The 144,179-nt window shown below is 47.4% G+C and overlaps 3 protein-coding genes across 4 annotated transcripts; 1 reads left to right on the top strand and 2 right to left on the bottom strand.

Moving 5' to 3' along the window:
- Positions 1-32,917: 32,917 nt before the first annotated feature.
- On the bottom strand, positions 32,918-65,216 carry LOC144179615 (endothelin-converting enzyme 1-like). The gene is made up of 3 exons (XM_077708035.1): positions 65,095-65,216; positions 42,781-44,682; positions 32,918-33,324 (listed from the first exon to the last, which is right to left on the bottom strand). Exons 2-3 carry the CDS (start codon positions 44,572-44,574, stop codon positions 33,154-33,156), a joined length of 1,965 nt encoding a protein of 654 aa, XP_077564161.1. The 5' UTR covers positions 44,575-44,682; positions 65,095-65,216; the 3' UTR covers positions 32,918-33,153.
- Positions 64,512-68,249, top strand: Pex3 (peroxisomal biogenesis factor 3). The gene has a single exon (XM_077708036.1). The coding sequence runs from the start codon at positions 64,757-64,759 to the stop codon at positions 65,885-65,887; it is 1,131 nt and encodes a 376-aa protein (XP_077564162.1). The 5' UTR covers positions 64,512-64,756; the 3' UTR covers positions 65,888-68,249.
- Positions 68,250-74,889: 6,640 nt separating this feature from the next.
- Positions 74,890-137,811, bottom strand: LOC144179614 (uncharacterized). 2 transcript variants are annotated; one of them, XM_077708033.1, is made up of 13 exons: positions 137,712-137,811; positions 135,743-135,894; positions 135,414-135,453; positions 130,794-130,943; positions 127,791-127,900; positions 126,639-126,768; positions 122,657-122,771; positions 108,491-108,705; positions 106,217-106,315; positions 99,523-99,761; positions 94,837-94,947; positions 86,541-86,793; positions 74,890-80,460 (listed from the first exon to the last, which is right to left on the bottom strand). In XM_077708033.1, exons 2-12 carry the CDS (start codon positions 135,878-135,880, stop codon positions 86,566-86,568), a joined length of 1,575 nt encoding a protein of 524 aa, XP_077564159.1. In that variant the 5' UTR covers positions 135,881-135,894; positions 137,712-137,811; the 3' UTR covers positions 74,890-80,460; positions 86,541-86,565. The 2 variants fall into 2 exon arrangements, with proteins under 2 accessions (XP_077564159.1, XP_077564160.1); XM_077708034.1 differs by lacking the exons at positions 135,414-135,453; positions 137,712-137,811 and having other exon boundaries at positions 135,743-135,888.
- Between the last annotated feature and the right edge of the window lie 6,368 nt (positions 137,812-144,179).

Here is a 144,179-nt window from a genome sequence, read left to right as displayed (position 1 = left end):
GGGGTGAGCGGCAGAGAGCGCAGCTCGCGCGGCGAGGAGAATGGGGGAGGGGCGGACGCCGACAACAACGCCGACGCCGGATGCAGGGACAAGGCGAGTGAATGAGATGCAGTCGCATCTAAAAGGGAAACAAACTCAAACACGGTACTGTCCTTGCTCCACAAATCTGTATGAGGGACACTCACCAACGAGCTTAATTTATTTATTATGTAGCTGCAGTGAGCCCTCCAAACAATCATTCGCACCCGATAGGATCACTGGCAAAAAAAATAAACACAAATCCTTTTTGCCGGGTCATGTGCGGTTCTTCCTCAGTTCATCGCGTTTTTTGAGTGGTTTTGTAAGGTCAATACCAGCCCTTTAGATTCTAAAGCACGCTACCATTGTACCAGTTTACGTACAATTTACTACTCTATGATTGTACTATTTACAATTGCACCAGCTTACGTACGAGTTTACGTGCCCCTGTGACTGGCGAGCGCCTTAATCTCAGTGTGGGTGGTGCCAGGCATGTGCATTGCAATTTTTTTGTCTTCTTCAAGAGTTGCCGATTTTCCATCTGAAATGTTTTATCTGTTTGCCACGAATACTTCCCCGCCATGTATTTAATACTAAAACACCAATAAATGCATTTTCTATGGTGTAGCTTTGTCTAAGCTAACAGAGATCATTTAAATGCAAGGTAAATGCGACACCCGCCTTTACGCTTACCGCCGGCTTATTTTTTAATTTCTAACTCTTGAATTCGCGTACTTGAATTTCACGATGCTGAGATTTTGAGTCGTCATTTTGCACTGCGCGCGCGTTATCATTGAAAAGTTCCAGGTACTTACTGCTCCGGCATCTCTGACATGAGACAATAAGTAATACATCCAATCACATTCCCAACTATCATGAGTGACCACGTAAAACACAGTCGTACTCCAGAAGCGACACTCAGTTATTTTTCCCGACGCGTAAGCAGCTGTTGACTTGATTTTCAGTAAAAAGGCGTCGTTTTAAGCATACCATTTTCACAGCATACCACGTATTTTCGTACTGTATACATCATTCAGAAAAATGTTCTATTTTGTTATTTCTTATTATTTCGTATTTCGTATAGGTTTATTTTAAATCTCAATTTTCCCTACCTGTTTATTTACCAGAGTGGTTTCTCGGGCGAGTTGGTCATTCATCGTGTAAGTAAGCGCGAAAAGAACAAGGACGAACGAAGTGAACGGGACACGGCGCTACTATTATTCGTTTTATTTTTACTGTGATGTCCGATTTTATACGGGAAGATACACAGCTAATGAAAGAAAGGAGTAAAGGGGGAGGAGCACAAGCAAGTACAAAAAAACAAAAAAAAACAACAAAAAAGTGAAGGATGACATTTCAAACGATCCCGTTACAAAGGCACTTTCGCACGGTAAAAACTAGTGGTTGGATAAGAATTGCAGTTCTTTCTTTGTCAATGCTAAAGAGGCTGTGCTAACGCAGTTGTCTTTTAAGGAAACTATCTGGTAGGCCTCGATGTAGCTGTGCGTTAGCACAGCCTCTTTAGCATTGACAAAGAAAGAACTGCAATTCTTATCCAAACATTAGTTTTTACCGTGCAAAAGTGACTTTGTAACGGGATCGTTTGAAATGTCATCCTTCACTCTTTTGTTTTGTTTGTTTTTTTGTTTTTTGTACTTGCTTGTGCTTCTCCCCCTTTCCTCCTTTCTTTCATTAGCTGTGTATCTTCCTGTATAAAATCGAACATCACAGTAAAAATAAAACGAATTGATAGTACCGCCGCGTCCCGTTCACTTTGTTCGTCCTTGTTCTTTTCGCGCTTACTTACACGCTGTTTATTTGCATTTTTTCTTTTTCTTTTCATCAGAACTGTCTAGTGAAGGCGGAACTCTATGCAATTCTTTTAAGAATTACCCATGGCTTAAATCTGCTCAGCCCTTTGACATCAGTTTTCGGGCGTTTGGTTAATAACGGTGAGTGAAGTTAACGTACACATTTTTTCACGCAGTGGCTTTCACGTTTTATTTCTTCAAGGTCTATCTTTACTTTGTTCAGGAGAGATCGCCTGAGTTTACTGTTAGTACTCGTATTGTGTCTTTTTTTGTCTTCATTAGCTCCTACGAAAATATTATTATATTATCATAATACATTATTCTTCCTTTTTTTCAAAAATACCAATGAATAATGACACCAATGATAGCATAAAATCATCTACTTTGAGGACATGTGCAATCACAGGTACCTTGCGAAGTAATGAACAGACCAAATTACCATTGTGAAAGTATAGGACAGCTAACTCTTCGCGTTACCACCTGAGAAGCAGGCGAAGGCAAAGCCCATGAGGCCGCAAACCACGCGAGATCTCCGCTGTGAAATGGTAACTGCAGTAAGCGCAACAGTGAACAGGGTTGTTCTTTTTTAATGCAATATAAATTCCTTTATCGGGATCTTAGTGAAAATCGCAAATTAGAACGACCAGTACTGTCGCAAGGCAGACCAACATGCAAAACCATCAGCACGAAGGGTTCTGAGAGGGTCCTGAGCCATATCTGAAACTAGTAGCAGAGTTCTTCGATGCTTCGAACAATTGAAGGACTTTGCTAGAAGGGACGGCTACACGATTACTTTCCAAGTGAGCGTTTTGTCCAGCGGGTGTTTCAAGGCCTTGTTACGATTCAGCGCGCCGCTACCCTGTTCGACCATGGTGCAAGTTTTGTGCAGTGTTCGATGCTTTGTGGCAAAGCCTGCTTTCCTCGAACATGTTACAACGTCCGCCTACCACGCGGTGCTTGCTGACGGTGACGCAAGCCGGTGCAGCTATAAAAAGAATGTGGTTGATGCCTCTTTTATAGGAATCGGTAAAACACGAAAGTGAAGTGTGCCTTCACAGGAGCATTTGTTGTGCATTCATATGAACTTGCACACCGCTATTTATATTACGTCGGTATGGCACCATTAGACGCATCAACGTTAGACACTGGATTGCACGCGCCGGAACATTGCGTAAATCGGACGGAAACCACAGCCCTTCAAAACTGTGCGAACGAAAAGGGACCGAAACCTTAACTGAAGGCAGTGGGTGGCGGAGGGTGCCTCAATTTACCTGCGTCCCGCGTACACGAAGACGCTGGCATCGAAGCGCCAACTGACGGCGCTCATTAGTGTCATGATGAACTACTTCGCTTCCCTTCTCCTAGACAGCAGCATCTCCTAGGGAGCATCTAAATAAACAAGGTAGTGGGAAAGATATAAGGCGCGTTCGTAGACCTACTTGCGCTTGAATTGGTAGCGCAGTGGGCACAGCGCTATGTACCTCCTGTTGCGGAGAGAGCTCGTGGCTCGAATCCCGGCGCAGCCGCGTCAATGGAACTTTTTCTGGTGACGTCATTTTCGTGACGGATATGAAGCCTGTCCGATCTTGGTGTACTCGGGCATAAAACACTTTCGTGTTAATATAAAAACACATTGTTCATGTAGAGACAGGCTCCGGCGAAGGGGGCGCTGCTCGCCGGGATCTCCTGCCCCCCTTCCTCAGGCTCAACGGGCGCCACCACTGCCAGCCCTCAGGAACTCTGAAAAGAGTGTTTGTGTGTATCTGTACTGTGTTCCTATTTTGTGCAAAAGCACTAGGGAAGCGGCGGAGCCGTTACTGCTCGTGGGTGTATCTGTGGCCGTTGGCAGACCGCATCGAACTTCCGTTAGGAGCGGTGCTCTGGTCGAGCTGTAAGCTCGCTCGGAAGGGTGCTGTACCTGTATCGTCGTTGTTTATCTCTTGCCATGCAGTGAACCAGTTAAGTTTGCCTTCTGCTTTTTGTCGTCAACACGGAGGAAGCAACTTTTGCAGGCCGCTCACCACCACGCTCATACCCATGGTAGAGGCGACGATGTTCGGTTCGAGGACGCCTTCGCTGATGTAACAGCCTCAATAGTCCTCCGGCCAGCGACGGCACGTGTCCGTTGCATCAGTTACATTGTACCCGCTACAAAGGTTCACTCTACATTCTGGTATTCTGTTGTGGCGTCGCTTGTCAAAACTTTCCGCCTCGGCACGCGATGAAGGGGGATGTTGCACTTGTCGCTGCCCTGATAGACACGAGAAAAACACACGCATGCGCAGTGAAGTAGACGAAATGGAGGCCTCCTGCTTTCCGCTTTAACAGTGGAGGATAAGCTCCTTGCTGTGTGCGAAATTACACATACAGGTCTGAGTGGCCACGTTTCAACCGAAAGCACAACTGTGGTCCTTAAAATCACTGATACGGTCGCGACAGAAACTGCGTAATCATTGTCTCTTGCATCCGCCCCCCCCCCCCCCCCCCCGTTTCACAATTCACAAACTCGCGGGTAGAAACAATTTTCTGCAGGCTTTCAAAGCACGCAAATCATTGCAGGATTCCATCTGTGGAACAAGATGAACAACAACATTGTTCTCACCAAATTGCTGGGGACTGTATGGACCTGTTATTGGTAAAAAAAGAAAACATCTCTTAGGGATATTATCCTTGGCAACTGCTTCCTGGTAACAGAAAATTATATCTGCTTAACGCCAACAAACTTGCAAAGCTGAGTTTCTTCCTCAAAGTGTTAAGCCAATCAAAATTGCAGCGAAAACACGCGTAGGTAAAACATAAGGACAAAATCATTGCCATTGACTTTGAAGTCAATGTCAATGAGTTTGTTGCTGAACAGCCATGATATTGTTGCTGAAAATGCTGAACAGCATAGTCTGTTTTGTTAAGCTAGGGATGGAGTTGGCAGGGAGTAGCGTAAGGCGTACATGACCATGTTACGCAAACGTTTCCTTGTACTTTGACACTACAGCACTTAAGGGAACTAGAAACCACCTCATAAATTTAGGGATATCATCCTGAATATATTAAAAATTCAAAAGAAAGTGTTTTTTAAAAAAACTTCACGTATTCTAGAGTAAAAATAGTGAGGATATGTGAAGCCAGCAACCATTCTTGTCTGACTAAGGCAAGATGGCAATTGAAACAGTACTGCGGAAAAAGAACATCGCTTTTACGCAGTGTCAGGTGATGTTTGTCTTTACTTACGCTGATAGGTGTCTTCAAAGGCTGTGCAACGGAAATGGGCAGTTTAAAGATTACAGGTGAACGAAACTATCGTCCGAAATGTCTTGCACTTCAAACAGGAGGCTGCCAGTGTTCGCAATCTGAGCCATGTTAAAGCAAAGCTTTCTACCTCTACCAGCCGACGATTCTTTCATGGCGTGCGGGACAAGAAACTCCGAACGCGGATGGGGAAGGGTAGGGCGGTTTTCACTCCCGGAGCACATTGTAGATGGCGCGGTAATAGGGCGCTATTACCCAGCGTTCCCCGCGTGCCGCTGCCTGTTCGCACTGCTGGGTGCGTTAGAGGGACGGCTTTGTCGTGTGCTTTAGCGACGGTTGTTTGGCCTGTTCTAGCGTGCTTCGCGTCCATTACGCGCTTCCTTCGCACGGCTTGATTGGCTTCTTCGACGGCCCCTCCTGGGTAACCCGGACCCGACGGAATTAAGTGGTCGTACGCAAACATACGCTAAGGATTGTTTTGCAGGGCGGGAAAACAAAATGTACAAACCACTTCAACATCTGGCCGCTAGAGAAACGTTACGTTTTTCGCACAGCTTGCCAAGAATGGAACTCCGTTTTCTAAATTGGTGAATACCATTTCGGTTGTGTTTTAAGAGGTATTACAAAAGGAGAAAGGAGCAACTGGTGCCGATAAATAGCGAATATAAAAGTTCCTCAGCTTTCTCGCAATTCTCAAACTTGCTGAACTAGTGTATATCAGTATAAATGGGAATCACTAAGCTCACATGCCGCGGTGTCTGTGCATGTGTCGCGCGGTGGCGTAGCCTCGACCTAGCAGATCAGGATGGCTAGGTTCCGCTTTCTCAGCCTTCAAAAGGCGGTCCTCTCCGTTTTCTTTCTGCCAACCCACGGCTGCGCTACAGCGACGGCGTGCGCTGCTCTAGCACGGCCGTGGCCGACACTGCTGTGTTCGGGATTCCACCCCCGCAAAATTCCAGGCAACGGTTCGCTGAATCTCTGGTTTCGCTCTTTGTAGAGCCACGTAAGTGCATTCAAGTGACATCACATGGGCAGTTGTTGTCGGTGTTGCTTGAAGCTTTGCTTTTCAAGCACCTGGACAGCGTGGATTGGAGCATATTGTTTTCTGATATTGGTCGTAAATACCGAGTAACAGCTAAGGATATCTTAATTTCACTGCTTTATACGGTATTACCTGGTGATATTCCGTAGAATATGCGACGCACGGAAAATATACAAGTGCTGCAGTGCTTGCATATCTTAGTAAATGCTTCAGGCTGTCCTGTCCGATTTCTCAGTTGAAAGAAAGCGAAACAGACCTAAGGGTGGGGCAAAAAATGACAACAAACTGCGCCATATTCGGTAGAAAGGATAGAAAGATGGCGGCTACAGCACTGGAAGGTCAGGTAAATATTTCGAGCTTGCGCCTACAGTTGAATCTCGTTAAAACGAAGTAGTATCGGGACAGAAAATTAGTTCGTTATAACCGATATTCGTTCTCACAGTAGATGTAAAAATCGGCTATAACAAATCTTCAATGGGGCTCGTACAAAAATCCTTTTACAAATATACCTTTTTAAAGGCTTCGAACTCACTATAAACAAGGTAACTTTTACATTTTTCCTGGTTGCATTTCAAGCTCAATGTACCTTAACGTGAGTAGGTGAAATTACAACAGAACAAAGTTCACTTGACGAAGCACGCCTGTGTACTTATTTCTTTGATGAAGGATGTGACCTTCGTCTGGTTGCTACTCACAGCACTGAGTAGGGTGAAGGTTTCCACAGTGACCCCGTACGAAGCGGCCTATGTAAGTCTGCAATTTCGGACTGCGGGTTTTTTCCTCAATAGGTTCTCAGCCTCCAGGCCAAATATTTCTTCGTTATATCCGACATCCCTCGCCGCTCTCACAGTTCCAGTTCCTTTATAAAAGAATAAGTGTCATTGAAGTAAAGCGTGACCAATCAGATCTTGTATTAGTTCGCTATAGCCGATAATCCGCTATATCACTGTTCGTTATGACGAGGTTCAACTGTATCAGCTAGACATTACAGAATGCACACCTGAGCGATAGCGTGTACATGCGATGTCGGATCGCGCACTTTTAAGGGACCCTGCAACACTTTCGATTAACGCCTTGACTCTTCGCATCTGAAACCACTGCGAAAGCTACAGTTATCGCTTGCGAGGATCTGCACTGCGTGATTTCCTCGTCGCACCAGATACGCGTTCCATTTCTGCTTTGTTTTTCCGGATTTTTTTTAATTCTGTCGAAAAGAGTTCATTGCGGCAACTGAAGGAAAACCGGCCCACAGCCGCTACATGGCCTTAGTGACGCAATTGTGGCCGTCGGAGAACGTTAGGACCGGGAACAAGAAAAAAATCCATTGAGCGAGTTTCCAAGTTATCTGATGGGCAGAGAGCAGTAATTTTTGGCTGAGATACTTTTCGACCCCATACCCCATAATGTGAGTACTTGTGTGGTGGGTGACTACGTTCTTCAAGCAGTAAAGATTTCAAAAAAAGTTTTAAAAAAAGTGTTTCAGGGTCCCTTTAAATCAAAGCACTGCCAGCTTTGTTAGGGAAATAATTGTAGAAATCCCGAGTACCTCACGTAAAGAAGTGCAATCAGATTAATGAGAAACTTATATATAACTTTATAGTAATTAGAAGCTTGCGTAATGTAACACAGTACGTGGGCGTGAGTCCTGCTGCCACTGAGAACAGCGTCGGAGATTGTATGCCTATGTGCCCATAAATGAAGCTAGCAACCAAAATAAAAGAACCCATTTAGGCGCCATCAGTCTCAAGCCAGACATTTCTAAATCACGGATAAATTTCATTCATTTTTGATGCGAAGTGTCCACGGCGCGGCATTTTTTTTTTATTTCACATGTGTCTTCATTTTTCATGCAGTGGATACGAGTCGCTGATTAGTACTACCGTGTTCCACTGATCTGAACAAGTTCTTCAGTGTCTCCACCTTTATAAAAATGTTACAAAGATGGCGACGGTTGGTCGTCAGCGCATTAGTGATTGCCCAAGTCAAAATAATGTGCTACAACGAACATCAATGGTTTACGTCAATTGCGCTAAGCAGTTGTCTTTTCTAGCAGATTAGACAGAACAAAAGTGTGACGACAATTCATCAGCGCAATAGTGATTGTCCAAGTCAAAATAATGTAGTACAACGAACATCAACCCTCGCCATCTTTGTAACATTTTTATAAAGGTGGATACAGTGAAGAACTTGTTGAGATCAGTGGCTCGTATCCGCTGCGTGAAAAATGAAAACACATGTGAAATAAAATTGCGATGAATAAGTCAGATGTTCAGTTCATTTCCGCTAATTAATACAATCACTTTCAGTTACGCTTTCAACTTAAGGCAAAGCCAGAATCAAGGTAACCGCTACGTTAAAAAGTTCCCAAAGAAAGTTGAAGAAAGACATTGACTGACTGTGGGGTTCAAAGCGACGACGCGCCGCAGGCAATGAGGCGCGCTGTACTGGACACCACCTAGGGATCTTTAGAGTGCGCTGAAATCTCGTACACACGGCCGCTTTTGCTTTTCGCCTCTATCAGAAAGGCAGCTTCCGTGGCCGGGAATCGAACCCGCGACCTCTCGATCAGCAGCACAACGCCTTAGCCATTGAGCGACCGCGGCGGGGGAAGAAAGACAGTTAGAAAAAACGTAAAAGGTGGACACAGCAACGAAATGAATGAAAGAACGAATGAAAGAAAAAGGAGGAGAAAACTAACAGTCACTGAAAGATGAAAAGGCAGTAAATAGAAGGCAGTAAATGGAAAGTAAAGGAAAATTGAAAGAAAGAAAAGAGGAATAAAAGAAACGAAGAAGAAAGGAGGAAGGAAGCAAACATACAAAAAGGAAATAAAAAGAGAGGACGATTGCAAAAACGACAAAAAAATGTGGTTGATGCCTCCTTTCATAGGACTTGGTTAAACACGAAAGCGAAATGTGCTAAATAGCGATGTGCGATGAACTTGCCCATCGCCATTCATATTACCCCGGTATGCACTGTTAGACGCATCAACGTTAGACACTGGTTTGCACGAACCGGAACATTGGGTAAATGCGACTGAAACCACAGCCGCTTGAGAACCGTGCGAACGAACGGGAACCGAAACCGAAGCCAACTGTCGGCGCTCATTAGTGTCATGATGAACTACTTCGCTTCACTTCTCTTAGACGGCAGCATCTCGTAGACAGCATCTGAATGACGGAAGTAGTGGGAAAGATATAAGGCGCGTTCGTAGACCTACTTGCGCTTGAATTCGCAGCGTAGTGGGCAGAGCGCTGTCTACCTCCAGTTGCGGCGAGACAGTTGGTGGCTCGAATCCGGGCCCAACCGCGTCAATCGAACTTTTTCTAACGACGTCATTTTCGTGACGGATATGACACTGGTCAGATCTTGGTGTACCCGGGCATAAAACACTTTCGTGTTAAAAACAAAGAATTAAAAAAGAAGTAAAGAAAAGAACTGCATGCAGAACCGGGAACTCGTGCTTAGTTGGGGCGGCATACTCTAACTAGCCAACAATCCGCTGGCTCTCGTCTCGTTCTTTTCATCAGTTAGGCCAAAGCATAGACGCTGATAACTGCGGCACTGCGGTCTGCCATGTAGCTCCGTCGTGTCCAAACGCTGACTCCTCTCTACTTCCTCGTGCGTCTGGAATGGCTTAGTCCGAGCAAGTGCTCGCTTAAATTGGGGTCCGTGGCAGGGGCGCAGCCAGAAACCTTGCTCGGGGGAGGGGGCTGAGATTGCACCTCGACCTCCTTCGTATAATTTTTAAAGGGATTACAATAAATACGTAACTATAAAGTGACAATATACATAACTATTAGCTAGAACTGCTAAATAAAAATTAAAACTATTACTTAAAAATTGATTACTATTAACTGTCAAAAAGTAAACGAAAATATTTCATGAACAAAATTTCTTCTCGTGTTCCGAAAACTCTGGCAGAATTGTTATCGCTCCTTGCAATTTTCTGTTTTTTCAACGTAAGTACTAATAGCACCTAAAGAGACCCTGCAACACTTTTGATAAGCGCTTTCACTCTTTCCTTCGTGTCTGGAAGGACTGCGAAAGCTACAGTTATCGCTAGCACGGAGCGGCACTGGGTGATTTGCCCGTCGCACCAGATACGCCTTCCGTTTCTGCTTTGTTTTTGTGACTTTATTTTTAAAGTTGCCATCAAAAAGCGTTCATTGCTCTGCTAGTGAAGGAAAACCGGCCAACAGCCGCTACATGGCCTCAGTAACGTAATATGGGCCGTAGAAGAACGTCAAGACAGGGAAAGAGAGAAAACTCTTTTGAGCGAGTTTCCAAGTTATCTGATGGCCATAGAGCAGCAATTTTTGGCTGGGGTACTTTGCAACCCCCTAATCTAAGTACTGGGTGTGTTGGGTGACTACGCTCTGAGTGCATTTAAGATTTCAAAAAAATGTTGAAAAAAATGTTGCAGGGTCCCTTTAAAGAAATATGGAAACGTAGAACAAATATTAACTGCGTTGGAACGGTGGTTCGGGCTAGCTGGTGCGCACTTAACTGAATTGAAAGCAGTGCTAAAGGACGAGACGATGAACGACAACACAAGGAACGACAATGTAAACGTGTATGCTTAACATACATGGAAGCAAGAAACATGGAAATAAGGAACTAATTCCTCAAAAACCACCAAAGCATGGAGCGGACATTATGAGCCTGAAAAGCACAAAAACATGCAACTTGTGAGTTGACGTTTCATCTTAATGTCGCTTTCTCATCCAATATTTTGTTATTATTTTTACGTGGACACATGCGCGGGTTAGGGACCAATCTTAAAACCTCACATTATATAGGAGAAGCTTGTCGGCCGTCGCGTACCGTGGATTAGACCCACAATTAGACCCACAAAAAATATCCCAAATTTCACAGTTGTGGTGAAGCAACCGAAAAGATCATACAAGCGAACATCGTTATTTCGAACGCGAAGGGACCCAAAATTTTCTTCGAATCAAAAAGAATTAAAAATAATGAAAGCATTTAAATACACATAACTTTCGCGAGACCGCAGTGTCAGTTTGAATAACCCAGAATTTCAAATTTAGCCAGTTGGAATTAGAGTTTCTACTGTATTTTCATCAGGGCCGCAATAGTGCAACTGGCAACAAAGTGCACATTTTTGCAGAAAGCCACTTCTACATGGTGCGAATGTACATGCGAATTCACTGTTGTGGCGCTGCTGGTGCGGCAAAATGACCTATTTTCATAGCTGTAGCAATACATCGGTTTTGCCGCACGAACGCCCAGGAGAAAGAGTGTTCGATGACTTACCCATCGTTGGTGGCTGATAATCTGTAGTAGAAATAGCGCCCAGTGAACGTTTACAAGTTGTTGTTTTTCGCAGGGTATTGACGGATTGACGCACACAATATTTTCCGACGTGCGCCATCTGCTACTCATGCCATAACAGAACGTTACATTGGCCCCTTGATACTCCCTAAAAGCAACTAATTTCCAAAGACTTACCCGTCTGGTACGTGTAAGCCTCTGTGGTAGAAACGAACACGCAGTCATAGTTTACAATGCGGAAAAAGCCCCCAAAAAGCGCTCTGCTGCCAAGGACACCAGTACAACAGTAATTGTTTCGCCGCATGCATGAAGGAACACAATTTTTTCAGCCCGAACTCGAACCGTTACTAGCTTCGCTATAATTTCAAATGCTCGCCGAATGAATACTTCCCTTCTACTTCACGCATTAGCATGTGTTTAAAGGACGTTTCTTGCAATTTTTTGTTGCAACTTGATAGATACAATTTTTCGCAGGGTATTGGCGGATTGACGCAGGCCATATTTGCCGATGTGCGCCTTCTCCTCCTCACTCCAAAACAGAACGTTACATTCGCCCCCTGGTACTCCCTAAAAGCAACTAATTTCCAATTACTTACCCGTCGCGTACGTGTAAGCTTCTGTGGAAGAAACGGACACGCAGTCATAGTTTACAATGCGTAACAAGCCCCAAAAAAGCGCACTGCTGCCAATGACACCAGCAGCTAATTGTTTCGTCGCATGAAGGAACACAATATTTTCAGCCAGAACTAGAAGAGTTATCAGCTTCTCTAAAATTTCAAATGCTCGTCGAATTAATAGTTCCCTTCAACTGTACGAATTAGCATATATTGAACGGACGTTTCTTTTAATTTTTTATTGCAACTCGACAGATACTCGCCAAGTTTTCCGAAACAAACCTAAGAAGTAAGAGTACTCTGTGCAACATTTTTCGTAAGATTCAGTTGCACTGCCTTGTTCAGAGAATTGTTGACGTTCAACTTTTTAAAGCGAAGCTTTCTATGCAGACAGATGGCGTTGTGTGTCCGAGCCAGCTCAACGAACTGCAGGAAAGCCAAGTCTACACAGCGAGTTTAACAAAACGACGACGATAAGCGAATCCGTCTATGCGACACTGATGGCGTGATTTGCCTCACCGACACCATCCATCATTATGCCCAAATTGCACTGCAGAAAAGCGAAACTTACACAACTGGTTTCCACAAAGGCACATTGATCACCCCCAGATAAAAAAACGCTTCCTGTGGTCGGAGTCAAACATCGGTCCCTCGCGTTACGAAGCCGGCGACTATCCATTTGCGCCATTGCGACACGGTCGAATCAGATTAGATTTTGGACTTTTATTTGGACTCAGCTTTCATGCAAAAAAGCTTTGCGTTTTAACCATCTTTTTGTTAAGAAAGGTGCTTCAATTTTTACGAAAACAAATATCACCGGATTTTGTTGCATAAGTGCTCAGGCAGGTTTCTTGAAAGGCGCAAAGAAACATTCATTTCAGGTCGCAAAATAGCGGGTGTTTCGTCTTCCTGCGTTCGAACCTTGTTGCCGCTACAGGTCATCCTATAGTTGTTTCCCGCTATAGCTTAAGTTCTGCATTTAGTGTAGCGACATTTTTCACTCACCATCAGTCATTGCTGCTGCTTCTTTGGCAGAACGAGGTGGTGGAGAAGTAGAGCCCTCGGCGTGATAACCTCCGTGTTCGCGTTTTTCTTCTTCTTCTTCCTTCTTCTTCTTCTTCCTTCTTCTTCTTCTTCTTCTTCTTCTCTTAAGAAAAGGGCGGGATGGGCGCGAGAAGGAAGGGTGACGACGACGACGGTAATAATAATGATCTTGATTACGGCGATGTCGATGACGATATTGATCAGGGTGCAGGTTACGGTGGTGACTCCCTGAATATGTTAAGACAATTGGTAGGAGGGGCTATAGCCAACAAACTTGAAGATCCCACGTACAGGCGGTAATAGCTGTAAAGTCAATAAGTGCGCTGCCACATACGAGACGTTACGAGAGAAGTTCAGTGTCTCAGTCCCCCTGGCGAACATATGGTCCATGACACGAACTTTGCTTGTAATAGGCGAAAATACCCAAGGAGGGTGATAGTTAAGAATACGCTCCTCGTATGCATCACCTGTAAGACCCAGAAACAACAGGATCGCCGCCTTTCTTCTAAGGCCTAGGTTAAAGTCATCGGTAAAAACCAATTGTAACAAAACCGCGTAAGACTACAGCAGCAGAGCACCAGCAGCATCGGTTAACTGGGGAGAAGAAGCACACCTTAGCAATAAAACTTCGACTGCGTTCACAGTAGAGCTGGTGTATTGACCTAAATAATAGACTGGTTTTAGTACCTGTTTTGTGGAGTGGGAAGCTACGTGGTCCAAGTAAAAGATGGAGAATCAGGGGGAATGAGGACAAATCACAGATAATCGTGTATTAAATGCAGAGCATTTCAGTAACTCACGATGTCACCCGCGTTGACGTCCGTAGTCGTAGTCCGCACCCCTACCCTTACACTATTTAAAAAAAAAAACTATCCGGCGCCTAGTTTCAATCCCTCGACCCTGCGGGCGGAACGCAATGTACATGGTGCTCTACCCACGGCGCCACAAAGCCGACACAGAATGGGAGGCTATGAACGCGCCTTATATCGCACCCCTCCCCCTACACTATATAAAAAAATACTATCCGGCGCCTGGTTTCGATCCCTCGACCCTGCGGGCGGAACGCAATGTACATGGTGCTCTACCCACTGCACCACAAAGCCGACACAGAATGGGAGGCTACGAACGCGCCTTATATCCTTGACTACGTCAAGAAGCTGCTGATACAACGCATTCACTACCACCAACTCCCCAAACACTAAACGTTAACGCAATACACCCACCCCCTATGCGACGCATTTACTCGAGTCCCCCTCGCGGGGAGATGGGCCCAATTTTTGTAAAGGTGTGTAGTCATCTGAAGGGCACAATTTTGCAATTTTCGCTGTCGCACTGCTGCCCCGCAATGGGCGACTGTGTATGCAATGAGTGTGATTTGCCAATTAGGCCTGTCAACTCATGTCTTATATGCAATGAATGGTTTTGCGCGTGCCATGTGGGGGATTGTTCAGCCGTGTCAGATAGTCTTTAGGCCGCGAGGGGATTCAAGCGGAAAGCAGTGGCGAGCTCCCTTGTGGCGAAGCGAGAAAAGAAAAAACACTGTAGACTACGTCAGTGTCACAGCGATCGCGGATTTGACTGAGAAAGTGAAAAGCTTTTCCGAAACATTAATTGCAATCTAAAGCAGCATGCAGTTGCTTCCAACAAATACGACATGGTGATAACAGGTATGTCGCGAAGCCAAAATCAACAAAAAAAGGTAACATTTTTTTCTTCTTCATCGTGCATGAAGCTTCTACATATTACAGGCAAGTTGATCTTTCTGGAGGTTTAATTTCATAATAACACAACACATTTGATGAACCTTTACAGTAATATTGTTGCTTTTTGCAGCCAGAGCCAGCTTTTAAGCCTGTTCATTATTCATGCCAAGGACAAGTGGAACGTGACGTGCGTGCCCGGTACATGACGGAACGCTCGCCGAATCGCGCCTCCCGTAGACAGTGGCGCCAGATTTCCCTCTAGTGTATATTAGTATAAAACTCTATGACTGGGCGTAACGGTCTTCAAAAGGCCGCCCTGAGCTATAGAGGGGCGCTGGTTGCTTTGCCTCTCGCAGGCATCAGCAGCGACAGAATCCGCTGCTGTTGAACTAGATGAAGCTACGCGCGCTCGGAAACGTGCCTTGTTGCGCGCTCTAACGCGAGGCATAAAATTGTAGGCCGCTGCGGTATGCAATAGCATGTGTTTGCGATATAATTAATACTAATCGGACAACAATATTGCCCTGGACGATATATAAAGCACATTCGCAGAAATGTTTACTCTTCAAAAAGAAAAAAATCACGCTTTTAACACTGTTTTACGGCGAAGCTGTAAATGGCTAAGATCCAGCAGATCATCTCCGGTCACACAGCGATGTAGACAAGAATCGCTAAAGAGCGTACCGCCACCTTGTGGGGCCCACTGAAACCCCCGGAATCGCGAAACTTCGCTGAGTAATACGGTGTTGCAAGGTGCGGAGAGGGGGATAGGGTGAATGAGTAAGGGGCGCGTGTACGGGCGTTCGCGTCTGCTGTCAATACATAATCTTTGTCGGTCACCTTTACGGCGCACTAGAGCATGCGCCGTGATTACCATACCCGCGCTATAATAAAACGTAACTGTGTCTACCCACGATTCTTGTGTGTTTTTGTCTGTGACGTGAAGATCACGCCACTGTCCTTGTCAGTTGGACTCCCGACTTCACATGGGTCATACCCGCGTAGTACGTTCCGAACAGGAGCAGCGGGAGTAACAGGAGCGTCGACGCGCCCAGAAGCGAGAATGGGCACGCCGCCAACGTGAAAGCGTCGTTGCCGCTGCTCCCAGTCCAAGAAGAACATCAAGTAGCGACCAAGCTCCCCCCGACGAATACATCGCCCACGTCGAGCACCGACGCGAGCGACATTGTCAAAACCAACGGAGCCGTCGAGCCAATGCCACCGAGGATGATCGGGCACGGGAAGCCAAACACAAGCGTGACGCATATCACCGCGCCACCAAACCATCGGAACGCTTCCCCGGTGCGACCTCGAGGGTCCGTAGAGAATTCATCCAGAATCCTTTCGGCGCCGCATCTGCTGTATGTGACCGTTTGTGGTTCGCCGGAGACGTCTCAATGATCACCGGCGCGCTTGATGCGGAACAGCGTGAAGTGGCCGCGGGTGTGTTGCGGCAGTGCATCTCCTCCGAAGACATCGAGCAAGAGCATGTGTGCAGAACTTGCCGCGATTTCCTCTTTAAAGGTACGGTGCCGCAGTTTGCGACCATCAACGGGTTCATCGGTGGCGTGGAAGTTTACCCGTTACCTGCCATAGGTGGAGCAGTCGTTTCCGTGTGTGCCGATGCCTGTGCCGTGAGGTTGAACAACGGCACGGTAATCGCGACTGTATACATCTCTCCCTCTATGGTGAAGAGATCGAAAGGTTTACGGTGGATGTCTTCGGGGAGATTAAGCCTACCGACAATAGCTCCATCGTCATCGTGGGAGATTTCAATGTCGATGTCAGCAGACCCGACGGGACGTGTATAGTTACCTTCATGTTGGAGCGCTTTGAGCTCCAGTTTTTCACCGATGCCACTGTACCCACCACTCGTCACCTGTCGTGCATTGGCCTAACCTTCGGGAAGAACGTTGACGCAGTGAAAGTGCAACCACTTGCCGTCTACCACAGTGATCATAAGGCAATTATCCCAATGGTCACGAAATAAATTATGACAACGGGACCTTTGAGCAGGTGTCTCTTTATTCGTACAATGATGAACTTATAATAGCCAAATTCAACATGGCCAATCCCTACTATAGCGAATCCCACCAGAGCGCCCACTTCGCTGGACTTCCCTCAACCGGATACCCGCTACCATTCCCTTTGCGAGTGTCCCCATGACCCATTTCCCCCTTTTCCTTCCCCCTTACACTGGGAGCAGGCCCTGTAGAGCTCCGACCCGGAAGTGCAGTTGGCACTAACCAACCGGGCCGCCCAGGCACGGCCGCTGGATGAAAGACGTGCGCTCTCATCCAGCGGCCGCTGCCCAGGTCGCGGAGAAGATCGCATCCTCCGCCACCCCTCTCCCCTACACCCAGTTTGCAAATAAAGTGTTTCTCCTCCTTCTCCTTCACGGGGTGGAAGGGCTCTGATTTTTTTTTTTTTTTTTTAGTTTCTCCGACGTCATTGTAGCCACTCAGTGAACTGAGTGGCCACAATAACGTCGGAGAAACTATTCTCTATTCTGAAGAAAGGGAAATGCAAAAAAGCCATGCGGTGGAAATTTTCTGCGATAAAGAACGCTGTAAAGAATAGATACAATCGTTTTCTTCTATTAGAGCAGGCCTCATGCGGCGCCTATTTTATTGCCGCATCAAAGCCGACGTTGTTATTCTAAACGAGAACCGTTTAGTAGTTAAAAGGACACTGAAGTGAATTTGTCAAGCTCCCGTTTTTGCTTGCACTGCGTAGACTGGCTCAAATTAGCACACTTTTCATCGCTTATCCGGTTGACAAATCGGTAATTATTTTACAAAGCGCGAAAGAAGAAAAACTACCATGCGCGGTTTGCGGCGGCCGCACCAACTAAAGCTGTAACGTTAGGAGGAGCCGCACCGTGATTGGATGATGCCCAAGGTGAGCAACCTAACAAGTTTCGGTTTCGGTTTCGGTTCTGTAAAACACAACCGGTGGCGTTGTTGGATGGGCATTCTCAATAACTCAGTAATCATCGTACCGCGCTTCTGCCATGTTGTCACCTGTAAAAATGCATAAAGATAAGCCTCCCAGGACGGCTTGGAATCGTAGCATTCACTAGCCGAGGCCTACGCAGTGCATGGACGCCCTCCGCGTACCCGCAGACGCCCAAATGTCATGCGCTTTTCCCCCATATTTGGAGCTTGCCTCACTCATGCCTGTACCGTAAAAAGCGTGTTCGCACCAGGCCAAGGGTCTGTTCATTCTGGCCGGTGCCCACTGCCCGCAAGCAGTCGGTGCTTATGGCAACAGCACGCCAACGAGAACTCGCTAGTGCGCCAGTGCCAGCCTGCGCGCGTTCTGTGAACTAGTTCGTGGAGCCATGAACGTTGCGGCCCAAAAAAAGGCGAACTCAATGTAGAAAACATCGGCAGAAAACTAAAAAGTTAACTTACAAAAAAAAAAAGCACGTACCCGCGGGATTCGAACTCGTGACTTGCAAAACACTTGCGGCAACATACCTAGCGCCTCAGAGCACTCGGCCACGGAACGGGCTCTGCTGACCTTGGTAATATAAGGTATATATTGTACAATAAGTTTACACTTTTATTTAGTTTTGGCATTTCAAGCAGCTTAGGTGACTATTTGTTGTATTGCGCTCGTGCAGTAAACGTCCCCCGAGTTTCCACAATAGCTCAGGTCTAGCAATTGCATTTCGTAAACGGAAAAGCGTTCGCAGATGCGTAGTCGTGCTGCTGACCGCTGTGCTTGTTCGCCCAGCGCAAAAAAGTGCTTCCCGCACCCTATTTTTACGCTGTACGGTAAAAATATCAGTTGATTTTATTTCCTTAGTGCCTATATTGACTTCGCTGACTCTTCTCCCGCCTTCAAGAGGCCTTATATTTTCCTACTGGCGTACCAGTCAGCGAAGCGTCGCATGTGCGCTTGTGCAGTGCTTGTGTGAAGCGACCTTGAATTGGAGCTAGATACAGTGTACAAACTAACCAAGTAAAGAAAGGCACATTCTTCCATTCACAAACGTGCCCTGGCTTCGTTTCAACTGAGCGAACGAATTGCGACGACCCGTCGGCGGCCGGCGGACGAAACGCTGGGCCGACTGACTCTGTCGAAGGCCGGGGAGCCGTGCAGTATCGCAGCCAATTGCGAGCTCGGCTCCTCTCGACGTCACACGAAAACGCCGCAGAAAATGGGCGAGCGTAAAGAGAGGAGGACAGCATTTTCGAATTAATTTTTCTACTAAATAAAATCGCGTAAACGCGCCCAGAGTGGTCGTAACATGGCCTGGGGACTCCGGACGACAATTAGCGCAAGTAATCCCGCAATGTTTACATATCACTTCAGTGTCCCTTTAAGAAAAGGTTACAGCTTTGAATTAAACCCTTTGGCGCCGTTATGTCGATGGTAAGGTAAAGAAAATATTAATTAGCCGAGGCTTCAACACGCGCCGTTAAAATAACGAGTGCCCTTCAACTATGTGAAAGATGACCAGCGAAGCTGTGGTGTGTAATTCTTAGCGGCTCATTTTCATATAATTTATTTCCCGATAGTTTTTCTGTAACCAAATTCCCTCTGCAGATGGCTGTATTGACAGCAGGCAGTCATTCTGTGTTGTTTACACCCTCACTGTTAACTCAGTAACACCAAATTTGGAGCCCTTTTCGGTAATAATACTCCCCCGACGTGGCCTACGAAGCAGCGCGAACACTTGCTACCCGTGCTGTGCTCGCTCTCTCTTCCCACCACGGTTCTCGGCATCTCCGCCCAATATCACTAACGTCATGCTGTGGCAAACTCGCGGAGGTGATGATTCTAGAGCGCCTTACGTGGGTGATAAACATCAAGGCAGTGCTGCACCAAGACATGACAGGATTTAGGCGGCACGTGTCGAGCCTCAAGCACGATATTTACGACTCCCCCAGCAGCGCACAACTAAGGACAATTGTAGCGCTCGATATCTACAAGGCATTCGACAACGCAAGCCATAAAGCCATCTTAGAAAAGCTCCAAAGCATCCAATGCGGTGAGCGATTATATAATTATATACGGAACTTTTTAAGCGACCGAACAACGGAGGTCCTTGTAGACGGCCGCTTGGTAGGCCCTTTCAAACCAAATAAAGGAGTGCCGCAAGGCTCTATTCTTTCCCCAACTCTTTTTAACATAGTCCTCAAAGACCTTCCCGCCAAACTAGTCCCCATCACCGACGTTCACTTCAACATATATGCTGATGATCTGACTTTGTGGTGCTGTCAGGGTTCCCCCGGGTACCAGGAGCACCAACTACAGGAAGCGATTGATGTCGTCACCGCATACATGAAAGACGTTGATCTCAGCTGCTCCCCCTCTAAGACCGAATACATCGTCGTGGAGGATGGCCCAGCCAGCCGCTCTGACCATAGCCGCAATTTAGTCAAATTAACACTAGACGGCACAACCATAGCAAGGAAAGAAGAAATTCGAGTGCTCGGCTTTTCGCTTCACCAACAAGGCAAAGCGGACTCTTGGGTTAAAAAAATCACGACACAGATCAATCAGATCACGCACATGATGAAACGGATTTCAAGGAAGCGACATGGGGTAAAAGAGCATGAAGTACTACGAATTTTCGAGGCGTTCATCATTCCCCGCATCAGGTACGCAGCCCCTTACATGCGGCTGACACGCACTCAGATGGACAAATTAGAAACGCAACTGCGCAAACCTATTCGTGTTGCCTTGGGACTCCCAAATTACACCCCACTCCATGAGATTTGACGAATGGGAGTTCGCACTCCAATGTCACTCCGCATAGACATCCACAAAGAAGCGCAAGAGTCTCGGCTCCGCGCCTCTAGACAGGGACGAGCTATACTCCGTTCCCTAGGGGCACAAATTGAGGAACCAGAAGGCTACATTACAGAACGCCCTCCTTGGGAACACCTGCCGAGGCTGACTGTATATCCTATCCCCCGCCACATGAGTGTGGAAAACGACCACGAGCACAGAGCCCACAGAGCGCGTGCCACCCGCCATTTAGTGGCGCAGAAGATAGACCAGGGTTACACTCCGGTCTACACCGACGCGGTCATGCCGAAGCGTTAGCCATAGCAGATGCCATCACGAACTTCACCGGCCGACGGAAACTGCTTATACTGACTGACAGCGAGGATGCGATCCGCCTCTTCTGCCGCAACAAAATAGCCAAGCACATTTGCAACATTCTCGAATTGCATCTAACCTCCCATCCAGAGCTTTCGGTTGAACTCCGCTGGATCCCAGGTCATCAAGGGATAGCAGGAAATGTGGTGGCTCACCAACTCGCGCGCGAAACTCTCTTCCGTGAGTCTGAACCTCCAATTTTGCTGCCGGAGGAATACGACCGCCACACCAGCCGCGTCGAAGAAAGACAAGCCAGGCACCAAAAGTTTGTAGACCTTCGCACCGATCAAGACACACACTGCGTTCCTCCCATCTCCTGGCCGCGATCGAAGACAACTTGCATCCGCCGAGCTCAAGCAGGTGTCCTACGCACCCCACATATCATGCACTACATAGAAAATAAACCTGGCCACCCTAGCTGCCCACGCTGCGGTCACGGGTACCCTAACAACCAGCACTACATGTGGGACTGCTTAGAGATTATACAGACAAGAAACATATACACAGACTCCCTTTCCCCTACTCCTGACACTTGGGCGGAGTGGCTTGACCCCCCAGAGGATCCCCAAAAACAACTCAAACTCGCTCTCCGCAAGCGCACGAAAAGCGCCGGCCGGTACCCCCCCTCAGTCCGGCAATTGACCACCTCCTCATTACGACTGACAGAAGAGGAGCACTGGGAGGCCCTCCTCCAACACATTGAGGCAGTTCTTGGGGGCGACTGGTAACAGCAGCTCCTTCCCCCAGCAACGCAGAAGCCCTTATACAAGGGCAAATAAAGATGTTTTTCTCTCTCTCTCTCTCGGTCGGCCCGCGAGTGACTCAATCTCAGATGTGGAGGAGATGCGGGTCTATGTCAGGGTTGGTGTCCGCCAGCGCTATTTCCTGTGTGTGCTTGCGTACAAGTTTGTTGAGTGCTTCCGTCCATGCCGTGATGTCTTCCCCGATTGGTGAGAGCGGAGTGGTGTCAGCTTTGGATTCCTGCCAGTTGGTGAGTATTGGCGGTGAGATCTTTAAGTGGCGCCCCCTGGCTCTGACGTCGGCTTAGGGATTCGCGCCGCTGTCGTCTGCTACACTCCGCTTCTGAGGGGCAACACTGCCCGCTTCGTTGCTGTAGTGCCACCGCCGCTGGATGAAAGGCGCTCATCCAGCGGCCGTGGTAGTGCGTTAAAAAGCGTATTTCTAGCGACTCAGTTATTTTGCCAGATTCTGACGCATCTGAATAATTTGAAGCTGTATCCCCCACAAGTTTGCAACACACGAAGAGATAGAAAACAACTTTCTTCACAGTATCGGTCAGAAGATCGTGTGTAACTCGTCCTTTCTTGTTTATTCGCGAGGATCAGCGATCAGAGCTTCTCGATAAGTATTAAAAATGCGTACGCTTCCCTGCAGTATTTTTTAGATGCTCCTATGAAGACTCAACAGTCTAATACTGCGTACCAAGCAGCGGCCTCTACACGCTCATCGCACAGCAGGAAATAAAGCGGCTTTCTTCTGTTTCTTTCGTTGTTGGCTTGTATCGGATTAATGTTTCTTGCTTTTTTTTCTGCCCAACGCATTAATTTTCTGCGCCGTCACCAACTTCTTATTAGGAGGTTTCGGGATGTTTGGGAGCCTCACAAAGGTCGTGTGGATATTTCCTTCATTTTGTATGCCATACATTCCCTTCTTCAAAAATTGGCTTTCATTACGGCTGCGTGCAAGAAGGTGCATATCCGCAGCGTGCTTTGTTTAATCACATGCAAATACAATGAGAAGGTTTGTGCTACACCACCGCGATCGCGCCCTAAACAACGTGGTCCACAGTACTCGAAGGCGGCTTTTGTGCTCCGAATTTCTACCGTAATTATATCGTTATCATAACGAACTGACTCTCAACTCGAACAATGACGACATGATTACGGTTTTGAAGGCATGATATTCTCGTTAACTAACGTAATAAATAGTATACCTGCATATATTACAAGACTCGAAACCGAAGAAGAATTCCAAGTAGCTCTTTATTGCTTTTGAACCCTCCCAGGCGCGAAGAACAAATCCTATTCTACTCGGGATGGCGTTCTATGATTTGAAGAAAATTACTTTTACTCTCTTGTCCTGGACTGAGGACCCGGCCCACTAACCAGATCTATTTAATTGTTAAACAAAGTTTTCCCCTCCTCCCCTTACTCCTCCTCCTCCTCTTGAGTGCAGTTTTCCTATATCGGATATCCGAATATCGGGAAGATATGGCTGTGCAAAATCTTCCGAAATATCCCTCCAGGTCTTAACAAACATATATGTGTTACTATAAATTTAACGAAGACGTGACTCGTTTTGCTCAATAAACCTCCATACTGGTTAGATGCCTGGTATAGAATCAGCACGCGCGTATATACACACTGGGTTATTTGGAACTCAACCTACAGTTTTTGCAGACTATAGTGCATGTCGGCAAACTTTCATGCCTTGACAACGTACAGTGATGTGACAAAACGCGTTCGAGCGTTCGGCAAGGTTGCAAAAACTGTTTTACCTTACATATGATTACCGGGAATCGTGAAGCCTTCTGCCAGAGCCGACAGCCCTGAAGGCCTAGAATGTGTTTTGGTCTTCCATTTTCGCTGTTGTCGGTTATTAGCAGCTGACTGTTCCTTTTGTTTGAATGCTTACATGAGAAGCTGTCGCCTAGCTCCGACTCTTCGCGCTCCGCACAGGACGGGCTTCGCAAGGAATGGGGTGGCGCCGGCAATGTTTCTCCCGTAGCGGTATCCAAAACTATACTGTAATTGACACCATGAGCTAGTGTATGCGATTTTAAGCCTATTATTATGATAAAAAGTTACCCACACGCCAATTCTGGTGCGGACAAGCATCAGACGTTGACCGAGCGCAAAGAAACAGCAGGGAGAGCGATCGTGAGTGAAGCAGACGACAAATGCGAGAATCCCTAAGCTGACGTCACGGAGGCGCGCTTCGCAGCGCCGCCTGTGTTCGCGCTCACCGCCTATCACCGCCAATAGCCTTCTTCCCCCTGGTGGGAGAGTGGGCAACCGTACTTCTAAGGGAGATTAGGAGTCTGCCTAATGTGTCCGGCAGGCGAGTCCACTGAACGTTTGGTGCGTTAGTCGCAAACGTGAGGTCGGGTGTTGTATACCGTAACCACGCTCGTGCCCAGTCTGGTTGTTTCGGTCAAATCGCTGTATACGCCTCGAGCTTCGCGATCGCTGCGCCGCCTGCCGCCGCTTCTCCGCGGCGTTGACGGGAAGTGCGCTGCGTGGCTGCTAGGGGCTCGTGCAGTGATTTGGTTCTGTTTCACTTCTTTTCGCCTTTCCGCGCCCTAAAAGAAACTTGTTATGGTGACGTCTATAAGCAAAGAGTACGTTTAGGTCACTTAAAAAGCAGCGGCGTCTTCGTAGAGCACGCGATCGCCTGCAAGAGTTACCCGGGGACGCGGTTCTGCGCGCATCGTCGCCGCTCTTCCGGGCGTGTTGGAGACGGTAGCAGCATATCACCCCTGTCACCTCCAAATACGTCACGCACAAATGAATTCTACTGTCTCCTCGTTTAGACTTGATACTGGCACAGTGAGAGGTTGGCTTCATTTTGCAGCGTGGACAACGAATTCGGCTTCGTTTCGAACATAGACGTCGCAGAAAAATGTGTTTCAGGGACGGGATTAGCCAATCCAGGACAATAACTTATGCCTTTTATAAACCATGCGAGAGTGTTAAGTATATTCCCAGCCTGATCGTTAAAGATGTGCCCACACACACCTTATAGCAGGAACCAAGGCAATCTAATATGAAACCACGAAAAAATACATGCTGTGCAAGTGCGGAAGAAACATAATAGCTCTAACGGAAATGAAAAAAAAAATACAGTGCAGATTGTGACATGCGAAAGACGTTCATCGAAACTTGAGCCTGGTAGGGCTCACCAGACCAGTTATACGCGAAATGCACTGCTATTTCGCGATACATAGGGGGGTGGGGGGGGGTAGGAGAGGGGGACGCTGTGTGCAAATGCGGAGCGGAATCAAGCTGAACGTTTTAGTAATCACACACACAAATCTCGCGTTCATTATCGTTTTGTTTTTCGACTTCAACGAACAGGTGAACGTTCGGGGGACGCATTTTTGGAAGTATACTGGGTAAGAAGTTCACAAGCGATGAAAGGTGTCGTTGGAAGAGTGTGGTATGTGATACGGCCCTCTAATTTCAGTTTCTCCTTTATTCTGCAGGGTCCCTGTGCCATCTTGCGATATTTCGAATATGCGTTTAGTCGCGGATGCTGATTATATTCTAAGCCCATCTGCGCGCTGATTGCAGAGGATATAGGTAGCGGATGAATGCTTGCGGGCGTTCACCTTACGACAAGACGACTCTTTGTCGTGTGCTGATCCCCGAGTATAATTCTGCATTATCTATCGTACTTGCGTTGAATATTCCCGACATTAACACACACTGGCTTGTAAATTGTGGTGATCAATATCTGAGGTATATTATTGGCAAAAGTAACCGGCGTGCTGTCAGGTATGAGTATTCCGCTGAATATGTAAGCGCGCAAAACTGATTTACATTGTAGTGTATACCCCTATAGCATGAACATCTGAGGAACCGGTGGTCAAGGAGACACTGCTAGTAAATTCAGGGCAGTGTAACTACAATCAGGTCCATGCATACGCCGGTTCCGCGACACTGGCCTGTGACACACAACTGGCGCTTATAAATACCAAATATACCACACTAAAATCGCGTCAGAAACATTTACACTCTCGTAAACACACCCCATTTACGAACAGAATGACTGCTCCACATAAACATGGATTTCCAACGCCCGCAAACGCATGAACATGCCGCAAAAGCAGCGGCCGCAGTGGGGAGTGGGACGGAGACTCCCGCGGCTGCTTTCGAAACGGGCCGCTAGGGGGATTTCAGTGGCGCCTCTACAAGCCGCGCTCGAGGCGTTAGCAATGGTTTTAAGTGGATTGTAATAAAGCCGTGCCATTTTTTGTGGCTTGTGCGTACCCCCAGCCGTATCGTGGGGCGTTCAAATCCCCCACCAGGAGGAGGGGGTCTTGCTTAGAGATCTTGCGTGCTTCATGGAGGAGGGTGTCGATTTCCTTGAGGGATGCAGCTGGTGGCCTGTATATGTCAAGAATGTATATACCTGGTTGAGAATTGTGAGTGGGGATAATTTTCCCAAAAGTATTGGCCACATCTTGAATATCGTGGGTCTGAGCGGGATTATTTTTGTTTACCATGACAGCCGTTGTATTTTGGAGGTCTTGCGAAGATTAGACGTAGTTTTGGACGCAGGGTTTCGGGGTGTTTACCTCTGGTAGGGCGACAATGTCAGGGCGGTTTTGGAGGATGTAGAGGCCAAACTGGTCCTTCTTGCTATTGTGCGATGTGCAGTTTCATTGGTAGATGCTAAGTGTCGGCGCTAGGGCGGAAGTCATTACGAGTGACTAGATGGGGGTCGCTGGGAGAGGCTGCCGTCGCCGTATAGATGAAACTTCGCTTTTCGTGATGAGGCCAGGGATTGCGTCATGGCTGGTGAGAGGGTGGAGATAGCCTTTTACAGTTTCAGCTGACGTGTTGTAAGTGCATCCACTGCGGCGTGTAGTGGGGAGGTTGCTTCGGACAGGGCTTTTGTAATGGTGTCCAGCAGAGTGTTGAAACGCTCATCCAGCTGCTCGCGCTCCGGGGACGGGACAGGTGGAAGACGGAGGAGGTGAGTCTGTTCACTTTTTCTGTGAGGGCATCTAGGCGTGTCTGAAATTCTTTTGTTCCTGGGAGAATTTGCTTAGGAATGCTGTTATGTAGGGCGATATGGGGAGGGGGTTGTTGTGGGACATCGTGTAGTTGAAGAGGTTGGGAGGGAGCAGTGGGAGGGCCGTGTACGGCGCTGACCAGCTCCCCTGGGCTGTGGGCAGTGGAAGATCAGGGACTCCAGCATGGGGTGCCTGGTGCCGCTGCTGCTGTTGTGGACGGGCCTGGAACTGGGCAGGCTGTTCGTTTCGTGCTCGCTGGCGTGGCGGAGTGGTAACGTGCCTTTTGGGGCACTCTTTGTTGGCAGTGGGGTATGGTTGATTACAAAGTTTTCACTTTGGGAGACAGGTGTGGTCTGGTGGGGGGCTAGCGGCACCACACTTGAAACAGTTTGTGGACTCGGGGTGGGGGCACACGTCCCGGCGGTGGCCCACTTCCCGCATTGTTTGCACACTTGCGCCACCCGCCTGTACGGGCGGCAGCGAATGAGTTCGCACCCCAGCTAAGCTAGGTTTTGAGGGGTGCGGGAAGAGGGAGGGAAATGGGCCCGAAACTATCTGGCGTGGGGTGCCGACACCTTATCAGCTCCAAGGGGGAGGGGAGGGGGATGTAAAAGGAGGGGATAGTGGGAAATACTAAGAGAAAAAATTAAGATAGAGGTCGAGAGTGCAAATTTTGGTAGGGCGGCAACTGCGAATCGGTTGCTCGCAGAATGAAAGAAACGCCCAGCGGAAAGGGTGCCGTGAAGGCGAAGGAAGGAAGGGCACCCCACTTTCACATAGAAAGGTACTCGGTTCCATTGAAACTCAGAAGGGCTGGAGATGTCCGACCCAGTGCAGTAGCCTAGTATGAATTAGGTAAGCCTCACTGGCAGCAGTCGATTCGAGTACGGCGTCATTGTCGATGTCTTCGGGCAGGCCGTGGATCACTCCTCGGGAAGTCCAGGAAGGGGGCTTCATGTAGGCGGTGATTTCAAAACTGGTTTGCCCGAGAGTGATCATTGTAATTTGTTAGAGGACTGTGGCGATATCAGGATCTGGGGTGCCGGCTCCGACGAGATTCTGCGCCGGTTGGGCTTGGATAGGGACCCTTTCCAGGAACTGCGCCCGGGGAAGACCGGTTGAGGTGATCAAACCATGTACGATGTCTCGCGTGGCCCAAGCTCCAACTCGCAGGCCTGTTCTTGGTCGATAGACGGTGATGTAATGCGAGCCGGGAAGGCGGGGAGGCAGAATGGCGCCTTCAGGCACGTGAGGATTGGCTGCAGAGTTGCTGTTCGGCGTTGTTGGATTCTCGGCTCGCGCTTTTCGGAGAGCTTGGCGGGTTCGCGCTGCGATCACCTCCGTGGGTTGGGCAAATGGATCGTCCGGCCGCTGGATTCGTCGTACTCTATGGCTGCTGGTGGTATTCCGGAGCTCGCCAACGTGGTCGGTCGGCGATGAACTTCGGCGGGGAGGCCCGTACCGTTAGGCCTGACGACGAGGCCTAGCGGTGCGGCCGGCGTGGTCGGGGAAATTTCTGGGCTGGGGTCGCCCCCGATGGTCCTCGGGGGTCGTCTAGAGTTCCAAATGCTCCGCTGGACGTTACGGAGCCAGTGGCCGTGAAGGCGAAGGTCAGTGGGAGTGCTCAGTTCAGAATGGCCGCTGGTATAGAGCGACAAAAACGGGCGCTGAAGTGAGGCGGGTGCGTCTACGTCGGCCCCCTAGTGGCGGTCCCTATTGAAATACAGTAAATGAATAAATATATACTTGCGGACGTAAAGAGTAACGCTTTCACACTCAAACCCGTAAGCAATCTTAGGTGTCCCTGCGAACCTTTCATTTCGCATCAGTTAGTGTTGTAATCGTTGGCCTCCCACGGAAGGCATTTTACAATGGATTGTACACTCAAGTTCACCAATTTGAGATTTACAAAGAAACCTACATTGTGAATTTGTTTTAATACTGACTTGATAGAGAAATAAAGAAACAAAAATGAAACACCAAAAATGTAAAAAAAAAGCACTGCTGCTTTTTTTTCTCCCACCCCATGTGAACCTGTTTGAACCGCTTCAAATTGGTTCGAACCTGGACGGAATGGAGCTCGGGAACCGAACCCGTAATCGAACCCGAATGGCTTGAACCTGAACCCGAACGGAACCGGAAATAATTCCGGTTCCACACATTGGTTTCCACCACCACCCGCGATGCCTACACTCCAGGCTGCGTCACCTCCAAAACAGAGAGAGAGAGAGAGAGAGAGAGAGAGAGAGAGAGAGAGCAGATGAGAGCCTCCTGTGGGAGCCTTGTTAAAGAGGTTTCGAAAGACGTGCCAATTTGGACACGGCGGCAGTTTGAGGGCTGCGTTGACTGATGGTGACTTCATTTCTCAGGTCAGAAGCGCAGAACCTGTCTCCGCTGCTGGCGACGAGAAGCAGGAGTACGAATCATTACAGTTCCACCCTTCGCTCTCAAATCATGGCCGAATTTCATGGCACCCTTCCTTTGTTTAAATTTGAACATAGCGACGAGGAGACCTTGCACTACCCTCACTCGTGAGGAGCAAAAAGTGCTGGCTGTCGCCTTCGAGGACAAAACGGAGACTGCAAACATACAATTTTCAAGCATCAAATTGGTTGACGTGCCTCATACACTGCCTCCCAATTGCAGCGTACGGTTCCTATCCTACACTTTCATTATCGCGAACTTTCATTAACTCGAAGTGAGATGGCTTGCCCTTGCGGTTCGAATTAACAAGGAGGGGAAAAAAATTCCCGCGCCTTCCCGCGAAAGGAACACGAGTGAATTCAGAGCATTGGGGCCTCAGTACTGATTGAAGGCAGTGTTGCTTCCATCGCTTCTTCCGTGATGCTGGAGTAGCAGACACGAGTAAACGTAGGCACGAGCGTCAACCAAGGAAGGAAGGAGCAACGCAGTGACTGAAACACGAGCGACCGCTAGCCGCTATATTTGCAGCGCGCGCAGTAGGAGAGCAGTACGGGGGGGGGGGGGGGGGGGGAGAGCGCGCATGCGCAAGCAGCGCGCACCCTTCCACGCCCCACCGCGCTGCTATCACGCACCTGTTAAGCCGAGACCGCGACGGAGCGAACGGGCTGACTACGACGCATGCGCGCGCCGGCTGCTCTTGAGAGAGAGGAGGGAAGGAGAGGCGCACCTGCTGCGGACGCGGAACTGTTGACACCGTCCGACGCAGGAACAGGCGAGGCTAAGAAATGCTCTGCATTTAAAACATTTATTGTGATTAGATAAGAGCGCTGTGAGTCGAATAGCTCAGTCCGGGACCTCACGGGAGTTTGCTGCCGCCTTCGCCCTCTCGACGAGCCGAAGCTGCCGATCAGAGTCACAGCTGGCCAGCTCTCGCTCCCGCTGCTCTAAAGTTGGATTTAGTAGGGTACTGTGTTCTTACTCGTTTGGAAAGCCCAAACCAGGTGAAATAAAGTCGAGGACTCTCCACAGTGAGGGAAAGCGGATGTATACGTTGTCAGGAATATACAGTGAGGTCTTGTAGGGTGAGGAAAAGTATTGGTGTTTATCTTCCCAAGTGTTATTTCCTGTTCTTTTGTGAGCGATTTGTGCCCTGGTGGATACATCTGTCGGGAAAGCCTGCAGTGCCAAGTGATGCCTCTGTACGTAACTAACGCCTGGTTAACCCTATGCTGGTCTTCCTGTAAAGCGCGGCCGGCTGATGCTTGGGCACTCGTGAAAGCGACGAGGTTTCCAGGGAGACTGGAGTGGCTGGTGTCGGATGGTCACCTTTCCTCTGGGAGGGATTTACTGGGGGATTTGCAAAGCAATTTGATTTAACGAGCTTTCAGTGTACTTTACGGATGCCCATCACCGTCAAACGGACCCCTGCATAGCTTAGAAATTTCTATCTTAACCTGATTCGTCAGCCAAAGAACTTCGGTATCGTCACAGCAGCTGACCGGGGGTACCCGGCGGGGCACCTTTGTTTTGACAACCCTGGTTTGTTCTATTAGAAGAGAAAAAACGAGGGAAAAAACTATTGGAAGTGCAAAAACGCCCAAATTAGGTGTCATCTTTATGCAGACAGTTAATTGGACGTAGATGGCTTATGATAACCGTAATCACACTCTTGTAATGCGGCTGGCGTTGCGAGAAGTATCCTGGTTGTTCGAACGGTGCCTGCCAAGTGCTTCCTTCGTTCGAGTGCGTTGTCGGGTGCGTTCCACAGCAATCTTCTTTGAACGACTTACAGAACAATAAAAAAGCCGTGCTTTAGCTTCCTGCGTCGCTTGGTTCTTCGTTACGGACAGTTGTACGCAGTCTTTCTGGCGTTTCAAATTTTAAGAAGAAGCATCCGTGTCTTCATGCTTGAGCGATGCGGTATACGTAATTTCTGCTAGCGTTACGGCATCCGATGAGCAGCATCTTTCTCGGTCGCCTGCTGAAATTCTTGAAACGAACAAGACAATAAACAATCTTCAGGTTGGAAGTCGGGTGTCGCCAAAAAGTGAGTCTTGATTTCACATTCGGTTTGAGATAAGGAGTCTGACGGAGGCGAGGTTTCTTGTAAGATGGTTTGTTCCACGGGGTCATTCAAACAGCACGCGTTGCAGAACAGTTCAGTCAATGTAAAAAACTCACTGAAGTTTGTTGATCAATGCAACTTCTTGATGATCTGGCACTGGTCGTTGGTTTCACATCTTTTGTTTTTGAATCGGTAGTATAATTGGATCATAACATGCCTAATTTCATCTTCATAGTCAATATTTGTAGCATATATTCTTAGTCTATGTGGTCAATGTCGATGAGCGGTTCAATTTCATCGTTTAATGTTCTCAGTTGTACTCCAGCTTTGCGTAATTCGTGCAGACAACTCTTCACCACATCGTCCACATCACTGGTCGTTACGGAGAATTCTAGTGCTGCTTTCGCGTCTCTGCATAGCCTTCGAGTGATCAAGCGCTTTTGTTCTCTCCTTGCGTTAAGTTCATGAAGCCGCGTGATAGACTGAGGAATATTCCGTTCCGGTTGTGCATCTTGCATTGAACGATGAGAAATATCACGCCCCTCACCGTTCACAAAATTAGTTTCTGGACCCATCGGGCAGTCTCGTCGCAGGTGAGGTTGCATCGTCGTGTCATCTGGCCATCACGTCGGTCGGCTTTCGGTAGCACCACGGTTCAGTCCATCACACCGGTACGTCGTCGGCATCAAAGGGGTCCTCCTTCTCATAGGCCAAATTTCGGATGACTCCGAATCGCACAGGGCCTTCTCGCCTTTTTCGGCACCAAAATGTAGAATAAGAGGACCAAGGGCCGAGACGTTCCGGTGATTCGATGGTGCTTCTATTTACAAGATAGCGAATGGGTAAAGACGAAGCAGCTCGGGCGAGAACTGCTCCCGCGTGATGACAGGCACCGATGATATCATCATCATCTGTGCAGCGAGGATTATCCATAAAGTTTCTACATGCTCTGTTACAAGCGTGAGCAAGAAGTTGCCCCAGCTATGCCGCATTCAGTGCGACCCACACTTAATTCAAATTCAAATTCATTTTTATTTTGTACTCAAACACTTTTTTGAAAGGGCACTCGAAGCGTTGTAAACACTGTATCAGGATAAATTTTAGTGTGTGCATAAGCCATAGTTTTGTTCTGGTGCTTCTCTCTCTCTCTCTCTCGCTCTGTCTGTCTGTCTGTCTGTCTGTCTGTCTGTCTGTCTGTCTGTCTGTCTGTCTGTCTCTGTCTCTGTCTCTGTCTGTGTGTGTGTGTGTGTGTGTGTGTGTGTGTGTGTGTGTGTGTGTGTGTGTGTGTGTGTGTGTGTGTGTGTGTGTGTGTGTGTGTGTGTGTGTGTGTGTGTGTGTGTGTGTGTGTGTGTGTGTGTGTGTGACGGTTATGGCCGGGAAGATGTAGAAACTTTAGGGACAATTCTCGCTGCACAGATGATGATGATCTCATCAGTGCCTGTCATCACGCTGGAGCAGCTCTCGCCCGAGCTGCTACGTCTTTATCCATTCGCCATCTTGTAAATAGAAGCACCATTGAATCAACGGGATGTCTCGGTTCTTGGTCCTCTTTTATAGAGCACTAAAATAGGCGGTTCGAGATCCCTTTCATCGGCAAGCCTTCGGGTATTAATCCCGACTCACATGCGTCTGTTCGTGGTCTATGGACACCCTGCGCAGGATCCGCTGTTAATACATTTTCGCTTAAACATGCGTTTTACTCAGTTAAATTTTAGGGGTGAAGAAAAAGTGATGACTACGCGGAACCCAACAGAGCAGAAAAACATTTATTGTGCAAGTGGGTAATCAAATCACTACTGCAAGATTACATTGTAGAAATAATGCAAGGAAAGCAGGCTACAACCTGATCACAGTTCTCACTCCCTCGTTCTCCGGCCCATGGATCGAGCAGTCGACAGGGGTGCACGTTGCATATGTATAACAAGTTATCCACTCATTCTATCGTTTTGTACGCGAAAATCCGCGCAACGCCTCTTCTGTGCAAGACGCGCGTTCAGAGGAACTCGCTGCGTTTCAATCGAAGAACCCGCACTTTCTTTTCGGATTCATCGGAGAGCCCGGCGGGCAGTGGTAAGCGTCGGAAAAGTGCCGCGAGTTCTGGACCAGCACGTTGCAGTCGGCCAGCGGGATCCAATGGTTTTTCTCGGTGTGGCACGTCATCTCGCACACTGTTGAGAAGAAGACCTGCGGGGAAGAACAGTTTGGGGTTAAACCAGGGTCAGAAACTCTGCGCTACCCACCACGGTGGCTGAGCGGCTAAGACGTTGTGCTGCTGTGCCCAAAGACGCGGGTACGATCTCGGCTGCTGTGACCGCTTTTCAGGTGCCGCCGTTAAAGACCCCCAGCTGTTCAAAACTAATCGGGAGCCCTCAACTACGGCGCGCCTCATATCCCTCCATTCCGGAGCGTTAAACCCTATAATCAATCAGTGAGACCCACTGCAGATACACGTGCAAGCCATGGAGCGTTTATCACTGTGCGCGCTGGCTTGCATCCAGGCCATGTTTAGAGGCGAGTTCTCATGCGAAAGCATTAAATGACGCACAGGGAAAAATATGCGGGCGTCTGACGTGTGTACTATCGAAGCGAGCCATCGACATCAACTCTCTCCTGGCGGTAGGAATGAGCAGCGGTGCAACTCGAAGGAGACAGATCAAAGCCTTTCGAAAGCATCAAGGTGTATCCGAAAACAAAATAACCCAAGCAGCACCATTACAAAGCACTTCCACGAGGCGACGCGGAAGGCGCCTTTAAAGGGACCAGGTAGACTAAACGCAAGTTTGGTTCATTCGAAAGAGTGCCTCGTTACAATGATACTGACACCCCTTTTAACTTCGCCCAAATAAGCTGTATAATTACGGGAAAAAAGAGAATGGCCATGCGACCCATTAGCTCATCTCCCACACTAGAACACATGAAGTAAAATGCACACACGTGCGATTGCTTAAGGTCGGCAAGAGCAAGCGCAAGTTAAGCAGGTCTTGTAAGCTTGCAGAGCGAGCTATTTTGGCTTAAATGTAATGCACGTTCATTTTATAGCAGTAAGAATGACGGGCTAAACAATGGAAGTAACGAAAGTACAGGTAAACAGAAGTATCAGGGCGCAGTGCTGTTTGTACTGCGCGCACTATGATTGCTATAGCCGCACAGCAGTCCGGCGTTTTGCGGTTGTCTCACACGACACTGACCGATTGGCGTAAGCGACATTGTCTACGTGACCCTGTTTGTCGAACATACCGCGTGTTCCATGAAACAACTACCGACCGTAACAAAAACAAGCCAGGTGGCAATATGGTCAAAAACAAAGCAAAGGCATATTATCTCTATACGTACAGCGGTACAGAGCAGTATGGTGGCGCCATTCAGAAGGACTGACTGTCAGTAAACAAGGCTCCGCCGTCCGCTGCAGACTAAACAGCGCACTAGCGTTCTTTTGAAGACCTGTCCTTGTTACATCACCACATACGTCACGGAAAACGCGATTTAAAGGGATAATCAGAGTATTAACTTCAGCTCATTGATTTCTCAGTGAACAAAGCATCTAAAAAACGCCAAATCTTTCGAATAAAACAAACTTATACTTCTTCTGCACTGCCCCTGGAAGGTTCCATTTAAAATTCTCCCACCTCACCTCGCGGGAACCCATGTGTAGATGCGACGCATAGGGGGTTCCGTTGTTGTTTCCGTTAGGTTGATTCTTCCATCACGTGAAACGTGCCGTGAACCCCCTGCCGCGGCTATGACGCAACGTGGCGCGGCTATGACGCAACACAATCCAACACAATCCACTTTAATCCAATCCAAGCCAAGCCAAGCCAATCCAATCGAATCCAATCCAATGCCCCTCGTGAGAGAGTGTTCGCTATCGGAGAGGAGAGGGGGTGAGCGGCGGAGAGCGCACCTCGCGCGGCGAGGAGAATGGGGGAGGGGTGTGGACGGACAACGACAACGCCGTATGGAGGGACAAGGCTAGTGAATGAGATGCCGTCGCATCTAAAATTGCAGCGTCGGCCGGCAGTCGTTCTATGCTGCTGCGACAGCATACAGGTTAGCGTGCTCTTTGGGAAGTTCTATTGTTTCTCCCACCATTCTCGCTGATACAGAAATGCCACTCACTAAATGTCGAAAGCAAATAGCCCGTTTCGAAACCTTAAAAGCCCTGATTATTTGCATTTGCGGTTCGATCGGCCACAGCCAAACGTGCGGGCGGGGCGTAATGCAGCGTTCATAAAGCTACTGTGGGTCTGGTCAGCCGCCTTCGTGTACGCTGTTTTAGTATTTACACAGCCTATATGAGTAGAGTTTGCGTTAAAAGTGGCGTCAGTGTCAATCAACGAGGTAATATTTCGAATGACGCAAACTTGCATTTTGTCTTTTTGTATCGCATTCTGTTGTCGGCAAAGGTTGGAGAGGAGGAGATGTAAAAAATTGGCCGCGTATCTGCTCCTTTCGTCGCAAATGCCGTCAAAAGACAATAGTCTTTATCGGATTTTGCGAAGTAAATGCCTCCCTTCGCTTTCCCTCTCACCTCTCATGTTGTTCCTCTTGTGTCGCGCTCCTCCCAAGGTAAAGACGCCAAAGGTTTGCTTAAATCATTTTAAATTTCCCGCGTTCCACTGCTCCAAACCGGGTGTCTCGATGCGAACGCTGCAGTACGGCGAAGACGCGCGTTAATCGAGACGCCCTACTTCAACGTTTATAGAAGGAAGGAAGGAAGGAAGGAATACGTTTTTTCGTCCATCGGGATCAGGTGTTTGGGGTGGAGGAGGCCCACAGGGCCGCCGCGACCGCCAGGGCCCGGGAGGTGGTCAGGACTTGGCCTGACTCCCCCGGGTCACGCAACATCTGCTCCCAGTGGTGAGGGGAGGCAACGGGGGGGGGGGGGGGGGGGGGGTACGGGTCTGCGGGGCATTCGCAGAGGGAATAGAACCGCGTTTCCCTACTCCACGTGCGTTGCAAGCAGAACGTGGAACCTATCTAGTGGAACCTTGCGTAAATTTTGCCGGTTGATTTCTTAAAATGGCGCCAGAAGCTATAGTGGCGCGGGCGACAGCAGACGACGGCGGAGTGAATTCTTTTTCTGCAGTTGCTGAAGTATGTAATATCGCAAAATTCAAGCATGTTTGATTTTTTTATAAAGGAACACTGCAAATATCAATTCTGTATTGATTTGTTGTCTCATATTTGCGTAATGTCTTGTTCTTATTCAACAATGTTGACAAGTATGAACATTACACCGGACATAGACGGGTAGATTTAGCTGTGACTATATAAGACTATTGCGCAGGCATTGTTTTGCTTTGGCCGGGTGGCTGAATCGAGTCACAGACAAACGGACAGACAGACAGACATACAGACATACAGACAGACCAAAATTTCTGGGTTTAAGTAGCCCAAGAAAGACTACCGTCTTTAAAAGGTGCCTGTCGAGCCACTTTTCGTGGTTCTCTCACACTCCCAAAGAGTTGTCGTAACTTTGTGATGTTTGGGGAGAGTGATATAGGAAACGTGCAATGATATATGAAACGTGCATTCCCACCTCCTTTTATTTTTGCGGCATCTCCTACATTGACTGTGGCTCCTCCCATTGACCTTGTCAATGGGAGCAGCTGACTGGTGCATTGAGAGCAGACAGAAAGATGCGGCTCTTGGCCTTTTAAACCAGTGGTCGGAAACCTTTTGGGCGGAGAGCCGAGTTGCATGCAGCCGACACGGTGGGGGCCGGCAGGCAAATCTAAGGGGGGAGGGGGGGGGGAGCCGAACTGAATGTATTATACGACAATAGTTTAAGTATATTGGCTAAGTGTGATGAGAAGCACTGCCAACCACAAGTGGTTTTCCTTTGGTCCTATTTCACCCCATTTGAAGTCAAAACTTCTATGTCGGCCTTTGAATAGGAAATCACAAAAAGGACTAGAAGCGGGGTCAGACTTCGTTCTCGGGGCCGCATCACACCCCTCCATGGGCGGAATGCGGCCCGCGGGTCGCATGCAGGTTGCCAACCCCTGTGTTAGATAATTATAAAGAATACGGGCACTTCAGGTTATAACCATAAGATTTAAAGGGACTCTGAAGAGAATTTGTCAAGCTCCTCTTTTTGCTTGAACTGCGTAGACTGGCGCAAATGAACGCCTTTTTTCTCGTTTATCCGGACGATCAGGCAGTATTTATTTTGTAAAGCCTGAAAGAAGCGAAACTACCATGCGCGGTTGCGGCGGCTGCACCAACTAACCGCAGTGACGCCATGTAAAGGTGCTACGTGATTGGACGATGTCCAAAAGTAGCATTCAAACAAGTTTCGGTTTCGGTTCTGTGAGACATGCTTGACATCCGACGTTATCGTGCGATGGGCATTCTCAATATCTCAATAACCGCCATACGTCGCTTCTGTCATTTTGCCGGCTGTAAAATGCCTCAGATAAGCCTACACAGATTGAGCTCGTAGCACTAGCCGAGGCCTATACGCAGTCGATGAACGCCCTCCGCAGCACCGCAGATGCTCAAATGCCAGGCGCTTTTCCCCCATTTTTAAAGCTTTTCTCCCATCTTTAAAAGCGTGTTCGAACCAGGCCAAGGGTCTGCTGAATCTGGCCAGTGCCCACTGCCCACAAGCGGTCGGTAATTATGGCAACAGCACGCGAACCAGAACTCGCTAGCGCGCCAGTGTCACTCTGCGCGCGTTCTGCGAGCCCGCTCATGCAGCAATGAAAGTTACTGCCCAAAAATGGTAATTCAGAATTGAAAACATCTGCCGAAAGCTAAAATATGAACTTACAAAAAAAAACATGTGCCCTCAGGGATTTGAACGTGAGACTTGCAAAATAACATAGCTAGCGCTCCAAACCACTCGGCCACTGGCTAATACTACCAGATGTTGGAAATATAAAGTACCTATATAATGTATACACAATTTCATTTTTATTTAGTTTCAGCATTGAAGGCCGCTTAGATGACTATTCGTTGCATAGCGCTCGTGCAGTGAGCGTCCTCAAAATTTCACAATATCTGCCGTCTAGCAATTGCATTTCTTAGTCGGAAAAAGGTCCGCAGATGTGTGGTCGTGCTTTTTACCGCTGTGCTTGTTCACCCAGCGCAAAAAAGTGCTTTCTGCCCCCTAGTTTTACGCTGCACGGCAACAGCTTCAGTTAATTTTATTTCCTTAGCACTGATATTAACTTTGATGACTCTTCTCCCGCTCTCAATTGGCCTTAGATATTTCTGCTAGCGTACCAGTAAGCGAAGCGTCGCATGTGCGCTAGTACAGCGCTTGTGTGGTGCGACCTGGACTTGAAGCTTCACACAGTGTACAAACTAACAAACTAAAGAAAGGCACATTCTACCATTCACGACGTGTCGTGGCTTAGTTTCAACTGAGCGAACGAGTTGCGACGACCCGTTGGCGGCCGGCGGACTAAACGCTCGGCCGACTGACTCTGTCGGAAGGTCGGCGCGCCGTACAGTAGCGCAGTTAAGCCAAGTAATTTTTTCCTGACGTCACACGAGAACGCCGCAGAAAATGGGCGAGGATTCAGAGAGGAAGGCAGCACTTTCGAATTGATTTTTCTGCTAAAATTCACGTAAACGCGTTAACGCATAATTCCATCTCGCGCTCAGTAAACGCACTCACAGTGGTATAAACATGGCCCAGGGTACTACAGTTTGTGCTAGTAACCCCGCAATTTTTACAAATCACTTCAGTGTCCCTTTAACTCTGATTTTGCTACACAAAGAACTGACTGCCCTGATAACGTGTCGGCCAAAATTACACTGCCGTCAGATCTTCTGTATTCTGTGACTTTGTCCATAATCAGCAGCTCCTGCCATACATTTCTCAATAGACGAACTTTCCGAATGTTCACTGGTGACCTGAATTTATTAGAAAGCCTGTAGCTGGGCAAGGTAGTGTACTCCCTCTTCGATAAAAAGGGCGTGAAGCAATAAAAGAGCAAAGAAAAAAGGCCTAAAGAAGCACCGGCATGGCTCAAGGCTGAGTGCACTTACAGGCCAATGCCAGCATACGCGCTACCCGACTGCGTATGTGCGTCTCTCGCGCACCACCAAACCATACACACACGCTAACAATTCATAGCACCCACATAAACAAAATATTTAGGGAAACATCATTTCACGCGAGTACTATGCAACAGGCGCTACTCTATTGCATTTTCTGCTTTGACCTCAAACCTTACCGTCGCGAGGTGCGTCATATCTACATGCGCTGCAAAGCACGGTTAAGTACAACCCGCCGCGGTGGCTCAGTGGCTAAGGCGTTGCGCTGCTGAGAACGGGGTCGCGGGTTCGATTCCCGGCCGCGGCGGCCGCTTTTCTGATGGAGGCGAAAAGCAAAAACGCACGTGCGTACGAGATTTCGGCGGACGTTAAAGATCTCCAGGTGGTCAAAATTAATCCGGAGCCCTCCACTACGGCGCGCCTCATCGCCTGCGTCAATCAACCAATCAACGGTTAAGTGCATCGTATTCCTCATTGTATATATCTCGTTGCTCCTACCAAGCTGTAATATTGCCGGCTGCTTTTTGCAACGTCATGAGACAGGTGCGATCTGAAGACGCGCGCGCAAGGGTCACGTGCAAGCTTCCAAACTCCCACTTCCGCCTCTTCGCAGTCAACTGCCATAATGAAATTTTGGGAAACGCAGTTCCCGTACAGGCCTAGAATATATCCCCATCCACGACTTCTCGGGACGTCGTATCTTCAGGGGGATAGCAGAGGTTTCATGTTCATGAATTTTCCCGCAACTTACGGACGACAAATAAACCCAGTGCATTCGCAAAGGCAACGACAGGCCACGACGGCTCCTGGCCGCTTTGCGAGCTGTGAAGAACATGCCTCGTCACGTGCTTCTTTTCTTGTCTGCAAGAGGAGATAAACCAGGAAGCAATTCTCTCTAATCTGGAACAATCTGAATTGGAAAGATACGAAGATAAAAAACAGAAAATTGTGGGAAACAAAAAGGCAAAAAAATGCAAACGGGACAAAATTTCAATTCACGGGTACGACGGCGCTCTGATGGTGGTTGCCGGGGTGGAGGCCAGGGGAGGACAAGAGACTCTATGCGACTCAAAAAAGAGCCCTGAATTCTCTAACGTTTCGAACCTCCCAAATAAACAGCCCTCTACCGCTGAGCGCAAGCACTCGCATTCTAACATTGTGAACATCTCAAGTAGGGAGCTCTCTCCAGCGGAAATAAAATTACTGTCAAAGGGCCTAAACTTCTGTCCTTCATCGGGAAACGTTAATGAATTCGAACTTTATCAGGACCTGGACAACTTTGCGAGAAACCTGCGCCTTTGGGAATACTTTCGTGGGCGTCCAACTGAAAGCAAAAAACTACTTCCTGCCCCTTCAGACAAAATATGGACACCAAATGAGCAACGGCATAAGCACTTGAATCTATACATTTCGGCCGTGCAAAAAGATATAATCAAAGAGTTCGAAAAACGGTTGCCCATCCGCAGCAACCTCGCTAGTGACGAGCGTGAAGCCCTGAAGTGCCTGAGTGAGGACACTGCCATTGTAATAAAACCTGCAGACAAAGGGGGGGCTGTGGTAATTATGAACAAGACTGACTATTTAAACGAGGGACAGCGACAGCTAGCTGACGAGACATTCTACCGCAAGCTCACAGACGACCCAACATTGCGATTTGAAGCTGAAATTGTGGATGCACTAAAGTCCTTGCTGCGTGATGGGAAAATAACCGATCGGATGTATGAAGCGATGCTACCCCAAAATTCTAAGCCAGGACGTTTCTATCTCCTACCTAAAATACACAAAGAAAACAATCCTGGTCGTCCAATTGTATCCAGCAATGGAACGGCAACGGAAAAAATATCCAGTTTCATTGACCACCTAATTAAAGACATCCCGCAGACTTTCCCCTGATACGTAAAGGATACAGGTCACTTTCTCCGCGAGGTTTCAGGCCTCGAGGTCCCAACGGGCAGTTTTCTCGTCACCATGGATGTTACGTCCCTGTACACTAACAGTCCTCACTCCGATGGCATCCTTGCCGCAGTCTCATGCTACGGTGACTCTAATTTCTGCTTGGACGTAACCCCTGGAACACTGAAAACCCTCCTCCACCTCATCCTTGAGTACAATCACTTTGAATTCGACAATAGCCACTACCTCCAAATTAACGGCACAGCCATGGGTACCAAAATGGCACCTACATACGCCAATATCTTTATGGCGTCATTAGAAACAGAGTTCATTGCAAATTGCTGTCCAAAACCTATAATTTATAAACGATTCCTCGATGACATCTTCTTCATTTGGAATAATGATGAGGCAAGCCTCAGGGAATTTACGACTGCCCAGAGCCCGGAATTTACGACTGCTCAGAGCCCGGTCAACTAGCGCCGCCCCTCGACCACCGCGGGAAGACGTAGAACGTCTTTTCCCAGCGGCCGCACGTAACACGTGGTCGGAAGTCGGGGATAGCCAAAGGCATTTCAGACTGCTGAAGCCAGAACCCTCGTAATGCATTTTGTAGAACAAAGACGTACGGGACGAGGGATTCCGGCGCTAGTTGACCGGGCTCTGAGCAGTCGTAAATACAAAAGCCCGCGGTATAGTCGAGAGAGGAGACGCCGCGGAACTAGCTCAATGGTAGAGCACCGCACGCGTTATGCGGAGGTTGTGGGTTCGATTCCCGCTTCCGGAAATAACGGCGCATTTTTTCTCGTTTTGAATTTTCAATTATTTATTCCTGCATCAAAAAAAAAGGCAATCATACCTGATTCGACACTATAAAACACTGTTAAAACGCCAAACAGCACTGGCAATAAGGACTGCAACTTTGATATGTGTCCTTACGGAATCCCTCGTCCCGTACGTCTCTGTTCTACAAATATATATATATATATATATATATATATATATATATATATATATATATATATATATATATATATATATATATATATATATATATATATATATATATATATATATATATATATATATATATATATATATATAAGTCGCTGTACGAGTCCGACGCCGCGTGCAAGCCCCGTGGAGCCACCCTGCCGGCCTGTCTGCCATACGGCTTGCGCCATCTTCACCCGTTTAAAGACGGGTCAGACAGCAGATGCTGCCGACCACTTCGTGCAAACAGTTGACAAATAATCTCACGACCTCTGACCTCCGCTGAAGTTCAAGTAAGTTCTCTCGATGGCAACTAAAGCCAGGCCATTATTATTGAGGCCTCCTTAGACAAGATGGCCTCAACATGGATTGATCACCAGAAACGCCGTGACAATATTACCTCCTTATAAAGCTTCCATGAACTGTACTTCTCGTGTACCTGACGAAGGTAAAAGACTAGCCCTGGTATTGTAAGTACTTCCTCCACTTGAGCCTCCGGTGGAGGAGATCCTTTAAATCGGTTTATCCATGCATAAGAATTGCGGAATCCTCCCCTCAGCCGAGTGGGAGGACAAATTGTGGGGAGGAGGCTGAGCTTATTGTCAGCCGGCTCAGCAAGCTCCATTGCAAAGCCTTCAGTCCGTCCACCTCGCGTCATTTATGGCTCTGCATTACGTGCTTGACGCGAAGTGCAGATCGGTAAGAAATAGGCCTGGCTACAAGTAATTCTGGTACCGCGGTTCTCACCTGAGCCTCCGTCATGTTGTTGGTGATCGGATGGCGAGTGAAATTGACGCCCCCGTCTTCTGTGAACACCGCATAGGTAACTTCCAGTGCCGAAATTGCTGGAACAAGGTAGCCTTCGGCTCTGGCTCCGAGGCATCGGCGCTTGTCTTCAAACCTCCCCAAGTCGGGTGTCTCTAGCCATGGCCTGTCCACAATGCTGCCATTCGGTAGAACTTTGATTCCGGTCATATCTTGCACCTTCATCATCTGCGTGGCGAACAAGAAGCCTATGCCGGCGTAGAACATGGCCCTCGTGCCACGGGTGTAGTACAAAGGGTCTGTTAGGGCTGTCACAGCCATGTGGACGGTGTTGGTCAGGTAGTCGTAGTCAGCTAATCTGGAAGCAGTCAAGCCGTAGACGCTGCTCGTGTTCCTCTCGAATGTTGTTCCGGTAATACGCCAGCGGCACTCTTGAGCAGCTATCCAGAAAAGCACGAAAGTCTTGCCTCTGGTGGGGAAACATCTGTACGCCCGTGCCACACTTTCGTCGAGGATGTCCGGAGGCCACACACCTATTCGCATGGCCCCGTACTTCTCAAGAACCGTCCTTTTGCTATCGTCGCTGAGCCACGACGATTTAACCTTATCGATGGCTTTTTGTATGATGCTTCCCAAGCCCACGGTAATCAGACGGCCATCGTCTGAGGTCCGCCGCAAGGCTACGTACAGTGAATCCAGGAGGGTCCTATAAATTTCGTCCACGATGAAGGCACAGAAGCCGCGGACGTAGCCTTCCACGTTGTCCCTCCCACCCAGAGTCATGGCCACGCCGTGTGCATCGACGACGGCGATATGCACCTGAACAAACTCCCACGTCATTTCACGGATCAGCTCAGAGTCATTGTACTGGCCAAACAGCTGCCCGATAGTTTCGAGGAGCAACCTGTCACTGACAAGGACTTCTTCTTCACCGGTGAACGCGAAGCGATCGCTCACCTGAACATTTAGTTGCTCCATCCAGTGAGACGATGTCAGCCTTCCTGTGTAACGCCCTATTTGAGACAATCGGGTCTGAAGAGGTTGTTTGGGAACTTTCATTATAGCGTCAAGCAGGAGCTTAAGGACTCTTGCGAACACCGAGCCGCTGGCATCGATTTGTTCGGCTGATGGAACGGGGGCTCTCTTGCCGTACATAGTTTTGTAGTGCATCATCCAGTATCGGTGGTAATTGTTACTGAGCTGCAGGCGCATGTAATTTGTCGCCAAGTAAATGAGCACATCCTTATTTCCGGATGTCATAAGTATCCTTATCTTGCCACTATTCGCTCCCCTTTCTGTCTGAAACCTCAACGTCAGCCAGAAGTACTGGCGCCAGTGGAGTGCCAGGTAGATCAGAACGCCGAGGGCGCTGCGACCTGGTAGAGGGAGCTTTGGCCATGAAAGGTTCCTTTGGTCGAGAAAACTGACGAAACCATCTGCCTCGGATTGACTGTCCATGCGCTTCGCTATGCAGGCGTGAAACATGGCTCTGGGCTTCTTTGCCACCAAATTGGAATTCTCCGCTTTGTCCAAGAATAAGCCAAAGGACTTGCCCCAAATAAGTGTGTCTATGCTCCGGGTAGTGCTAAAAACGTCGCTGTGCCCTATAGGAGGCTTCCACGCGGAGCATATGTGCTGTTTGAAGTCTTGGCATGGGGGCACCGAGTAATTCACGTGAACACTTAGGTGGTCGGCATGCTTGCGACAGTCATCGGTCAGGCAGAGCATGGGCTCTGGTTGTCTGCCGCGCTGGTAGAAAATAAACCACGCGACCATTACACTCACGATGCCAAATACAGCAATAAGTATTATAGCAGAAATCCTGCACAGCCCCGAGCTGTCGCCGACACGTGGTCCCCTGGTTGAATCTTCAGACTTGAGGTCCTGGAAGGAAACGGTTCACAGTTCTGTCTGGTGACAATGACAAGTTGACGGGAACGAACAGAAAAGGGGGGATGAGAAATTCTAATACTGGAGGGGAACGAAGCAGACAGTGGTTCTATTGGCACTGAAGTATTCGCCGCTAATGGCCGAAGTTCGTAGCAAGCAAGCGAGTCTGCGAGGCATAACTATTAGCACTGCGTTATGCACGAAGTGTCCTGCACGAGTGCCCTGCACGCGCTTCCTCAGGAACAGCGGCGTTCTCCATCCCGCAACTGACCAACGCGAAACGAACTGCCTCTTCAAACTACGACTAAAGTCAAAATGAGGGTTCGCTTTTGCTCCGAAAGATCCCTCATTTCGACGCCATGTTAAAGGGTAACGCCTGTAAGGTGGCAAGAACGCCGGTCCCTGACACCTTAACGCCGGTCGCTGATACGCCTACGTGCGTTATTTCGTGTCGTGCTGGCTCGCTGCCCGCCTAGTGCGGTTCGGTCGCCCAAAATGACTGATAAATGGTGTGTGGACTTGTCTGTATTGCCCCGGCTCCCGTACGGCTTCGCGGAGACATGTGTCCATAACACAAATGCAACATCGCCAAGGGCGGAGTTTTTTGCCACCGATCTTTGGCGAATATTGTGAACAAACTCGAGCTGTGCTGCTGTTGAACATCATCAAACTTGATCATCATCACGAAAGCAGTGGAATGACACCTACGGAAATGAGATGACGTGATGATTGTTTTGAGGGGAAAAAAAGAACTAGACTTTCTGGCCTGTTTTCCTCACTGAAAATTTGTGCTATCTTGTAGTCGCAAATACGATCTTATAGGTGCATTCATTTAAACTTGTAAAGAGAAATCCTAAAATGAAGCGGGGTATGACGGTGGTGGCCACACAGAACAACATGGTCAAAAAACAGCCACCCCCTCCTCTGCCTCCGCCTTTTTGTGCGACCTCAACTCCGCACTGAAAGCGTTGCGCTAAAATAAGTGATTGCACTAATCGCGGGACATCTAAACGTACCTTCATGTATATAAGCATGAACCTGACTCGTCATTCATGTTCTCATTTTCGCCGTATGGCATCTTTGCAAACTTTTTTTTTTTCGCTCGGTGCGTTTTGTTCGCTTTTGTTTTTTAATTGTGCCCAGTGATCGTCATTTATGGCAACAACAATCAGAAATTAAGCAATGAATAGGGATCGGCACAGAGTGCATTCACGCGACAGCTCGAGCCCATTAAGCATGCCATTTGGTGCGAGAGTGCTTACATCGCGTGAAAAACCTACCGCGGGAAATTCTCTTCATCGTGGGCAAGTAAGAAACTGATTCTTGCAAACAGCACATCAAGAACATAAGTCCACGAATTGTAGCAGAGAAGTTTGCCTTCAGCTCACATGTCCACGCAGGGGTTGCAGCCTCTCCGTTCACACGTCACTTGAAATTTTTGCCCACCGAAGGATGAAATAATTTCAAACACCGAACGAGCAAAAACAAACGCTGAGCTCTCAGTTTTACACGTCGTACGTAGCAGTCCCATTTATGATTCGCTTTGAATGGTTTTAGAGCCTTGACTCGTCCACGCCGATCACCGCAGTATACAGTAGCCCGCATTGGCCGCTGGGTTAGCGCGAAGTGACGAGCAGATTTGAGGCAAGCAGCCAGTTCAGTGGTAACACCTTTTCCTGTTAACGCGATAGCGTTATTAGGCTCATTTTAAACGGATATTATTTCTTGTCAGTGTTACATGAGCGAAGGTAAAACAGGCCCGATTCGCAACACACGTGACACCCGTACAAGAGAAAGAGCAACCTCCACGCTCGTGGCTGAACCTGCGATGGCACAACAAACAATGACTTTCACAGATCTTTCCTTTCTCCCTTGAGCGTCCCAGTTGTTTGTGTCCAGCGTGGCACACAACAGTACATGGGCATCCCGGACGACCGCACAGGCCAGGTCGCCCAACGTTCTCCGCAGTTAGCTGTCCGCTTTCCGGTTAAACCCTTGAACGTGGGCGCCGCGAGATGGCAGCACATTTCGCATAAGCCCTATATCTGCTACTTTTCGCCATTGTGATGATTACCACATAATCGAAACGCGATATAACCAAATCCGATCTTACTAATTTCCCGATCTAACGAACAAATCGAGATTTTCCACATCCCCTATTTAAGGAAGTGTTTCAAAAAACGGACACATTTAGAGAGGAGCAAGTGAAAATGTGTTTCGTCAGAACGCCACGAAGATTATTGTGCCGCGCCAGGACAAAAAAAAAAGAGAGAGCCGACCGTTTTTTCGGACTCCCAAAATTCGGACTTGCTGGATATTCCTGACTAGCCCGAGGAACCGCCAGTGGTTGCACAGGAGTTATGCATATGAAAAACGGATATTTTGGACAAAGTAAAGCCAGAAGTTCAATTTTCCGGACAAAGCTTTCCGTGACCTAGACACGGTGCGACTTCAGGACGACGACATTTTGAATCTTAAACCACCTGGATTGGATGGGGATTCGGATTCACTCCCGCCGGCGCAACGAACCTATAGATCTTATTGCTGCAATGGTCAGCAATATAGCATTGTGAGCACAGATCGTGCGCTAAATGACCGCGCTGCCGAAAACCGACTCTGACTTCGACGAAGAAACTCACGATCGCCCGCAACCGCCAGTGCGAGACGGTGCCAACGCTTTGGCATTGTTGTCCAAGGTTTCCGGAGAAAACATTACGCTTGCCGAGATACAAGCCGACGTTCTCAGGCAAAAGAGGTCTATTTATTTTAAATATAGTTAGTTTTTCTGACTCGCGGATTTTCGGAGTGCTCTTTTATTCTGACTACTTTTCGTTCACCTTAAGCTTCGAAAAAATTAGTCGGCTACTGTAGTTGTGTTTTCACGGAGTCTTACGAGATAAACTCCGCAGTCCCGCGGTCGCAGACCACGACATCCCGGCCAGCAGGATTTCAACAATGATCTTGAAGGAAGAAGACGCCGTCATCTATGCCACTTCGACTGGACTTGCGTCGAAGAAAAAGTACCTAAGACTACCAAGCACGAGAAGCTGGAGGTAGTCCTCTTTACGTGATTCACAAATATTAAAGCCAAGAACGCTCCCTTAAGCGGGGAAGTGATACAACAAAAAGAGCTGTGCTTCGCCTGTCTGCTGCGGGGGCGGCGACTTCAGGGCAAGCCCCGGCTGGCTATAATTTGTTTTCCCCGCGGACTTTTGGCGCATTGCCAAATTATCGGGGGGCGAGCGCCGCGGCCTCCGCAGTTACGATGTCATGGTAGCTGCTGGGATGCGCCTTCCTTTTGACATCGAATTTATGGAATCAACTGCAGGTAAAATGACACTCCCGATTTAACGAAATAATTAGCGATTCCTGGTGACTTCCTTAGATCGGGCTTTAGCTGCAACCCCTTTCCGGTGGCAATCATTGTGCTGACTTGGTGACAGCAACTTCGCGTGCCCTTGTTCACAGCGGAAAGGTTGATAACAAGCGGAAAGTGCATATGTCGATTGATTGATTGATTGATTTATTGATTTATTGATTTATTGATTTATTGATTGATTGATTGAGTGATTGAGTGATTGATTGATTGATTGATTGATTGTAGGGTTTAACGCGCCGACGCAACGCAGGCGATGAGGCGCGCCGTAGTGGAGGGCTCCGGATTAATTTTGACCACCTGGGGATCTTTAACGTGCGCCGAAATATCGTCACACGGGCGTTTTTGCTTTTCGCCGCCATCAGAAAAGCGGCCGCCGCCGCCGGGAATAGAACCCGCGACCTCGTGCTCAGCAGCGCAACGCCTTAGCCACTGAGCCACCGCGGCGGGTAAAGTGCAAATGTCGTGATCGCGGAAACGGTTTGCAGACGACAGATGCACCGGAGCGATCGTTCTGCGTATGCAAAGTACTCGCTCGTTTGCCGCTTTCTATAGGTGGTATTCGTTGAAAAGTTTAGCTGTCAATTTCTTCGCTTGGCGCGGACATTGCCGAAGCGCCACAGACATGGTGCGGCTTATGCCACTGCGGCCGCACGCCGAAGAAAAAAATTAACACCGGCGTGCGTCGTCTGCTCCGTATCATCACGATTGTCAACGGTGGTGTCAACAGAGATGCTATTATTCCCACTCACATCGGAGACGAGGCATTACTTTTCATTCGGCGGGCTAGAGCTTGGAATGTCCAACCCATATCATGCGCTTAGCACCGACAGGCACCGCCATCCCGCGGAGTCCGACGTAACCAGTGACGGCGCATTCACATGGTTGCCTGCATGCGTGCCTCGCTATTGAATACAGGCTATACCTGTGAAATGGCGCTGCGCCCCCCGCCGGTCGGCACTCCCGCGATGTTATTTCAAATTCCGCGGTGTTATGCGCTCAGAGACGACCAAGGTGATATTACTCGCAATATGTACGTGGACACAAGCCGAACAATTCTACACCAGGCTTAACGTCAGTACGGTATGGGAAACTACTGAATCTACAAGCTAGTTTACAATGTCCACCAGTAACTAAAGAATAAGTAGGAAATGCACTCAAGCGCATGGAAAGAGGAAAAAGCTGACGGTGTGCAGGGCGTAACTGTGGACCTTTTAAAGGGGGGAGGAGATATTGCACTAGCCAAGCTTACTAACCTATTTTGCAAATGCCTAAGGACTTTATATGTGACCATAGCCTGGAAAAGCACCGACATAATTCTGATTGACAAGGGGGATATTAGGGATGTAAGGGATGCACAGGCAAGATAATCATTCACAAGAAAAGCGAAAAGTTCCCAATCAAAAAAGGAGCACGATAGGGAGATACCATCTCACCCTAATCGTTCACAGCATGCTTGGAGGCGATATTTATGAAGTTTTACTGGGAAAACGCCGGACCGGTAAACGGGGATTACTTGAGCTATTTCAGATCCGCAGAAGATATTGTCTTGCGCAGTGAGTCTGCATAGAATCTACAAAAAAATTGGCCGCGTATCTGCTCCTTTCGTTGCAACAGTCGTCAAAAGACGATAGTCTTTGTAGGCATTTGCCAAGGAAATGCCCCCCTTCGCTTTCCCGCTCACCTCTCATGCTGTTCCTGTTCCGTCGCGCTCATCCCAAAGTAAACACACTAAAGGTTTGCTCAAGGCGATTTGAATTCACCGCGTTCCACTGCTACAGGGGGGTTCCTCGATGCCAGCGCTGCAGTACGGCGGAGACGCGCGTGAATGGTGGCGGCCGACTACAAGGTTTATATAACCGCTTGGCCGTGCTCCACGTGCGTTCCAAGTAGAACGTGGAACCTAGCTAGTGGAACCTTTCGTTGCTGCTGCCGCGTGATTTTTCATATGCCGCCAGGAGGCGGCGGTTTTCTGCAGTAGATCTAGAATATCATTTGCTATCGAAAAACCAAGCACCCAGGAAGTTTTTAATAAAGGAACACTGTAAATATTCCTTGTGTACTAATTTCCTGTCTTTTATTTGCGTAATGCCTTGTTCTGGTTCAACAAAGTTGACAAGTATGAACATATAAACCGGGCTTAGACGTTTACATTTGGCTGTGAGTATATAAGTCTATTGCGCAGTAAGCATTTTACTTTGGCCGGGTGGCTGAATCGAGTTACAGACAAACAGACGGACAGACAGACAGACAGACAGACCAAAATTTCTGGGTTTAAGTAGCCCAAGAAAGACTACCGTCTTTAAAAATGGTTGAGGAACTACGATGAGGAAGCTGTCCCGTGGGACGACAAGTAAATACGAATAAATCTAAAGGAATGATAAATAAGCGTGCTGAAAGTGCCCTCTCCTGCTTAGGTGGCTTAACGCCAGAATAGTTAGAAGAGTATGATTATATTGGATAGGTCGTCAGCGCTGATAGAAAGCACGAGAAAGAAATCCGGCGTAGGGTAGGTATGGGCTGAGGTGCACTTGGCGGGAATTCCCAAATAAGAAAAAGTAATACCTCTGTTACTGAAAAGTATAATATATACAAGACATCCGTGCTACCGGTGATGATATATGGGGCGGAAACTTGGTGCCTTACTGGACAGCTGCAAAGAAAACGTTAATCGCCAAGCAGGCCATGGAACCAAGAATGATAGGGAGTAACACTTCGGGAAAGGAAACGAGCTTCCTGGATCCGGGAACAAATTCGAGTAGGCGATATCATAGTTCGAATAAATAAAAAGAAATGGCCTTGGGCTAGCCATGTAGCGAGTCGAAATGATAACCGTTGGACCACCAGGCTACCGAAAGACGGGTCTAGAGGAAAGGAAAGGCCATTAATCGATGGAGGGACGCAATATGAAAATTCGCAAGGAAAGATTGGACTCGTGCAGCACATGATAAAGGCGGTTGGAGATCAATGGGAGATGCCTCCGTCCTACAACGAACTTATACAGTCCGATGATGATGATGATTATGTCGTTGCAAGAAAACCCCAAAGTAAACAAAAAACTGTGATCGACGATTGACGCTCTCGTGGCCGGTCACCGGTTTCCACGACGAATGACGACGGGTGTTGGGCCCTTCGAAAAAAAATTGAACAGCATGTCACTCCGTTTCACTCACGAGAGTCCGGTATATTACACTCTCCCGGATCGCTACTCTGCTCCTGACCGGATTGGCTACCATATTCCTGAATCCGCTCCTTACTGTATTAGGCTGGCGATCTTTTTGTGGTAGTGTCGATTCGGGTGCCTCCTGGGGAACCTGCGTGCGTGCAGAAAAATTTAGCTTCGGACAAGACAGCATATTAAATTAGAAAACAAGTACGAAATGGGTACCCCGTCGAAGGCACTAATTCTATGATGAATAGGAGGGCACGTGACGCTGGTTTTGTTTGACGCACTTCAAATTCTAGCACCCCCTCCCCCCAATACGAAATCCTGGTCTTGCACTTACCGTCCTCACTGGGCTCATGGCGCCACTCAACGGGCCTTTTGGTGTGCTCGAAGGCACTCGCGAACTCGCCGGCATCCTCGGCGGACAAACAGGTGACGCCGTGTCGAAGTACATCTTCCAAAGCAGCCGCTCGTCTTCGCCGGCATCGCAGTCCGGTGACCTCTGTTGAGCCGCTTTCCTCATGGCCCTCTCTTCGTCCAGCACCCTAGCGATTGCCCCCTTGGAACAATAGTCTCTTTTTGCGGGGTGGCCTGAAACAGCCGGGCTTCTTTTCCCGGGGTGGCCTGAAACAGCCGGCCTTCGAAAGTCGGAATCAACCAGCGTTGCAAGAATTGCGCTCCTTGGAGAGTTCGTGCCCTCGAAAATGGGCCGGGAGCGTCCTTCGGGCGGGCGCACGACCGACGGCGGACTGACCGCTGGAGGACTCACACTAGTGTGCCCTGCAGCATTCGACTCGCATTTGGTATCAGGGTTCGTATGCGGAGCCTGTGGAGAGAGGTGATGCGTCTCCGGCAGCTCCTCGGCGAAGCCCTTCGGCGGACTTGTGTCCAGGAATAAGCTTCTCCAAGCCAATGGAATTTCCGAAGGCCAGCTTTGGGTGGTGAAACTGCTGGAAGGCCGCCGGAGCGAATCGTTTTTCCTGGCCTTCGGCCGGGTAGGAGGAGTGAGTCTCGGCGGCGTGGAGGTCGTATCGTCTCTGAAGATCCCAGAAAAACCGGACTGCTGCTCTTCTGGGACGGGCTCGTTGGCGGCAGTGTTGACGCCAGGAAGATGTTCACTGTTGCGGGAGCTGCCGCATGGCAAGTTTGTGGCGTGTTCGTTCGACGCTGAGCCCGTTGCGGGTTGGCCATGGGAGAGGTCGTCTGCACTGGAGCGGGCACCGCGGCTGCGTACCAGAAGCTCGGTCCCGCCCAGCTCACGCGTCCGTTTCTTGGTGTGGTGTCGGCGTTCGGCGCTGTCCGCAAAAGAAGGTGACGTTCGACGGGGCGGAATAACGGCATGTGCTTTTTTGCGGTCCATTGGGTGCTTTTTTACTTGCGAGCAGCGCAAGCGCGAACCAGCCTGGTTGAGTTGGTTCGCGGCAATGGCGCTTCATCTTCTTCTTCTTCTTCTTCTTCTTCTTCTTCTTCTTCTTCTTCTTCTTCTTCTTCTTCTTCCTTTTCAGCTTGTTCTTCTTCCTCCCTCACGCTTGCCAAAGCGGAGGTGATGCTGACCGTGACGAAGACAGCACTGGCGACGACGGTGGTAAATACTACCTTCAAAAACCACCAAACCGGCTAAAAAAATCGGCTGGCCAAAGAGCAGGGTAACCGCACCAGGCGAGGCAAGGTGGGGTTTTGTTAAAGTAGTGCAGGTTTGGTAGCCTCGATGCACGAACGCCGTACCGCGGAGGCGCGCGTGCGACGAGGCGCCCCAAGCGCGTCGGTGCCTGCACGCAATCCGCTGACTAGGCAGTGCAGCACTGAAGCTAGGCTATGGCGCAGCATCGTGAATGGGGTATAGGGCGCAATTGTTTCATTTTTAGATGCAGAGCATCTGATTCACTCGCCTTGTCCCTCCGGCGTCGTCTTCGTCGTTGTCGTCGGCGTTGTCCACCCCTCCCCCATTCTCCTCGCCGCGCCAGCTGCGCTCTCCGCCACTCACCCCCTCTCCTCTCCGATAGCGAACACACTCTCGCGAGGGGCATTGGATTGGATTCGATTGGATTGGCTTGGCTTGGATTGGCTTGGCTTGGCTTGGCTTGGCTTGGCTTGGATTGGATTTGGATTGGATTGGATTAAAGTGGATTGTGTTGGATTGTGTTGCGTCATAGCCACGGCACGTTGCGTCATAGCCGCGGCAGACGCGCTTGGGCCGGCGCATGTGCAGTACTCTCTCTTCCGCGGTTTCCTCTCCTTCGGGCGCGCTGCGCATATAACCGGTGTGCCGTTCTCCGGCGAAGCAACATCCACGCTTGGCTCAATCACCTAGAGTCCACGCCGCTTTACAAGTACGCCAACGTCGTCCTCGACGTGGACCGGCTTACGCAGTCCCCTCAACGTTATGCGCGCTATAAAACGCGGTCCCTTCGCCGCTCCGCCTATGCGTCGCATCTAAACAGGGGTTCCGGCGAGGGGAGGTGGGAGTTTTTGCCCAATAATGTTGCCAAGTATGAAGTATGGTACCAGATTTAGTGATTTGGAAAGGTTAACATCTTCAATTAAAACTTCTCGTTCGAGAAATGATTGATTGTAGTGTTTAATGCGCCGACGCTACACAAGAGATGAGGCGCGCCGTAGTGGAGGGCGCATGATTAATTTTAACCACCTGGCGATCTTTAAAGTACGCCTAAATCGATCAGTAAGTTTTATTGTCGCTCGAAAAAGTAGGGTTAGAAAGGGGGGCCAGAGAAAAAGCCGCTCATTTGCGGCTTGACGAGGCTTTTGACACCCATCGGCAGTGGTCACAATGCAGTCACACAAGCAACCTGGACAGTGACCACAAGCGTATACACGTGATGTTTGGGAAACTGGCGGGCTAAAAACCGGATTGACCAGGGCAGTACACAAAGTTAAGCAATAAACAAATTGCAGCTGTAGCCAAAAGTATAGAAGCTGACATAGAAAGAACTCCTGGAGAAGTATCGGAATAGGACAGGCTCATCGAAACTATGCTGAAAAAATAGTCAAGGCCGAAAGGGCAAATCAATGGAAAGGAAAGAAAAGCCAAGAAGCTGGTGGAACACACAAATCAAGGATGCTATTGAGAGGCCTAAACAGGCGTCTAGAGTGCAAAGGCAGGCCAAAAGTGCAGAAAGGCAGCAGAAAGATGTGGACCTAAAATGGCAGCAATATAAGCAAAGAAAAGTGGAAATGCAATAGTTGGTGCAGGCGAAGATAAGGGGTGACAGCGAGCGAAGGTATAGAGATAGAGAGAACAAACTTCTGTTACGCAGACGCGCCGCCAAAGTTTTAACGGGTTCTGTAGCTCGTTCGGCAAACTTAAAGGCCCTGTCTAATTTGCGTTTGCTTTTGCCGGCCTCAGCCAATCGCAGAGCTGGCACATATGACATCATCGGTTCTGTTGCGGGAAATGAGCTTGTGGGTAGCATGGATATTTCATTTTTTTTAAGTTATTACATAGCTTATTTGAGCGAAGTTTGCGTTAAAAGTGTGGTCAGAGTGATTCTAACGAGGCAATTTTTAGAGTGAACCAAACTTGTGTTTCGCCTGCATGGCCCCTTTAAGGGCAACGACTACTAAAAAGAAACAAAACAATCGTGCGTTTGGTCGCCAAAGTAACGTGAAAAGAAACTCATTACTTTTCGGGTAACTCACGCGTTTCTTTTGAGAATCGGTAGCGAGTAACGTATTTTGTTACTTTTTGAGTCGGTAACGAGTAGCGGTATTTAGCTACTCTTTTTGGGTAACGTGTGCATGTCTGCTTGGTACCATTGACAACCTCGGCTGTGCACCATATCTTTGTAGCGCGTGATTCAGAAACCGACTCCACTATGCAATGTCGGTATTGTTTACGGAAATTATGCACTTTGAAGCATTCTGATGTACTTTGTGTGCTTCCTGCTTTGTCAAAAACGATGCTAGTCTCGTGCTGCTTAGTTTTCCTTTGTTACCCCTCCTGTCCGGGCCTAAATAGTGGCCTGCAGTAAAACAAACTAACAAACAATCAAGCAAACAAACAAACAAAATAGATCAATAAATAACATACATTGATAAATAAAATAGATAGATTGATAAATAAATAAATATGCGAAACGCAAAACTCGAATGAAAAAGGCAAACGTATACCCACCAGAGCAGGGTTCAAGACCTTGCGCGCGTTTCTCGATCGCTATGCGCGTATTCTTTTTTTTTTTTATTCGTCCAGGAAAGATGCTGCTGGGAAGCGAAATAATTCTGTTGTCGTTGGCAAGGTACCCTTAATCACGCGGATGTTTTTCGGCTGCTTCGTAAACCCCACCAACAAGCATGCGGCACGAATCAACGCGAACGCTCTCAAGCACACGCATCCACACAACGCGCTTTTACATCGAAAATTTCAAGTTGCCAAAAGCAACGCAGTCACAAAAGATAATATACGTGCTGCTATTGTAAACAAGACACTGAGGGGTCCAAAGCATTTCTTTTTGGTTCAGGCACTCATTGAGTGAGCTGGATTATGCTAATCAATAACAAAATGCTTGAATGACAAATGATGGCTGGTTATAGCCCAGAAGTCATGAACTATGTATTTAATTTAAAAAATGTATTTTCACAAGCAGGTGACGTGGCGTCGGATAGTGATGATCAGATGTCATGCAATTCATGGTTACCTAATTTCAATTTTCTTTCGTTCGTAAATTTAGGGTAGAGTTTTATGGATCCTGAAATGTCAGACAAGATAAGAATGCAGCAAGGACATGTCCAATAAATTTAATTGATATCAGGAGAGGGCGATTCGACCACAGAATATTTATTTTTTGATGTTTCATTTCTTGCATTTTGTTAAAAAAAATTTGTCAAACAATATCCCAAGCATGTTCAGCACATTGTAATCATAAGAGAAACCTAGAAAAAAGAATCGAGGCCAACTTGTTGAAAAAAGTGTTCACATGTTCACATGAGTGCAGTGCAGGTACAGCCAACACGTATATGACCTCTGCATAAGCACGACCAATGTTCACCCGCATGAATAAATAATGGTGCTCACAGCAACCTAGAAATCCGGAAAAATACCTCACTCGATTAAGACAGTTTCGTGAAAATCCAGGCCCACACCACCAGTGAAGCCTAACATAACATACACAATATTAAAAAAATTAGTGCCTTTCCACTCTGAAGAAGGATGACCTGCAAAGCTGGACGCAGTCCACGGAGTTAACGAAACAAAACACGTTTATCGTAACTTGAAATGGAGCATATTCCTTAGCCAATTAGCTGGATGAACCTCTGACGGATCCAAGCTTTCTTCTTGCAGATAAACATGGAACTGCCTGTGTCCCTCCCGTGTCGTAAGCATCTTACTGTTTGTGTAAGGCCGGGTTCAGACTGTTGCCGTAACTGTCATAATAATTACTTTAAAGAGTGACGACCTTTCACGTCTCAGCCAACCGTACTGCGTGACATGGCATTTTTTGCGTGCATATATCACGATACTGGTTTTGCGTCTCTAATCTGAACAATGCCTAACACACAAACCCAATCCGCTCTACCACTAAGGACTCCGAATAGGTCCCATTGGGCCGTTTAACGTCCGCGTTTAAATCTCGCACCAGCACAACGGACATGCCATCCATCAGTGCGGGCATGAAACCTATAACTCCGCGTGCACGCCTCCCCTCCTCCCTCCTATTATTCTACAAACTTTCGCACGCATAAACCGGCAGCCGGTCATGTGCGCGTGCTTAGAAGTTACAGACGCCTAAAATATCCCCTGAAAGCCATAAAGAAGTGATATTGGCTCACGCCGGCGTTCCAAGCGGGCAATTTGCTGTTCATCCGGGAAGGATTCGCCGCTATTCCACGAGCTGAAATTGAGGCGGTAACGGCAGTGCAACCAGCTTCTTGCACCCATTCGCGCTTTTGTTCGGGCCAACGCTTCGATTCTTGCTCTTCTTCCTCCAAACGAACGGCATGCATCCGTCCCATAACGATTTAAAATCTGGAAGCCCTTGACCTCTATTCTCGCGTACAAACATGTTGCTGTTCCTTTTCCTTCTCACTCGTATTCATCCTACTGTGTGTGTCAGATGTCTGTGTAACACATCAACCCACACCCGAACCACTCGATCGAGGAGGACAGCCGACTAACCGCATTGAGCCATGTAATTTCCACATCTAAATACCGGTACAACCGGCATTTCATCGGTAGCGGCATGAAGCCTACACTCGGGAACAAGTTAAGAACGGCACCAGCTCATGTACGGTATCACTCCGCCTAAGCGACGGACCCGGATGTCAACGGGCGCGCGCGTTTTGAAAGGAGACTGCCACGAATGCGTGATATCGTCGGCCCTTTCTCACGTAGTTTGTTTGCCGTCGCTGCAGTAGTTTATAAGCATATTAGGTCCAAAAAGATACAAAAACGTCTCGTGCCATGTTCAAAATATTCCCAGTAACGCGCTACTTCTGCTGCGCGGTGTGACATCCGGCTGTGGTGATGAGGCACAGCGGCAACTTCGGTGCCGTTCTTAAGTTGTAACCGAGTATAGCTGTGCGTGCACGCCCCTCTTTTTTTACCCGGAAACCGTTCCCGCATAAACCGGCAACCGGTGATAGCGCATACTGAGGCGTGACAGACACCGGCGAAAATGTCGCTCGGAAGGCCTTCCAAGCTGAAAAAGAAATATGGGCTGAAGCCGGCGTTCCAACTGGGGAAGTTTCTCTTCCACCGATTCGCAGCTATATACTTGGCGAAGTGAATTTGACTGGAAACGGCGACGGCGATTTCGGTCGTTTTAGAAGGCAGCCCTTTGGCAGCTATTACCTGGGCTTCGCGGGAGCGGTGTCTGGTTATATCCGCGTAACCGAGAGAACGAACGCAGCAGCGACTTGAGAAAGAAAACGGAGAGGCGCGTCTAGCGAAGGTGGAAGTGGAGTACGGGCGTCATCTCTGTCACTGCCTTTGCATCACACATGTTTCATGTATCGCCACCAAGAAGCGCCCTCACCCTGACACTTTCCCCAGACGCTGATCCATTCTCCGCTAATACAAAACACGTGACGTTTGCGCGGGAGATCCAAACACGATATGCAAAAACATGCTCACTGCTCCCTTGTGCGGGGCTAGTTCGAACCACGTGACATTCGCGCGGGAGGTTCAAACACGATTTGAACATGCAGGCCGGCGTCGGCGGCGCACTGCGAGGTAGCAGCAGAGTATGCTCCGGCGTACGTTCGATGATCACGCGAAAACTTCCTCAGACGCAGCAGAAATGCGCCCTGGCCGAGAAGACTGCAGCTCGCGCTCCGCAGAAATTTCATATTAGGCAGTGTAGTAATCGTCAAGGCATTTTTTTACGCCCATCCGTGCTTCTGTTTATTTTTCGCAATCATTTGATAACCACACTACCGCTGTTAGCTCCCGACTGCGCAACTTGCCAAAGGGGTATCGGTGGAGGCGATGGGGAAAATAGTTGTGAAAGAGGTGTCAGCGGTGGTGAGGAGGAGCCCCGTAGCGGCGCCGTGTAAATCGATGACACCGGAAGGAAAACTGGGGGGGGGTTAGACATATACTGCTTTGGAGAAAATGTTAAGAACGAATCCTCATCCTATGCCTAGGAACGCAATCTTTTCCCTTGCTACAACAAGGTCTCAATGCCGAAGAATCACAAACTATGTGTACGAAAACCTACACAGTTATCTGAAAATCCATGTGCGTAAACGTGTTCGGTGGGAACATCAGACACTAACTTAGAACTCTGCTAAAATAGGGGAAATACCCCCCCCCCCCCCTTCTTTTTGTGCGCAACCTGTCCACGTGCAAGGGTACGTTCAAGGGAGAACAAGTCAAACATAACATATTCCACTTCTTCGAGGAATAGGAGGCAGATTTGACCAGCTCCTTGCCTCAAGATCAGCGAGAGCTGGTTGAGAGGTTAAGGGAAGGAGCTGCTGCATCTGGTGCCGCAGATTCAGGTTCCACCTTTGAGCTCCCTGCCATTTCTTTACCCCATTTTCCTCTACCAGAACTGTTTCTTCCCGAACAAAGGTTTTCTCTCTCTCTCTCTCTCTCTCTCTCTCTCTCTCTCTCTCTCTCTCTCTCTCTCTCTCTCTCTCTCTCTCTCTCTTTGGAAAAGGAACATTGGTCAGCCCGGCATAGACGCCACAGAACAAACATTTGTATACACTGACAGTGACTCCCCCGCGCTCAAACTGACCAAAACCTCGTATTCGCAACCTTTCACGCTCACATTTTAAGACACAGAAGCGTAGAGAGCCTTTGTCTCTCCTGGGACACGGCGATTAGAAACCCTGGTTGCTAGTCTTTTTCTTTTCGATAACCTTCCGTGCTCGTAAAGCATAGATCGGAAATACATGCAGCAGCTGCGTACGAACACGCTCCGTGGGAGTCCAAGTATTGCTATGGCGCCTTACGTCTTAGGATACAAAGGTAGATGTCTTTGCAACATTTTTTCTTAAAATCGATGCCCAGTCCTAGAAAGCTCATGCAAGCGCCGAATTAGCCCAACCACAGCCAACGCATATCGAAATACGACACGAATTGTCAGACCAGCTGTTCGTCGCTAGGCTGAGCTAGATGCGGCGAATTCTTCGCGCCTTGCGATGGCATTTATTTATCGCTATCGCATATGCGGTGAGGACGCTTCTCGCTGCCGACGGCGCGTTTCGACGTGCGAGACCACCGCACCCACCCGTTTGAATACGGCGCCGCGGCTAAGGTGGCTAGAATTCTAGCCACCTCAAGGGTAAGGGAAGGTGAAACGCACCTAAATTAAGTACAGAGCTTTGTGGGGGTGTAACAAATATGAAGTAGTGAGAGGAATGTGGAAAGGAGTAATTGTTCCGGGTCTCACATTTGCAAATGCAGTACTCCGCCTAAAATCAGACGCTTTAGCAGGCCTTGAAGTGAACCAGAGAACTGTAGGCCGTTTGGACTTAGGAGCGCACGGAAAAACAACTTACGAAGCAGTGCAGGGATACGGGTTGTGCGTCGTTTGAAGTTCGAGAAGCGCAGAGTAAAATATGTTTTGAGTGGAGGTTGAGAGCAGTGTATCAACGTAGGTGGACAGCTAAAGTTTTTAGGTACCTACACATGTAAAGCGTGGACACGCAGCGGCTAAGGAGGGCTAGAAGGCTAACGATGAAATACGGAAAGAACAGTGGAGAATCCAAGACAGACAGCCAAGGTAACCAAAAAAGAAACATGGCAGATAGAAACGAATAAATGAAGAGAACAAATGGAAGCTAAATCTTCATTAGAGATGTATAGGGCTGAGAAATTAGACATCACAAAAAATGTCTGCGATAATTTCAAAGGCAGTGCTTTGCTTTTTGAGGCTAGAGCAGGTTTCTTGCGAACCAAGAGCTTCTTGGGGAAGTATATACAAAATGATGGGGTATGCGTGGTATGCGGAAAAGAAACAAAAACTATGCGGCACACAGCGTTAGACCCCGAGGGTATCCATCCAAATCTAGAGGTAAATATTCGGCTTCCAGAAGAGCTAGGATTTAAGGGTAGCACAAAGCGAGTTAACTTCAAGGCTGTCGAAACGACTAAAAGATTAGAGTTCTGGAGGACGAAAAGCACAGAGGGGATTATTGCCCAGGACAGCTACAACCTGTAACAGAAACAAAATTGGCCGCGTATCTGCTCCTTTCGTTGCAAATGCCGTCAAAAGACGATAGTCTTTATCGGCTTTTGCGAAGTAAATGCCTCCCTTCACTTTACTGCTCACCTCTCATGTTGTTCCTCTTGCGTAGCGCTCCTCCCAAGGTAAAGACGCCAAAGGTTTGCTTAAAGCACTTTAAATTTCCCGCGTTCCACTGGTCCAAACCGGGTGTATCGATGCGAACGCTGCCGTACGGCGAAGACGCGCTTTAATCGAGGCGCTCTACTTCAAAGTTTATAGAACCGCGTTTCCCTACTCCACGTGCGTTGCAAGCAGAACGTGGAACCTATCTAGTGGAACCTTGCGTAACTCTTGCCACTTGATTTCTTCAAATGCCGCCAGAAGCTATATGGCGCGGGCGACAGCAGGCGACGGCGGAGTGATATTTTCTTCTTCAGTTGATGAAGTATATAATCTCACCAATATCAAACATGTACGATTTTTTATAAAGGAACGCTGCAAATATCACTTCTGTATCAATTTGTTGTCTTACATATGCGTAATGTGTTGTTGTTCTTCAACAATATTGACAAGTATGAACATTACACCGGACTTTGACGGGCGCATTTAGCTATGACTATATAAGACTATTGCGCAGGCATTGAATTACTTTGGCCGGGTGGCTGAATCGAGTCACAGACAGACAGACGGACAGACATACAGACACACAGACATACAGACAGACCAAAATTTCTGGGTTTAAGTAGCCGAAGAAAGACTATCGTCTTTAATAAGTATTTTGTGCCCAATAAGTTTTTGTGCCTGCCCTAAGCGCAACGCTAGTAATAAGCGAAGAGTGAAAAACGTAAGTATATTAGCTTCTTTTTTAGTTTTTCTTGGTAAGATGACGCGTCATCATGCCGCTACAAAGGGGATACCACTATCGATTTTCTATCATCATCTTACTGCGGCGTCCTAGAAGGGGAGCGGTTTTTCGCCCTTGATCTCACCCCCACTGCTCTCTGCGCATTCACCCCGTTTCTATAGCAACGGAGGCGCGTCGTCTGCCTCCAGGCCGCCGTTCCGCGTGCGGGGCCGCGGCCCCGAAGTCAAACGGGTGGGCGCGGCACGCCGCTCGTCCAAACGCGCAGTCTTCAAAGAGAAGCGGTGCCGCCGCATACCCGATCGAGATGAAAAAAAAAAAAAAAAAAAAAAAGTTCGAACATGCAGCGCCAGGCATTTGGCGCATTTTTAAGTGCAATGCACTTCTTAAGCGACCCTGAACCTGCGTCCACCGGCGATGTCCGCATAGAATACCCACGTGGGGGATTGGCCAGGAATCTCCTCGTCTTCCTTGGCAACGGGGGGAGATGGGCGCGCGCTGCCTGGCCGCTGACATGGCACATACCCACGTGGGGGATTGGCCAGGAATCGGGCGTGAGACGGGCTAATGCACCCGCTTAAAGGAGTACTGACACGAAATTTCAATGCTGAGATCCGCTCTAGCAATCAAGTACAACGACAACACAAATAGGTGTCTGTGAATACATGCATCTTTCTTTCTTTGTAGTTGTGTGTGTGTGTGTGTGTGATCTCTCTTTCGCGAACATTACCGAACCGCGCAAATTCAACTCGTGCATTCGCACTTTCACATTCTTCCCCTCGGGGAAATGTGGGGAAATTTTTCCTCAGCCTAGCGACGAACAGCTGATATGCGCAGGCTGTGGCTAGGCTAAACGGCGCGAGCATGGGCTTTCATCGCGATGGTCGCTTGATACCATTGACGCCCTTGGCTCTGCACCATCTCTACGGTAGCGCGTGCTGCAGAAACCGACTCCAGTGGCGTTGCTGGGTAAACTTGCACCCAGGGCCCACAAAATGTGCCCCCCGCCCCCACTCACAATACGAAACAATTATTAATAATAAAACAAGTATTATTGTTATCATTATTAATAATAATCATGCCTTTCATCGTTACCATATCAAGGCTCGTTTACACTTGCGACTGGAGATACCAAAAGCGATTTCTGTCGCTCCTATCGCTCGGCATTGCTCTCGTCGCGCGACAAGAGCGATTGGTCTCGACCAATTTTGTACCTTTCATTTAGATACCAATGTAAAAAAAAATATTTTCACGGATACTGAATGCGTGGGCTACAAAATGTCAATGCAAGCACGCATAATATACAACATGCGATGCGGAATGATCGAAGTCACAGGATAATTGATGATGTGTAGTTATTTATAAACAACGGGCAATATATGCCAGGAAAGTAAGAAGCAAAATAAGAAGCCGTGTTTTATTTCTGCAAACTAAACCATAATAGCTACATTAGCTTGGTTTAGAGAACCCCATACGCCGGCTGGGGTGCTAATCACGAATACACGAACAACGACTTTTTCAGTAAATTAGGCATCGATGAAAAATCCCAACAGTAAAGAGCACCGTGATGTGTCGCTCGTGAGCACAGCCAAGAAATGGCCAAGAGATACTTGCGCCAGCACAGGGTGTAATACGCCATGCAAACCAGAGCGAGGTAGGGGGGAAAGTGAATGCTGATACGCGGCAGCGTGAGAGTACCACATCGTGCAGCTGATACCAAGCGAATCCATGGGTGCTTGCAAAAGCACTGGAGGCTAGAAAGTCTCAGGCCTCGTCAGGTAATGACACGAAGGCGGTTGCCAGAGGCTTTGCAGCCCGCTGTGCCGACTAATTCGTGCAGACGTCCCGCGCGCCTGGAGCAGGGTGTCCAGCAACGAGAGGGCTGTTTAAAAGCAACACATGCAAGACAACTAGTCGCTTCATACGGATAAATTTTCGTGTGTCTAGGAACACACGAAATAGATGATGTATAACACTAGGAATAGATGATACACATGTATTGTCTTGAAATTCAAGAATGTATATGATTTTGACTCTTCCGAGTGGAAGTCCACATATATAGCAGCAAAAAAAAAAAAGAAAGACTTCGAACTGAAAATATAGTTTTTGGTACCAACCGGATAACCAATCAATTGAATGACTATTGCCTGTCGATTAATCGAATTAATTTTTTAATCGATGCATAGCCCTACAAAGCTGATGCCAGCACCAATTAGCCTAGCCACAGCTAGCGCATATCGAAATTTGACACTAATTGTAAGATCAGCTGTTCGTCGCTAGGCTAAGCTAAATGCGCCGAATGCCTCGCGCTTTACGGGCGCTTTTTTTTTTTTTTTATCTCGATCGTATATGCGGCGACGGCACTTTTCGCTACCTACAGCGCGTTTCGACGTGCGACACCACCGCGTCCTCCCGTTTGAATTTGGCGCCGCCGCGTCCTGGAAGCAGACGACGCGACGGGGCGTATGCGCAGACAGCAGTGGGGGTGAGATCAAGCGCGAAAAACTGCTCCCCCTGGTACAGCGGCTTTCAGTTTCGTCATGAAGCCTGAAAGCCAAACATACTGAAAGAAACTCTTGTGTAGGCCAATGAGAAGGGTATGGAGGAAAGAAAAGTTTTTCTTCTTCCATGCAGAAGTGACAGAAGTGACACCATTTTAGTATTACGAAACTCTGCCAAAACTGATTTTATGACTGATTATGACTTCTCCAGAGAAGTCCCTATTAAACTCACAACTGCCTTGCAATCAGTTTTGCAAATTTGGATTACGGTGCCAGCAGGCCACGGTGCTTCTTTGCATGCTTCGAAAGTCAGAATCAAAACTTTGCTGCCAGCATGCTGCCAGCACAGAGCACTAGCGACATCCGGCGTTAACGACGAAAAGCGCGCCCCCTTGGCAGCATATTTGCCCAGAAACCTGGCAACGGCGTTTTACATGGCGCTCTGATGCGGTCAAGGCAGCGGCGCAACAGCTGCGTCAGCGAGGAAAACTCGGCGCACAAGTTTGCGGAAGAGCACCCCATCGCCCGGCCATGTTCAGCCGCATGTACAACTTTGTGCGGCAGCACAAGAAGAAGGTGTTCTTCAGCGTCGGCCTGGCCGGGGGCGCGTACCTGCTCAACCGTTACCTGCAGCGGAAGCTGCTCGACTGGGAAACGAAACAAACACAGAACTACATCGACCAAATCAAGCACCAGCACCACTTCGAGGGCATCCTACAGACGTCCGACAGCACGATCCTGTCGCTGCTGCCAAAGGTACGCGAGCCGCTCTTGGCCGCGCTAGAGACGGACAGCCTGCTCGAGAAGCTCAAGTCGCGACCGAGCAACCGGCTCGAGCTCTGGGAGGAAATCAAGGTGCGCATTCTCACCTTCGCGCTGTCGAGCGTCTACGCGGAAAGTCTGCTGGCGTCGCTGCTGCGCGTTCAACTGGGCGTCGTGGGCGGCTACGTGTTCGTCAACTCGCAGCGGACGCAGCAGAACTCGGGCGGCGTGCTGCCGGCGCTCACCAACCAAGACATCCACCAGCGCTACCTCTCTCTCGTCCAGCACTTCTTCGAGCACGGCCTCGACGAGCTCGTGCGCGTTGTCCGCGACGCCGTGGTGGCCGGCTTCGGCCACATCGGCCTCAAGGAGCGCGTCGGGCCCGTCGACTTCGCCCTGGGCTTCGACTTCGTCAAGAAGCACGTCGCGCGCGACTCGAAGAAGCCGCTCCCGGGCTTCCTGCGCTTCTTGATGCCGCCGCTGGAAGTGGAAGGGGACACCGACGACGTGAGGGCGCTCAACTCGATGATCCTGGAAACGAGGGACATCCTGGAGACGGAGGACTTCGCCAAGGTCCTCGGCGTGTGCATCGACCTGGGATGCACCGGTCTCACGGGTGACGTCGAGTCGTGCTTCCGAGACATGCAAGCGGCCTTGCAAGAGAACGGTAGCGGGGACCTAGCTGCGGCGTCTACGGCTGCGCCCGGGTCGGCAGGCTTTGCGATGGCCAAGCTATTGCCTGTGCTGAGGAACGCGCTCGTGTCTGGTAGGCAGGACGCTTTCCTCAGAACCGTCCTACAAGCAGAGCTGCTTCGCAGTATGCTGGCGAATGTGTACGAAGCGTTTTGCCAGACGGAGGACATCGACAGGATCAACCACAACCTCACACCGTTGTCGTGACCATCTTCGACGTGAACCAGTTGCCTGGTGTGAGCGCTCACGAGACAGTCGCGATGATTGACAGTTGTGGAAGTGTCTCGTTCTGTTCTTTGGGATGCCGCTTAGTGGATGACTTTGAAACTGTCCTGCAGAAATGTCCTTTCAACGACTGTGCAGACTGAGTGAACCATTCCGAACAAGTTAACGTCAGGTGTCGGGTCTTGAGCGTCGTTAACATGCGAAATATTTTATGTGATATACGTGTTTAGGTAGCCGAAATGTCCAGAGTGCACGGACTTGCAAGCGGTGATTGACACATCCTAAAGAATTTTGTCGCACAGCATGCCTAGTGTGTTCTGTGTTCTGTTTAATGGCTTGCTTGGCATTAAGCAGTTTAATTAGTTCACAAACTAATGGTGCTGTGAATGATGCGTAGTGTCATCATGTCGAGTTAGTGTTCGCTTTACAGTTCACAACAGCATCGTAACTTTTGTCCCAGGTTTCTCCGCACATCCAATGATTCGCAAGAGAGAAGCTAACAGTAAAGATGTTAGCAAGCTGCGTTGAATGACACTATCCTGCCTATAAATAGTTTCAAAGGCTTGTGACAAAAAGCTAGGGCCGAATAACTGATCCCCACAATCTTTCCAATATTTTGCCCATCTTTTCCAGGACCTTCTCTGTTATGTTCAGGCATTGGTTTAATTTTTGGTTACATTTTCATCTGTGCGTTTGTACTTCGTGTATTTATAAAAAAAAAAGTGACCAAGCTGTAAGGAAAACTCAAAAGCTTTGTTGTTCCTCAAAAGTTACTTGGTTGAAAATTTGGTTTAATCTCTTATTCTTGCTTTTATTTGATTTAGCTAGCGAGGCTGCACTTTTTCTTTACTAGTGGTGATCATTACCTTGCTCTTGGCAGTGAATGTAAGCATTTTTGCGCAACATCTATGGAAACTTGAGGTCATTCTTTCTAGTAATTACCGTGGTATAGATAGAAAGTTGAGAAAGTTGACATTTAAATGTAGGCGCACTTGATTAATATGTTCATCTATGCTGCAAAGTGAAAAAGTAAAGGAAAACAGGGCAGAAATCTGCTTGGGGGCAATTTTCGTGCACAGTTTGAGGTGTTTTGTCGTTCGATCGTCGTTTCCATCTTGCAGAAGCTCGCACACGCTGTCCACTAAAGCTGCTTGTGCGGGCGTCTTTCATGAATTTTGTTTAGATTTTTTAAGCCATATTTTATCAGCACTGCACGACAATTCTGGAGCAAGTCTAGTAATGTATCGGCGCTTTTTCCCGACTCGATTCTCCCTACTTAATTGCTGAGATTTTTTTGCCATCCCATATCAGGTCCAGAAAATCAGTGTACAGGCGAGCCCGATTATAACGAACACAACGGGAAACCGAAATCACTTCGTTATATCCGCTTTTCGCTATATCTGGACAGAAAATCTATGTATACCAATGGTAACGGGAAATGAAGATTTGTTCGTTATAACCGCTATATCGTTAAAACCGGGTTCGCTATAAGTGGGCTATACTGTACTTCACGAGCATTGTCTTATAATTTCACGATAAAGAGAAACTTTGATGGGGTGTTGTCATTTTTATGGCAGCTGGTAGCATTGGCGGGCTAGTGCGTTTGTCCGAACCTGTGATCTGCTTCGAAGCGGTTCCTTAGCATGGCAGCTGGTCATGTAAGGAATGTCACGATGCAAATGCGTTGAAGGATATGCATAAAATGAGAGCATTGGCACGCAGAAACGAGATAGCTACAGGTTTGTAAACATTTTTCTCCACAGGAAACAGCTGGAACTGTGGAGTTATATTTATACGGTAAGTTTGCTTTTGTGAGAAAGAGCGTTAAATTTACAGGCCCTGTCAGTGAGAAAGAGTTTGTGTTAAGTGAGGGTGTGTTTGTGCCAGCCTTTGCACATTTGCCGCAAACAGCAGTGTGAAATGAATTCCATGTGACACTGTGTTGAAAAGTGAAGATCTGTGTACTGTTCAACTACCATTTGTTTTTGTTTCCTGGGATGTCTTAGGAGAAGCTCAACGTCATTCCCAGTTCAACAGTGGAATAGCTAGCGCAGAGATTGAGCAGTGCTTGCGCTGTTTCAGAGTTCGAGGTCTTGTGCACCATAACAACACTAACAAAAAGGCATTGCTTGTTGGTCTTTTGTCTCTTACGTACTGTATCGTGCATTAAAAAGTAGGTGTTTGGTACAAATCACTTGTGTTTTAACTCCTCTATTGCCTTTAGAGGTGTTTTTTTTTTTTCGAGTAAAACAAAGTGCTTATCCTGGCGGGAAGGGTGCAGTGACACTGCACTGCAATGTTTTCTGCAGAAAAACAGCTAATAAAAATTCAGCAATGAAACCAACACGCTCCTAAGCAGTTTGTTTTTTTGAGGGAGACGATTCTGTCAGCGATACTTTTGCGGGATTTCGTTCAGAGAAAGCAGCGCTTCTTGGCACCTAGTTGATATTTGCTGACTCTTAACTTCTTTAAGAGACCAAGAAATGGCAGTATTACCAGCTAGCGAGGTACCATACAGGTTGAGGAATTTAGTGGTAAAAAAAGTGGGAGATGACAAATGTTGGTGGTTTAATGTACTGAAAGTAGGTACCGTATTTTTGTGCGTATAGCCCGCTCCAAAAACGAGAAAATTTCAGGGCTGAAGTAGAAGTGTGGATTATATGCGAGGTGTTTCCTTTAGTGCAGCTTCACTGCAATGCGCGGTGGGCGGTGATGCCCCTACAGCAATAATAGCGGCTAAGCCACTGTTATCCCAATGACAGTGCTCATTTTGCACACAGCTTAACAGAATACCAACCTGAAAAAATGTATGCTGCAAGTCACCTAATTATGTAGTCGGCTAGGTAAGTTCTTGTGCATAAACAAATGTCTAATGTTGCTTGAGTAGTAGCTTTGGCCCCTCTATTTATGCAGAATATATATGGGTGGGCAATATGCAGGGATAAACTTCGTTTTATTCGTCAACGGAATGTCAGGCTGCGGGTTATATGCAGGGGCGGGTTATACGCGTGAAAATACAGTAGTAAGCATGCATTTCTTTCAATAAACATTTAATTTCACCATTACAGCCCTTGACCACCGGAGACGGTATGTCTGCAATTACTCAACCGTGATTAAATCATTCAAGTGAAAATCCTGGGAATGCAATGGAAGCGCAGGAGTACGAAACAGTACATGCTTTTATTTTCACTACAAGCAGTGGCGACATTGCGCACAGAGGTGTTCGCATTTGAGCACTTCCTTTGAGCGAGTTATTCTATTTGTACATCCTGAACGAGAACGGCTTTGTGAATTTGAGGGAGCCATTTCTGTATGTGGAAAAGAGGGAGATCTGGAACGACCCTTTGAAGAAAGGAGACCGGGAGGGGAGATATCTTTATGCATGACCAATAATCAGTAATATGGCGTATTCTGTCAGCTACTGTCAGCTAACAGTGATAGCCAAGAAGGCAGATAGGGAAGGGCATATGTGATCATCTTCACCTTTGGATTCACCATTGGCCACATGTGCAACTTGGCAACTCTGATGATTGGATAAAGGGAGGTGCAACGATAACCCATTTGTACAGGCACAGGAGGTGCTTAATTAAGTTACAGACCTTCTTGACTCGGTATTGCGCATGGGATCTTGCCTGTTGTCTACTTCATCGCAGTAGATGCCTCTCGTTGGCTCAGTTAGCAGAAGAAGGCAGCATCCAGATATAGTTGATATCAAAGACAGTTACATGCTGCTGGCTTTGGCCTCGACAGCCGCTTTTTGGCAACCTGGTGACCATAATTTGTCGAAAAAGTGCGCCTTATCACAGTCAGTGTACGGCTACTTCTGTCCCCACCACTTTCATAACATGCGAGACATAGACCGTGGTGGTTTTAGTACTGTTGCATTCTTCGGCACTTCGAGAAATTAAGCAGATGATGAGGGTGAATTGTGCGTAGAAACATGTGCCTTTTAAGCGTGGCTTACAGGGCTTGTAGAAATATTTTAACACAAATTCCAGAACCATTCAAGGATTTAAAGGTGTCGGAGGGTCACGTTAAAGGAGCCATGAAGACAAAATACAAGTTTGGTTCATTAGAAAGGCTGCTTCGTTCTGATAAAAACGATACCGATTTCATCGCAAACTTCCAAAAAATAACGGAGATATTAAAGGAAACGTGTGGAGCTGTGGCGACTCGCTAGCCAGTTTCCGGCAACTTTTCTATGACGTCACAGAATCTTGTTTGGGCGATTGACGGCGGCCGAACTAATCAATCGCCAGGACACATGACTGGACGATTGCAGTGGGGCCGCTAGTTCCGTTTGATCGAATCAATTGAGTGCTAATGGGCACTTTAACACACTGAAAATTATGTTTTTAGTGCTAGCCCTAACACGTCACTGTGGCGCAAAATTTGAAAGTTCTTGCGTATTTCTTCAGTTTTTATCGGTTAGAAAACGTCTTTCGTGGCCGTAATGGAGCTGAGTGAGGTACTGAAGCCTAACTCTTTAAAGTTAAACAAAGTTGTATTTTCTCTTCACGGACCTTTTAAAGAGGACAGTTTGAAGCATTCCGCTAGCTAATGTGGCCCGCCAACAACGCTATTTCTTTGCTTGCAACTGCATCACGTGTGTTTCTGGGTAACTTATTGAGAGGCTTGAGTCGTTGACAGTGAATGTTGCGCCTCAGTGATAGCTAGCAAAGTTTACTTAATCAGGCCAGAATAAAACCTGAGCTTGTACGAGCTTGCAATGCTAAAACAGCAGAAGCACGATTGCTTCATTTTTAGCACAGATTCAGAAATTTACGATTTCTTCCGCCACAACTTGCATATGTTTATGTGCTTGGAACATTAACTAACCTTGATTTTAGTCTTTGCTGCCCTCATTGCAGCATACGTGTAAGGCACTGGTTGCCTCTTTGGCACGTAAAGGAAGGATTCTTTCCATCTAAAGTAATGCCACTGGGTGGGCTGGTCGAACATTGCCGGGCAAATGGTAGGAGGTTTTCCAAGATGTTGTGCTCGAATGGTGGCAGCGAGTGTATTTTTTTGCGAAAAGTGTCTTTGCATCACATGCTGTGCTCATGACGACCTGCACCACTATTTATTGTACAGAATTAAGGTGGTACGTGGCAAGTAAAACTATTTTTGTTATTTATGGACCAAATTTATTCAAATTAGGAGATTTTATGTAGTTAACTAACCTAACAACAAAAATCAGTTTGAAAATATCTTCTACACTTTATGAGTTACCAGACTAATTACCTTCACAAACCCGCTCCAAGATTAACAAATTAGGTAAGAACTCAACAAGATTTTTATTTCGGCATGACCAGGAAGGACTATTCTGTGCAAGGGAGCTATTCGATTATTGCTTTATTTCCTTAGGTATCTAAAAATAAAGAGAGAAGGTTCAGTTTCTGACATGAAACTATTTCTGATTTTGAAAGGAAGGTGAAACTTTTCTTGTTCTTTCTTTACGCTTGAAGCATGCAATGCGATAATCTAATAGCTTCCTTGCACAGAATAGACATTTCTGATCACACTGACGCAAAAATCTTGTTGACTTCTTGCGTAGTTAGTTAATTATGCTGATTGCAAGTTTCAGGTAATTAGTCTTCTAACTCAAAAAGTACAGACAGTATTTTTAAACTGAATTCAGTTTTGTTGTTAGAATGGTTAGTAACACACATTCTCCTAATTTAATTTAATTTGGCCCATAAAAGTCATTTTACTTGCCATGTCCCCCCTTAAAGGATTGCAGTGCAATTCCTTTTTGTCTCTCCAGGTGAAAAACAAGCGGGCGCTTGTTGTCACGTCTTTCAGGCGCGAGAGGTTATGGGATAACGGGAAAAGCATCCCATGATAGGGAGGGTGCTCCAGTGTTCAACCTGGAAGCAAAGGCAAGCCTTGCTGAAAACCTGTCCATGATAGCATCAGTATCCCATCTTGTTCCACAGAAAGACTGTGCAAGTTCCATCTCGGAGGACGTGAACTGTTTGAGAAAATGCGCGGGTGCATGGCAGGGTTAATGTGGCACCACTGCAAGCCCTGTTAGTCTTTAGTAAAAACACAACTTCAGGAACTTGTACCCTCCAACCGCAAGGGTCTGTTTGTCGCGCTTATTTAATAAAAGTGATTTTTTGTAAAAGGAAAACGTGGCAGCAGCGGCAAAGAACTGGTAAATTTTAAGTGGAGGAAGCCCCTACATTTCTGCACAGACTAGAATAAAAAAATTCGAGTCTGCATATTGAGCTGCTCTTTTTTTAGGTAAACAGACATAAAGCTCCATTTTCGGCTACTGTGTCTGAAAAGAATATTGACACGAGTCAGGACGCCTACAGAAGCACCTCACTTTGTTCTCAGTTTTGAACCCCCCACACTGCAGCGAACTCAAAAACTGTGCTATATGTCTGGAAGGAAATTACCCAGAGTTGTTGCTCAATGTTGAGTTAGCCGTGCCGTTGGGACATCTTTTACATTCACTGCTGTGAAACCAACTTACACGTGGTGTAAAAAACATGCGTACTACCAGTTTTGACACCAAGCGGCACTTTATGAACTGATGCAGTACAATGGTTGAAGGTTTGCTGCAACTAGTACTGTTGCAATCTTCCTTCTACACTGGTTTTTCGAGAGGCGGGAATGTACACGCAACAGCTGAGGGTATGTACCGTGTTTTCTGGTGTACAAGTCGCAGTTTTTTTTCTGAAATTTTCGTTGGTGCATCTTAACCTACCAGTGTGACTTATGTATGGAATTAATCTGGTACGCACCAGCTGCACGTGGTCCGCGCTCTACAAGGTGGCTGTACGCTGCGTGATGTCAGCGCACATTAAGAGACACAGCTCTATGGTCTAAATGAATGAATTATCTGTTAGCGAGTCGGAGGAAGAAGGCTTCGATACTTTTGCCTAAACGCCGTCTGTAAGTACATGCCATCTGTGTATATCAATAAACCGTTTTTGAGAAGTTATAGTTCTGTCAAGACTTTGGACGGTATGTGCACATGTCTAGCACTGCTCACCGGGGGCTGCGTTCCGAGGCGGTGGCCGCCGCAACCATGTACTTTCGCTGAACTTTCCAACGAACTGATGCTCTACGGGTTTACCTGATTAACAAGTGCGTTTTGTACACACTTATATACAGAGGTGCGACTTATATACGTTAAAAAAAAAAAAAAAAAAAAAAAAACTGCCGTTTTGAGGGGGATGCGACTTATACAAAAGTGCGAATTCTAGACCGGAAAATACGGTAATGGATCTTTCTTTAGCACCATTTTTCTTACGTTTTGTACAGTCACGGACAAATGAAACGGAAGCACGAAAATATGAACCAGTACACGCAAAATTGAAAAATACTGTTCGGCGAGATCCAATAATGGCACGCTACTGGTGCATTTCGAATGCCCCCACTTCCCAACTTTGGTTTTGTAACCACGCCACACATCATTTTGACTTGCAGGGAAAGAAATCGCACTATTTGTGTGTTCTGGTTTACATTTTCGTGTTCGCGTTTCATGGGTCCATGTCTGTACGTTGCTCTCTCATGGTGTATTGTTTAGGTTGCGTATAAGTACATTGATGACTACATCACATCCGTCAACAGCTTGTATGTTCAACAGGTGCCGGCGTCAGGCTGTCTTTCACTCTTGAAATACTACCAAGGAATGAGCTAGATTTAATTCCCGGGCACGTCAAAGCTTTCTTGCCAGCCATGTTAACAGCCAACAAGAAGCCTACAAAGACCACAAAAAAGGGTGGCAAGCATACCTTGATCATGTATGAATTTGTGTTGTTTCTTGTGGTTAACTAAATTGCCATTAACTTTTCATTTTTTCTTCCCGTGGGATTGGTTTGTTTATCTTGCAAAGTCGTACCATATAAAATGTGCAGTTGGGTGTTTTTAGATTTTTTAAGCCTCCTTTCGCTCTGTGCAAGTAAGTCATTTGCTAACGAGTTCGTTGACTTTAAAATGCTTACAATTTTCCCTTTTTTGTATGCGTGGTCTAATTAATAGAACTAAACAAGCGTTCCTGTTCAAATTTTTTTGTCAGCACAAACATTATGCCAGTGAATGTATGCTGCCCGTTGACTAGTTAGTTTGTCAGCTTGGAAATACATCACACATTTACGACTGCTATCGCACCCGCCGTAAAAGATTGTTGGGATTGCTGCTCAAAGTGGGCTTAACAAGAACTCAGCAATACATGTCTTACTCAGCGTCTTCCTTAGCGCATTAGACCCACGACATTTAGTTTCGCGAACACTAAAGGCAAAATTAAAAGAGCAGTTCGCTTTCTATAAAAAAAAAAGAAACCACGGTCGACACGGTGCACAATTTTGAAAAGTAAACAAAGAACAATCTTTTATTTGCTGCAACGAGAGAAATATTTATAAACCACGACAGGCAACAGCGGCAGCAAATGAGCAAATCAGTAAATGATAATAGCATTCACGGGTACAAAGCTATCACACAGCCTAAATGTGGGTAGATGACAACGTATTCACAGGGTGATGCTGTAATGAATCAAAAACTAGGACAAACAGGTGATGCTGTGAGGACTCAAAAACTAGGACAAACACAAGATGGCCTTGAAATGGCCTCGTTCAACATTGCTTTAAAACAAGACAGTGCAACACTAAACACACTTCTGGCAATAATTTGAAGCTACATGTCCACATCTTGAAATTACGATACATATGATACGGTTGCAAACAAAGCTGAAGGGTCTGCATTCCATAGTAACGACATTTTACATGTGAGACACTTATTTTCAGCATTTCTTTTTACACCTACAAGCACTACAACATTGACGACAGTGTTCGTGTGTTATGCACAGCAGTTTTCTATAGACAAAACAACGTTCACGATAGCTAAGTAGAATGAATAAAATATCGGCACCTTACAGTAGATGATCGGGTGAATGTACGTACTTTGTTTTGGTGTCGCCTCCACAAAAATAAATACTTTTGTGTTGCAGTTCTTTTCTAGGAAGCATTTGGGCTATTTTGAAGTAAATCTAATGTTCCTGGAAACCAATTTCTAAAGCACCATGGTGGCAGTGGGGTCTGTTGAAGGTGGTAAAAATAAAGGGATATGGCTATAGAAGCAGGCAACAGAACTGCACTCTTAATATGTGTACCTTATCAACACCCTCTTCTGCACTCACCTCACAACCTACTCAAACTTAGCTGTGAACCTCCTCTGATGTGGAACAACACTTCAATCAACAATTTTTCCAAGCAGCAGGGCAGACTAACAGCCTACGAGAACACGCTGTGCTTATAATGGCCCTCCAAAGGAGAAAATAGACTTGGTTGTGCTGATCATTGGAGTGGGCTTTCCTCTTTTCAAATTAAAAAACAAAAACTAGGCAATATTTATGTTTTCACGGTTTTTCCTTTTGTGGCTTACGGCACCGGCTGCAAGGGACTTGAGTACTGCTTCAACTTTCTCACCACTATTTTGATTCATGACATTGCAGTTTAAACGATCCCTCAAATTAGGAATGCATAGAAAATCGCCTATGGTAAATGTTAACTTGTGGTTTCCCATTTCAATTTACGTTTTTGTGATTGGTGGAAGTGAACGCTTTCACAAAAAGCAATCGACACAGTAAAGTTTGCTTGATGTGCGCACATAGGTGCATTAAATGTCTTAAGGACACGGTCCACCATTACTAACGTTTGGTGTAACCAAAACACCTTGGTGGCCACAGGACACGACACAAGTGCCAGGCAGTGGACTCGCGTAGTTTGCCAGCAAACTGCAATTTGACCTGCCCATCGAAACACATGCCATTCTTAATTAACTAGACATAAATTGCACGACAGTACACAAGGTCCTCGAAGCTTGCCATCAAGCCTCAAATTCGGACACCCAAAGCTCAAATGAGGCAAGGAAATCCAAAATTGCTTTCTGAATCACACATACCACCCATTACTCACAACTACCTAGCGCTGCAGACTGGTTCCCGGAACTCAATGCCACGTGCAATGCATTGCTCCCGCAAATGGAGAGTCAATGTTAGGAGCTAAAAGACCTCGCTTTTTTAAGACATCATCACCAACAAGTCTGTACAATGTACTGAAATACAGCCAGGAATGAAAAAAAAAAAAAAAAAAAAACACTACTAACTGAGATTGCGATCAAAAACTGATAATGGGTGTGCACATTGAAGTTCTTGGAGTAAGCATTGAAGCAAGCATCATGGAATAAGCATAAAAAAAGAGGCATTGGAATTGCCACACGCACACAGAACATTGACGTCCACGCGTTTTACAGAAAAAAGGTATACACTAACAAAAGATGCACATGAAAACAAAATCTTTAAAAGATAGCGGCTATATGAACAGGGCATTTAAAGTAATCACTTATCTGGTCCGCTTAGGTTTAACTGTTTCATGAATTTCAAGGAGCACTGGAACAAAATGCAACCAACTTGCAGGAGCCAAGTTGAATACTTTTGTTTCAGTGTAAAAGCTTGGAGCGTTTGGCTGTGTTGGCTCACAAATGATTCTACAAAGCATTGCTTCACTCACAAAAAGTGACGTGATAAATATAATCACAAAAGAATAAAAGAAATAACAAAGACAGAAGGATGACTATTCCTAAAAACTTGACTGCAGTGTGATGACACATAGGTACTCTGACGCACTAGTACAAAAACTTTCAGTTGGTGTTTTAGTGGTCTGTTAGTGGACAGCTGTACCAGTGAAGGTTTAATGTCCTCGGAATGTATGCACATATTTCACCATGCATCTCAAAAGTACTGCTCCAAACAGTTACCACCTGCCCCAAACAAAATAATCATGCTGTTACAAAGTGAAAAACACTTTTCGCCAACAAAAATTGAGAAAGCTTTCGTCTCAGTTTCTCAGTTTGGAAGTACTGATGCCGGGGTGAATGCTGTGGACATTTATTATGTAGCTGTCTCAATCCTTTAGGCCTAAATCTTGCATCACACAGACTTGGTGGAACCCATCGTAAAATTTAGTCTCACAGTACGTACCCAAAAACGTGTCGACCTGAAATGCTAGTCTTGAAGCAAAAAGCAAAAAATATGAAGTGCAAATTTGTGTTTTTTGTTTCTAAATGATCCAGCCTTGAAATTCTTGCACAGTGCAAGCCGACGGTTGCGACGTTCAAAGTAAAACTGATCGCTACTAAAACTGATCAAAATAAAATTGGTCAAAGTGAACAGTAAAATATAGCTGATGCGTGACACGCACAAGCATAAGCATAAGCATACGTGTAATTTATTGTAACCAGGGTTGCCAGGTCCTCAGAAGAAAAAGTAGCTGGAAAAGTCGCCGTTCTCTGCAAGGTGATGCTAGTAAGTACACTTCGATTTCCTTCACCCAAGAAATGCAGCAATTGCGAGAAGCAGAAAACCGTACCACAAATTTCATTTGTTTGCTGTGGTGCGGGAAAGCGACAGGGGTTGCCTACTGTCTGCACATGCAGGTTTAGGTGAAGCATTCAGAGAATAAGAATGACTTCAAATGGGCATTTGCTCCACACCACGTTTTACCACTTTCATTTACATTCCCGTGCCTATTGTACAATGCCATGCACACTCCCCCCCCTCTGCATGAAATCTCAGGCTCTCGTAAACTACTGAAGCATTACACTTTAAATCGATGGTGCTGCTTGAAGGCTTTGATGCATGAGTCATACGACATCATGTGCCGGATACTGAAAACAGCCCGGCAGATTTCAATTTGCACCGGTACGTCGCGTTGCACGGTGGTGCGTCTGAGTGACTGATTTGTCTTAGACTTTGCCAGATCACCATCATCTGCCTAAAAATTTGTTCTGTCATGTTCGTTCCGTTTGTCTCGGCGCCTGACGTGCACTCAAGGAGCATACGAGACACTTTCTGTGCAAAGTGGGGTGTTGGGAAGGGCCCAAAAATACACAAGATCAGCAACGCTCCAAGGCGCCAGGAAGTAGCCAAGTCGCCAAACTGAAATTTCTGTCGCCACGAGTCTTGAATCAAAAGTCGCCGGTTTGGCGACAAATGGCCAGACCTGGCAACCCTGATTGTAACACACTTCTGTTTTTTCCCTGGGAGAAGTCACATGCATGCGAGTACCGTGTACTAGCTGAAACAGCGCCAGCGCTTGCTTATCATCATTAATGTAACGGCGCAACTCTAATCATACGTTTGCGTACGGCATCGCCAAACTAGCGAAAAATGCCACCGACGTTAATCTTTCCACTCGGAAAGAAGGCCCCCATATACTACAATCCAACCCACTTGTAACAATACTGGTTATAACAATATATTAGATTTAACAATGAAAAGTTGTGGCATTGTCAACTGCGCTAAATGTTATGCGGTAAAATAAACCGCTGATAACAATGATCATTTTCCCCGTTATCGGTTATAACAATTGAGCCTGACGGTATAAGCCCATGTAAGGCATAGTATTTGGAGATCTGTGAGAGATTTCGGGTGCGCCGTTTGTGACCAAGCACGCCTTTTTAAGCCCGAAATAAGCTGCGGCATTTTCTACCTTTATAAAAACACTCAGAAAAAGTTGGCGCCTTTTGTGTAGCCACGCTATCCCTGAAGGAAAAGACCTGACTGCCCCTCTCATCTCCTGCTGTCAGCTGGCCCAGAAAAAGAGAGGCATTGGATTAAACAAGGCAGCAGATTAAAATAAAGCTACAGCGGCGGGGTAAAGGCTACTGTTGATTACCGATGTTCAAAAAAGCGGAAAACAACACCACTTTAGTAACATACAATCTGCCAATCAGTAAAAAAGAAATGGTCAAGGATTTCATGCGGAGATTTCCTCCTACGCGAAAGACAGCGGTCCTTCCTAGGGGTCCTGTGAAGTCTGTGAACCACCCAGACATGGCTAAGTCTGTGTGGTTGGCTGTGCAGTTACATTTTCATTTTGTAAATACAGCGTGAAAATGCCTAAACGCTTACAAAAGTAACTTTTCCTGCCTTACCCGTCATAACAATTACTGTTTATAACAATGGCCTTTTTGTGGCACTTCAATATTGTTACAAGTGGGTTGGACTGTATAGCAATGCCAAGGGCGCGTGCACTCATGCACGCACCAACAAAAGACGCTGCAAGTGTATTAGCTACAAGGCGCAAAGGTTGTGCTAAGCAAGTGTGCGGACTCCCTGGGGGCCATGGGAGTGCTTCTTGTGTTGGTAAAGAATAAACTAAGCTTTTCAGATAGCAAAGATCCTGCTTAATTAACATTTTTCAGAGGGCTAAAATGCAGATTCAACAATTTTTTATTTTGGAACGGTAATAAAACTACCGTTGCCTCTTGTTCTGTATCTTTTGAATACTGCACACATATTCGATATTAAATGACAGTTTTTTTGCCTTATTCGTATGCAAAAAAATCAATATTTGCACACCCTTAGTACTGAATCATAGTGAACTAACTCGGTTGGTTAGTGACAACGTAAGCTACAGAGGTGATTCGCGCCCATTGCTGAGTCGATACCCAGCTCAACAACCCGTAATACTTCTAACTTGAGATCGGTTCAGAAGACAGATGAGGCCCAGACATTCGGGCTCGCAGCACTGCTTCTAGTTTTTGTAAAAACAAACTAAAAACCATGCAGGCTCTTTTGCTGCATCTAGACGGCCCTATAGCAGCAAAATTTAAAAACTATGTAAACACCATGCACACTTCTTTGTCAAATGCAGATGGCACTCTACAAAGTAAACATGTGACTAGGCCGCCCATTCGATGCTATACAGTGAAGTGAACTTACAAATACCGTAATTATTCGAATATAAGGCGAGGGTTTTCTTTTTCCAAAATCAAAACCCATAGTCTGAAAGTCATACCCCGCCTTAAATTTGAAGCTCAGTATGTGTGTGTGTGTGTGTGTATATATATGTGTGTGTATATATATATATATATATATATATATATATATATATATATATATATGTGTGCGTGCGCGTGGCGATTTTTTTTTTTTCACTGTCCAAACTGTACCACCTCATAATCGTGAGCGCCTTAAAATTGAATAAATACGGTAAATTACCTTCACGCGGGAATCACCCCTATGACTTCAAGTCTTCACGACATCCAAATCACAAAAATTTGAATTGGTCCTACAGGTAACTCTATCACCGGGAATGGATGCATGAAGCAAAGAGCGCCACGCACCGCTTTGCCACAATACACTAAAAATTACATCACGTGATGATGAGTACTTACACGTGACGTTTTCCTGCTAAACTGACCACAGTAGCGGCTTTCACTCGAAACTGTGCAACACTGATGAAGGGCGAATGACGAGAGGACGACAAAACTAATAGGAAACAACTGGTGCTGAACCGTGAGGGAGCAGAATTGTCGAAACTCTGTCCCCACATACGCGCACTTCGAAGGTTTCTCAGTTTTCTGTAGTCTGCACACTACTGGTGTGTTCAGACACGCTAACACGAGCATGGCTGAGCAGCGATCTTCTATGGACAGCATCACTCGGAAAAGATGGTCACAGCACGAAGAGGCCGGGTTAGATGGCGCCCCAACGCTGCGTCCCATGCGAGGGAAGTATCAGGCCATGGTATGGCTTCCTGCGGGGAAACATAGAAAAAATCGTCAGTTTCTCGCACAGGCCCCAGAGACAGGCCTGGACAAAAGGAATGCACTTACAGTGCAGAGCTTCTGGTGATGCCAAACATTGAATAAATACAGTAAAAGATTGTTAATCCGAACTCGAAGGGAACCATAAAATTCTTCGAGTTAAGCGGAGTTTAAATTAGCGGGCGGGCGCTAGAATGAATGGAAGTCGCGCCACAATGCGCGGGCAGAACACAAAGAAGCCACCTTGGGACTCGTTATCATGGATTAGGCGCTACAACACGTTTGTGGTAGGTGATTTCGTAAATAATGTTTCGTAAATAATTACGGCATGCGCCGGAGCACTGACACCAGTGGTGCAGCACCGTCTGTGGAAGCGAAATAAGATGTTGCAGGAGCATAGCGCATGCGCCACGCTGTTTTTTTTTTTTTTTGTTTCGTTGTTTTGCATCTGTAGTAAATCTGGTTTGGTTTGAATTTGAAACAAATTGTAATCACTCTGGGCCAACGTATTCTGTGAGGAGCGATGGAAACCAGAGGATCATAGTCCGAATGAACCGTTCTGGACACCGACTCGTTCGAATTACCAGGACTATTCCCCCTTTGAAATATACAGGAATGTGCCGGGACAAGGGCGTCAGTTCGAATTAACTGGAAGTTGGAATTAACCGGGTTCGAATTAACGAGCTTTTACTGTATATGGTCGAAACCAAGTACTTTTCCAAATGCCCACAAACACATGACACGATTGCTTAATGGACATCAGACACAGCCTGCTTGCACCCTTTTACAGCTGAACCTCGTTATAAGAGACACTGATGTAAGAGACAAATGGGTATAAGAGACACTATTGACCCACATGGTTGGCTGCCCTATCTTTCCCATTAAATCGACCTCTTTTATAACAGACATCGGATGTAGAAGATTGGTTATAAGGGACAAGTCATCCTTGAACTTTAATCAATAATCTCGCTTGTAACAGACATTTTAACTTCAGACGCAGTGCCACCAGTCACTAATTGCAGTTGCTTCCATCCTGCAAGCACAGGTGAATGACAGACGCCTGCAGTCACTATTTATTATAACTTCAGCAAACACACAGTGGTTCATTCAGTCAGCTATGAGATGACGATGAGAAGCCCTGCCAATGGAAATGCAACTTACAGAAGTGGTTGAAGCTTACTGCCATCTATTGGATGGAGTGCGATCGCACATGCGGGTTCTCCCACTCGCATAGCTCCCAATCAAGAAGCATCGCAGATGTTGAGTCCTGCAAGCATAATGAATAGCCTGAGCCCACAACAGAAGAAGCTGTGCGCTCTGCCTATTCATCAGGCTTGTGAACTCAACATGTACGATTCATCTTCCACAAACGAGGAAAGAAAAAAAAGCTTGCAGAATCGGTTGTAAAATACAGTGTAAATACAGTCATGAAGCAAACAAGATTCGGAACTGTTTCATAAATTCTGGGGGCCAAACATAAATTAGAATGGATCTTTTGCAACATGCCGTAGCGTTCTTTTGAGCTTATTTTAGTCATATGGTGCCCACATTGAACTAGGGTCTGATTAATAAGTGAAAAAATGGTTCCCTGCTTATAAGAGACATCTGATATAAGAGACAGAAACTGCTCCCCGGTACGTGTCTCTTATAAAGGGGTTCAACTGTATGCCCTTTTACAGCAACAATGACCACAAAAAGGGGAAGCACGTGTACAACACTTTGATTTTATGAAACCCACGTACAAATTTATACAGTCGAATCCCGCTACAACAAAATTGACGAGACGTGCAAAAAATTTCGTTGAAGCGAAAATTCGTTGAGGAGAAATCTGCCCCAACACAGCACGGAAGGGCAAAAAAAATGGCCCTGGATATTTCTGCATCATTGGCAGCATAATGCAATGTTTAGGAAAAAGAGTGGCACGCAGTAAGGTCATGTTTCTTTAGATAACAAACATTCCAATGGTTATCTGTTTTTTTTACCAGCACGCAAAGAGCGCAATACTTAGGAGGATGGGAGAGGTGAAGAAATGAAGAAATGCAGGCACAAAGCGTATTGCTGTACAACAAGGCATTTCCACCGAGCTGATTACTTGCAGATAGCTGCTACGCAGTTGGAATCCCCCCTCTCGCTAGTGGCAGGAACGGCGCCGTTATCTTCATTATCCTCTGACTAGGCACGGCAGCAACTGACCTTGGCAGGCAAGCTGCGTGCGCTTGCATTTATCACGACAGCCCGCTCGTGACTAAGATAGGATGATGCAGGTTCAAGACTAAACACGAAAACATTATTTTTGCTCTTGACTTTGAAGAATTGTAGCAGGAAAACTGCAAGGACAGCTGCTCACAACACATACATGACGGCACTGTGCCATATTCGCGCGATTTCAACTGGATACAGATTGGCTATAGCTCCGGCTTGGCGAACCTGGCTTGCGCCTAATGTAAAGACGGATCGCCCCATCGTTATCACCATCAAACAATGGCGTCCACCTACGAGTTTGTTTTTGTTTTGGGTGGCCGTCTGGGCGCACCGCGCAGGTTTTCGGTGAAACTAAGCGTCCTGAATGTATAAAAAGTTAGATAGCTGGCGCTATGCTATTTTATTGTAAAATAATTGTTCAAACTTAGCCCAAATCATTGAAAATTCCGTTGAAGCGAAAGCAAGCCAGACAAATGGTTCGTTGTGGCGAGGACTTTGTTGCATTGACTTCTATGGCTAGCTGACAGGGAATTGGAAATATTTCGTTGAAGCGGAAATTTCGTTGAAGCGGTCTTCGTTGTAGCGGGATTAGACTGTATGCTCAAATTTAAAATTTCACTATTCTGTTCTGCAAAGGTCAAACAATGCTCGAGCCTGCTTATCACGCGACTTTGATACCTGTGATTTGGTGTGAGTATGTGAACTGCGCCAGTTCGGGCCTTCTGTGAGACAAATTATTGAAAATTTGTGCGTTACGAGTGCAGCCCAGACTTTTTGTTCTCTGCCAAGGCTAACTTGCCAATTTTTCGGTGAAAGCCTCCCCCATTTCTGCTGTTCAGGCTTCTTTTTTGCTGGCGAACAAAATCCCCGCACATGCAAGCATTGGAAGGCAACCACACAGTTTTTATTTTCGCTTTCCCGTAATTTTGGTGACTTGTCGTTACGCTCAGCGTAATCGAATTCTCGCTCAATGAAGAATTTAAAATTTAGCCAAGGATTTGAACAGGTAGAACTGAGGTCACTGAACAAGATGCAAAAGAAATTTTTGAGATACTGCTCACGGGTGCCATGATGACTGAGGAAAAACGAGAGACTACCGTCAGAAACACGAGATATGAGAAAGATGAGCTAGAGTGGATTTGCCTTTTCCACACAATGCTGTTCATCACATCGACGGTTGCATGACTAATACCGTATTTACTCGCGTAATGAAGCCACTTGCGTAATGCGCCCTCCCCCCACTTTTCTTCTTGAGAATTGACTTTTTTTGTCACATTGAACAAAAAACTCAGCGGGAATAAGTTTTCATCTCAGCATGGTTGCTGATGCCGTAGACGATTGCAGTAACTTGATATCATGCTACAGTGCGTGCAGAAACGCTAAAAACGCATTCCAACAAAAAGAAATCTCAACAGTAGCCAAACACGTGAGCGGAATGCCGTGGCTCACAATTAAAAAATTGCGTGCTTGCGGAGCGCCACCTGCTGAATGCAAAACAAACCTTCTTGCGCCATGGAACTTTGCGGCATGCGAACAAAGCACAAACCGTACTCCGCACTCTTTTCCTGCTCTTTGCTGTTTCGGCTGGTTTTGGAGGCGTGCGAACAAAGCACTAAACGTACTCCACACTCCTCTGCTTTTGCTACTCCGCGACGTCACCATTACGCTCCGTGGTTTTGTTGTTGAGCTGTGTTGCACCCTTTTTTTTTTGTGCTCCTGGTGCGCTCCGTACGATGGGCCAGTGCATGAGCTACGCAGCCGGTTTTAAACTGAAGGTGGTGGAGCATGCGTTGATGCACACGGAAATGGCGTGGCTGGGCGGCACTTCAGTGTTGACCCAGTGCGTGTACGCTACGGGTGACAACAAGAGGTTTTTGAGCAGCGAACAGGGATCGCCGTGTGTTTCGTGAGCCGGAAGAGGGTAAGTTTCCCGGTGTCAGAAAAGATATTTTGGAGTGCCTTGATGGCACAGAAGACGGTGCGCTGTGGGCCAACAACAAGTGGGAAGCCGCAAGGGACTTCATGAGAATGAAAAAGAAATTTGATTACATAATTACCTACGTGTTTTTACGAAAAAGGTGAGGCTCTAACAGCGCTTCTCTTAGCAACTTTATTGTATGAAATTTCAACTTTTAAAAATCTCGCAATTTTTTCCCGCATAGTGAACCCTCCCCTTAAAATTCATGCCGAATTTCCTAGAAAAAAGTGGGTTCATTACGCGAGTCAATACGGTAGTATAATTCCACCCAAATTCAGGACGTCCGATTCTCTTCCTTCACCAAGGCAGTGGCATAATAAGTGTACCTGCCAATCTGAAGACCTCAAAAATTGGGAGATTGGCCGCAGGAAAAGGAGAAAGCAGAGAGATATTCTCTTTTTTTTTTTTTTTGCAGCATACATGACTTGTCTAGCCTACAAGATAAGCCTGGATAAGGTCACAATAATGCCTCAAACCAAGCAAATTCGAAATGACATTTATTTACAATTGGGAGGAGCAGGGCACACTGAACTGCCCAGCTATGCAGTTTTCTTACTGATGATATTGTCACGGTGCGTCTGCTATGAGGCGGAGCCACGAAGACGACGACGACAAAAGGCTCCTCCACGTGGCACGTGTAGGAGAGTTCGTGGAACGGCTCGTGCTTTAGAACGCCGATTTGGCTGATCGGCGCTTCGCATGAGACCACGTCTTTTTGGTGGCTTTCTTTCTAGAGGCACAAGTTTGCCTAACTAAATCTCCGTTTGTCTTTTCCCCCAACTTCGCCTGTTACACTTCTTGGCACGGAACAATATTTTGCACTAGCTTCATTATGGCAGAAACTTGCTTTCTTGAAAAACCTGTCAGAGTATGGCTGCTTTCAGCACGGTTGTTGACAAATGGTTTCATAACGTTATCCCCCGTGCGGAACGCTCACGTCGCACGCACAAGTCATGCAAAATCCGGAGTGCTCGTCTTTCCGGGATAGCACAAAACATGGACATTCTTTAGTAGAAGGCCTTAAAAGAAAAACTGCAAATATTGCTTCTTCAGCTTTGACAATGCCATGTTGTCAACGGAGCTACATACATAAAAAAAGGGCCTACACGCTCACTGAACTCAAATGGCTTGGATACGACTTCCGCTGACTTCACTTGGCTACCGAACTCATGATGGCAGTTAAAGTGACACTGAAGGCAACTAGCAAGCTGGGCTCAGACGAAAGTTCAGCTGCCCCACAGCCCTGTCAGAATTTATTCGGTGGCAAAAGATGCTTTAATTGCCGAGAAATTACCAATTGAGAAACGCATTTCATCCCTCGCGCCATTTCACAACATTTCACGTGGTGCAAAAGGGAGACCGGAAGTGAATGGGACAGTGATGTGGTCTAGCAAGAAAACTAAAACTTACCAAGCGATTTTTTTCGATTTTCTAAAAAATCCACTCTTTAGCAGTGGGGCTGGGGCACCTTTTGTAAGATTTATGACTGTTCTTGTACAATCACAAGGATACCGCATTTTCCGGTGTATAAGTCGCGTTTTTTTTCTGAAATTTTCGTTGATGCGTCTTATCCACCGGTACGACTTATGCATGTTTTTTTTTTCGTAAAAACTGTCATTTTGAGGGGGGTGCGACCTATACAAAGGTGCGACTTATAGACCAGAAAATACCGTAGGTAAAAATCAGGAGTCTCCCAGGCAAAGACGGAGAAATGGCAGGTATGAATTTCAGAACAGATTTCAGAGCCTCTGTGGTGCTAAGGAAGCCCTCAGGGTTGACCCTCGTGTTAGTGGGAGGTACGCCATCCTTGATCTTGATGGAGGCTACGACCACGTGTCGCAACGTCACATTCCACGACAAAGCAAGCAGGGGAACTCCCCGAATTCCTACCTCCTCCTCCTCCTCCTCCCCCTGGTCAGGTTCCGCGCGACAGCTCGAACTTCTCGAGGGCCTTCCTGAGTGCCCGTTCAGAGTCGGGGAGGGGCCACTCGGGGTGGCGCGCCCTGCACTGGATCACCGAGTGGCAGAGCTGTCCGAACAGGTGGTGCAGCAGGCGCGCCGAGTGCTTGGGCAGCCGGAAGGTGGTGCCCCGCGTGAACAGGCTGGTGGGGACCTTGGTCTCCGGGGTGCCGCTCATCACCACCTGCCAAGGGGGCAGGACAAGACAGGAGGGAAACAACGCTTCCCGGGATGGCCAGGTTACGTCACAGGCACTTGGCCTAGGCCACGAAGACAAAAGGCAAGTCGAGTTCATCGGAAAGGCTGTTTTGTCCCGATAACAACATTACTAATTTCGTCCCAGACTTCACACAAATAATGGAGATATCAGGGGAAAACACACACAACAGTGGCGACTCCCCAGCCAGTAGTCTATGGCGTCAGAGAATCTTGTTTGAGCGATTGGTGGCTGCCAATCTGACCCACCACCAAAAAACCTGATTGGTACATTGTAGTGGGGCCTCTAGTCCCGTTTGACCATATAACTTGAATGAGAGAGAGAAAATTGTCTTTAATGATACTGGTGAGGTTAGCCTGGCCAAGGCGCCTAGCTTGCTACACCAGATGTATGGGGAAAAAAAATTGGGCCCATCTCCCCGCGAGGGGGACTCGAGTAAATGCGTCGCATAGGGGGTGGGTGTATTGCGTTAACGTTTAGTGTTTGGGGAGTTGGTGGTAGTGAATGCGTTGTATCAGCAGCTTCTTGACGTAGTTTGAATGAGTCAAGGATATAAGGCGCGTTCGTAGCCTCCCATTCCGTGTTGGCTTTGTGGTGAAGTGGGTAGAGCACCATGTACCGTATTTACCCGATTCTAACGCGCACCTTTTTTCCGAAAAAAATAGGCCGAAAAATCGCATGCGCGTTAGAATCGGATACAAAGCTGAAACAGCGGAAATTTCGTCCCACCCATCGCCATCGCCACCTCAAGATAGCGTCAAAGCTTTTAGCAACGATTTTTCGGACGCAGCAAGCCTAGGCGCCTAGGATTTTCTATCGGAGTTCACACAAATCGTCAAATCGTTTCACTTGCGCGCTTGATAACAGCAATGGTAGCAGTGGCTCCCACGCGTTCAAAACGAGCGGTCGGCTAAAGCGTGCACCTCTGGAGAAGCTCTCGGGATGGGCGTACGAGGCGTGGGCCACGGTCCCATAGACCATGGTTCAATGTTCGTTCAGAAGTGCGGCACCGCGAACGCGCTTGACGGCACCAAGAACGAGATGTTGTGGTCAGCGGAGAGCGACGAGGAGTGAGATGAATGAGATTACTTCGGGAAATAAATCGCCCGTTTCTGTTGCATTCGTTTGTCTGGGTCACAAAGTTCTGTGCGCATTAGAATCGGAGGTGCAAGTTTTTTTGTTTTTTTTTTGCCAGGAAAATCGGGTGCGCGTTAGAATCGGGGGCGCGTTAGAATCGGGTAAATACGGTACATTGCGTTCCGCCCGCAGGGTCGAGGGATCGAAACCAGGCGCCAGATAGTATTTTTTTTTATATAGTGTAGGGGGAGGGCTGCGGACTACGACTACGGACGTCAAAGCGCGTGACATTGTGAGTTACTGAAATGCTCTGCATTTAAAAAAAAATGATATCGATGAAGTGATGATGACAATGGTGTGCTCATTAATAGAGTCCTGTTCAGAGAATCTGATCCAGTACTGTGCTTCGCAGGAAAGACAGGAAATACTGTGCTTCGCAGGAAAGCTTTCGTCGCTCGAGATGCTCGTTTAGAGTTAGACCACGGGCCTAATACGTCACTTAGAATTAGTCCTCCAGAAAGCGGACGGCCCAAGGACACTAAAATGGATGTCTTAGCTGTTACATGCCGCGTACATTCACATAATATGTGGTTCAAGCCCTCGCGCACGCCACAAAGAGTGCAAAAGGGGGAAGTGGCCTGTTCCATCTCGAAGCGAAAGTAACTTGTCTAAGCGACATTTAGCTGCACGCGGTGAAGAACCGCTTCGTCATGCCTGGACAGTCCGCCAGGCATCCTACAGGTCCCGTGCGAGTCTATGGAGTGAAGCGGCGCAACAGCCACCATAGATTGCTGAAAACTCAAGGTGTAGTGGCGGCGTGTGCCGCCGATGAATGAACGACTAGACAACTTCAGTGCACATCGGAACAAAAGACCCTTTATTCCAAGTTGCGCATGCTTATATACCTAAACAACACTGGCGCCACCTGCGGCAGTGATCGCGGAACCAAAACCAAATAGACAAATATACAACACATTCCCTTCCTTAAAAACAGCTATATGGATTAGTAATGTAGTAGGTTAGTATGTTAGTACATATGCAAAAATACTATACAAAAATACAAACTGCAATGAACATAGCTAAATACCAATACACGATCACATTTACTAAAGAAATCCACCACAATGAATATGTCAGTTCCTTTCGCTTTGGCACAACTTCCCGCACTAGTTGTAGCCATAACGCTGTGGTGGTAGTCTCTTTCTTGGTGGTTGCACCCTGCATTGCTGGGTGACTGCTCCGGGAGACTCAGCCGACTGCGTAACAGCAGGCGACCTGGACGCCAGCGCAGCCGAAGGAGACCTGGACGCCAGCGCAGCCGAAGGAGCAGCCGAAGAAGTCCTCGTCGTTAATTCTGGGGTAGGACCCTCATATGTAGGCGGAGACCCTCTTTCACTAGCTGTACTGTTTCTTCTCCACGTATAAAGAGCAGGAGAGGCTCGCAGAACCTTTGCGAACTTCGACGCATTCCAGGTTTTACCGTCATCCAGGCGGAAAGAGGCTGGTCCCTTTCTGCTGATCACCTCTCTTGGGCAGCTGAATTCCAGGTCGCCTTTAAATCTAATTGTGGGTTTCTTCACTCTGACGAAGTCACCAACGTCAACTCTGATTTCTCTTGCAGCCCTCCGAACATCTGTGTATCGTTTGCTGTCCTGTTGTTTTTGCTTCACCCGCTCCCGTAAACGCCGGAGTTCCAACCCAGGATCGTCAAAGAAGGTGCCCGATGGATGCCTGACGACATCTAATAAAGTTCTTGGCAGCCGTCCGTGTAGCAGAAGCGCAGGAGCTTTTGCCGTTGTAGCATGCGGTGTGCATCGGTAGACACCCAGGTACTCTGTTACCGCCTGGCGCAAGGGTCGCTGCTCAAGAACCGCCACTTGAATGAAGCTTTTTAATACTCTATTAAATCTCTCCACTTGGCCGTTTGCTTGTGGGTGGTACACGGACGAATGCTTCAAGCGAATGCCGCGATCTTGCAGAAACGCCTCGAATTCCCGGGATACAAACTGTGGACCGTTATCGCAAATAATCTCATCTGGGTAGCCTTCGCGCGCGAACACAGACACCAAAAACCGCGTTACTGGGCTGGTTGTTGTGTCACCACAGAAGTGTACTTCGGGCCACTTGGAATGATAGTCGACCAGCGTGATTGCATATCTGCAATCGTAAGGCGCCCGCTCAAATGGACCGACAATGTCCATGCCCAGCTTCTGCCACGGCTGATCTGGAAATGGGACCGGTTGCAATGGTGCAGCTCTCACTTTTGTACTTTTGTCTGCTTCCTGGCATATGCTGCACCTCTGAATAGCTAGCTCGACTTGGCGGTCCATGCCCGGCCACCAATACTTTTCTCGCAGCCGCGCTTTTGTTCGCACCACTCCGGGATGCGACTCATGTGCTGCCGCAATTACCTGCTGCGTGAGTGATGTGGGAACCACAAGCCATTCGCCACGCAAGATCAGATTGTCTACCACCGAAAGTTCGTCACGTACTTTGAAGAACGGCTGAATATCAGCCGACAAGGAATTGTGCGCCGGCCACGACGATTGCACATAGATTTTGCTTTGTTGCAATGCGCTATCTTGCAATTGTGCCTGCTCAAACTGTTCTCTGGTAATGCAAGAAGGAATTTCGAGAACCGATACCACCTCATCTAAAAGCGCTTCTTCCTGGAAAGACGACGCTGGCAAGCGTGAGAGTGCGTCCGCCACTTGATTTTGCGACCCCTTGCGATACTCAACTGTATAGTTGTACCGTAGCAGGCGCTCTGCCCATCGCGCTATTCGTAAGGGGCGCCTTCCTGTCCCTTGAGTTGAAAGCATTGCCACCAAGGCTTGATGGTCAGTGAGCAACGTGAAGTGGCGTCTCCACAGGTACACGTGCCATCGCTCACATGCCCAAACACAGGCAAGCGCTTCCCTTTTTCCCACCGAATATTTCCTCTCCGCTGGCGAAAGAACTCGGGACACGAAAGCGACAGTGCGCAGTTCATGTCCGTCCACCTGCTGTAGGACCGCTCCGAGACCGCACTCTGATGCGTCAGTGGACACTACAACTGGAAGAGATGCATCGAACATTCTCAGTATGGAGCTAGATGCCAGCGCGTCTTTGGCCCTTCTGAAACTAGCGTCTGTCTCGTCAGACCAAACGAATCGCTGCCCCTTTCTTAGAAGAAGTCGCATTGGTTCGACAATGTCAGCGAAGTTGGGGATAAACCTAGCATAATATTCGACCAATCCCAGAAATGATCGAAGGCTGGTTGGGTCAGTGGGCGCTGGCGTGTCTCGAATGGAAGCAACCTTTTCCCTCAACGGCTCAATACCGTTTGCGGTTATCCTGTGGCCCAAAAACGCAAGCTCCGGCGCATCGATGACGCATTTGGCGTTAAGTTTGAGACCTGACTCTTTAATGCGCCTCAGCACTACGGTAAGATTCGTCATGTGCTCCTCTCTGCCCTTCCCGAACACAATGATGTCATCGATATAGAACAGGACGCCACGGCAACCCTGCAGAATTTTCGACATCATGCTTTGAAAAGCAGAGGGTGCTGACGCGAGCCCAACACACACGCGCTTAAAACGAAAGAGCCCATCGTGTGTTATGAAAGCCGTTAAATCGCGGCTCTCGGGGTGAAGCATGACCTGATGGTAAGCTGATGCAAGATCAAGCTTGGAAAAGTGGGTTGCCCCCACTAGACTATGCAATAGCTCTTCTGTATGAGGGAGGGGAAAGCTATCTGCTACGACGGCTTTGTTTACCTGTCGAAGATCTACACAAAGGCGGATACCTCCATCTTTCTTTTCAACCACAACAATGGGGGACACCCATTCGGATGCCTCTATTCGCTCTATCACGTCCATTTTTTCCAAACGGCGGAGTTCTTCCGAGACTCATGGCCGCAGTGAGAGCGGAAGGCGCCTGAGTTTCGAAGCAACTGGCTGAACTGTCGACCGTGTTTTGACGCGGTGCACGAACCCTTTCGCTATGCCAAGACCTGGATTGAAAATATCCCCGAATTCCTCAACTAATTCTGCTGGAAGGTGAATGGGCTGCTCCCCTTCTGTCTTGACGAAGGAGTGCTCCGTTCGAGCGCTAGTACGCGTCGCTGTGGTTTCAAGGCACTGTAGTGACGACCCATCAATCTGCAGACGGAGCGCCTTGATTGCATCAATACCCAAAAGCGAGGTGCCTTGTTCAACGACATAAAAAAGAAGAACAGCAGTGCAGTTACTGTACATGACATCTGCAAAGAAGCAACCACACACTGGGATTGACTTCTTCGAATAATCCAGTAACCTAAGTCGAGGAGCTGAAAGTGCCTGTCCTTCAAAATGTTGCCGAAACAGGTCATGCGTCAAAATTGAAACTGATGACCCAGAATCCACGAGGAAAGTTAACTTCATTCGACCAACTGCTACTGATATGTAGATTGCGGGACGAGGGGATGTCGTCACAGCCAGAATGCTTAATACTTCTTCAGTTAGCGAATTTTCTCCGTCAAGTTCACGAACCGGAGCGGCGTTTCTGTTGCAGACCGAGCGAAAATGACCCATAATACCGCAACCATGACACCGCTTGTTTTTGGCGGGGCAGCGGAATGAAGCCGCGTTGTGCCGAGGTGAACCGCAGCGGTAACAATGTGCCTGCTGGTTGCGAAAACGCTTCGAGGGACCGGCGGAAGTAGGTGCGGAAGGCGGAGTGTTTGCACAAGCATTTATGCGCTGCGCATCTGCAGTGGAAAATTCTTGGAGGTCATTGGTTGCCTGTTCGAACTGCGTCGCTATAAGTACAGCTCGAGCGAACGAGAGGGAAGACCCTTCAAGAAGCAACCGCTCGCGCAAATTGCGAGATGATACACCCGCAACGAACTGGTCACGCAAGGAATCTTCTTGAGAAGGAAAAGAGCACGTAGCTGAAAGCTCACGTAACGCGGTAACGTACTCATTGATTGCTTCACCGACTTGCTGCACGCGCCTACCGAAACGGTGCCGTTCGATCACAACATTGATTGTTGTCGTGAAGTGCGCATGCAGCGCTGCGACAGCGATATCGTACGACGACGCTTCATGCTTTGTCTGAGTAGTGTCCTTGATAACTCCCGATTCTGTATCAGTAGTTGATTGCTCACCGGGCTTAGCGTTGGCCAAGGATGCGGCAGAGTGTGAAATATACGCTGGCCTTCGACACCGAGGCTGTGCAGTAGAAGAGCCTTGCGACGGTCCGGCGCGCACTCTGAAGCACCCGATGCGAGCAGAAAATTCTCGAAGATGCGGATCCATTGCGGCCAGGGTACAGCAGGACGGCCAGGCGTGGGCAGGAACGGGGGCGGTGGTGCCAGTCCGGAAACACTCATGGCGGAGAAAACAGTTGGCGAAAATCACGAAAATCACGCCCCCTCCTAAACGAGCATCCTCGTCGCCAATGTAGTGGCGGCGTGTGCCGCCGATGAATGAACGACTAGACAACTTCAGTGCACATCGGAACAAAAGACCCTTTATTCCAAGTTGCGCATGCTTATATACCTAAACAACACTGGCGCCACCTGCGGCAGTGATCGCGGAACCGAAACCAAATAGACAAATATACAACACCAGGCAGCCTTGGATGCAGGGGCAGAAGCATCTCGTCTGGAGAACGGTATCAAGCACAATCGATGCCGCAGCGTCCGCCTTGACGTTCCCAGTCATACCGCAGTGGGCAGAAATCCACTCAAGGTCAACATAATGGTGTGCCTTTACAGCTTGTAAGCGCAATGCATTGACGTCGAAAAATGCATTGCTAACGCGCAGTTACCACACTGATAACTACGCTTTTATAATGGTGGCCCATAAGACGTCATCCCTGCTCAAATTACCGTATTTACTCGCGTAATGAACCCACTTTCTTCTTAGAAAATTTCGCATGAATTTGGGGGGAGGGCTCATTATGCAGGCAGGTGTATGGCACAGTCGCACGTGTAATGGCCTTTCTGCCTGCAAAGGAGCTACACTGGCCGAGGTTGAACAGTTTCGCGCGGCTCCTGGAGAGCTGTGCTGCGCAAGCACGGCACGTGGCTGCCCGGTCCACCTGGTGACCATGCGAGGGGTGGCTGGGTGTGCAACCGATGGCTCGTGCTTCGCAGCAACACCGGCGTGCGCCTGCGGAACCAGCTTAGCTCTAAGGCGATCGGGGACGCTGCTCCGGAGCCGCTTGGCAAATATACATGTGTCCCATAATGCGTATACCGTGTGTGTGTCATTGGTGTGTGTGTCATTGTGTGTCAGCATGGTAATCAAGCTAATCCTAGACAACCAGGAAAGCTAAGAATAATTAGCTGAACCTTAGCTCATGCTGCGTATATCTTGGCATAGCCGAGGTAAGCCACTGCTAATTTTTTTTTTTTAGCGTTATTCATACCTTGTAAACAACATGCTATATCTTAAAATGCAGCTTCGCTCGTGTGACGAATGGCGATGATCGACATTCGTCCCTACTGAGATACGCCATGCCGCCAGTGTCAGAGCGTTGCTCGCCGAAACCGCACCCACGTTCCCCGCAGAGCCGGGAATGCCGATTGGCTATTAAGGGGGGCCCACCAAAAGCGGCGCTGTATAAGGTTTAGTGCTTTGTGCGTGATAGAGGCTGCATCACAGCCAAAACTTTACGTCAGAGTGCGGCAGAATGGCGACGAGGATCGGTAGGTAAACAAGGAAAGAAAGGAGATCTTTTTTGCGTTTGTGCGGCCTCTGCTATACGCAGAGGTGTAGTATTTGGTATACGTTGCCATGAAGGGGTACGACCTTTGGGAGCATATGTAGGGCCCCTTTAAAGCTGCGTGGCGCTGCCACAGTTGTGGTGGGCACGACGAAAGACTGTCAGGTACATTGAGAGGCATTTCACCGCGCCATCCCTGCGACGCCAACGCTGAGCAGCAGCAGAGCAGCCTGCCCTCACCTTGACCAGTTTCTGCTGAAGCTCTTCGAGCCTGACAATGTCGTAGACGGCCGGCGTGACCAGGTCCCCCCACGGGTGGTGCTCGTGCTGGGGTCGTCGTTGCTTCTCAATCTGCGGCGAGAGAGGAATGACCACACTGATGCACGCACTACTGCAGTCACTACCGAGATGCAATCACACTGCGAGGGGGGGGGGGGATATTTCAGGCAAGCCCTTTCCAGGGGCCGTCACGTCCTGTCAAAAACTGCAGTTGAAGTTAAAATACAAAGTGGGTACACGCTCTTGCTAGTAGACCAAGCCGCACACCACAGGGTAGCACTGCAGATTAGTTCAGGCTACCTGGGGTTGTTCAATTACAACGTGTGCCCAAGACCTTGTAGACCTGTTCTTTGCTTTTACCTGCTATCTTGAGCCCAAGAGCATGACGGCTTAGCCACTGAGCCAGGTGAAAACCAAAGCTGACTGCACCAAAACATTCTTTTTTCAGCCTGTGTTATTACATGTTAGACAGAACGTGTTTGCTGATTGGCCACAAAGCTTTGCTTGCTAACCTATGTGTATCATAAGGCAACCTGAACCAGCCGATCTTCACTACAGCTGGGTTCTGAGCCCCTTGTGGCCTGGCAAAAGTGATAGGCGTATGACGAGAGGAAAGAGGGGGTAACATTTTTCATGCAAACGATTTCACCAGTTTGCCTGTTTTTTTTAATCCACGATGGGTTGCGTCGATGCTGTGCAATATACCACCCATGCTTCTAACATGGCACATATGACTGATATTTTCCATATGTGGAATGACTCCGACTTCTGTTACCCGTTTGCCCCGTCTTCTTTGTGCAACCTTCCACAGCTGAAGTAGGATAGCACAGACTACGCAGCAGAGCCAGTTTTACACATTTCAAGTGTGTTTGTCTTTCTTGAGAGCACTGGCGTTGCGCAAAAAAAAAAAACAGAATTTTGCCTCTTTTGATGAAAAAAAAAAAAAAAAAAAAACTGTAGTGCAACTTTTTCACTGCCCATTCCACTTTTTGAAAACTCAATCACCATTGCTTGAGCAATCCCCGTAAGAGGAGATGCCATGTGTGCCAACGCCGAAACCTCAATTTGTACACCAATGCGCAAAAGTAAACAAACGGAGGCCGAAAAAGAGGGGTGAGACAGTGGAAACAGATTTGGGAGTAGTTTTTGGAGCAGCAAAATGTCGATTTTGAAGCAGAAGAATTTTCATTTGGAGCAGTTAACGACACTTGATCTTAGGAGCCTAAAAAATCAAATTTGTAGCAACTCGGGGGAAAAGTACAAATTTAAATCAGTTTGGAGTACTAACAACACTAAAACAGCCATTGGAGAAAGATTTTTTTCATCTGAGTATGCTAAGATACGAACTGAACTACCTTCTTACAAGCTTGAATTTTATTCAGGCTGTATGCATTGGCAATGAAGAGAGCGGTTAGAACCACCTTATTAAAAAATGCTGCAACAGAAAGGCATTTTTATTATCATTTCAACGCTGACATTATTATTTTCAAATCCTAGACTGCATTGTACGAACAAGTGTTCAGCCATGGCAAAATTTGCGCAAAGTGAGGAGACGGTAGTTGCAACTAACGAGCTATCCCATTTTCATCCCCGAGGTTTCCTACGATCGTAATTGGAGTAACGCTGACAATTTGGCCAGTTCACTTTTGGCATCAAATTTAACTTCACATGCGTTAAGTACTCTTACTCGTGTGCAAGATTAACCAGTTCCTCTGTCGGGCGCTGCCCAAAAACTTCGCGGCGAAGCAGCTTGCACTGCAACTTCTGGCGTGTCGACCGTCCCATTTCTGCGGCCCGTGAGCTTGCTGTCCAACCGCAATAACTCCGCGTTTTGTAACACCCCAATGAGTCTGAAATTTCGCTTCACAAACGCCGATTATAGACGCACGCAGCGTGTTTCACACTCAAGGGCGAACGACAGTGAAGTTGTTTTTGCTGAACTCCGTCTTCCGAGCCGCATAACTTCCCGTAACCTGGCCCATGTTCTCAAGCATTACTGCTGCGATACCGTCATTGTTCAGTACCGCAACAGATAAAACAACTGAACGGGAACCCGGTCGCACGCACAACCTAAACCACGGAAAAGATCGGCGAAGCGCACTAAGCGCCTGAACTGATGCATTACACAGAGATCGGGACAGCCGTCTCTGTGAAGCCAGCAATAGATCAAAAAGAAGCTTTTGTTATCATCATTTCACCGTCTTTCTTTTTTTTCGCAATTTGGGTGCGTATGAGAGAAGATAGAAAAAGCGACTGGAATGCGGATTACAAGGACTCGGCCAATCTAACCTTACCAAGATGGTGGCGCCCGGTAGTGTCGTTCTGGAGATGCACTGGAGCGAAACTTTCGGGTTTTTCCGTCAACTTGCGCAACTAGCTTGTCACCTTGGCTGAAAAGTGTTTTTTCTACGGCACTTTGCAACGGTTTTAGGCAAGGAAACTATGGAAACGTACAGAATACAAAACGTTCAACCCCAAAATGCGACTTCCAAGAAAATGATTTCTTTGACAATTCTTGCTGTCTGAACCCCACGTTTTTTGGATTGATTGACCAAGGTATCAATCAAACCGCTAAAAATAGCCCCATCTTAAGCAAGCCTGCTTGAAAACTGAGGTCACGTCATCATTTTTTTCCCACTGAAACTCGCGTGAGCGTCAGAATCCTAGCTGTACTGGCTCTTTTGGAGCAGCTTGGCGCAGTTTTCGCAGTTTTTATGCTTCTGGGGCAGCTTGGGGCAGCAAGACAGATTTGTATAAAAACTGTGCAATATGCGCAGCTGTCTCACCCCTGGACAAGGGATAAGAGAGATCAGTTTCACTAATCTTGCGCCGTGCAGGGCCATACATAAACAGCATGAAACAAAAATGTGTTCACCTCTGGAGAGATGGCAACGCCTCCCAAGCAATCTGCGAAGCACGAGAAGTGCAACGAAGGAAAGGAATGGGCACAAAAACGAGGGCTTAGCAAAGGTTGTGAGCAGCAAAGACAGCAGAAATTCGGAGGTCGCACACTCAAAAAGCCACCGGCCCGTTTCAAACGTAAAGACGCTTCATTTCGAAACGCAAAAGGAACATTTCTTGTACATTGTAGGACAGGAAAGTGTTTCCTACAGCCTAGGTGTTTCGCCCTAACACTGCAAAGCTTTGTCCTTGCAAGAAGCCGTTCAGGTTGAAACAAGGCATTCAGAAAGCTGGCGACCCGCCGCGGTGGCTTTGTGGCTAAGGCGTTGTGCTGCTGAGCACGAGGTGACGGGTTCGATTCCCGGCCGCGGCGGCCGCTGTTCTGATGGAGGCGAAAAGAAAAAACGCCCATGTGTTGTACGAGATTTCGGCGCACGTTAAAGATCGCCAGGTGGCCAAAATTAATCCGGAGCCCTCCACTACGGCGCGCCTAATCGCCTGCGTTGCGTCGGCGCGTTAAACCCTACAATCAATCAATAAATCAATAAAAAAACTGGTGTTGTTGTCGCTGTCTAATATAGAAAATAAGCGCCACTGCTAAACAGTAAACACAAAACACATTTCAGTTCGAAACAGAATTAACACAGGTGTTTAGAGTAGAAGCCAGATTTTCCTATAGTGCACACAGCACTCATATGATAGCACGTGACAGGCAAATGTGATGCCACGTGCCCATTATGGAGAACTGTGATTCCGGGGAGGCTGTGGTGCGGAGTGTGACCAGAATGCCTGTCGAAGTAATCCATGCCAAAAGATGACGAAACGAAAGCGAATAACGGGGCAGAAACGCAATGTGACAGGGCAGACGTTCTTGATAAGAGCCGACAAGGGAAGCCAAAGTGCTTTTGACTTCAAAACACATAAGCAGACTTCAGTACCCGGATAATTTTTTAAAACATCAAGTTTTCAGCAGCCCAAGAAGTGTTTCCCCCGGACGTTTGGGTAAAACACCTAGGCTATTGGAAACTTCGTGCTTTGAAAGGCAACCTTTGGAAAATGGCCGGCCAGCGGGTTTTCAGATGAACGACCAGGGAATTTCTAGAGCCCGCAACACCTGCAATCTTTGGTTCTGCAACCTCGTTTCTGCTCCCATTCTTTTCCTTCTTCACACCTCTCCCCCGTTGTGGTTGTGATGTGAAACATGGCCTGACGGCAGAATGTGCACAGCCTTCTGTGGTGACCCACATGCAGTGCACAGTTTTTAACTTATTGGAGGGTCGTGTAGGTAATTTTATGATTTGAGGACGACTCAGCGAGCACGACCCAGCGAGCAATGGAACGGAAAATGACAGGTGCCACATTAAGGGACAAGAAGAGAGCAGAGTGGGTCAGGGAACAAACACGTGTTAAGGACGTACTAGCAGAAATTAAGAAGAAGGAATGGACGTGGGAAGGGCATGTAATGCGAAGGCAGGATAACCGCTGGTCGTTAAGAGTAACAGAGTGGATCCCTAGAGAAGGCAAGCGTTGCAAGGGGCGGCAGAAAGTTAGATGGGCAGATGAGATCAAGAAGTTTGCGGGGATAAATTGGTCGCAGTTGGAACAGGACCGGGGTAACCGGAGATCCATGAGAGAGGCCTTTGCCCGCAGTGGGTGTAGATAGGCTGGTGATGATGATGATGAATTTTTACTGTGTCACAGACCCAACACCCTGGGGGTTGCAACTGTTCCATCCTCCCTCCGTACCTTGTCGTAGACGCCGTCGGAGACGACCAGGAGGATGTGGTCGGCTCGGCGCAGCCAGGCGGGCAGCCAGTGGTGGGGGGCCCCCATGTCGTTGGCCTCGGCCACGTCGAAGACCACCCGCACGCCGGGCACCTCCGACAGGAAGCGCTGCAGAGCCTGCACCGCCTCAAAGTGGGCCGCCGAGTCGTACGAGTAGAGCAGGAACACGGTAGGCGACGGGTACAGCGGCCGCGAACGCCCTGCGGTGCGCAGCACACACAACGTTGCTTTCGGCGCCGTTAAGGCACAACTGGGCCGGTTGCAACGTCCAAGAATGCCCTACCGCAGACATTTGCACGATTTTAACACGCATTTTTTGCAGCAAAAATGTATATACATTCATCCCTCGTTACTACGAACTCGCTTTCTAAATATCGCTTTATTCGAAATTTCTTCTGGTCCCAACCCAAAGTCATGCATTTTAGGCCGCATTAATCAAAGAGCACGAAGAGATTGACCCGCTGAGAGCAAAGTGGCGAGCGGAGGCATCGCCGAGCAGCGGCGACTCAGCGCGAGTTAGGCGATCGACATAGCAGGTCAACGCAAGCTGGTGTTTCCCCGGCTATTTTCTTGAGCCGGTCATGCTCGATTCGCCCCGTCCGACTTTAGACAAACAGTCCAAATGCGTGGCAGGGCCACTGAATTTTGTTCCCACACATTGGTCAATGGCGTGGACGAGATAGTGCGCGAACACCGACACTCGTTCAATAGACTCAGCAGTGTCATCGACAACAGGGCACCGTAAAACTCTCGTGTCGCAAGCGTAACAGCTGCACAGCTAGGGAAAAAAATTGCCCAATGATCATGCAGAGAACCCAGTGCAAAACCGGTCGGATTTCATGATTGCGCCGCGCACCCGCAATGAGGGGTTAATTGTTTTTTTCCCTCTCACCAAACACAACCTCAAACTCGAGTCACTGCGTTTGTGGCACTTTCCAGTGCGGACCTCTCGTAGCCTTCCGTGACGCCTGCACACCCCCTATAGATGTGGCCACTGCCACTTTTATGTGCGGCGACGACAGCATCATGCAATGCTTGGACAAATTAGAGCAGCGGTTGCTTGTACCCACCAAGAGCTTGAAACAGCCAAAACTCGATGCCTTTTTTGCACCTTGATAAAGTTTCGCTTCACGAAATACATTGTGTTTTGATTCGTCACAGCTGTGGCGCAATTAAAGCTCAAATGCTTTAACTCTTCTCAAGTTGTCGCTTACATCGAAATACCGTATTTATTCGATTATAAGGCGGTCACTAATATAAGGCGAGGGTGCAGTTTGGAGAGTAGAAGAAACTGCCGTAAAATATACCGAGCTTCGAATATAAGGCGGGGTATGACTTTGAGAATACAAATTTTGGAAAAAAAAACCTCGCCTTATATTCGAATAAATACGGTACTGCTTATAACGAAATTTTTGGCCGTCCCGCTGACTTCGCTATAGCGACGGATTACTGTACGTACCCCAGCGAATTTTCTGCACACGTGTGTGTAAACACTGTCCCATCTACAAAGAAAAACCTTGAGCACCAGAGATCTCTGTCTAGCCTCGTAGGTTCATTAGTATAAGTGTCAAAACCTATGATGGACGGCCCATTGTTGAACCTAGTGCGTTCGTCACAAGTGCCAAGTCAAGTGACTGATGACTTATTATTGGCAGTAGTTCTCGAGCGGTTACGTGGGAGTTGCTCGACACACCAGCACACCTGCATATAGAGACCTGAGGAATGTAACCGGTGTAAAAAATGCAAGTACAGCACTGTGACTACGAGAGGGGAGGGGGAGGTGTCAAGAAAACAAGGCCACAGCCACAACTCAATCACGGAGGCTAATTCTACTAGCCACCTTCCAAATATGTACGTCTTTCCTGCCAATGAGGTGAGTCAAGGCCAGGAGACACTTTGTCTTAGAGCTTGCGAGAAACAGAAGAAAGCAAGGTTTCAAGCATTTTTTTTTTTACTAGAAGGATGGTTGACACTAGGAAAGCTCTTGACGCTATGTCAATGCTACTGCATATCAGATAGGAAGAAAGTAAAAAAAAAAACCTGTCGCAGTGAAACTTTGGTTACCCACAGAAGTTACAGATCGGGCATGAAGCACACACACCATATAGTGCAGGAAAGCTACAAATTGATGCAGAGACCCCCCTCAAGATCTCCTGTACATGCGCCAAAACTTGCTTATGGACACATCTTTTTTTCTGCCCTTAAAAAAAAAAAAAAAAAAGCCATCACAGCCGGGAAATGGATCTTCTACCCGGTTTTCAGGAAGACAGCAAAACGAGCACAGCCTGGCCTCTTTACGCAAAGCACGATGACCCACCCTCTGCTTGTTGCTGTGGCTCAAAGTGTGTGTTGAGCAAGCATCCTAGTTACCTACCATATTTACTCAACTATAACGACAGTTTTCTTTTTCTTTCAGATTTTTGCAGCCTGAACGACCCTCGCGTCGCAATCAAATACCGAAATTCAAATTGCCTAAAAAGTGCAATGATGCACCCAACTCTAATTAGACGGCTAGCATTTTGGCCATTTTGCTATCTATGTTGGCAACTTATGCCAGAGCCATTTTGATCCACTACAAGCCAATAGCTGCTGTTGTTGTTTTGTTTTGTTTTCTGTGGAGGTAGCAACATTGTGCATTTTGCTTTTGTTCCTGTGTCGTAGTGTAAGAAGGCCTCGTTGGCTTTTGTTACTCTCGAGTGTTTCGACTCCCCTCCAGCTCCCCTTGCGATGGCAACGTGTCGCGCTCAGTACAATGGTCGTGTTAATAAGCGTGCTATTTGGACGGCTGAAGAAATGGGCAATTCAGCTTCTGCCCAAAGCCTCGACGTGAATGAATCGACCATCCATGGACGGTGGGAACGCCTTTTCATGTGTGAGCCCAACCAAAAAGGCTTCCTAGGCTTTGCCACAGCCGCCACTTCTCATTGGAGAAGTGTGTTGCTGACCTTGTCACAGAACAGTGCAACCACTCTCAAATGCGCAAGTGTTTGATGCGCCCTCAGCGCAAGTGTTTGACCTCAAATGCACTCAATGGCACCGAAGATGACATTCTCTGAGAGGATCAGCGGACTCTATTTCCGAGAACTCGTCCAATGGTGTGACAACTAGCAAAAACAGAACATTTTGAGACTGGGAACAACGTCTAGTGACAGTGTTTGAAAAATAAATGTTCATTTTCCATGCCTCCACTGGCCTTGCAATAGTACTTTCGCAGTTCTTTTTTTTTTCTTTTGCTTGACACTACAAAAAGTTACTTTTGTGTCGCCGTTGCCATCAAGTATTCGTAAATACGGCACAATCGAATATTTTTGCCGAGGCAAATTTGCAGTAGGAGTAAATTCGAGGCCACTCTTGCATCCCATACACAAGTGCTGAATAAAACTTGCACAACTGGAGCATGAAGAAGCTGAGAGAGCTACACAGCGAGATGAAACGCCACAACACTTCTCGCGCTCTGACACCAACAAACATAATCTGGACAATGCACCGACCTCACAGGAAAAAGCTAGAGGAAGCAGCAAGTGAAGAAGTATAGACCGGCCGGTTTCAACACATTTTAGACCCAAGCTAAGCTTGGTTACTAAGACTGTGAAAAAAAAAAAAAACCCACAAACGAGAAGCTATGAACAAGAGGCACAAAAGGAAACATTGGCACCTTACACAACGTATAGTTGGTCTGAAAAGGGAATAAGTAGCTCCCAAAAAATGTCTGTTCGAGTTGCATGCCCAAGACAAACACATCACACAGCTGTGCGGGACACAAAATGGCATGACGAAACGAAACCGTGCCACCTTTACCACAGTGGTTTGGTTACTGAACTACTGGGTCTGTACTCCACCCTGTTGATCAAGGGGAAATAAAAGTCAACAGAGTGGATACAGTTGGCAACATTTTTTTCACACCAGGTTTCAAAGTTCACCAAAAATTGGAATGCTGCAAAGTTCGCAAAGTTGGCTCGTTTGCTGTATCTGTCAATCCCTTAGTTCCAATTTTTTGCTGCTTTTGTTGACAAAAATTTTGTAGAGATGACGGGGAGGAGGGGCTTAACAGCTCAAAATCTGGCCACCTAGACTCTGAATATCAATTAAGCGGGGACATGGCTCTTAAAAATATTTCTTTTAATTTTTAAGTAAACTCAGTGAAACTTCTCAGTCTTACTGCTTTTCTCACACTGATTTCAAATATGCCATTATTTTTAGAGTAAGTCAGCTAGTTCCAAAGATAATTAGAGATAATGAGTCATTTTTGGAGGAACAACAGACAAGACAGGGTTGGTCGTAGAACTGTAATCTTGACATTTTCCAGCACTATGAACACTGGTGAGTGCCATAAGAGAATCGGTGTTTTGGTGCATTGCTCGGAACTAATTTTACAGCTCATTAAACTTTGGTGTTTGAAATTGGTATTCAAAATGGTTCCTTGCCACTGGTGCCACCAAAGATTAATGAGCTGTAAAATTAGTTCCATGCGGTGCATCGAAAAACCGATTCTCTTATGGCATTCACCAGTGTTCATAGTGTTGGAAAATATTAAGATTTCAGCTCTACGACCAACCCTGTTTTTTTTATTGTTCCTCCAAAAATGACTATCTCTAATTATCTTGGGAACTAATTGACTTACTCAAAAAATAATGGCATATTTGAAATCAGTTGAGAAAAGGCAGCACGACTGACAAGCTAGCGCATCCCTTAGCTACTGAATGATTAAGCTGGCTTGTCCAACTTTGTTCACCCTGAATAGCATTTTGTATACACATTCGGCTTGTATATAACAACTTCGCTTGCACAAAGCAGTCTGCGTAAAAGCTGCACTGAGTTTCTATTTCCTCTCGTGCTATCACTAAGTGACAGGAAGGACCCACACGGGAGTTCCCTGTTACAAAATGGCTCGCAAGTGAGTCTATCAGTCTTTCTTGCCAACAGAATCTTCCACCAATTTTTTAAAAAATGTCCCCCCATAATGGAGAGACTTCACATAACTGCTAATTACACAAGTTGTGCCATCAACATTAGGCAAATAAAACTGATTCGTCCAGCTCTTATAGTTAGCTCTTTCGTTACGGCGGAAAAACAGCAGATTTTGAGTGCTTCCACAAAACTATTTTTTTCTCTTGAGCTAAGGACACATTTAGCATTGCTATGCATGTAATTGTAGCTTATAGATTGCTCTTACAAACACATACCAGCAGTTTTGTGAAAGGTACAATTACTTACAGTTTATTAGTCAAATAATCAGGAAAAAATGCACAAAAAAGTATCCACGCAACGTATATAGGCGATTGTAATGAGCCAAAAAATTATTTTAGGAATTCTAAGATATACACATTGTTCCTACAATTTTTGGCTATGATTCAATATATATATCAACACTTTACACCAAGTTTTGTATTTTTGTTGGCCCATCAAACTAGCGGGACTGATGGCTGTGCCACTCCTCGAAGCCACTCGAGTGTAAGTCGGTCATGCATCCAAGCACACTTTTTTGTGTTCTGACACAAAATCCTTTTCACTTTAGTGGTAAAAAACCAGAAAAAAAATCCAGCGTCCTTGAGAAGTGTCGCGCATCGCTCCGTAGGGTAATCTGACACGAGTGCCAGGCTATCATGAAGGTGATAACGCGATATGAGGCGGCGCATTTGGCAAAATATCCCTACCGTACATTGTCCAGACCCTACACATCAATGTGAAAGCCGCAGTCGTCAGATAAGAAGCCCGTTTTGTTTGTAAATACAGCGCAAATATAGCGGACGCCGTTTTCACACAACTCACCACTACCGCGGGTGCAAAATTTCACTCTTGGCGCGGTCTCTGCACGCAAAATATCAACAAAACATAATAAAATCGAAAAATGAGTAGTCAATAAATATGCCAGATGGCGTTAGTTGTCCGCCAGGCTCTCTTTTTTGCTTTCGTGGGACGTTTGAAATCATTAGACCTCCATGTCCGATGGCCTATGGCGCCGTACGGAAAGAGTTAGGCTACGATGTAAATGGCTATAAAAGCAGGGAAAGAAGTCTCCCGAAAAATGCTGCATAAAAAAAAGCAGCGACAAAGAAAGAAGGGGCAGAGAGAGATATACAATTTTATTCACTTTCCAAGCTATAAAGCATAATATATTCTCAGCTGCTTCAAACCGGTCTATTTCAAGTTTGCCGAGAATAGTGCTCCTCACTGCTACAGCCTCTCTGCGCGAAAAACGAAAGGGGCAGAGAGAGATATACAATTTTATTCACTTTCCAAGCTATGATTGATTGATTGATTGATTGATTGATTGATTGATTGATTGTAGGGTTTAACGCGCCGACGCAACGCAGGCGATGAGGCGCGCCGTAGTGGAGGGCTCCGGATTAATTTTGACCACCTGGGGATCTTTAACGTGCGCCGAAATCTCGTACACACGGGCGTTTTTGCTTTTCGCCTCCATCAGAAAAGCGGCCGCCGCGGCCGGGAATTGAACCCGCGACCTCGTGCTCAGCAGCGCAACGCCTTAGCCACTGAGCCACCGCAGCGGGTACTTTCCAAGCTATAAAGCATAATATATTCTCAGCTGCTTCAAACCGGTCTATTTCAAGTTTGCCGAGAATAGTGCTCCTCACTGCTACAGCCTCTCTGCGCGAAAAACGAACACAAAGGGCGGGCACTGCTGGCGACTTACTTCTGATGTACACGTAGAGGAGCAGCACTGCCGACAGGAACAACAGCAGAGCCAGCCCGCACGCCAGAGAGACGGAGACAGCCAGCTTCGCCTTGTGATCTGAAACACAAAGGCACCTTTTCAGACAGCGTCCACTGATCGGCGAACGTGTACAAAGGGTGCCTACCGTATTTTCCGGTGTATAAGTCGCGTTTTTTTTCTGAAATTTTCGGTGGTGCGTCTTATCCACCGGTGCGACTTATGTATGGAATAAATCCGGTTCGCGGCGGTTGCGCGTGGCCAGTGCACGTTGAGAGACACAGCTCTATGGTCTAAATGAATCCGAAGCCCACCGCTACGGTGTTTCTCATAGTCCAAATGTTGCTTTGGCACGTTAAACCAATAAATTTGCAGCTTTTTCTAGTCAAAAACAATGATAATGGTCTGCGACAACTGCGCGCCACTTTCTGCCATGTGCAGAAGCGCAGTGACTACAGTTCAGAATAAATTCACAGTAATATCAAACTGGGTTGCAAAAATAAAATGCCGCTGATAAATTATTACAGAGAGTTACTCTGAAGGAGGTGAACGTGCTGCTAATTTTTAAAATGACAGCTTTCTGATAAGTTTCGATTTTCGGGCCGCTTCCGGTCGCGTCACTTCTGTCCGCCATGACACCTTTATTGCGCTGATTTACGACAGCACGCAAGAGACGCGCGACGTTTGGAGAGGTGGCCAAATGGGTCACACTCGTGGGACTCCGTTTCTACAAAAACAGTTGTAGCCGGGTTCATAAAGGCCGGAATGATCCATTCCGCGAGTGGTGACGATGTTGACGAAACAGACATCAATGAGTCGGAGGACGACAGCAATGTGCCGGCGGAACTCCCACCTGAAGTTGCTGAATTGTTTGTTAGCGAGTCGGAGGAAGAAGACTTCAATGGTTTTGCCTAAACGCCGTCTGTAAGTACATGCTATGTGTGTGTATCAATAAACCATTTTTGAAAAGTTAGTTCTGTCTAGTCTTTGGGCAGTATATGCACGTGACTAGCTCTCCCTACCGGGCGATGCGTTGATAGGTGGCGGCCGCCGCAACCATGTACTTTCGCCGCTCTTTCTAACGATCTGGTTCACTATGAGTTCACCTAATTAATAAGTGCGTCTTGTATACCGGTGCGTCTTATACACCGGTGCGACTTATATACGTTTTTTTCTGAAAAACTGTCTATTTGAGGGGGGTGCGACTTATACAAAGGTGCGACTTATAGACCGGAAAATACGGTACCTTGTTCTCATTCCGGAATTCCCGCAATACTTAGAGTCTTTCGTCCCAGTTATGCTTAGCACGTTTAAAAGCAAGTGTTCTCAGAAAAAGGTGCTCAGCCTGTATTGCCAACCACACTCGTCAAGCAACCGACTGCCAATCCCATCCACTGTGCACACTTCTAGCTACAGGTACTCTGGTATAAACAAACAGCAACATGCTAGGTGCTCTTGACAACGAGATGTGGCACACTGGACTCTAAAGCAGCTGGGTTCAATACAAGCGCTTGGGAAATCATCATCATCATCATCATCTTGTCTACGCCCACTGCAGGGCAAAGGCCTCTCTCACAGATCTCCAGTTATCCCGGTCCTGTCAGCTTACTGTGACCAATGTATCCCCACAAACTTCTTCATCTTCTCTGCCCATCTAACTTTTTGCCACCCCCTGCCCCGCTTTCCTTCTCTAGGGATCCACTTTGTTAACCTTAATGACCAACGGTTATCTTGCCTTCGCATTACATGCCCTGCCCACGTCCATTTCTTTTTCTTAATTTCTGCTAGTATGCCCTTAACACGCGTTTGTTCCCTGACCCAATCAGCTCTCTTCTTGTCCCTTAATGGTACACCTATCATTTTACGCTCCATCACCCGCTGAGTCGTTCTCAATTTAAGTTGTACCCTCTTAGTGAGCCTCCAAGTTTCTGCCCCGTAGGAGAGTACCGGTAAGATGTAGCTATTATATACTTTCTTCTTCAGGGACAATGGTACGCTGCCACTCATTGCCCGAGAATGCCTGCCGCCGAATGCAGTCCACCCTATTCTTGTACTTCTAATTATCTCTGCCTTATGGTGGGGATCCGGGGTCACTACTTGTCCTGAGTAGATATATTCGCCAACAACTTCCACTGCCCCGCCGCCTATCTCAAACCGCTGTGCTTCCCCGAGTTTATTAGGCCTTAGTTTAGTAATGCTGTACAATCCTTGGGGCATACCACATGTTAAAAGCAGACACAAAAGCAGAACGCTCACCTGGTGGAATGGTGAAGACGTCCGAGGTGCTGACGTGACACGAGTGCCCCGCGTACCAGTCGGGGTGATCGGGGTGAATGCGGAGGAAATATGCCCCAGCGGGGACCTTCTTGAAGGACACGTCTGTCATGGTGGGCTCCCCGACACTGGCTGCAGTGACAGTCTTCTCTTCGATGACTGCTTTGGAGTCGTCTTTCACCAGGCTCACACGGTACCTAGTCGAGATTGAGATCGATTGGTAGCAACACCACTTTTTACGCACGTGCGCGCACGCACGCACGTGCACACACACACTCGCACACCAAGAAGGGAACAATACGATGACAAAAGTACGTAACATTGTGAAATTACGTAGGCATTTTTGTAGCATCAGCTACACTGGCTGAGGTTGAGCAGTTTCGCGTGGACCCTGAAGGGTCGTGCTGTGTAAGCGCAAGCAGTTAATTCAATGCAATGCAATGCATTGCATTGAATTAACCAATCCAATCCAATTGGAGTACGGGTGTGTAGAGAATTGAGTGTGCACATTCGCCGGTCTGTGCATTCCAGAGGAGTGACGTCATAGCCGCGGCATACGCACTGACGCCGGCGTGTGTCTATCTGTGCGCCTCCGGTGTGCAGTAGCCAAGCCTGACGCTGCACCGGAGCCGCTTGATAGCCGTTTCGCGTGGCTCCTGGAGAAGAGCCGTGCTCCGTGTGTGCAAGGAGCAGTGACTGGACTGGACCGGACTGGATTTGATTGTTGAACCTTAGTTCACGCTACGTATATCACGGCATAGCCGAGCTAAGCCACTGCTAATTTTTCGTTTAATTTGGAGCACGCGCGCTTCATTCCTGCTAAAAATGAGACATGAACATTCCAACTTAGCCGGCTACTGCAGCAACATCTCGCATGTGTGAATTAACTTCACTGCCTCATTTTCATGCCTATTTAGATCGATAACTGGTAATCGATGCTTCAAAGGGATGGACAACTGACTTTTGCGGAGTACATGCTCTCTATCCCAAATGAAAGGGCATCGCTTAAAACACCTTGAACTGAAACGGTGTCCCTTATAGGGCCCTAGAACGATTGAAAGCAAAATTCTTAGACGTACCAGCCTTGAAGTACGCTCCCAAAAGGAATGCCAGCTGCCATGACAGTGAGCCGCACAGCAACATACTTTTAACTGTACGTTAGATGAAAAGAGGCATTTCGAAACTCGTCCCCAGCTAAAAAAAAGAATAAAATGTAGTCTTTTCTATTCCTCTAAGTGGTTTTTGAATCACACATTGACACCAGCAAGGCAGTTTGTATACACACGGTAGTGACACATTTAGACACATGACGCCACCTTTCAGCGTTGAGGAAGTTTAGTGACAAATTAAAATTATTTCAACCAATTTATTTAGAATTTCCCTGTGGCTACAGCGCAATATAAAATGCTGGCTTTTGCATGAGCTACAGGACATCCACTCCACAAAAATTGGTCGTCTGTCCCTTTAAACTGGCAATTTCAGCTTTTACAATCAGTTTTAAATTTTTCCCCTCTGGCAGTATTGTGATTCCTGACGGCGCTTTTGCCACCTAAGGTGCGTATGTTGTTGTGAAAGGGGCTTGACTCCTGTGCTTGATAGAAAAGCGTGCCACTCATAGTTATGCTGCACTTAACATCAAATGTTCACGATAAACAGGCTTCCAGTGAGTCAAATATGAAATTATGCTGTCAGCTTTGTAATATGACAGCGCCATAGGTCGGCGTACTCACGCGTGAGTACACTCATTTGTACTCAAACTCACGAGTGAGTACGATGATGAGTGATCACACACCCAGAAAAAAACAGTGAGTACGATGACGAGTGAGTACAGGGGTAAGTCCACTACTCGTGAGTACAGTACTCATGAGTACACTACTCATGAGTGTGAGTACTCATGAGTACAGTTTTCATGAGTATGAGTACTCATGAGTTTGAGTACTAATGAGTATGAGTACTCATGAGTACACAGTACTCATGAGTACACAGTACTCATGAGTACACAGTACTCATGAATACACAGTACTCATGAGTACACAGTACTCATGAGTATACAGTACTCATGAGTACACAGCACTCATGAGTACAATACTCATGAGTACACAGCACTCATGAGTACAATACTCATGAATACTGTGTACTCATGAGTACTGTGTATTCATGAGTATATGCACTCCTGAGTACAGTAGTGCAAACAAGTTTTATCACGAGCTCGAGTCTGGACCCGCGTGTACGAGTCGCAAACATTTAGCGGTGCCGCTGTGCACCTTAACTGTCAAGCATGGTAAAATTACACAACGAAAACTGCACCTCCCTCCTTTCCCGGTCCCTGTTTGGCGCTGCAAGCGTTTTTCGGCGGTCGCTCGCAAAGGGGTCACGGTGAAGAGGGAAAAAGGAGGGGGTGAGGGCCCGGCGGGAAACGCGGCCGCAGTTGCTCTTCTCTGATGAGACTTGTTGACTGCCGCAGTTATTTTTGTTGACGCGGCCTCTGAACGCGTGGCGGCTTCATTGCGCTTGCTCCCTTCCAATTGTTTTAGGGGAGAGGCGGTGGAGGCTGCTAACAACGCACGAACTAGGCGTACTGAAGTCTCTCTTTTTCGGTCTTCAGAAGTTTCCGTAGACGCATGTCACGCTGTGTAGTCGTTTCGTGAGCCGAACCACTCATTTCAACAGTCGCAGTTAATTTACGTAACTCGCGTCAAACCGACTGCGTGGTTTGTAACGTTAGCTGTGCGTATTCAAGCGACAGTTTGGCTGATGTACGTGCGCCCATATGGTTTTATTAGGTTCCCGTTTTGAAACGTTTTGCTCAGGTTCGCTAGTAAAATGGTCTCGTGTAGTGCCATTTACAAGTGAGCATATAGCCCCGCCGTGCACTACAGCGTGCAGGCGCGGCGGTGGAATTTGCCCCAGCAATGGAAATAAAATATCCGAGTACACCTAAGCACGTTTGTGAGTTGTGAATCGGACATCATGATATCCAGTTCAACGCGTGCGGCGCCTTGTTTAGCCTCGCATATTTTGTCGAAGAGCTCTGTCATCTTGCCGCTGGAGGAGCGTTTTGCTTTCGAATGGCTTTACTTTCGAGTGGAAACCCGATTCGCCGCTTCTCGTTTATGCCACCGTGTAATGAGGGCGCTGACGATGATGGTGAATTTCGGTGGTTGTAATTCCCCTACCTTCACTACTGTTTACAGGCGGGCGCACACCCCTCGCTAGCAACTATACCGCGGAGTTTAAGCTCGCACTGTGAGTGGCCTCGTGAAGGATTGTTTCGAATTGATGAACGCCAACGCCAGACGCCATGATTGTCGCTTAAGCTCCTATCTTGGAACGTCTCGTAAAACATGTGGATTGCACATAACGACGTCACTGCACTTTTTGATCGATCGCTGTCAGCTTCATCCGCGTTGCTCGAGATAAGAGCTGCAGATTCCCACTGTGCAACCAACCCACCAACCCACCAACACGGCAATACAGTGACGTCAGTGCAAGCTATCACGCCTCTGAAAAACGCGTCTACAAATTTTGTTCTCGAGTACACAAAGCACGGCAGAGCAGTTCTACGCTGCTGTAACGGCTGCCAAGTAGCGGCAGCAACTGGGTGCACTGCGGCCCTCGACTGCGACCGATACCCTCTCATCCCCCCACCCCCCCGAACACACACACACGCACACTGTTGGAACTGGGCTATTCTAGCTCAGTCACCACTGTTCAATTCACTTCACTTTATTTCCTTAAAGACCCCACAGGGGGTGTTACATAAGGGGCGCGTTGTACAACATAGATACAAAAGCCACAGGTTAACAATACAGATGCATAGATGTTGCGACGTTGCCCTGCTCAGTCCGCCATCGACGCGGTGCAGAGGAGAGCGATGAAGTTGTCGAGCCGACGGTGATTTTAAAGGGACACTGAAGTGAATTTGTCAAGCTCCCGTTTTTGCTTGCACTGCGTAGACTGGCTCAAATTAGCACAGTTTTCATCGTTTATCCGGTTCACAAATCGGTAATTATTTTACAAAGCGCGAAAGAAGAAAAACTACCATGCGCGGTTTGCGGCGGCCGCACCAACTAAGGCTGTGACGTTGAGAGGAGGGGCGCCGTGATTGGACGATGCCCGAGGTTAGCAATCAAACAAGTTTCGGTTTCGGTTCTGTAAAACATAACCAATGGCGTTGTTGGATGGGCATTCTCAATATCTCAGTAATCATCGTACCGCGCTTCTGCCATGTTGGCGGCTGTAAAATGCACAAGATAAGCCTCCCAGGACGGCTTGTAGTCGTAGCATTCACTAGCCGAGACCTACGCAGTGCATGAACGCCCTCCGCATACCCGCAGACGCCCAAATGTCATGCGCTTTTCCCCCATATTTGGAGCTTGCCTCCCTCATGCCTGTATCGGAAAAAGCGTGTTCGCACCAGGCCAAGGGTCTGTTCATTCTGGCCTGTGCCCACTGCCTGCAAGCAGTCGGTGCTTATGGCAACAGCACGCCAACGAGAAGTCGCTAGCGCGCCAGTGCCAGCCTGCGCGTGTTTTGTGAACTAGTTCGTGTAGACATGAACGTTGTGGCCCAAAAAAAGGTGAACTCAATATAGAAAACATCGGCGGAAAACATAAAAGTTAACTTACAAAAAAAAAAAAAAAAGCACGTACCCGCGGGGGATTCGAACTCGTGACTTGCAAAACATTTGCGGTGAACTACACAACGCCTTAGCCCACTCGGCCACGAAGCCGGATCCGCAGGTCTTCTTAATATAGGGTATATATTGCACAACCGGTTTACACTTTTATTTAGTTTTGGCATTTCAAGCAGCTTAGGTGACTATTTGTTGTACTGCGCTCGTGCAGTAAGCGTCGCCCGAGTTTCCACAGTAGCTCACGTCTAGCAATTGCATTTCGTAGACGGAAAAGCGTTCGCAGATGCGTAGTCGTGCTGCTGACCGCTGTTCTTGTTCGCCCAGCGCAAAAAAGTGCTTCCCGCGCCCTAGTTTTACGCTGTACGGTAAAAATATCAGTTGATTTTATTTATTTAGTACCTATATTAACTTCGCTGACTCTTCTCCCGCCTTCAAGAGGCCTTATATTTTCCTACTGGCGTACCAGTCAGCGAAGCGTCGCATGTGCGCTTGTGCAGCGCCTGTGTGAAGCGACCTTGACTTGGAGCTAGATACAGTGTACAAACAAACCAAGTAAAGAAAGGCACATTCTTCCATTCACAAACGTGTCCTGGCTTCGTTTCAACTAAGCGAACGAATTGCGACCAAGCAATTTTTTTTAACCTCCTTGATTGCGACGACCCGCCGGCGGCCGGCGGACGAAACGCTGGGCCGACTGACTCTGTCTGAAGGCCGGGGAGCCGTGCAGTAGCGCAGCCAGCCAATTGCCACCTCATCCCCTCCTGACGTCACACGAAAACGCCACAGAAAATGGGCGAGCGTAAAGAGAGGAGGACAGCATTTTCGAATTAGTTTTTCTACTAAATAAAATCGCGTAAACGCGCCTAGAGTGGTCGAAACATGGCCTGGGGACTCCGGACTACAATTTGCGCTAGTAATCCCGCAATGTTTACATATCACTTCAGTGTCCCTTTAAGCTGCATTCATATACAATATATACAAAGGTAGCAAGAGCGTTACATGGCTCGCACAAAGGCACTTCTCAACTCAGTGCCTCCAATGAAATGCCGCCGCACAGCCGCTGCTTCAGGGCTGGTTTTATACCCCCGGGGTTCCGCCGCAGCTGCGTGCAGTTCGAATCTTTCCAATCAGGACTATCACTGGCCGCAGTTTGAATCCGGCGAATGCAGGCGAAGTGATTGCGTCAGCCGAGCCACGAATGGGAAAGGGGAGGCGACTTAGCGGCGCCGTCTCCAGAGTCTACTCGTCGCTGCGTGTCTTTTGCGGGCCGGTCGTCCCAAGCATGATTTGGTGCGGCCGTCTCGATGGGAAAAGGAGAGTAGACTCGGCGGCGCCGTGTGCCGCCAGTTGCGGCACGTCTGCCGCGGGCTGGCTGACCGAGGCGCAAATCGGGCCCACCGTCGGCGCGTCGCCAGGTGCAGCAAATTTGTGTCGGGCGCTCTGGTTAACCGCACACACATGCATAGAAAAATTAGTAAGATCAGACCCGTGTGGGTTTTGGCCTAGCTGTTAACGGAAATAGACACAACGACGCGTAGTGCCCGTCCTGTCCCTTTTTCGCGGCGGGACCTCCCTCTTTGGCTTTTCGCGCGCTAGCCGGTTTTCGTCTTTCTGTTTATCTCTTACTTTGCGGGCTGGCGGCGGTTGCGAGGGGTACGGTTGCGCAATGTTCACAGAATTCGGAACAGCGGCGGCAGCATCTCTTTCCAGATGGTTTTAAAGACGATAGTCTTTCTTTGGCCACTTGAGCGCGACAATGTTGGCCTGTCAGTCTGTCTGTCTGTGTCCGTCATAAAGATAATTCATTATTGCAACTTAATATCACGCCCCGCTGTACACATGGGAGCTACTGGGGTCGCCGTTAAGTAGCTTCACGTACATAATGCGCCCTCTCTACAACAGGCCAACTGCCCCGCGATTGAGCCGCGATTCAGCCCGCGATTCAAAATGCGAGTGCGTACGTACCGTTTCGCTCTCTCCCGTGTACGTGCCTTCAAGCAGTGGGAAGCCCTACGACAATGCACCGTGTAAGACGTTTTCTTCTCAGGCTCCTCTGTCCTGATGTATATGTAATCCCAGTATTTCTAATTAGTTAAACATTTTATTTTTTTTCTGTTTAGCCTTTCATTCGAGCCACGACCTAGCTAAGATGTTGCAGTCGACAGGATCATGATTTAAGGCCACAGGAGGACGAACGGACGGACAACCTGGACGGACCGCACCACGACTATGAGAGTGCAGCACGCAGACATGGGGCACCGATGCACTCCACGCCAGCGGTGGTCGACACAGTGCTGACTTCAACGGAACGCTACGTCCTATGCTCTACGAAGAAACAGCAGTTCGTTAGCGCACTACGATTACGAGGGCTACCCTGCTCTGGCCGTAAGGACGACATTATCTTGCGTCTTCTAGAGGACAACGAAGAACGTCGCCATCTCTCCAAACGAACGAATGTGCCAACGCTACTTCAGGCTGCCTCCGACAACAAACGGCAGATGACCCTGCAAGCGATGCTGTTTGAGAGCAGAAAGCTGCGTGATGAACGAGAAAGTTTTCTGAGACAACTGGCGAGAGCCGGCCGCACGTTTTCCACGGTGCCTGGACTGCACGAGATCCGAGCACAGGCAGAATGCACGACGGCACGCACATGAACGAGACGACGCATGCAAAATTGTGATTGCGTGCTCACCGGACCTTTCCCAGGTAATCGCCACGATTACGGAGATGCATCGAAGGTCAGTGCATTTCTGGCGAGATCACAAACGCACGTTGCTCTGTTACATCGCCCACGAGCTACATCGCCCACGCGCAGGTCATTCCAGCAACGAGCAACGAGACGCGCAACGTACGCAGTGCGCACGAGCCAGAAGGCACCACGTTCCTGGCACCCGCTCTTCCGCTACAGACGTACACGAACGGAACGCTGAGAGCACGAAACGCAACGGAGCCGGTACGTACATTTTTCGCACGTGCTGTCCCGGCGCGGGTCCACGCAACCAACGACATCGCATCCGGATTGGTGGATATGGCCACGACAAGCGAGCAAGACGCACCGCGCCCGAAATGCACCATACGTAGCGAACGACCGCACCCCAATTATAGGGGAGTTTCATATATAAAACGAGACGCACAGCGCACGAAACGCACCAGAAGTGACGAACGACATCCAACTTGAACCAGTGGAGCTGACCACGGAGAACGAAAATGCACAGCGCACGGAACGCCACCAAGCCGCAGCACACACGGAGGAATCTGCTGTTCGCGACATCCTCCGCTCCCACTGCAGGTGCTATCCGGACTTGGCCAGCGAATGTTACAACCGCAGAAATCACCTGGCCACAAGCAACAAAAGACCCAGCGCACGCGGTTTAACCCTACCGGAAAGTACGAGCTCTCTGACACCCGCTGCTCCCGCCCGAGTCCAGCGGACGAACGACATGACACTCGTGCAAGTAGGTCCGTCAACGAGCAAAGACACGGCCAGCGCACGCGGCATGTCCGAGCCAGAATTAACAAGATCACCGGCACCGGCGCTCCGATCGAGACTCACACGACAAACACCATTTCGTACAAGAGGACGCAACCGCGAGCAAGCGGACTCGCGATAAACGGGTCCTGCTTGTATGGGAGAGATAGCGATTATAGCATTCTCGAAACGGGCAAAAGACGAGGTCTTGAGCGACGACACGGACACGGCAAGAACGGCAACGAATGAACCCGATCCAGACGAAGCATCGAATGCCCTGACGATGAAGTCACGCTTGCAACGCCGAGGAATGTGGGACCGAACGGACGGCACGAACTACGCCCGCTTCCCCACCACAATGGTTTCACTTCCGAAACAACCACGGCGACTGCGAGCACGGAGCCGCAACGACTTTGACCGATCAGCCATGCCACCTATATGAAAACGCCCCGCTACCGCACACTAAACGAAAAGCCAAACGGCTCCCGCACCATACGCAACGCACGCGTCAATTCAAGCAACGTCCTCAACGCGCCGAACTATGCCATCCCTACACAGTGCAGCTCGTCACCGGACAAACCAGACGACTACGCCCCCACATGCATCAAGCACGCGACGAGCTACACGAACACAATCGCCGACGGAAGCGGCGCAACCAACGCAACGCCGTAAACACTGTCAAGTTCAGGTCTGACGAAGTAAATCCCACGGCACACACACAATAAAATCAAGCAGATTTGAAATTCACCGAAACTCAACGAGACGAACACCCTATTAACGAAGTTTCTAGTATCTGGAACAACAAAAAACAAACGCCAGCATCGAGCATCTGTGAACAAGCCAAGCGGACAGTGATCTGGATACGAACGGACGTCAATCTACGCGAACGCTTCATTGTGCCTGGGGGCAGGCGCATTTCGGATTCAGAGCACGATTAGGATACGTATCAGCGCGCCCGGAAACGAAAACGGACGACAAAAGCTGCCACCCGAATACACGCAGAAAAACGCAGTTTACGGCCACGGCCGCACCGACAAGCCCCGAGTTCCCCTGAGCCCAACCCTGCCTGAGAACAAGACGAGACGCCAGGCGCAACGCGAGTGCTTACGTTCCGTTTCGCTTTCTCACATGTACAGTGTACTTGCCTTCGGGCAGTAAGTCGCCCAACGACAGTGCACCGCGTCAGACGTTTTCTTCCTCTGTCCTGATTTATATGTAACCTGTGTTTTTCTAATCAATTAAACAATTTAATTTTTCTACTTAGTCTTTCATTCGAGCTACCACCTAGATAACAGTGCAGATAAGTTGATTATTCGTGAGTAATACAAATTGAGTACTCATGAGTACTGATTGAGTACTCATGAGTGCAGAATGAGTAGTACTCGTGAGTGCAGAATGAGTAGTACTCGTGAGTGCAGAATGAGTAGTACTCGCGAGTGCAGAATGAGTAGTACTCATGAGTAGTACTCATGAGCAGTAGTACTCATTGAGTACTCATGAGTACAGAGTGAGTACAGATTCAGTACTCATGAGTACAGATTGAGTACGAATACTCGTGAGGACAAATGAGTTTGAGTACAAGTGAGTATGATTACAAATGAGTATTTGATGAGTGAGTACGAGTGATTTTGTGAACAGACGAACTTTTTGAGTCTGAGTTTGATTGAGTACAGCGTAAATAAATAAAAATGTGATTGAGTTTGAGTGAGTTCTTTCTGTTTTGCCGACCTATGGACAGCGCTGAGCGGTGATACTTATGTGAAAACGATTCCAGCCATTCACTAGTGAGCTTTGTTCTGGAGTACGCGTAGTTTTACTCTGCCAAAGCTTATTTCTGGAGGTATCCCGCATGCATAACAAGTGGACCTGGCATTTTCAGCCAGTTTCCAGCCCTTTTGATTTTGGTTTTGAATTGTTAAATTCATATTTTGCGCTACTACTAAGTTACCCACTTTCAAGCATTGAGATTTTCCATCTTTGTCGCCCGCTACTGTTCCTCGAAAAAAGCATGCCACTCGTAATTTCACATCACCTACGCCTTAGTTCTGCAATAACAGCTCCAGCTAGAAGCTGAAAGATAATACCAATCCGTCGATTGGTGTTATTGGTCGGATGGTGTCGAATTGGTTTCAGAGAAGGAGAGTGCTTCAAATCAGCCTTGCACACTTCCAGGTGTTCACCGGCCGGTTTCACTTCCATATGAGGGAATTTCTGGATGTCTACTGTTGCTTCAAAGTAAAACTGTCTTTTCTGACAATAGTATCTCCAACTGGTTTGGCATTGTTTCCATTAGAAAATGCTAGGTGCACTGCAATGCAGGAGACTCTTGGTACAGAACTCTTCTTCACATGACAGCGATGACACTGCCTCGCTGAAAGCTTGCCGGGCACGATTACAGCGTATCGCACCTCATTCCTGCAAGCAGGGCTACGATTGGGAGTCAGAAGATGATAATAAATCAATAGTGTAAGTTCTGACAGATAAGCAATGATAAGCTGACAGTGAATGTCAACAAGCATCCACCACAGAGTTTCATTTTCCACAAGTGAATTACTTCGCATCGTGTCCATGCCCAGAATCTTGTGCTGGCCGTAAATGCAAACTTAGTCATGTGCAAGGTGTTTTTACAGCGCGTGGGGATGAATCAATGCCTTTAATAACATCAAACCAGCATATTTCTTCCAGAGAACCAGCCAAAATTGTGCGTTTTGAAATGGAGGTTGGACTGCACCGCATGGCGTGGAGACCACGCATGCTAACATTTTTTAATATATGACGAACTGTTCTGCCCAACTCAATTATTCCTCTAAGACATGTTTTTGAGATGTTGACCCACAAAATGTATATTCTAAATTTTTGCCGTTTCCCCTTTAAGTCATCCATGCCACTTGGTAACCATGGTCTCCTCCCTCCCTCCCTCCCTCCCTCCCCCCCCCCCCCCCCCCCCCCTCTCTCTCTCTCTCTCTCTCTCTCTCTCTCTCTCTCTCTCTCTCTCTCTCTCTCTCTCTCTCTCTGTGATGCGTGCGTGCGTGCATGTGTGTGTGTGTGTGACGACAACTCGCATTTGCCTGCAAGGCGGCATACACGAAGTGTGGGCATGTATACACTTCCCAAACTGTGTCTGAACAAACACAAAAGTTGAAGTTAAGTAGAGAACGACTTGGTAAATGGTGCCGGAAAAAAAAAATACCCGAGAACTGACAGGAGAGGACCGGAATTTCCAACATTGGAAATTTTCACGCTGGAAATTTCAAAACTTGGTGTTCAACACTCCTCTAGATGAACATAACTTTGTGCACTCTGCATGGACCCTGTGTAAATATAGCCCCAAAATGATGAAGTGATTACCTTGTAGTGTCCATAAAACGAAGTCAGTGGCAGGAAAATTCCGGCAAATTTGAGAGGAAGGACAGTTTCCCCATCATAACGCGGCGTTTGAGGCAAAATTCAAGGACTTATTGGTAGGGCCCACAAACTTGAGCTTCGTGCTGTTGCAGCATTGCCAAACTTCAGGAAAAGCACACAGGCCGACAATGCAGAAATGTCACGGGATGACGTGCGGGATATGAACGAAGGGAAAGAATGGGGGGAAACCGGGTAGCAATCGTTTCACGGTTTGAAATGAGGTAGAGTGCACACTACTAGTTTGACTGCTGTTCTCCTGCTTCGAGAGCAATACAGCTGCACCAGAACGTGGAACAACAGCTGCATCAAGAGCAGAACACTTGTTACCTGCCACCTGGCCTTGGTGCAAAGATCGCACTACGCAGTATTGCGCAGTCATGTAACCTTTGTGATGATTATCTCTAGCACGTGACCATAGCACGAAGGAAGAGGACATTGCAAGCGGATAAGTTGGTAGTACCGATGCAGCAGCTGCATTCTTTTGGCGCAAAGAACGACAGTCTTTCACAGCGTTCTTTTTTTTTCTTTTCTCGTGGTTTGTGTTGTTTTCTGCCTCTGAGTTGGACTGCGTGAACAGTCTTCGATACGCATTACTGAAAGCAATGCAAGCCAGAATATCTGGCACACACATGTGAATCAGTAGTTTGTGTGTGTATGGCTGAGCAGTGCAATTCCAAGAAATGCACTGTCGCAATCATCTTTAGCTGCAAATACGATGCGAATAAAAGTCACACATTACTTTCAACGCTATTGCAAATGAACGCTTACAACCGGTCAGTAAACTGCATGTATGTGCCAGGTGTGAATGTCCTACTGAATGAGATTTCAATACAATCAAGTGAAGTGGCAATTTCAATCACTTCGTGAAGGTGCCGCTTCACTACATTGCAAGGCATTTGAATCGTAACCGCAATGTTTTTGTATTAAACTGCCAGCTAAAAATTAAATATCTGCCCTAGTCATCCCATGCTCATGCAAGTGTATCACAAAAATTGTGAAGGTCTTCAAGGACTTCAAGGCTGTATGTACGCAGTTTGAGGGAAAGATAGAGGCTTGAAATGATCAGATTTCGCCAAAAAATGCCAAAGTTGCTGAAGCCAACGTGCCAGCAAAGAGACTTGTCAAGTTTTTTTTTGTCGAAACAATGGTTCTAGCAGAGTCCTTCAATGCCTTTCTGGTCATAAAACTTCGCCGTCACGCTATGGGAGAGCGTCGTACGCTGCCGCGCTGCAGCGCTGGTGTTGATCGGAGGGCAGCCGGCGGCGTGGTCAGAGTGCGTTTGGCAGGGAACGGACCACGCAATAAGGTAAAACAGATGCTCGCCGCCTTATCAGCAGTGTGCTTTCGCTTTACGTGTCGTGGGCCGCTCAAATGGACTCATCATTTTGTGAGTGGCGAAAAAATTTGGTGCGAACTGGCATGCTGCTACTGCGTTTCTGCCTGCCGGTCTGGCTGCAGAGCAGCGGCGGCCGCCCGATGCCCTCCGATCTGCGGTTGCGCCCCTCGCGGTAGCCTTTGTCCCCGTACGAAACTTGGCTGGGAGTTTCATGACCAGAGAAGCATTGAAGGACTCTGGTTCTAGCGACATTTCCTCCTACAAAAAAATTTATTTGTGTTGGAGTTACGTGAATAAGCAAAGCACATCCAGTATGTCACAAAATGCGAATTCCCATTTGCTAAGGAACATCAACCAAGAAATAAAGATGCACTCTGGCCTTACATAGCCCCATGTTGATTTTATGGTTACAAAACGAGTAAAATTTAAGAAATTCTGGGATTTTCAAGGGTCCGTAAGAACTCCAAGACTTTCCAAATCTTGAAAAAAAGTTTCTTTTTTTTTTTTTAATTTAAGGGTTTTCAAGGAACCCCATGAACAGTCGTCTTTTTTTTTTTCTCTCCTAAGGTATTTTTTTCCTTTTGCTATTGTTGTTGATACTAGTACCACACCCTGCGGACCTCCCCATCACATTCCATGCAACTCACAGTGAACCCACTCAAGCCCACACTTACCCTTTACGGTTAAAGCTCGTTATTTCGAACTCGAAGGGGACCATAAAATTGTTCGAATTAGGCGGAATTCGAATCAGCGGGCAGGGGTCAGAATGAATGGACACCGCACAGCACGGCGCGGGCAGAACACAAGTAAGTCACCCCTGGAATCGTTATTGCAGATTTGGCCCTACTACACATTTGTGGCAGGTGATCTCGTAAATAATGTTCATGGAGCTGGAACACTGAATGGCGCCGGTGGTGCAGCGCACACTGTGGAAGCGAAATAAGTTGTCACAGCACCGTAGTGCCCGCAATACACTTATTTTTCTCTTTCACTGTTTTACATCTCTAGTAAATTTGGTTTATTTGAATTTGCAACACATTGTAATCACTCTGGGCCGACTACTTTTGCGAGGGGCGACAGAAACAAGGGGATCCCAGTTTGCATGAACCGTTCTGGATACCGGCGCGTTCGAATTATCGGGAGTTTTTTTTCCCCATTGAAATATCCAGAGCTGTGCCCGGACCACGGCGTCAGCTCGAATTAACCAGCTTTTATTACTGTATAATCTAGTTACATCGACAAATCCTACCCCCAAACTTGGCAGAGCGTACAGCCAGGTTTTGTCTGCGAGCCGCCGCTCACCTGGTAATGTTGTAAGTGTCGTTGGCGAGACCAAACTGGGCGACCACGGTGCTCTTCGGCAGCGCTGGCTCCAGAACCATCACAGTGGTGGGCCACTCGCACACGGTTTCGTTCACTGCCAGACACACACACACACAGAGGCATGAACGTTACTTAAAGGAGCCATGAAGAGAAAATACAACTTCGTTTAATTTGAAAGAACTAGGATTCAGTATCTCACTCAGCTCCATTACAGCCACAAAAGATGTTTTCTTAACGAAAAAAAAGCAAGCAGTATTGAAAAATTTTCAAATTTCGCGCCACAGTGACGTGTTATGAGCAAGAATGATGTCATACGGGCCAACAATAAAACGTAATTTTCAGTGCGTTAACTGCACGTTAGCATTCAAGTGATGCGGTCAAATGGAACTAGAGGCCCCATTGCAGACGTCCAGTCATGTGTCGTCGCGACAGGTCAATTAGGCGGCCGCCAATCGCACAAACAAGGTTCCGTGACGTCATAGAAAAGTTGCGGGAAATTGGCTAGGGGGTCGCGACTGCTTCACACGTTTTCTTTAATATCTCAGCTATTTTTTCGAAGATTGCGATGATATTGGTATCATTGTTATCGTGACAAAGCAGTCTTTCTAATAAACCCAAATTGTATTTTGTCTTCATGGCTCCTTTAAAAAGCTCACAGAAGTGAAACGCGGCAGAATCGAATCTGAAGGCACCAACTACTGCTGCAACACGGACACACGGCTCTCAAATTCTGGTCTGGCCGTCTATTAGGGGAAATGAAAATGGAGCAAGTGCTGATGAAGGAAGCATAGCGCCTCCTTTTAAAGGGGCCAGGAAGGCAGAATGGTATCGGGGAAGTGGTATCGGGTATCGGGTAAGTAAATGTGGTATCGGGGAAGTAAATTTGTAAATAAATAAAAGTAAATAAAAATAAATAGAAGGAAGTAAATTTGTTCGTCATATCCAATATTCATTGTAACAGCTGGGGTAACAATTGGCTCTAAACAATCGGCAATATGGCTCGCGCAAAATTTTAGATACTAAAACGCATTGTTCTAGGTTTCGAACATGCTATAAACAACGTAATCCTTATCTGTGTCTTTTTGGCATTTCGATTGATTGATTGATTGATTGTCGGGTTTAACGCGCGATGAGGCGCGCTGTAGTGGAGGGCTCTGGATTGATTTTGACCACCTGGGGATCTTTAACGCGCGCAGAAATCTCGTACACGCGGGCGTTTTTGCTTTTCGCCTCCATCAGAAAAGCGGCCGCCGCCTTTTTGGCATTTCAAACTAAATGCACCGAAACATGACAACGTGAAATTACAACAGAACAAAGTTCGCTTGTCAAAACAGGCCCGCGTTCCTATTGATTTGAAGAAGGATGTGACCTTCGTCTGGCGTCTTTCCACAGTACTGCAGGATGAAGTTTTCCACATTGTCTACATACAAAAAGTCCTTTTCGACTGTACTTTCACAAACTGTTATCTTCTAATTTCCTTCTTTTTGCTTTTTAAAGGTAGCTTTCGAGTTTCGGGCCTCGCGTGAACGCATTATTTTTTTTTTGTTATAGCAGATTTTGCGTACAGCTCTCGCGGTTTCAGTTTCCTTATAAAAAGAATAAGTGTCACTGAAATGAAAGGTGACCAACCAAAGTTTGTATCTAATTCGCTATACCCGTGTGCACTATAACGAGGTTTGGCTGCAAGTTCAATTTGAAAGAACTGGCCTTTGGTAACTCTTCCCGCAGCTTCATCACTGCCACACAAAAAAAAAAAAATGCAGGAAATGGTGAAATTTCCCGCTACAGTGACACGATACAATTAGGAGAGATGTAGCGTGGGCCGGCATAGAAAACAAAAAATATGCATTAAATTTAAGTGGAAACAGCTCGCCCTCAAAGCTTCTAAGCCCTGCCTAACTTGCGTTTGCTTTTGCTGGCCTCAGCAAACCACACAGCTGCCTATAATACCTCATGCGCTCTAGTGCGCAAAATAAGCTATTGGGTTGCACGGCCATTTTCTTTTTTGCTAATTACTATATAGCTTATTTTAGTGACGATTGCATTAGAAGCGGCATCAGTGTTATTCTAACGAGACAATCTTTCGAAAAATTCGAACTTGTATTGCGTCTTCACGACCCCTTTAATATGCATATCTGCAAACATTCACCAACAGCCTATTCGATTACGGTCACCACAAGGCGCCTGAGAATTGGGAGCCACTCAAAAACCCATTTTGCCCCCTTAACATATATTAAGTTGCCAGCAAGCAGTCTGGGTGAATGAATGTGGCAACAGTTTTGCACTGTTACCGTCTTGCGCTTTTATCGTTCCGTGCATTTGTTGTAATGCTTCAGTTTTCACATTTTTGATGCAATGCTTTTAATGTTAGGATGAATTAACCCGCCGCGGTGGCTCAGTGGCTAAGGCGTTCCACTGCTGAGCACGAGGTTGCGGGTTCGATTCCCGGCTGCGGCGGCCACTTTTCTGATGGAGGCGGAAAGTAAAAATGCCTGTGTGTACGAGATTTCGGCATGCGTTAAAGATCCCCAGGTGGTCAAAATTAATCCGGAGCCCTCCACTACGGCACGCCTCATCGCCTGTGTTGCGTCGGCGCGTTAAACCCTGAAATCAATCAATCAATCAATTTATGATGAGTTAGAAATACTTGACCCATAATAACCTTTTTCCTATGCACCGTACAATAAACTTACATTTTCAACTAGCAGCTGATGTTTCTTTTTGTTTTTTACCTTGTCACAATACGCTCGTCCTGAAGTGGTGACAATTTGATCCGGACAAGACTCATGTTTAACAGATGAACACAAGCAGAAAACACAAGTTTATGTAGAGAACGTTTGGGCACTAAATTAGGTTATGTCTACATTTGGAATCACGTGAGGTTCTGAAAAGGAAAGCAGCAAGCGCAAAGAGAGAACGTAAACACAAGCGAAAGACGCCCAGAGCATGACAGTGTTTCCCCGGCCTTCATGTTTCGCTGCAAATTCCCGCGTTTGCTTTCTTTCAGTACTGGCCTTTTCACTGTTCTTTCGCACTTAAAAACACTGCCCAATACATCTCGTTCTTCCCTCTGCTTAATGTGGATGTCTCTCAACTTGTATCGTGGTGTACGCTTTGAGACGTGGCACATTTAGGGCACAGCAGCTTTGCGGTGAAAGCAGCTTCAGCTGCTAGTCTGATAGGACGCTATCGCTGTGCACACCTGTCCAAATGACAGCGCTGACTCCAGTGAAACCAATGTGCATTAAAGCAGAGATGAGAGATTTATCACGGCTCTGAACAACAGACTCCCGCAGAACGAATGCAAAGCTTTCATGCGCAGACAATGAGATAGGCTAGATAAGGAGGCGAGACAGACACGCGGAAGAAAATTGGGGGAAAGCACAAACTCACAAGCAGAGAAGCAAGCCACAGCACTCTGGGTTATGCACTCCCAGGACAGGGTTCAAGCCAGAGCAACTGGGCTAGAGAAAGAGAGATTAAGCTTGGAAAGACGATCAATGTTAAATTAAGCAGAGAGCGAGCGAAAGAACGGCAGCATTGCACACAGTTACTGACTATCGCTAATATCGCATCTCACCAAAAGACATGGCAAAAGTACAAAGCCTGAAGTCAATTTTCAGGCAACAACGTGAGCCTTTGGTGCGACCACAAAAGTTTGGCTGAATAATGAAGATCGAATCAGCTCAGTCAAAACATTTAGAGCTCCGCCGCTGCTACAAAATTCAGCACAAGTAAGCGAAAAACGTTCAATTAATTAGCACTGAAACTGAGCCACTCGTTGAACAAGCACCAGGCAATAACGCAGGATTTCACCTGACAAGGTATCGCGCATTCACAACCCATTCACGACAAACCTTGCCTCCCCGCGTGTGTCTAGCCCCAAACAAAACCACCAGCTGCCACACAGCAACCAACTGCATCCGACGAAAGACCCCCACGGGCCGAACCGGACTCTCACCAGGGGGCACTGCAAGCCTGATGAAAAATCTCCCCACGCGGTTAGTGGGCAGGCTGCTCGACGTGAAGAAGAAGTCGCTGTTCTTGTAGTCGCCCTGGATCTTGAAGTAGCAGTCGTAGAAGACGTGCACCTGAAAGAGCGCGTCGCAAGTGTCAGGGTTCCTCAGCAAGCATGCCTCTGTTCCCATTCGAGAGTCAAACGAGCGACTCGTTCTCACATTCAACGTACAAGGCAAGGAGTCATCACAGCTGCGGAACGAGCGGTATAGGCATGAAACGGTTAAAATGAAATGAGAGTCTCGCACGTGAAACGCCCCCTACCCAACTTTGTGCCCAATTCGTTCCTAGGGTCCTGCAGAGGCGGACCCATAACGATGCTAAATAAAGGTGTTTGAATACAGAAGTCCCGCACAAATCAGAGGTCAGTCCAAGCACGTTGAAACGCTTACGAACCACTTCACTGATAATTAATCAGGCTAGATAAGGGTATTACAAAATGAACCGTTGATTTCTTCCTTCTCTTGCCGTTAGCACATGAAGTATTACATACTTGCTAAGCGGCGTAGCCTACACAGATGATAAAAAAGAAAGGCTTTGCCTAAAGAACACCGCACGCTCCTTTATTGTCAGATTTAGCCCCAACATTAATCAGTGGGCACGACAAACACATGCCTTCTTAGGGCATGTTCACTGACGTCCGCCATTAGTTGTCCACAGCAAGATGAAAGTTTTTAGTTGCTTCATTCACCACTTGGCTGCTAATTTTAAGCTTCCTTAAATTTATGCTAAAGTTTTTGAACACAGGGTTTGAACAACTTCCTTTGGGTCCTCTTGATAATTACTTAATTGGGTGACCTTGTCCACAAATATCGTGTTGCTTAAACATTACGCATCGGCAGCCTACGGCAACAAAGAGTTACAGCGGTGAAGTAGAGCACTGCATGGGCCTGATTTTCAGGCCCGGGCCCGGCCCGGGTCCACTTTACGAAGCCCAAGCCCGGCCCGTGCCCATAACGCCTAGCCCGGGTCTGGCCTGGGCGTTCCTATTACGGGAGCGGTTTGGGACTGCACAGTAACTGCTCAGGATGCACAAATGAAAGAGACCAATGATGTGACAGGAAACCCCAGTGCATAGACCATAGAGACTACTCACGCTTTGCCGTGCAGTGGAGTTCCTTAGGTCAAACAATCGGCAGGTTTCGTACCTGCTTGCGGCTTTGGGGAACTTGTGCTCAACTATGGAAAGGTGGAAGCCGAGCACCTCTGAAACGGCAACATATTCGGCTTAAATTTTGGGGGGGGAGAAACATTGTGACGCGGGAAATCACAGCGGGTCAAATGCCCCGACACGCAAAAAAACAATCCTAATCAGGGTAGAATTCTTGGAACACTGATAATTTGCACAATTGCATAAAAAAAAAAACGCGGATGAGAAAAAGAACAGACACACACAGCACAAACTGCTGAACAAATTTATTGTGACACTGTGCAGAATCTAGAACCCAAACAGCGTTGACCACGCATGTGTGCCCACTAAAAAAAAATTCAGAATCAAAAGACGCCAGTGAAATAAACAGACACGTCTCTTTTTGACAAAAAGACACACCTTGTCATTTTTAAAAAATGTGCGTTGCGCAGATTAAACGTGAGTTAGAGGGTTCCTTTCGCAAGAATATTGGTATCTGTAACACGGAAACTGAATCTTTTTTTTTTTTTTCTGAGACAATCGACGTTTACAAACATCCTACAGCTCCCACATAGAAGCAGACAAACATTTTTGGCGCTGTGGCATAAACCAATAACAACTGCAATATTAGAAATCAGCTGCACTATGCAACTGCTGCCCCAACGAAGATATGCTTTTCTTGGCAAGGATGCACTTAAACGGCCTCTGCGATGGGTTTTTTTGAGGGGTCGATGGTATCCGCACCACAACAGCTATTTATTCAACTAATCTGTGATGTACTACCTTGATTTAAGCAATTTTTTACAAGCGCAAAAGCACCACAAAGCTACAAAAAACGTCTTTCATGTGTGACTGCATTTATACAGTGGCAGATGTTTGTGTTGTACCGGAGTGTAAAGCAATTACACCCCCGGCTCATTGCTTCTGCCACAAGAGTTTCAACGGTTTCATTTCTGCTTTCTTGGCTACTGTACCCAAAATGATTCCTTGCCCTCTCTTTGTGATCCCTGTTTCGAGCATAGCATCAACGTTGTTTCTGTTATGAGGTGAAGAGCATGCGCAGCTCGTGGTTGTGGCAACTTCAAATCGTGATAAGAAGTTTCGTTTCATTGTTTCCCATCGAGTCACGATCGTAGGAAAATGTGGTTGGATGCACTCGGCCTCCCGAGTGAACCGTGTTGCCTAGTGTTTGCTGCGCACTTTACCGTTTACCGTGTTACCGGAAACAAGTTTCCATTTGCCGCTGAAAACGAAAGGACATGTTTTAGCACTCCGTTTGCGGTTCCCGTATTCCGGGTTACCGGCTGCCGTGATGCAAGCAGTGACATCTGGCAAACTGGTCTCAAAGCAAATGGCACACAAGTTTGTTGCCCAGAACTCTGCTTAACACTTGAATAAAATAGCTCGAATCGTGGACGTTTTAGATCAGACTCTCACAATACAATAATATTCTTTTGAAACAGTCTTGGGCATCTCCCGTAGAGCTTTAAAAAACGAAAACATGATGTTGATGCCGCCATCTAGTGGGGTCAATGGCCACCAAATAACGTGTCGACCAGAATTCCCGCCTCCACTAAATATTTCGGCATAAAAAGAGTCAAATATGTTGCAATATTTATGCAGTAACCTATATTAGCTTGCCCAGCACAATTTTAAATCCCAAAGACAGCTTTGCGAGTTTATAAACGTGTCTGAATTGTTTCAGGCGGGCAAGGCAGAGCACGAGTAAGCAAGAATAATGTAATAAACAACATCAACTAAGATTACTTTTACCGGCTGTACCAAGCATGAACTGCCGAGTGCAGTGCATTTGCTGTAATGAAGACGCTAGGGTACGCTTCGCTAGCGGTTGCAATGGTGATGGGGTAACACCATGCATGCAGCGACGGCGACAAACAACACGAAAAACTTCGCTGCAAAAAAATTCAGCGGGTGCAACAAACAGGTAGTGAGGGCGACAGCAACATGTGAAAAAAAAAAAATGAATACACTACAGCCAATACCTTCTGTCGTCGTCGCTCACTTGTGGGCTGCTTCTTGCCGGCAAATAGTGAGCGACGGCGACGGCCCATCGCCGTCGGGCCGTCACTGTTACCGCCCTGTGTAAACATTTTTTCACTCGTCGCTGGTGGTCACGCTACCCGTTTGCTGCACCAATTGAGTTACATTTTTCGCATCGCTCGTCACCGTCACCGCATATGGTCAGCCCTTTAACGCTGTGCCGGTAAGTTACCGCTCACTGCAACTCTTGCACGCACAGTCAACTCCCGTAATCCCGGTATACACAGTACCTCCAGCTCAAAGCCCGTAAGGATCGGGAAAATAGTACCGGGAAAAAAAAGAGAGTTGTCAACCCATGCGTGACCTACTTGCTGAAATATAACCATGGTAACGGCGACGCCTCAAATGTGGCTGGAGCGTTGCCACCAGCAATAACTCACGGACATAGAAGAGGTGAATTCGGGTGGGCAACCGTGAAATGTGTTCTTCGCCTCGGACGAGGTTAGACTACTAGGTCGTCGCAAGTCACCGAGGCAGCAAATAGTCCTGTCTTGTCGCAGTAATATCTTTTGTTAGCGCAAGCGAATATGCCCACTATTCCTTGGTCTTGCCTCTACAAGAGAACTAGAGAGTAGACTTCTGACACAAACAAAACCACTTTGAAAATCCATCTCGAAACCCTGAACACAGAATACAGGTTTGGTTATTTCCTTGTAACCCCTCAATTCTGATGTGCACTTAAAACACTGATACAAACCATGTTTCGAGCACTGGACTATATTACGTCACTGCAACACCACATTTGAAAGCTTCTCAATATTTCCTGCGTTTTATTGGCTGCTAAAAAAATGTTTCTTTGTGGCTGTAATGGAGCTGAATGAGTCACTAAAGTAAAGGCTCGTTCGTTCAATCTGAGTGAAGTTACATTTTGTCTTAATGGCTCCCTTAAGAGGAGAGGATGCAACGCACCTGGTGAAGTGCTCACAAAGGACACATTTAACGCAACTTCATTGCGATGGTTGAACGTCGATAGCGAAACGCGGTAGTCCAGGTCGTCCAGTGAGGTGACCACGTGTTCTGGCTCCATGTTCCAGGAAGAATAGTCGTATGTCCGGCAGCCTGGGGAGTGGTAACAGATTAGGGCCGGCTCCATAACTGCGTCAATCAGGGTCATAAACCATCTTACACCTCATCCATCGTGGAAACAATCGCACGCTCGACAATACTATCCTAAAGCATAATACTCAGGCACAATTTAAGAATGACAATGGAGGTTGGCCCTGCGCCTCAACATTGCAGCAACACACTCGTTGCTGCGAGTATTTTCAAGGTGACACGTGGTGTAGTTTCCGCGACAAATTCTGACGTAATCTGCTTAGAGATTACTGCAGCAATGACAAACAGACTACACGGGAAAAAGCAGACAATGGAAAAATAAAAGTTCCTGCATTTTTGGGACCGCCCCTTTCCATGGGGGCGATTTCCCGTGCCAGCCGGGTGAACTTCCCAAGCGCTGTGGTCCCCCCCACAAGGGCCGAGCGCCAGGCCGCGGAGTCGCTTGTACCTATTTTACTGATAGGTGACCAGCACCATCAAGGCATTCCAATGCACATGGTGGTGACTTTCAGAGCCCAGTGGACGCTGAACTCGGTAATCGCCTATGGGAGGACATGCCGCCAGACTCTTTCACCTCCCAGCAATGCGGTATTGTGGAAGGCAGGGGGGCCCCGCCGAATCAACAAAGGTCAGGGACCCCTCGCAAGGGTAAAGGCAGCTTTCAAGGCGTGAATTCTTTTTTCAAGGGTTCGCACTCGACCAGGGATGCCTGTACCCATTAAAGAAAGTGGTAAGTGCCCGGTGGTATGCGAATTTGCACCTGGTATCCCCCACATACAAGGCAAGTCCTGCACCTCGACTCATATGCGGCGAGTGAACAGGTTCGAATCCGCGTTTCACGGTGGTTATTCCTAATGCCCAACCCTTACGACAGAAGGTTGCGCATTAAGCGCAACCTCCTTTCAAAGCGCGTGCGCACTGAAATCTCGGTCCATCCTTTCGGCGGCGCAATAACTACACGAGCTACTGTCATTCTTAACTTATACCTGGGTATAGTTGCACATTCACCTTCCAAATCACACTATCATTTTCTAGATTTGATTTGATTGATTGTAGTGTTTAACTGCAACGCAGGCGATGAGGCGCACTGTAGTGGAGGGCTCCGGATTAATTTTGACCACCTGGGGATCCTTAACGTGCGCCGAAATATCGTACACATGGGACTTTTTGCTCTTCGCCTCCATCAGAAAAGCGCCCGCCGCGGCCGGGAATTGAACCCGCGTCCTCGTGCGCAGCAGCACACCGCCTCACCCACTGAGCCACCGTGGCGAGTATCGATTTCTAGATATGCAGCGCTCAGTTTGTGCAAATCGTACAAAATCAGCTTGTACAATCTGGCCTTGCCAAACCTCAGTTAATTCAACTCTGCAATCGTGTACAGTGTGTGTAACCTATCACCATCACTTATCAGCCCCGCTTTTGCGAGTGCAGCCCTGTTAACCTTCTTTTCATTTCAGTCAGTTATTTGTACTCCCTTGTTTCCCTGTTGCAGCTGGCAGCCAGGCTTCGCAGCAAGTTCTACTTAAGTTGAACAGTCAGTTGTGCGCAAGTCTTAGCTTTTATTGTCATTATTTCCCACACTTCCACATGCAATGGTTTATCAGTACTGCACAGTGCTTTCTACAGGAGAGCAATAATATAAAACCCCCCTTTTTTTTTCGTACCAGTTGAATTTCAAAAACAGCCTGCGAGAAAGGCATGGTGTGCTGTTATTATAAATGCAGTCGTGTTTACTGGACGCCCAAAGGGGACGGGCCTTTGACTCAGCAAGAATTTTTATTTGCATTTCTTGGCCCATCACACTGTACTTCCTGCAGCGTGATGCATTTGAGTTTATGTTCTGCCTTCTCAGAATTGTAGTTTATTTATTTATTTGAAATAAACACTTGAAGATACAAAAGGAATGACCAAGTTTATTTATTTATTTCAAATAAATAAATAAACAGTCATTTTTATTTTTGCAGCTTCAAGTAGGTTTCGCAATTCTTCATCTTGCAGGGAGAGTCACGCATCACAAAGAGGGAATCTTGCAAATAATATTTTTTACCAATATTTGTGTGTTCTGGTAGCTTTTTACACACACTTCAGCAAATGGGAGACCACACGATCTTTACGCAATATCCTTTCAAAAAAGAAATCGATTCTTGAAGTCTGAAGTGCCGAAGCATTACGTGGGCTATGAGGTGCACCGTAATCATGATGATGATGGTTGGAGTTTTTTGGCGCAAGACCAGCTGGGGCAAAGAGCGCCAAACAAAAGTATCTAGAAGAAAATAGTGGCTACAAAAGCCAGAACAGTAAAATCAATCAACGGCAACGGAATGGCAAAGGTGCACCGTAGTGGAGGGCTCCGGAATAATGGCGACCTACCTTCCAGGCATCTTTCATGTGCACCGAAACCTTGACACACGGCGTTTTCGCCTCCACCTGATTACGCAATATCCTGACAGCGGTGGGTGGATGTCTGGGCGGTGGCTTAGACACTTCCGGAAACAATAGAGATAAGCAGAGTGCTACGGAGATAAGCCGAAAACGAAGGGCAGGCAGACAGGTGTGCCGACCCAGTGAAGGCCAAAACTGAGCAGGCCATCAGTGTTTTTGCTGTTTGTGCTTAGACAGAGCAAAAAGCCTCCAAATGACTGTCTCAGAAACTCGCACAAAAGGTGTACAGCGACAATGTGAAGTCAGGTGTGAAAATCTTCGAATACCACGAACAATCAGTTTGAGGGAAAGAGCGCTCGGACGATGATGTGTGACCAACTGGTGGCGTGTCATGGTCAAAACAGTGAACTGATCATCAGATGAGTACAAATATGATAGCAGACATGGTGTACGCTAAGGAGAAATAACAACAAATTTTATCTACTAAACTGAACCCTTACAACTACAGCCGATGAGGACCAAACAATAACCGGCGTGTTACGAACTGATAGCAAGATTGCACAGCCCATTTTACACCGATACGTGAACCCGCGTGAAGCTTGTGCCAAGAACGGCATCCAAGAAAGTCCCAAGAAGAGACGCCACGAAACAACACGCAACAAACTCTGACTTGCCGCAAAAGGACACCGTGCACAACAAAATGAGGGCTTTTCAGCAAGATTCACACAAGTGTGACAATCTATGCCCTGACAAACCCCCCCCCACAACATTGCTGAAAACGTGCACGTCAGAAAGGAAAGTTATGTTCACACATTTTCTTTAATATTGTCATGAACCTTGAGCGACTATGCTAGAAAGGTTTACCTGAATACTACATCCTCCGACATCTTACTGCGACGTTATCACATGACAATATCGATAGCATGATCGTCTGCATACTACTGGGCCTAATGATCAATACGTACTGTGTTAAGGCCTGTTCGCACTTGCGACGAAATTTCTGTCGCTTTTGTCACCTGGCATCACTTTCATCGCGGGACGAGAGCAGTCGGCCTCGACCAATTTTTTTCGCCGCCGTCGCCTTTGAAGCGGAGGCAGGCAACTAGACTTCCTGACGCAACATCCTGCCAAAGCAACCAGATGCTGTGTTTCCACAAGCGGTGAAACTCTCATGCAGTCTTGCTCCAAGCCCGAGGCAACAAGAAAAGCAAAAAGTCGCCGTTACTGTCGCTTGCAAGCGTGAACAGCAAAGGTGGCAATCACTTTCGCTTGCATCGCAAGTGTGAATGGGCCTTTAATGTTCTTGGTAAAGTCAAAAGGATGAATCGGAATCGACCGGGTTATGGAACAGCAACACACTGATTCTCCTTCACAATAAAAATAAAGCACCAGTCTACAAGACTCATTTGACTCTGTATGCCTCTTCCCTCCTTGCCAAAGTAAAGTCAGGACTGAAGAATACTCATTTTCACTCTAACTGAAGTGTTGAGGGGTAGGACACACAAAGGGCTTACCGCTGTGCCTAAAATCAGTAAGTTCCTCAGCTACAATGTATAAAAAAGATGTGGTGAGTACACCGAATGTGCAGACGGTTCAGCTGTAACATATGAGAAGAACTAATACACATCAGCCTTTACACACTTTTCGCCTGCGTGATTTGCGCTCACGATACCAGCACCTTTGTCGATATAGTGAAGATGTTACTAAAAAAAGCAATTGCCGTTCGATTCCATTTCACACAGAGGTACACACCGGGTGCCCGATTACGATCCGCTGTTGGACGAAGCATGTGTAATGTTAGCTTTAGTGAATCGCATAGATGGGATGAAAAGGTGTAATGCGTCACATTTCTGCGAACGGAGGTGCCCGCAGGAACGCTTAAACGACGGCAGGAAGCGATAAAGTGTGGAGCACACGTCGTTTTTCGTCGTACACGGCCGTATTCCACGAGTTTTACTTGCGAGTGCAACGTCTTGTTTCGTTTTCCTTAACTTTCGTGTCGGTTTGAGTAGGTATGGTTCCAATGGGTTCTCTTTTTAAAGCATGGTTCTACCAGTGCCACGAAAAATGTTCAGCGGTTTCGTTACTCACTGTTGGTGTGATGCAGAATGCAGGACGCTGCTTGATTTAGCTGGAAAATAAAAAGAACAGTCACACGCGTACATTTCACAAGAGGCAAATCTATTGCTCCGGTAAAATAACCGCAACTGCGGAAACGCTGCCAAATGTATTGCTGCTGGTGATGTCGCCACAAGCGGGAAATGATTACCAAGGACCAAACGGAAGCACCAGCCGTATGAATTGCGTATAGTTACGACACACAGCGGTAAACACTGGTGTCTTCTGCCAGCGCGTATATTCCCTCACATGCACCTGACACTACGCGTCAACGCAGACGGCATGCAATACAAGGTACTCACCATGAACGAGCAGTCAGTTTCAACTGAAACAAAGCTCTTGTCGCAAAAAGTCATGTTTGCAGGCTCAGAACAACCAATGTCAAAAATCAAGGACAACGACACCAGCCTCAAGAGTAACCATCCACACACGAGAAACATCTTGAACTCCGCAGCACAGAACAGGGAGGATTTTAGAGAAGCAAAGGTCTAGCTTTGCCTGTAGTGCCAGAAAAAGCGTAGTGGCGGCGTCGTGAACTACCCAGTACGCCCGCTTGATGGCGCTGTAAACACGGCTTTGTAAACATGGCGGATGCTTTTTGCACAGGCCGCTTGAGCTCCTTAATAACATGGCTGCCCTCGCACGGCGGCCGCCGGCTCGCTGCTCCACGGCCGGACTCGACTCTCCTCCTCCCGCGCGCGAAAGGGGCGTCGAGTCCGGCCGTGGCTGCTCCTGCTGGCTCCTGGCTGGCACGCTGGTCGCGTGTTTACTTGCGCCGCGCTAGTGAAGTGATGTTACGCCAGGTGACCAGATGGCCTCGACTGGCACAGACCACAGTGAGCAGCAAGTGAGAACAAATCGTTTATTGACATCCGCAAGTTTACAGAGGCCAGGACATCATTTCATTTCGATCGCTGCAATTGTACGTCGCTTTCGTGACAACATTTTTTTTTTTGCCATAACAACTCGTTCACTTGCGCTAAGATTTCGAACGAAGGGCACAAATGAAGTATTGACGGCGACAACGGTTTCCTTTGCACCGTCTTTCTAGCGGAGTGCATAACACTCACCTTCTGTTTGAAGAATCGAATATTCTGGCCTCGACAGCTGCCTTCCGATGCGGAATTTCCCACATTTGTCATTCCACAAGCACTCAATTCTCGTGTTTTGCCAGTCCTCTCAACAACTGATGGACGCAAAAGCACATAACAGCAATAACAGTCACGAAACCGGTGCTCCGCGCACATTGAAACGGTCGGCCCATGGAGGAAAGAATACTCAGGAGAGGCCCCTAGCATCCCAATGCATTGCAAAAAGTGTGGAGGAAGTTACGTCATTTTTCTTGAGCCCATGGACAATGTTGCTTACTTGTTTACAACTGCGGCGGCCAAATTGGGGCAAATAGAACGGACAAATTTTTTAAGGCGCTTGGTACGTGGCGGCCTCGCTACGCTTGCAAACCAGCGCAGTCGCTACGACAAACGTTTTTAAATTAGGCTAGTTTGAAAACTCTGCCGTCGGAGGCGTCTGCGTTCGCCATCCCGCCAGCCTGTTGCTATGACGACGACAAACGCTACTTTGCCAGGCGTAAGAGCTGAAAAATCGTCCTTCTATCTCAAAAACGAAGCCGTTTTTCAATTGAAACTTTGGGTGAGGGTTAGAATGGGCAAATTAAAGGCGAAATCAACAGCTTAGAACATGATATCGCACCGAGGAATCAGCGGCGAAGCTGTTTTCGCTTCGAAGCGGGAGGGCAGGGCGACGCCATGTTAGTCAAATCAAACCGGAGACAGCAAAGGATGATGGGATAGAGTGCTGGGCTCCGTGGGCTCAAGTCATGGCGGCACTCGGCTTCACAAATGTGACGTCAGGGCCTCTCCTAACCTTTTCTTTCCTCCATGCGGTCGGCCGTTGCAGCGGTTTCAATTTGAATTGGCGGCTTTGTGGTTGCGAATTCAGAAACAAGGTGGTGCACCAGTCGGCTGTTCGTAAAAAGTTGCGTACATTTTTGCTCAACGGATGTTTGATGCGGAACTTGTTAATAGTATTTTTAAATAACACATTGTAAGCGAACTGTGTGGGCTCTTTGAGTCACGGAATGAATGTTTTGTATTCTATACCAAAAGTAACATTTTGCCTGCGCCGTCTGGTGGGCTTGATGGTCGAAAACAGCGCTTTAGGTTGGTCAAGGTTGGTCACGTGGGGCGTCGATTTTTACGCCGCCTATAGGGAAGACAGGGAACGTCCAAGCTTGCGAGCCCTGCTCCGCAGGCAGATCGCCTCACTCCCTACCCTTCACGTGAGCCTCAAATGGCTCCAATAAAAAAACATCATCAAAACGTGGAGAAACAAAACAAGATAGCGAAGACGTTGTCGATGTCGATGTGGATGTCGAAGCTTATCGCCCGATTCAAGAACCATTAGACTGCAATGAGGACCACTTTTAAAATACAAAACAAGCAAAATAAAGAAAGTTAAGTATTCGAATTATATTGTTAAGCAAACCTAATTTCGCGTACTTGGACCCGGAGGACATAAAAGAGGAAAAAAAGGCGCCCTGAACCGGCGCGCTTTTTTTGAAGCGACGCCTTTGCGACTTCATGCGAACAACACAACTGTTTTCAGACGCAAGTAACCGGGTGGCTGTGCTCTTTTTTATGACATCTACAAAAGCAGAAGAGCTGATCGAGAAGCTATCACTTGTGGTCCTCTTTTTCAGTTAGCATACCGCAGTTCTTTTGTGCCATCTCTTCACCATACATTCTCCTCCCTTTCACTTTTCCTTCTTCGATTGCGTTGTTTTCCGGTGTTTTTTTTTTTTTTTTTTCGGTGAATGACACTCAGGCGCTGCTTATTATCACGAATGTTTTTGTGGTTTCTGCTGGTGAGAACCTCATTGCTATCGTTTTCATGTGTCTGGAATTTATTGTACTCCGGGCTGTGAATTTTCTATGCCGTTGGTGACTTCAAATACCGCTGCTTCTGTTTCTTTTCCTGCAGTTCTAAACGAAATTCAGTTAGTACCTGTTGTTATGGATCCTTACCTTCTTTTGGTCAATGTCAATGCTTGCGTGTTTATTATTACAGCAGCCTCCAAGGGAAAGTGGAATGCAGAGTTCAGTCAGTATCGCTCACTTTGTAAAAGCCTCTACCGGCGGAACCACCAGTCCTTGGAGGCTGCTGCGTGTCAGAAACCGGTTGATTTCTGGAGGTATGTACGCGGTCGTTTTAAGGCGTCTAAACAACACGTAGCCTGCTCAATTCTGGTGGTGAACAGGTTGAGGATGTGGCCGCCAGCTTTTCTCAGTACTTTCATTCTATCTTTCAACTGCCTGATGCTAACGACGAACTCCTATCGTTCGATAATATTATTACGCTGTCTACTCACGGTCCGCAAGGTCAAGTGACCCAAGGAATTGAGCAACGAATTCAAGCGAAGGAGCCCGGTGCGGATCCAGAGAGGCTTCCAAGGGGGGGCTCCCACAGTATATATAAAAAAAAAGGTATGTGTGCGCATGCATGTGTTTGTGTGTGTATGTGTGCGTGGGGCCGCGGTGGGGGGGGGGGGGGTTGTTAGCTAGTTGTTAGTTGTTGTTAGTTGTTAGCTAGTTGTTAGCTTTTTGGATTAGACCACTCCACCCCTCAATGTTTTGGAGTGGTCTCAGTAGAGTGGTCTCAGAGAACGAAAATGCACGGGTACATAAAAGCGGCGTAATGTCACTAAACTTTTCAGAAGAAATAGCTTTATGCGGTCAGCTCAGTGTGTCTAAAAAATTGTCAATAAAATTGTGGGAGCAAACTAAACGCAGTGGGGGTATGCCATAGCGGAGAACCGAGAATTAATTTAAACAACCTTCAACATACAACTTTAAACCATATTCAACATACAACTAAAATATCAGTTGCCTAGTACTTATCACGGCTGCGGATATTGGTCACTGCGTAGGTAATAAGAATTGACAGTACTTTTTCTTGAAAGAAGTTTGAAACATGGGGGAAACATCCCGCAGAGCTACATCAAACACGAAAGCAGTCGTTTTTTATGCTTCTTTATTTATTTTGCATCATAACATAAAAAAATCGCGTCGGTCCGTACACTTCCAACAAGAACCACGGAGGGCTATCATAATTGTTATAGCGGCATAACACTGCTACTTTGAGGATGTCATACAATTCACTCAAATGAAGAAAAAACATATACGATGCACTCGTGAACTTCAAATGAGAGACATTATTTACACAAGTGGAGTTCTGAGCATATTTATAAGAGAGAGGTATGAAAAGACAAGTGCTGACACCATACATCAACATATTTGAAAATAAAGGCATGTTTATAACTGGACACCTTTCACTTAACATAAAAAAAAAAATCTAACTGGAGAGGTTTTGTTCAACTTTTAGAAGTCACTGTCAGACTCACATAGAAAATAGCAGCCTGCGCTTCCCACCGTGGGCAAAACATTCGATGGCTCGGCTAACGTCAAGAGAAATGTCCCGATGAGTCGCCAGCAAAGCGAGACCTAGCAGCCGCTCCTCGCCCATGGTCAATCCTATCCAAGTTTTCAGCCTACCGTAGAGAAGCTTCTTTCGGCTGTCGCCACGCGTATTGGTAGCGTCGCGAGCACTTGCCGAAGAACGTGAAGTGTCGGAAACATATCCTTGTCGCAAGAGTTGAAGGCTTCGGGAGCCGTCGACGGAATACGCGTCCCACTTTTTTCCTCTCGGATCCATTTTGCAGCCCAGACCTGACATTCAGCTCCAAGCGCCTTCTCTGCACTAGTTGCTTCCGCACCGATGACTGAGCTGTACTTGTTCGCAAGGCTGCTACAAACTAAGCGATCCAGTGCGGTGTTGGTGGCATTTACCGAAGCAGGCAGCAAAGCAAACAGTTGAAATATATCGAGCGTCGCAGATGGAAATCTTTCAATGATGTCGGAAAGGACGTTATCCAAGAGGAGTACGCAGACAGTTTGTCTGAAGTAGGCTCCAATATCGCTTGCGGGCAGGCTTTGGCAGTGGGCTTGTCTTTTTGGCACACGTTGCAAGCGAAATTCGGTTCCGAGCTCTTCGGCAAGAGTTGTGGCCTCGAGGAGAAGGTCACCAAATCCGCTTTGGCTAGTCCTGCGCTTCTCGCTCAGCACAGATAGAGTGTCTCGCACGGCGCCCTGGGCCGTCTGAAGAACTATTGAAGTCTTCTGAAATGCTTAATTTTGCTTAGTGGATAGGTGTGTGCCAATAAATTAGCTAACACCACCAGAGCTACTATGAAGTGACTGTCCGAAATCGCAGTTAGGAGTGTCATAGCCTTAGATGCGCTTTGCCGCTCCCTCCAGTGGCTGATCTTTTCCAGTGCTTCGGCAATCTTTGGGAGAGCTGCGTGGAACTCCTGAACACTTTGATGACGCTCGACCCATCGGGTTTCACAGAGGCCTGGGAGCTGCTTACCCAGTGTTTGCTTGAGAGAGAGAGAGAGAGAGAGAGAGAGAGAGCGAGAGAGAGAGAGAGAGAGAGAGAGAGAGAGAGAGAGAGAGAGAGAGAGAAATAATTATTTATTGGAGAGTTTAGCTCCAACCCAAACAGGAGCTGGCTACTCCAGGCATTGGAGTATACAAAAGGTACAATACTTGCCCTAAGGAACCACAAGGGGTTAGATTATTAAGTACATTGAGATAGCAGCGGTCCTTACAGCAGTGGAATATAGCAAAAAAAAAAACCAAGAGAACTATACACATTTATATACAGACGACATCCACGACGCGACACAGATAGTTTCGCCAATATACATAACACCCTTGTGTGTTTCCACACCCATTTCAGAGCGTTTTAGAGGAAAGTGCACTCATTAATAGTGTTCACACATCTTCGTCATTTGAAAAAATTCCCTTAATGGTTGCGTACAGTGTCCCACGGACCCAACAGTTTCGGCAAGGATAGGGGTGTCCGAGATAGCAGGTTAAGCTTATCACTTAGTTTTTTCCGATCGGTCGCATATAGAGGGCACTCAAGCAGGACATGATGCACATCTTCAGTTTGGTGTCCACAAGCACAGCAGGTATCATCAGCGAATCGAATACGGTAAAGAAATTTCTCGGTGTAGGCCACGTCAAGGCGAAGGAGATGTATTAACGTGTCGACGGAACGACCCAGATGAGACGCGCACGGGTATGTAAGGTACGGGTCCACTTGGTATAACAGCGATGAACGATATTTATCGGTCAACCTGGTTTCCAAAGTAATGTGTGTCCTTAGTTTTTTCAAATAATTTTTAACATCACCTCTGGTAAAAGGCACGGCGCTACACGTGGAATTTGAATGAGCGGTTGCTGCTAGTCGGTCAGCTCGTGAATTTCCTCTTATTCCAATGTGCCCGGGAATCTACTGAAATGTTATTTTCTGAGTTTTTCCTATTTCAGTTGCCATCACATCACAGATGTGTCTTGCCAAGATATTGTGATGATTGTAAGCCGCAATTGGATTTAGGGCTTGAAGAGCCGCTTTTGAATCTGTGAGAAGTGCCCATTTAGTCGGTGAAGTGCTTGTAGTTATAAATTTGACTGCAAGATATATTGCGTAAAGCTCTGCAGCCGTCGACGATGTAGGGTGCGAGAGCTTGACCCCCTGATCGATGTGAAGACTCGGTATTGTGAAAGCTGACGACGACGAGGTGGTTGTCGACGATCCATCGGTATATATATGCACATAATCAGTATAACGTTCATGCATGTAATTGAGCGTCATCTGCCGTGCTGCCACTGTAGATATAGATTGTTTTTTGGGCATCCCGAGGATATCAGCCTTGGTGTCAATGCAGGGAACAGTCCATGGAGGCGACCCACTGCTGTGTTGCCATTGAGATACAGCGGGCAGGGCCATGACATCACCAAAGATGGCCTGATGAACTAGATTTCTTTTGGAGGACGCCGTGAAGAAAGCAGTGACTTCCTTGATTACACCGACAGCATTCCTTACGGCTTGTACTTCGTTCGACTTAGCAATCGATAAGTTCAGCGCGTGGTTGAAACAGGGGCATCTTACAGCATTCGTCGCTTCTTTCCGAACCTCCGTCAGTGCCAGGAGCGGATCCAGGTTTTTACTGAGAGGGGGGTCAGCTTATGTCAGTAATGATGATGATGATGATGAGGAGGAGGAGGACCCTTTTTTATTCGCCGATATTTCAGACAAGCAAAAACGCAACAAATAGAAAAAAATATCAACTAGACTTTTTCTACGACCTTGGGGGTCATCTTGGGGGTACAAATTAAAAAATTGAGGGAGGGGTCAGGACATCCGGACCCCCCCTCTGGATCCGCCAATGGTCAGTGCTCCCTTTGCTTCAGACGCCATTGTACTGCAGCCATCGGTACCGATTCCGACGCAATTTTTCGGATTCAAACCGTCACTTCTGAGGATGGCTAGAACGGTGCGCCCTACATCTTGACCTGTGACAGTAGGCTCGCTCACCGTTTCTTGATCACTTTCTTCGGGGCGTTTGTTGGTTGCTTGTCGCAGAGATACGAACTGGAGGAAGTCCTCGCGAAGCATGCCGTCATGCACATAGCGCAGTACGAGTGCCAGTTATGACTCGTGGGCCACGTCTGTAGTTTCATCGAACATAATGCTGTACAGGATCGAGTCTTGCACCCTTTTAATTATGATAGCGCTTTTTCCGCTCCGCAGCAGGATATCAGCTCATTTTGAGTTGTCTTACTAACGTAAGTTTCGCGGGAAGAGGAACCAGAGAGGTATTCTTCGAGCTCCTTGTCTCCGCTCTCCATCCGGAAACGCAAGAGCTCTCTGAAATTGCCTTCGTTCACGACGGTGGAGGAGGTACGAATCTCGGTGTCGTGCATCAACGTGCCGTCATCTCTGTGACCGCGCAGGGGGATGTTTTGTCGCCCCAAGAAAATGATCGACTTGATGATTGGCTCCAGTTTTTTCCTATTTGCATTCACTAATGCCAAGCGATGGGCGCTAGCCTGATTCTCAACACTCTTTTCTGGGGCGGTGATACGCTGCAAAAACTCCTTCCCAGAGCTCATGGGAGCTACGTGATAGCCTTTTTCAGCGTGCGCTGTCAGACTACCATCTTTTCCAAGGAGATTCTTGAACTGTGTTAAAGGCGTTGACACAAGCGGCTGAAGTGATACCGTCTTGTGTTTACCTCCTACGTGTCCTGGGACAAAGAGAGAACAATACTTGCAGTAAAGTCCCCTGTCGACGTCTGAAAGGACAAGCCATTCGAACTTCTCCAAGTGATCGTGTGTAGGATGACGGCGGAGCTCTTCCCCATTCTTTTTGTGAAGCGAAAAAGGAAATGCATAGTCTTTTGGGGGCTTCCAGTGATTCTGCAGCAACAAATTCCTTGTATAGTCATCAATGGGCTTGCTAATATGGCTGCCGAGATCGTTAAGCGCCCCTTGGTTTTTCGCCGCCATCTGAACGACAGGAGATGTTGCAGCCAGTTCGGCAATATCATTGTCGCAAGCAGCCGGAGAACAGGGGCACCGCAATGTAGAGTCATTATCAAAGTCTATATGTCTAACTGAGGAAACAACACAGCATGGCGAAGAAACAATGGGCTGTGAACTTATCCCGCTAGGTTCATGTACATTTTGCACAGGCGTCGCATGCTGTGATGCGCAATCCGCGGTGTCGGAAGCACCAATGCAATGACTTGGTGTCACCGGTAGAGAAGGTTGGCCCGCAACTTCATCAGATGTTTTAGCCATCCGCTTAAAA

Source organism: Haemaphysalis longicornis, unplaced genomic scaffold (genome assembly GCF_048455015.1).
Source record: "Haemaphysalis longicornis isolate Haplotype H1 unplaced genomic scaffold, Haemaphysalis longicornis Haplotype H1 scaffold_4, whole genome shotgun sequence".
In the NCBI taxonomy this organism is placed as follows: Eukaryota; Metazoa; Arthropoda; class Arachnida; order Ixodida; family Ixodidae; genus Haemaphysalis; species Haemaphysalis longicornis.
The sequence above is the reverse complement of the archived record's forward strand: the minus strand, read 5'-3'. Positions and strand labels throughout refer to the sequence as shown.

What these genes read in the sequence shown, in the direction of transcription:
- LOC144179614 (XM_077708033.1), bottom strand. Translation starts at nt 135,880, where the DNA reads ATGTTTCTCGTGTGTGGATGGTTACTCTTGAGGCTGGTGTCGTTGTCC. An exon ending in AAACTGACTGCTCGTTCATG is followed by an intron (nt 135,454 to 135,742) that starts GTGAGTACCTTG and finishes TTTATTTTCCAG; the next exon opens with CTAAATCAAGCAGCGTCCTG. An exon ending in GACACTTACAACATTACCAG is followed by an intron (nt 108,706 to 122,656) that starts GTGAGCGGCGGC and finishes AATCTCGACTAG; the next exon opens with GTACCGTGTGAGCCTGGTGA.
- Pex3 (XM_077708036.1), top strand. Translation starts at nt 64,757, where the DNA reads ATGTTCAGCCGCATGTACAACTTTGTGCGGCAGCACAAGAAGAAGGTG.
- LOC144179615 (XM_077708035.1), bottom strand. Translation starts at nt 44,574, where the DNA reads ATGGTCGCGTGGTTTATTTTCTACCAGCGCGGCAGACAACCAGAGCCC. An exon ending in ACAACATGACGGAGGCTCAG is followed by an intron (nt 33,325 to 42,780) that starts GTGAGAACCGCG and finishes TCTTCCCCGCAG; the next exon opens with GTCTTCTTCTCAACAGTGTG.